Source organism: Oryctolagus cuniculus, chromosome 5 (genome assembly GCF_964237555.1).
Source record: "Oryctolagus cuniculus chromosome 5, mOryCun1.1, whole genome shotgun sequence".
Lineage (NCBI taxonomy): Eukaryota > Metazoa > Chordata > Mammalia > Lagomorpha > Leporidae > Oryctolagus > Oryctolagus cuniculus.
Genome location: NC_091436.1, coordinates 125933000 through 126070875, shown reverse-complemented (window position 1 = coordinate 126070875; position 137876 = coordinate 125933000). Strand labels below are relative to the sequence as shown.

Below are 137876 nucleotides of genomic sequence, written 5' to 3'. Positions count from 1 at the left end.
CTCTCTGTCTCTCTCTCTCTGCATCTATCTCTTTCTCAAATAAAATGGAAATAAATAAATAAATAAATAAAGCAAGCTAGGTTTTTTTAAAGCCAAACATAAAAAGACAATGGTAAAGGGATTCGAAGATCACCCGACTGCTGCTGGGGTCCATGGCCTCACACGGCCCTGCTCCGGGGAGGGCACCCAGAGGTCTCCCCCGCCCCCCGCCGCTGAGACCCCGCCCCCGCCCAGCGTGGCCCCTCGCTCTGGGGTCAGAGGTGAGGAGGCCTCCCGGATGCAGGGGACGGGCCACAGCCAGGAATTGCGACAGCTGGCCGGTGGCCTTGTGGGTGTGTGGGCATCCGGCCTGCTGTGGTGAGGACGGGAAGGTCTGTGGGAAACCTGGTTGGCAGAAATAGCCAGGATGGCGTGCAGCGTGGCCTCCAGGGAGGCGACCTGCCCTCAGCCAACTCCCGCAGGGTCCCCCGCCACCACCCCGCCCAGGCCTCTGCCGGCCACCTGTCTGTTCCTAGTGGCCTTGAGTCACTTCCTGTGTTTTCCTTCTTCCCCCAGGTAGGCTCCTGACTCACTGCGCTCCTTCCTTCCTGTCACTCTGTGACTCAGGGCCAGGGGAAAGGTGGTGGGAGCCTGCCCTGGGTCGAGGCCCCTCACCTGAGTGCCACCTGCCCCCGGCCTCCCACCCCTGACGCCATGTTGGTCCCAGCCCTCGGGGGAGCCGGGTGCACCATGCCTCAGCCAGTCCTCCTGACTCCCGCCGTGGGAGCCCCCCGGCCACGTGAGCAGGGGCTGCCTTCTCTCCCCGCCTGCGTCCTAACCCCACTCTCGCCCTCCCACACTGCAGCGAGGACCCTCCTGGGTTAAATCCTAGCCTGTTCCCGCAACAAGTGCTTGATTTTCTTGTTCATTTAATTTTATTTGAAAGACAGAGGAGGAGAAGAAATTTTCCATCCACTGGTTCACTCCCCCAAATGCCTGCCACAGCTGGGACTGGATGAGGGCAAAGCCAGGAGCCAGGATTCAGTCTGGGTCTCTCATGTGAGTGTCATGGGTCCAAACACGTGAGCCGTCACCAGTTACCTCCCAACATGCACTTCCTTGAAAGATTTATTATTAATTTAACTGACAGAGAGAGAGAGGTCTTCCATCCACTGGTTCGCTTTCCCAGATGGCTGCAATGGCCAGAGCTGGGCTGATCTGAAGCCAGGAGCCAGGAGCTTCTTCTGGGTCTCCCATGTGGGTGCAGAGGTCCAAGCACTTGGGCCATCTTCCGCTGCCTTCCCATGCACACTAGCAGAGAGCTGGATCGGAAGCAGCACATCTGGGACTCAAACAGGTGCTCCAATATGGGATGCAGACTTCCAATCAGCAATGCACCTGCTGCTCCAAATGCCTGTTCCCATGGATGTTTATCTAACTGGATGGGAGGCAAACCAAGCCTGCAGGGTAGGAGTCATGGCCCAGCGGGCTGAGAGGCCCAGCAGCAGAGTCCTGCCCGAGGGGAGACTCTCTCTACCAGCCTGCACGAGAGATACCGCCCGGGATCTGCTCAACTTCCTCCCCGCTCCACATAGACCCCTACCTCACCCAGCAGTCAGGGAAAGTCCAGCGCCCCCAAGAAGGGCCCACAAAGGAATGAGCCTAACCTTGGCAGTGAGGCTCAAGGGTAAGTTTGCTGGAGGCATTTCAAGGAGAGGTTTGCTTGATCTTAAAAGTAGACCCTCAGGGGTCGGCACTGTGGTACAGAAGGTTAAGCCTCTGCCTGCAGTGTCGTCATCCTATATGGGCACCAGTTCGAGTCCCTGCTGCTCCACTTCTGTTCCAGCTCCCTGCTAATGCATGATGGGAAGGTAGCAGAAGATGGCCCAAGTGCTTGGGCCCCTGAACCCTCATGGGAGAACTGGAAGAAGCTCCTGGCTCTTGACTTTAGCCTGCCCAGCCCCAGCCATTGTGGCCACTTGGGGAATGAACCAGCAGATAGAAGATTCTCTCTCTCTCTCTCTCTCTCTCTCTCTCTCTATGTATCTCTACCTGTCAAATAAATAAATAAATCTTTTTAAAAAAGTAGACCCTCCGAAAGAGACAGCCCGTCTTCACCCTCCAGGCACATCACGTCTGGCTGTGATGTGTGGAATTCAGCAGCTACCTTGCAACCATGAGTGCAGCTGTAACACCTGAGGAGCGAAGCGGCACCCCAGGGGTAGCAGAGCAGAAAGACACAGAGGGCCTGGGTCCGTGAGCCACCATCCCTCGGGACTTCTTCTCTTGTGAAATAAAAACTTCCTGTATTGCCTAAGCCGTGTTGAACTGGGGATTCTGTTACTTGCAGGCAAGGGGCCCTGACGACAGAGCCCGGTATTTGGGCCATCGGACTGAAGAAATCCGTGAGGAGGAGGAGACCACATTCCCAAACCCCTGGCTCCTGCTTAGCCTCAAGACACCAGACCCGGCCGGCGGGGAGCTGAGCGGCACCCAAGGAATGCGGGGGAAGAAACACAAGGCAGAAGAGGGCCTCTGGGCCTCCCCAGAGATGCACAAAGCGGGGTGCTATTGTTCAGGAGCCCAGAGACCTGGCAGAATGCCCTCCAGCAAACCCGGGAGTGGGGGCAGGGATCCACAGAGCCCCCAGGGCAGACACCCCAAGCGGCAAAGAGAGGACTTGGGCTGCACCTCTGGTGGCTTCCTCTCCCGTCTTTCCTTACGTCACTCGCTCTGAACCCTGACTCCCAGCACCGCTGTTCCCCTCGGGCGGGCAGGGGCTGCCCTGGACCCCACAGAGCAGTTGGGGAGGGACCCGATCTCGTGGTGCCCAAGAGGACAAGGGCAGATGCCAGGGGCAAGGGAGGAGGGCTGCCCGAAGTGGGCAGCAGGAGGACAATGATGCAGGACCGGGACCATCAGTGCAGGCACCCAGCCTCTCTAATAGTGATGTGACATAGTGATTTGACTTGATTTTAAGACTTATTTATTTATTTATTTGAAAGACAGTTATAGAGAAAGAGGGAGACATACAGAGAGAGAGAGAGAGAGAATCTTCTGTCCGCTGGTTCACTCCCCAAATGGCTACAATGGCCAGGGCTGTGCCAGGCAGAAGCCAGGATTCTGGAACTCCATCCAGGTCTCCCACGTGGGTGGCAGGGGTCCAAGCACTTGGGCCGTCTGCTGCTGCTTTCCTGGGTGCATTAGCAGGGAGCTGGAAAGTGGAGCAGCTGGGACTCGGACCAGAGCGCTGAAGGGATGCTGGCACTGCAGGTGGCAGCTTAACCTGCTGTGCCACAGCGTCAGCCTGTGATGCAGTGATGTTATAGCTGATGAATCCAACGATACAAACTTGGGGTTGTGGCTGGCGCTGTGGTGTAGTGGGTAAAGCCACCACCTGCAGGGCCTGCATCCAATATGAATGCCGATTCGAGCCCCAGCTGCTCCACTTCCCATCCAGCTCTCTGCTATGGCCTGGGAAAGCAGTAGAAGATGGCCCAAGTCCTTGGACCCCTGCACCCATGTGGGAGACCCAGAAGAGGCTCCTGGCTCTGGCTTCGGATCAGCTTAGCTCTAGCCATTGCAGCCAATTGGAGAGCGATCCAGTGGATGGGCGTGCCCTCTCTCTCTCTCTCTTTTTCTCTGTCTCTCTCTCTCTCTTCCACCTCCAAATAAACCAATGATTTTTTGGAATTTGGATCTATATATATTTTATTTTTCTAATAATTCCTTTGCATTATGCTTTATAACAGTATTGGTCTGTAACAGATTGGAATTAAAAAAGAAAAAAAAAAGCTGGTCCTTCCTACAGGTGGCTGGGAGAGGCCTGATTCAGAGGACGTCAGCTCCTGCTAGAAGCTCACTGCCAAGACAGAAAATGCCCCTGTTCTTTCCACTCTGGGGAGCGGCCCAGAGAGCTGTCCCTTCTACCACATGGGGGTACAAGTGCCCCCTTCTCTGTCTGTCAACACCCTCTCTCCAGACGTCTCCCAGTCGGCATCCCACCTGCACCCACCTGTCTCCCCCTGGGCTCCCACAGTGCAGCTGGGTCCCCTCGCCCTTGCTCTATCTTCTCATCTTATGGCTGTGGGCTCAGGTTCTGGACTTGAACACAGCAGGTGCACCGCAGGTAAGATTGAAGAAAGAGACTAAGAAGAGCAGAGACAGGATGGGGGAAGGAGAGAAAAGAGACAGGCCTTGTGCATGGTCTCCAGCAAGGGGAAAGTCTAGATCCAGGCTCCCTGGCGCCCACAGCCAGAAAGGGGCCCTGCATGGATCCTGGGTGTATCCTAGCCTTGGTGTTCTGGGCAGGGGGCAGGGTGCTTGGGGCCCCACCCTGTCCTCACAGAGGGGTAGGGGGTCGGCCCTGCAGGGGCCTGGAGGCCTCTGCAGGGAAGCGAGGCCAGCCCTCAAGAGGTCATTTCACCCATCCTCCTGCCTCCACCCCACCTCTGGGAGCGACACCTGGGCTTTTCCACCCCAACACGAGCAGGAGCTGAGACACCTGCTCCCTTGGGAGTAGCCTGGAAGCCCCTGCCACGCCCACATCACTTTGAGAGTGTCTTAGCTTTGGGGTCTCGCTGTGTGACCTCAGGCGAGTTGGTTAATCTCTCAGAGTCTCAGCTGACTCCTCTCTCAAACAAATGGGCGGTGGTGAGTGCCCGCACCTTCTCCTCGCCCCAGGCTGCTCCCCGGAGTGGCACTCACTGGGAAACTTGAATATCACCCATCAGCAGTGGGTTCGACAATGTGGCAGGACCGAGGAGGAAGGGACTAGCCGGGATGGAAAGGGGGGCAATCTAAGAAGGCTTCCCAGAGGAGGCGAGTTGTAGACAGGAACGGAAGCTGGAGAAGCTGCGTGAAGGGCCAGCTAGCTCCTCCTGCAGCAAAGCTGTACGGGACAGAGTGAGCTGCAGGAGGGGTGTAGGGTGGACCAGCTGGGCCAGCTCCTGGAATTTCGGCACGGCGTGCAGAGAAGCCAGCCAGTAGTGGGTGCCATTCCCCCAGGTGAACAGGCTGCCTGCTCCCCGCCCCGCCCAAGGCTGGCCCCTGCCCCTGCCTCTGCCCAGCAACAAGAGGTGGCCAGGGGAGAACCCCACTGAGCCAGGTGTGCAGCCCTGGCTTCGAGCGCGAAGCTGCCAGCTCGCCACCAGGAGCCAGCCGCCAGCTGGCAGGGACCGGCCAAAGGCCCGGGGCGGGGCTGGGGGGGACAATGTGCTTTGTGTGTGCTGGCACTTGTGGCTTTCCTAGAATGGGGGGAGGGGCGGGGGGGGCTGACCCCGCGTCTGGCACTCACCCCTCCATCGGCAGCCAGGCCCTCCACAGCTGCTCACACGCACAGCGTGCCGCTGTGCGTCATGCACGTGCACACACACACACAGGCGTCACCCTGTGTCCAGTGGGTCCATGGAGAGAGAGATCTGTCTGTACCAGATGGCACAAAGAGGCTGCCAGGTGGCAGCCAGGGAGAGCCAAGGGGACCCAAGGAAGAAGAAAAGAACGGGGATGGAGGCGGCAGGAGAAAGGCCCACGGAGCTGGAACAGGAGGCTGCCCTGTCTGCCCTGTGGGCCCCTGGGCTCCAGCGGTGGGGAGAGGAGTCCTCTGCCCACTGCCCTGCAGGACCCCAGCACCCAGTCACCCACACTGTGCCTGTCACCCGAACAGCCCCACCCCCTCTCCGCCTCCTGTCCCGTGCCACTCTCGGATGGAACCCGAGGGCCTCACCTTCCCACGGGAGGCCTGAGCTCCTGGGCTTGGCCTTCCAGGGCTGGGCAGCAGGCTGGGCTTGACTCTTCTCGAGGAGCTCGGCTTCCTCTGCACACTCCGAGCTTCCCCTCCCTGCCTCCTCCAGGTGCCCACAAAGAGGCTGCCCGGGGAAGCCACCTGCTGGCCAGGGAAGAGGCTGGGCCGCTTCCTCTGCTGTTTCCTGCCTCCCAACCAGGTCTCCAATCCCAGCCACAGTCTAGGGCGGAGTCTTCCAGGGGCCCTAGCTGCCCTCCCCAGTCCTTTCTGTTGTCTAATCTCAGTCTCTCTTGCTGCACTCTTGCATGTTCTTGGGGGAGGTGGGCCACAGTGAGGGGCTGCAGACCCTGGCCGGTGGGCTCCCCCAGCCAGCCCTGACCCAGCTGTCCTGCTGGGCCCCTGGGGCCAGGCTGGGCATGGGGTTACTTCCTGGAGGCAGCTTTTTGCCCCAGCCCCAGGTTGAGCCCCCACCTTGACCTCCAGGATGGGCTGAGGTCTCCGGTCACACCTGAGGTTTGAGGGGCCAGGGACGCCCAGGCTCTGGGTTTCTCTGTCTTTTTTTTTTTTTTTTAAGATTTATTTATTTATTTGAAAGGCAGAGAGAGAGAGAGATTTTTTCCATCCTCTGGTTGGCTGGGCCAGGCTGAAGCTAGGAGCCAGGAGATTTCTCCGGGTCTCCCAGGTAGGTGCAGGAACCCAAGCCCTTGGGCCATCCTCCAGTACCTTCCCAGGTGCATTAGCAGGGAGCCGGATCGGAAGTGGAGCAGCGGGGACTTGAACTGGCGGCCATTTGAGATGGCGGTGCTGCAGGCAGAGAATTAACCTACCCCACAGCACTGCTGCACACCCCCCCTCCGCCCCCAAGTCTTCCTGTCTCCTGATTTCTCTCCCTCTCTCTCTTTCTATTTCCCCCTCCCTCCTTTTTGGTCTCCATTTGTCTCTAATCCTCTCCCTCCCTCCCTCCCTCAAGGTCTCAGTCTCTGTCCCCATCAGTGGCTGGACTCTCTCTGATGGAGCCGGCAGCGCTGGGGGACGAGAGAGGTACAGCTGTGGGGCTGCAGGGGCCGTGGCAAGGGGCACTGTGCGCATCAGCCCTCATCCTTGCCAGGGTCGGGGGACACTTGGGGCCTGGCCCCCGTCAGAAGCCTGGCTAGCACATCTGGCCAGGCACAGAAGCCCTGAACAGCTGCAGGTTTCTAGGAGACACAGAGAGAGAAACCCAGAGCCTGGGCGTCCCCGGCCCCTCAAACCTCAGGTGTGACCGGAGACCTCAGCTCATCCTGGAGGTCAAGGTGGGGGCTCAACCTGGGGCTGGGAGAAGAAGCTGCCTCCAGGAAGTAACCCCATGCCCAGCCTGGCCCTAGGGGCCCAGCAGGACAGCTGGGTCAGGGCTGGCTGGGGAGCCCACTGGCCAGGATCTGCAGCCCCACACTGTGGTCCACCTCCCTTCAAGAACATGCAAGAATGCAGCAAGGGAGACTCAGGTTAGACAACAGGAAGAACTCATGCCCAGGGCAGAAGGGTGGGGTGAGGGTGCCGCTGGGGAAGGCAGGAATCTGTGCCATTGGAGCAGACACCCCTGGAAGGCTGCAGCCGGGTCTGCCACCTCCCTCCGCCTCCAGCGGTGAGTCAGGGATTCCTGTCTAGCTTTGGGCAATGATACTTGACACCGTGCTGGGTTTGCTCTCCAGCCGCAGCAGTGAAATCTTCAGCCATCCTCAAAGATGCCTTTCCCCGCCGCTCCCTCCCGAAGCAGGCCCCTGCTTTCCTGTGAGTCACTCGGGCTGCAAAGCCCCTTCCTGCCCGGGCGCGGGGCCGGCCTCCACCAGCACGTGCAGAGCCCCCTTCTCCAACCCCACGTCTCCTCATCCACAGGCAGCTAATGCAGACAGCATCTGCCACAGCCAGGCACAATGCGGGCACGGGGCAGGCCCCCTCTGGAGGACTGTGAATGAATGAATGAATGAATGAATGAAGCAGGAAATCAATGAACGCCACTGACGGTATAAGGGCAGGTCACTGCCGGGAGCTTTGCCCGGGCCTGCCATGGGCTCTCTCTCAGGCTCTTTGCTGGGCAAGCCGAGCCCACGCCTGCCTCAGAGGACTCAGAGGAGGGGGCCGGTACGCACTTTGGGGAAGGGGACCAGGACGCTGACCCAGGAGCTCCTGGCTGCCCAGGCCCCGCCAGCTCTGCTACATCTCTCAGGAGGCCATGGGATGGGTGCTTGTGACATGTTTGAGAACAGAGTTGAGCTGGAGAACGCTGGTCCCCAGGACAAGGCTGCCTCAGCCCCGCCGGCCCGCAGTGAAGGGAACTGGAGTGGGGCCCAGCGTCGGGTCAGGCAGGGGCGGCCAGCAGCCAGTGCAGGCAGGGACACACCTGAGGCTCAGGATGGCCCAGCCTCCAGGGGGTCCTTGACCTTGACTGTTGTCAGGGAGACTGGGCAGGGCTGAGGCTTGAAGCCCTGGGCCAGAGGAGGAGTCTGGGGAGGCAGAGAGACCCCGGGGAGGAGGGGCAGAAAATCCTCCACTTCCACCTCCCCCTCCCTGGGCAAGGCAGAGCGGAGCCTCCACATGGCCCCAGCCCAGTGGCATCAGCTGAGGGGTCAGGGTCATTGTCTCAGGAAGGCTGGTGTGGTCCCACCAGTGGGTCTTTCCCATCCTCAACCCAGCGCCTACAGGAGGAGCCGCCCCTTCCACCCTCCGGAGCAGCAAAGACCCAGAGGGCACTGCGTGAGGCACCCCCTCCCTGGGCAGGCCAAAGACAGAAGGAGACAGAGCCGCCGGTGGGTCAGGTACTGGGGGTCAGGGCTAAGTGGTAGGGGTGCAGAAAGCCAGAGACTTCCTGGAGCCAAGTTCCAGGGATGGGACTCACGCTGGGGCTGGAGCTGGGGTCAGCCAGTGAGGGACCGAGCCCGTCCAGCTCTCCCTCAGCTGGCCCCGCAGATCGGAAGTGATTCCTTAATTCAAGCAGCACAGATTGCGCCAGGTGAGTGCGAGTGTCTGACAAACACTGATCCCAGAGCAAAGCAAGAAGGCGGCACCAGTGTCAGCCCCCTTTGCAGACAGGGAAACTGAGGCCCGCAGCCGGGAAGCGGCTGAATCAGGATTTGCACGCGGGAGCCTGCTGCTGCTGCCCCAGCGGAGCAGTGGTGGATGGCAAGGCCCGGCAGGGCACAGAGCAAGTCAGAGATGAGGAGGCCAAGGAGGGGGGACCAGAGCCCTCCCTCAGGGTGCGCCTTGCCTGGAGCCTGGACAGGGAGCAGCTGATGTAATGGCTCCCCTGGTTGGGCGCGGGCGATTGGCCCGGGGCTCAGGGGGTGTGCCGGCGATGACAGGGGCCCGGGCCAATGGCAGCGCCCCCAGCCTGGTCCCAGCTTGCCAGGGTGTTTCTATTATCCGGAGGAGAAAGCCATGGGGGAGAAGAGTTGGCCAGAAGGCAGGTTACACTTGCCGCTTGGTTAATTAACCAAATCCCAGCTCCTCCCCTACCCCGGGGCCAGGCCTCCCCTCCACCCGGCCCCTGGCCACAGCGGGTGCCCCCCAACCCAAATTCAGGCCAGGCCTGAGGCTGGGAACAGCAAGGCCAGGCCCCCCCCACCCAGCCTGCAGCTGCCTCGGGAGGCCCAGAGCCACCCGGTTTCTCCCGCCTGCCTGCTCCAGAGGTGGGGAGGGGGCTGCATTTGCCACCCATCAAACAAAGCTGGGTGGGCGGGAAAAATAAACAGGCCTGGTGGGGGCAGGGGCTGACCCTGAGGAAGGAGGCAGCCTTGAGAAAGGCCGGGCGGGCGGGAGGTCAGGGTGCCCACTGCGCGCGCAGGCAGGCAGGATGGTGGGCGGGGGGGGGGGGGGGGGGGTTGTGACAGCACGGGCACTATTTTTGATCTCTCACTGCTTCCCCCGTGGACACACCCATGGACACAGATGCTTACACGCACGCTCACACACTCATACTCATTCCTATACGCTGGCACTCGCCCGCGTTTCTAGTTTCACACCTGACACACTAGGAGACGCACCTGTACACCGACACACACCCCACATCCACACACTCACGCACCCACCCCCATGTGGAGACACACTCCAAGGCCTCCACTCACGTCCCTCCACCCTCGTGCACACGCCGCACGCCTATACCCCCGCATATTGCACAAGGCACGCTGCAACATCCACACTCACGCGTGTGCACACACACACACACACACTCATCCCTCAGGGGTTAGGAGCGGGCCAGGAAGGAGAGGGGCCTTCTGGGAGCATGGCTCGCAGGGTGCCTGCCAAGGGGTGGGCAGCAGCCTGGGCCTGGGCAGGGAGCCCGCGGGTGGGGGTGGCGCTGCGGGCCACAATGCAGAGGCCAGGGCGGTGAATGAAACGGGCACGGCTCCTGTCCCCTCCCGCGCTGCCTCTCCAGCCCCCCCTCCCCCGGCATTGTCTCCCAGCACTGCAGGCACAGTTCCCAGAGCTGACTGAACTGAGGGCCTGGCCAAATGGCTCTCCCCTGCCCTCCCAGTACCCTCTTCCCCAGGAGGGAGAACTGTGCGGAAGATGGGGAGAAGGAAGCGTCCCCAGACCCCTGGGGGCCGACACAGGTAGCTTTTGCAAGGAGCTCAGGTGCCAGGCGCTGGCCTCAAGGCCCCAGGCTCCACCGCCAGCCCCCCACCCCCAATCCAGCCCAAGGTAGGCATACTCAGGAATAAAGCCCCGCCCCCGCACCTGCCCTCCGCCATGACATTCACCCCACCTCCATCGCTGGGGTCCCACCTGCCCTCCTCCCAGGCTGGCCTTGTCTCCTCAACACCCCACCCCCACCCACCAAAATGATGTGGACCACAGGCATTTTAGATTTAAAGGCAAGGGGTTAAGCTGCCACCTGTGACTCCAACATCCCATATGGGCAACAGTTCCGATCCAGCCCAGGCCAGGCCCCGCTAACATGTCTGAGAAAGCAAAGTGAGATGGCCTGTGTGCTTGGTCCCTTATCACCCATGTGGGACACCTGGATGGAGTCCTGGGCTCCTAGATTCAAGATGTTGCAGCCATCTGGGGAGTGAACCAGTGATGGAATCTCTCTCTCTCTCTCCCTCTGTCTCTTTGTAACTTTGCCTTTCAAATAAATTAATCTGGAAGGAAGGAAGGAAGGAAGGAAGGAAGGAAGGAAGGAAGGAAGGAAGGAAGGAAGGAAGAAAAGAAGGGAGGAAGGAAGGAAGGGAGGGAGGAAGGAAGGGAGGGAGGGAGGAAGGAAGGGAGGGAGGAAACCCTTCCAAGGCTCCCAGTGTGCCCTGGCTGGCTCCCTGAGGTAGCAGGATGTGCAGAGTCCGCCACAGCTCCCCAATCTACCGTCCCCAAGCAGGGCTCTTCACCCACTGCAAAGAACCTGCCACCCCCCCCCAATTCTGGAACCCTCATTCAGCATCCTGTAGGTCTCAGCTCCTCCTCCCCCAGGAAGGCATCCCAGATCTGCCCCAAGCCTTAGCCAAGGCCCCCCTTCTCTGTTCCCAGCCCCTGCATCTCTGCCACCCTGGCACTGGCACCAAAGCCTGTTTGCTCATCAGCCTTCGTGTCCCAACCAGGATGTCCAGGAGGGAAGGGTCTTAGCCACCCGTGAGTCTCCAGCCCCAAACAGACCTCCTGGCACTGAGCAGGTGCTGGATAAATGCCCACCCATCAGCCTATGCCCGTCACTACACAGGACTGGGGACCAGGATGTACAGCTCCTCCCAGACTGGCAGCAGGAGAGCAGGCTTGTCCCCCTCAACCCATTGCTTCACACTGCATGGCATGGTGAGGCTGGCTCCCCCGCCCCTGGGAAGAATCCCCTGCACAGTCCTCTCCTGTCCAAGCCCCCTCCCATTCAAGTCCTGCTCAGCTCCAGCCTCAGGGCTGGAGGAAGAAGGAGGCTCCTGGTGGCTCCACTCCTGTTCCTGCGGCCTCCAGCGAGCTCCGCCAGGGCTCCCAGTCTCCCCTTGAAGACAGAACTGACAGATTGCACCCTGGGCTGGGTGCTCCAAAAAAGGGAGCCACAAATGGGGTGGGGGTGGGGGGCTGCTGAGGGCTCTGCCGTTGCCTTCCTCACCCCCAGGCTCTGCTGTGGAACCCCAGGACCTGGAAAACCCACAGCAGAGAAGGAAGACCCTGGTGTGGAAGCGAGAAGGAGCGCGAGCCGAGCCTCAGAGCTTAAGGAGAGGAGAAAGCCGTGCCTACGGGGCTGCACTCCCTGCCCTGGTGTAGGAACTGCCGGCCAGGCAGGGAACAGCAGGTGGATGGGGGCGTCTCCCCACCCTCCCTGGCTCTGCTCAGCCTCTATGGGGGTGAACAGCTACTGTAACAGCAGGGCCACGAGTGGGGCTGTCCCCCCAACCCTGGGCCCCTCTTGCCCACCCACTCCCCTGGCTCCCCCCAGCACCAGCCCTCTGGCCTTCCCAGCAGTGGCTCCATCACCCACTCCCCATCCAGGACAGGACAGCAACGATCTCAGTCCCAGCCAGAAGAAGTCAGACGCCCTGGGAGTGGGTGCCCCACAGCCGGCCCCCAACAATGAAGCACAGTAGACCCAGGGCTGACTCGATTGGAGGGCTCCCCCCACAGACATCCTGAACCCCCGCCACCTCCCCCAACATCTCCAGGTCCCCAAGCCCTAAATGTGGAGCAGACGCCACCTGGCAGGAGAGGAGACTTACAGGGGGCGTGTGAGAAGATGCTGCAGCTCTGGGTGCAGCCACCAGGTGGGACCTGTGGCCTTGCTCCCACTGGGCCGTCCACGCCAACGCCAAGAGGAGTGGGTTAGCTCCTGCTCCACCATCCACCTGCCTGGTGGCCTTGGGCGAGCCTCGTCTTACTGCCTGGAAGGCAGGAGCACTAATCCCTCCCAGCTCAGCTCACCTAGCCAATGGCCGTGATGACCCGCGGACTTTGTCATTTACAGAATGAAAGCTTTCTGGGTGTCTTCCTTGTGGCACGGTCGTCACCGAGGGAGACTAACCCTCCTACCTCATTTACATACAGCAGCTCTACCTCCCTCCAGGACGCCCTTGCTCAACAACCGTCCATGGCTCCCTTCGCCTACAGAGTTCATGGCCCTTTCAGAGTTCCTCCCATACATTGTCCACTTCCTGCCTCAGGGCCTTTGTCCGTGCCATTCCCTCCTCCTGGAATGTCCTACACCTCACCACCTCTTGGATTTGCCACCATCCTTCAAGACCAAACCATGGCACCTTCTCTCCCTCGAAGCCCCTCTTCGCAGCCGAGCGAGGGATTTGGGTCCCAGCAGGTGCCCTGGACGTGCTCAGGAATTGGGAGTTCTGAGGGCCACACCCTGACTCATGTCGTCCTCGTTTCACAGATGGGAAACCTAAGGCACGGACAAAGTGCTCTGTCCAAGTGAGCTTTGGCCCAGGGTTTGAACCTGGAGGGCTGATCCTGGCACCAGCACGCGTGCCTCTGAGTGCCACAAGGAACCGAACTGTGTCTGCTGAGTCATGCCCAGCCCAGGCCTTGGCTCACGGCAGGTGCTCGCTAGGTGTCTGCAACTCCTAGCATCTGCAAACAGCCTCAGCTTCCCATATGGCCACCTCGCTGTGCCAGGAGCCCCTCTGGAGCAAGGCCCTGTGGCTGGCTCAGCAGGGCTCTAGGCCCTGTGACTGAGTGTCTCTCTCCACTCGCCTGTAGACCCACAAGTGTCTACATGCATCAGAACACCAGGCCAGGGTAGGAGGAGACGGGGCAGAAGCCCTTTGGACAGCAGCGTGAGGTGGCCTGGTTGCCCACTTGCTGCTTAACCAGGTTAGAGATTAACCCTCCCACACAGACACAACTGGGTGTCTGGAGAGCCCAGGGGGGTTGGGGGGGGGAGCCAGCAGAACCATCCACATCTGACTGCAAGGGACTTCAGGGACCACCTGCCACGACTATTGACTCCCATTTAACAGATGAGAAGACCAAGGCCAAGGAGCTGAGGTGCAGAATACAAGCTTGCAAAAGGCTCTGGCATTTCTGGGCTTTTCCTTCTCAGCCCATGGGAGGGCCCGGGGCCCCCTCGTCTTCCCCATCCAGCCCAGTACCCAAGCGGTCGGAGCTTCTTGCTGATCCCAGCACTGGAGAAAGGGGTGCCCCCAGGCAGCTGTGCCCGGCCAGCCACAGGCCCTTCAAAGAGAACGGGGGAGAGAAGCTGGGAGGAGGCCAGCCGCTAATTGTGGAAAATAAACCCGGGACATCTAAACCATGCAGCTGAGGAGGGGCCGGGCACGCAGCCGCGTTTCCCTTCGTGCCCTCGCTCACCAAGCTTAATCGTTCATTGAAAGCCGTTGAGTTACATAAGTTACGAGGAGCCTGAAGAAGGATGGGGATGAGCTGTTGGAGATGAGCAGCCTGGGGGTGAGGAGGGGGTCCCAGCAAAGCAGGCAGCCGGGGCCAGCTCCCCGAATCTGCAGACAGACGCGTGATTGCTGGGGTTTGTGCAGCAAAGGCTGTGTCCAAGTCGCTGACTCCTCACAAAACCACATGGAAAGTCAAGAGCGGTGCCACAGATTTCTCAGCTTAATAATGAAACAAAATCCACATCTCTGACTCAGAGCCACTTAAGGACGGGCCGGTGTCTCCCCCCTCAGACTGGGCTCCCTGAAGCCGGGGCTGTGTCCTCCCTCAGACTAGATTTGAGCTTCAGTGTCCACTCGGGTCTTCCTGAAAGCAGAGGCAGGGAGGGAGCTGGCTCCCTCCTCGCGGATGGGGGTGGGGGTTCCGGAGGCAGGGGTGTGGTCTCCCTGTGACGTCAGCAAAAGGAAGCAGCACCCAGGAGCCACCCGCCACGGCGGGAAAGTGGCAGGACACACCCTGGAGTCAGAGTGGGAAGGGTTAAGGGCAGGTCGTGCCAGCTGCCCTCACGCCCTGCCTGCTGCCAGGCCTTGCTTTGGCCTCTCATGGCTTCCAGCTGACGGCTGGGCCGCCTCCATTCTGACCCTCTGGCATCCGTGGCCTGTGATGACCCCAGCCTGGGTCCCCCCAGCCGCCCAACTGCAACCCGGTGGCAGTGGCTGCAGGGAGGGGTGGGCAGGCCTGCCCTGGGAAGAGAACAGGGAAGCAGCTTGGAGGGGATGCAGGGACTTGGGGCGCCAGCGGCTCCCTCTGGCCACGTGCCCCTGTTGCCTGGAGGCCCAAGGTGGAGTGACAAGGACCATCCTGCCCACATGGGCTGGTTTCTTCTGCTGCCCCCAGCCTGGGCAACAGCTCGTGGCTGCCCCAAGTGCCTCCTTGGCCATGAGTCACACTCCCAGCAGCCTGTGCCAGCAGAAGCAGCAAGGCCCAGCCCACAGCCTGCGGAGGGCCCAGCCAGATGCAGGTGCGTGGCCCAGCTGCACGCAGCCCAGCCTGCACGAGGAAGCTGAACCCCCTGCCGGGGTTCCTCCATGAGGGCTCCTTCCCCTTGGGGCTGGTTCTCCTGCATCTCTCTCACACTTGCCCTTGTCTACCCGGGGCCCCTCGCAGCGTCCTCAGGCCCTTCAGGACCCCGCCCAGATGCCACCCAACCCAGTGGGGAGGGACGCCGCTGGTTCTTCCTTTTGCACCCTCAGCGTCTACGGATCCCGCCTGGGGTCAAATGCGATCACGCCGATCTCAGCAACTAACCATCTAATGCTTGCTGCTCCCGGCTGCTCCCCACCCCAGCGACCCATCCTGGACAGGACTCTGAGGCCCAGAGGCTCCCATCTCGTGTGGTCCTGGAGACCCACAATGCAACTGTGTCCTGAGGTACCACAGCTACACAGCGGCTCACGGCCAAAAGGCGGGAAGGCTTCTAACCCCCACCAGTCCCCTTCCTGGGCAGGAGACAGTGTGAGTTGACACGCGAGGCCAGCTGCCAACGTCCATCTGACCACCTACCGTGTGCCATCCTGAAAAGGAAGAACTACAAAGCTGCCTTTCCCTGCGTGTGAGCGGTCATTCCGATGTGCAGGTGTGAGATTTGGAAGGCTGGGCGCCTACAGCTCCTGCTTTCCGGGGGACTGAGAGGTTGGGAGATTTGTGTGTGTGTTGGCTCCTGACTGTGGTCCTGGAGCTGGCGGCCCCATGACTGCAGCTCCCTGGTGGCCCTGTCTTGAAGGGGGCTCTTGGGGGTTCTGAAAACTCACTCCAAGTCTATTTGCTGGGTCTGCCCAGGAGTTCCGCAACTGTTTCACTCTCTGCAGTGAATGCTGCCTTCTGCACCCAACCGGAGGCGACCCCACTCTCGGCAGGGGAAGCCTGGGTGGCACCCAGTGCTGTAAGTCCTACTCTCGGACCCAGATGGGTCTCTATCAGAGAGCAGGCTCAGAGGCGGGCGGTGGGGGGCCATCAGCCCAGCTGGGATCTGCTCTGGCTCTTGTCGCTTGGCCAGTGAGTGTCCTGGACCCAGCTCTCTTCTCTCCAGATGAGTTCTCTCCTAGTGGTTTCTTCCTTAGACCCCTCTGTGTGTCTGAATCCCAGGCCAGGGTGGTAGAGAGATCTCATCTTGGCTGTCAACTCTGATCAGTCGATAGTGACAGCCCGGACCTGGGGGAGAGGAAAAAGGGGGAAGCTGCTTCTAGACTGAGCAGAGAGTGCTGGGATCGGCCAGTGATGCCTGCCTGGGGTACAGAAGTGGATGTGGGCAACCTGTGTGCTTCGTGATCACTCACATACTTGAGAGAGAAGTGGACGGAAGATGCTTCCTGCTCCAAGCAGCCACATTCCTGAGGCTGCGCACTGATTTCCCTGACTCAGCATCTGCCCACCAACCCATTGCGCCCGCCTGATTTTCCCCAGCTGAAACTCTGACCCTGCATTGGCACCGGCTCACCCCCAGCAGGTTTGCGAGTCCCGGACTTGACCTCAGCAAGTGCAGGAATTGACATGGGCTGACTCCTTCCCCTGGAGAGGGGGCCCACCTCCTCCAGGAAGTCCTAACCTCCCCAGAGGCGCGCCCTCCTGTGGCCTGGTTCACACAGCTGGTGTGCCAATAGGTGCCGGGCAGCGGTCGGTGCTGCGTAAACCCCCGGATCAGCGGAAGAATACCCAGATTGCGTGCTGTGACCTCAGCAGCCGGCGGCTTCCCTCTTCCCAGCCTTGCCGCCTGCCGGTTCCCGTACCCAGATACCTCTGTTAACACCAACATCTGGCTCCTAAATCCCCAGGAAGCCCACGCACAATGGGGCTCCCTGCAGCACAAGTGAGTCACCGCGGAGCGGAGCCGCTGCCGGGGAGTCCCAGGCTCCCCTCGGAGGGCAGAGAGCCAGCCCCGTCCGCGTCCCCCCAGAGCACAGCAGGCTGGGGTGGGCGGGAGGCCATTTTCCCCTGCGCCCACCCCACAACTGCCAGTCTGGGCTCCCGCTCCCTCGCCCGCATGGGTCCCGCTAAAGGGAAGCAGATGGTGCCTTGGCGGGCTCAGGCCCCCGTGAAGGCCACGGGTGGGGACAGCTGTGATTTACTGGTTATAAACAGCACTCAGCGGGGCAGGTGCTGTGGTGCCCACGGCCGCGGAGGGCGGCGGGAGCAGAGCCACTGGGGCTGCCGGGTGAGTCCCAGCAGGAGGCACCTCATCCCTGGGCTCTGAGCCCGAGGCAGCCCGGCCGCAGCTCCTGGGGGGTCCAGATGCTCCCAGCTGGAGAAAGTAAGCCCTGACCTCACGGCGGGAGGTGACAACCGCAGAGGAGCCCAGGGAAGGGTGGGCAGGAGCTACTGGAGCCAGGGAGGCCACCAGAGGCCCATCAGGGCCCAGCCTGGATGGCCCAGCCCCAGGCCTGCCTCAGAGGGACACGCAGGGAAGGCACAGCCATCCCTCTCTCCAGGGGGCCTGCGCCAAATGGAGACGGCCTGGGTTCAAGTCCCGGCCCTACGGGTCTCTAGATGTGTGACCCTGGGCAGCTGCCTCAGCCCCTCTGTGCCTCAGTTCCCCTATCTGTAAAATGGGACATTGAAGACTTATATTAGTTACTGGACTCAGAATAGTGCCTAATACTCAGGGCTATGCATCTGGGGTGAGTGTGTGTGTATGTGTGTGTGTGTGTTTAAAGATTTATTTCTTTGTTTGAAAGGCAGAGTGACAGAAAGAGAGAGAGACCTCCCATGCCTGGTTCACTGCCTCAGATTGTTGCATCAGCCAGGGCTGGGCCAGGCCAAAGCTAGGAGCCAGGAGCTCCATCTGGGTCCCTCACTTGGGTGGCAGGGACTCAAGCACTTGAGTGGTAGCCTGCCGCCGCCCAGGCGCATTAGCAGGGGGCTGGATGAGAAGTGGAGCAGCTGAGGCTCAAACCAGGGCTCCGATAAGGGAATCGGGTATTGCTAGCGGCTTAACCCATTGTAGGTGAGCGAACTGAGAAATGGGGGGCGGGGAGTCCTCACTCAGCAGCAGCAGCCTCTCGGGGGGGCTGTCCTTGCACAAGCCTCATTCCCAACCTCCCTCACCCCACCAGGATCCCCAAGTGATGGGAGGGACAGGGGGCTCCAACCCTGCCCGGAAAGCGAACAAGCCAGCCGCACACGGAGGGCGCTGTGCCAGACGCTGGTGCTTTATCCACACTTGCCCCATTTGGTCTTCAAAGTGGGTACCGCTGTCCCATTACACAGATGAGAAGGTTGAGGCCTCGAGCTAAGGGCTCAAAATCACACTGAGAGGAAGCAGAGAAGCTGGGGTTGGAACCCCCGACTTCCCACCTCCATAATCTGAACTCTTTCCTCAACAGCAGGTGTGACCCTTGACCACTGACGCCACAAACACTGAGGAGCCTCAATTTAATAATATAATAATAAATATTATTATAATTATTACTGCTATTATTAGATTTTATTTATTTATTTGAGAGGCAGAGTTACAGCAGAGAAAGGGAAACACAGAGAGAGAAGTCTTCCATCCACTAGTTCACTCCCCAAATGGCTGCAATGGCCGGAGCTGCTCAGATCCGAAGCCAGGAGCCAGGAGCTTCATCCGGGTCTCCCACGCAGGTGCAGGGGCCCAAGGGCTTGAGCCATCCTCTACTCCTTTCCCAGGCCATAGAAGAGAGCTGGATCGGAAGAGGAGCAGCTGGGACTCAAACCAGGACCCAAAAGGGGTGCTGGCTGGACCCTGAGGGCCTTCTTAACACTGAGACCTAGGAAATCAGCCTGGGTGAGTGCAAGCCTTGAGACCACATTTGAATGAAACGGCTGCCCTGCCTTTGAGCTTCCTCGCACCCAGCACAGTGGAAGGAAAGGAGCTGGAGCCCGGTGACTCGCATCGGTCAGCCCCGAGGCTATGAACACAGCACCGCCTCGTGTCCCCTCCCAGCCCGTCCCTTACTCTCTCTAAAATGTCTCCAGTGTACTCCGGGATGGATGAGAAGAGCACAGCGCCCACGGGCCCCCCTTCTGTCTCTTGGGGGTGGAAGTGAGGTGCAGGAGGGATAAAGCCCCGGGCAGTGCCCCTCACCTGGGCATGGGAGGCCAGCTCAGGCCGGAGCTGCTTTCGGACTGGCCCCTCCACCTGCAGCACAAGGGGGACCCTCTGCCCGCTCCAGCGTCTCTCCATGGGAGAGCACCCCAGCTCTCCGTGCTGCGGGGACAGTAGATGCCAGTTCTCAGTGAGGAGGGGAGCTGGATCGGCACACATCACATCACGCCTGGCACGGCCCCCATTGGCGGGCAGCGTGCCACGCGTCGGCGAGCTGTCTCCCTGCAGAGAAGGGGCTTACAGGGAGAGCAGCGCCCGCCAGGAATGGCACAGCCCCAGGAAGGCCCCTGTGCACCCCACCCTGCCCCAGGCCCTGCCTTGCCTTGAAGAGAAGGCAGGGAGAAGGGCACTGAGGCCGGGAGATGGACCCCAGGCTGGGTCAGTGGAGCCAGGGCGTGATCCCGAGGGAGTCAGACGGGGGAAGCCCAGGGCTGGGTTCCTGCTGTCTGCAGATGCAGACCAGAGTGAGAACCCCAGGCTCTGCCCAGTCCACAGACCCGGCTTCCACCCCCAGGCCCATCCCAGCCTCCAGAAGCCAGGTCCTGTGGAATACAGGGGGCTAAACTCTGAGGGAGGAGGCACTTCCCACTGCCTGGGACCTGCCCGTCTGAGGGCAGAGATGTGGCACCTGCCCCAAGGAACACTGACTTCCCCGTCTCCTCTTTGTCCCCAGGCAGGACTAAGTCCCCTGCTGTACCCTCTACCCTAACCCCCATTCCTCCAGACTCGAGTCGCTGCCCTCCTGATCCCCAGAGCCTTCCTGGACCACCACACAGGTCAGAGCCCCCACCTCTGCTGGTGGAGCAGCTAACGGGGTGGTGGACAGATGGCTCCCCATGGCAGGCTGAGCTTTGCTCAGGCACCACTGTGGCCGGAAGCCTGGTGGCAGGACCCTGACCTTGCAAGCATGAGATACGGTCCAGCCACGCAGGGAGTTCAGTGGCATTGTTGGGGGGCGGGGGGGCAGCACAGCAGTTTAAGCTCCTGTTTGTGATGCCAGCATCCTATAACACAGAGCTGGTTCGAGTCTCAGCTGCTCCGCTTCTGATCCAGCTCCCTACTAATGCACGTCTAAAGTAATAGAGGAGGGTCCAAGTGCTTGGGCCCCTACCACCCATGTGGAAGACCCGGATGGAGTTCCAGGCTCCTGGCTTCCTGTTATAGCCATAGGGGAGTGAACCAGTAGATGAAAGATCTCTCTCACTCTTTCTGTCTCATTCTGCCTTTCAAATAAATAAATCTTTTTAAAGGGTGGGGGGCATTGGGACAGAGCAAGAGGATGATACAGCAAGTGGTCACCTAAGCATCACCTTTTCCTGGGCATCTCCATGGCTGTGTCTCCCGAGCCAGGCTGGGGCTTTGGGAGAGCAGGGCAGGAGCTCAGCTAAAAGTCGGACCACACCCTCCTCTAAACTAAGTCCCTAGAATATTCCCCACGGGCCCCTGTGATTTTCCTTCCCAGCACATATCGCAATTTATAGATTTTATTTATTTATTTGAAAGGCAGAGTTACAGAGAGGCAGAGGCAACGAGAGGTCTTCCATCTGCTTGTTCACTCCCCAAACGGCCACAACAGCTGGAGCTGGGCCGATCTGAAGCCAGGAGCCAGGAGCTTCTTCCAGGTCTCCCATGCAGGTACAGGGGCCCAAGCATTTGGGCCATCTTCTACTGCTTTCCCAGGCCATAGCAGAGACATGGATTGCAAGGGGAGCAGCTGGGACTCAAACCAGTGCCCATTATGGGATGCTGGCACCATAGGCAGAGGGTTAGCCAACTACACCACAGCACTAGCCCCTAAATTTTTTTTTGGTAAGGCAGCAAGATGGGTGGGGGGGGGGGGAGCTTCTGTCTACTGGTTCACACCCAACTGCCCACAATGGCCAGGGCTGGGCAGGGGCTGAAGCCGGGAACTCAGTCTAGGTTTTCCCCATACATGGCAGGACCTCAAGGGCTTCAGCCATCAGCACTGAGGTCAGAAGCCAGGCCGGGAAGCAGACCCAGGTACCCCAGTGTGGGATGCAGGCGTCTTCACTCACAGCTTAACCCGCAGGCTAAATGCTGCCCCCACAATTCTGCCTCCTTTGTGTGGCTCCTTGTTTCAAGTGTCTCCCACTCAGACTCTGGGAGAGCAGGGCTCAGTCCTGCCCAGCGGGCTCACTCGCTGAATAAATGAATGGTTTCAGAGACAGTGCCACATTCTTGCTGCACCCTTGCCCCTAGCACAGGACCTGTAGGTGCTCTGTGCCCAGACTGGACGGGATGGAGCCCATCTTGCCAGAGCTAAGGCCCCAAGGTCAACTCGAGAGCAATCGCAGGGCGATTAATCAAGGGAGACTTCCTGGTGGAGGGGGGAGATGGTTCCAGTCTCACATTGTTGTTTCTGCTCATCATCTGCTTTTGGCTGGGACTCCTGAGGGCAGAGGTGACGTCTGAGTCCTGGGCCATCCCCAGCACATCCCAGTGTCGACGGCGAGCTGTGACTCACGACGCGTGGACCTTTCCTGTAGCCACAGCCCGGGGAGCAGATATTACAGTTACACTACTCACCACAGCAATGTGAGCAGCAGTGACCATGCTTACGCTTGGAGCCCCCCACCCCCACTCCGAGGCCAGAGCCGTGACCTCACCCTCCGGGGTCAGCGGCAAGCAAGGACAGTGCTGCCCAGAAGCAGGGGGATGGCCAGGATGGCGCTGGTCTTCCCGCAGGGCGCAGTGTCTCTGCTTCCCCTGAGAGCTGGCTGCACCTGCTGTTCCCCCCAACCCCGGCTTGTCTGCCCAGCAGCTCAGCTGGGGTAGCGGCTCCCCTGCTGCCCCTTCCCCAGGGGAAGGCAGAGGCGGAAGTGCGCTCCCCCCCTGGTGGGAGAAAGGGGAAGTGAGAGAGGCTGCCCTGTGCTGCTCTCACTCCCTCAGGCTGGGGAAAGTGGTGGCTGAGGATGTGGCCACAGTGGCCGGCTCCTGGCGCCAGCAGAAATCCTCAGGCCGTCAATAGACCCTGTTCAGACGTGCACGCTGACCGTGGCACTGAGTAAGCGCCGAGGAGGCACCTGCGGACTGAGGCCACGCCCCTGCCTGCCTCGGCCTCCCAGACAGGGTACTCCTGGGACCACTTCCTCCCTGCTGGCATTCACCCCTCTGGGGAAGCCTCCAAAGCAAAAAAAAAAAAAAAAAAAAAAGGAAAAGAAACAGGGGCACAGGGTTCAGAGCCTCGCTGGCTGCTTCCAGGCAAATTACCCACCCTCTCTGGGCCTGAATTTTCTCAACCACAACATGAGACTAAATCTAACACCTGTTCCGCCGTCGGGAGAATGCAGGAGATGCCATCCTGGGCCTGCGGAGCGCGGGCAGCAGCCGACGGCAGCCACCCTTGGCCAGGCGCTGCCACCATTAACAGCTCCAGGCAGGACAGACTGAGTTCCAGCCAAGAACTGAGGTCTCAGAAAAGGGGCGGGAAGCGGGGCTGCTTGCAGCAGACCCCACCCACCCTCTGCGCCCGCACAGCTCTCTCCCTTCTTCCCTTCCCCCCAGGTTTAGCTGGGCCCCCCGACAAAGGCTGGTGCCACCCTGCTTCCCTTGCAGCTAGCTTGGCTGGAGGGCTGGCTTCCGACCAATGGGACGCTTCCTTAGAGGGAAGAGCCGTGGCTTTGTGCAGGCTTTCCTCCTCCTTCCCGCTGGCTGGGGCACCAGCAGCCATCCTGGGCAATGAGGTGAGCTTAGAAACAGAAGCCCAAGCCACACCCAGGAGATCAATAATGCAGAAGCCGCCCCGTTTCTGGCAGCCTGTAGCCACCAAACCATCCCAGGAATGTTCGTCCAGAGTTCAAGTACGGGAACAGAAAATGCGCCTCTGTCTTATGTAAACCAAACTTTAGCTGCTGCAGGCCACTCATCTGGAGGAATCACCACAAAACACGCAAGTGCTGAGTGGGGTGGAACGGGGGAGGTACCTGGAAAAGGAGAGTCACCACGGATGGGACATCCCCATTAGCAGAACTTCCTTGGATGCATCCTGTGGGGCCAGGAGGAGCCCAGGGGGAGATGGGGAGGGGTGGGGGACAGAGGGATGGATGGATGGGAGGGAGGGAGGGAGAGAGGGAGGGAGGGAGGCAGGGAGGAGAGAGACCTGGCGGAGACCTGCAGGCTCCCCTTCCAGGACCCCCCTGAAGGAACAGCCATCAGGTCGAGGCCACATTAGGTCCCAAGGAGCTGGCGGGAGACCGGGCCTGGGGACCGACACTGTGGCATAGTGGGTAGAGCCGCCGCCTGCAGTGCCGGCATCCCATATGGGAAGAAGCTCCTGGCTCCTGGCCTCGGATCAGCGCAGCTCCAGCTGTTGTGGCCATCTGGGGAGTGAACCAGTGGATAGAAGACCTCTCTCTCTCTCTCTCTGCCTCTACCTCTCTCTGCCTCTGCCTCTCTGTAACTCCGCCTTTCAAATAAATAAATAAATATTTAAACTAAAGTAAAGAGAGAGAGACCAGGATGGGCAGCAAGAGGGAGACATGGGCCTGAGGGGGAGGGGAGGGGCTGTGGGCTCCTTCCCTGGGGAGGGAAGGCTCCCATGGCCTCAGCGCTGTGGCTGGCTGTTAGGTGAGATCCCACGCAGAGCCGCTCTTCCTCAAAGTCCCCAGAAAAAGCCGGCTGTCGAATTCTCAGTGTGACCACGGCCAACGCTGCGCAGGGCTGCGAGGGGGAACCGAGGGGCTGTCACATCTGCCCGGAGGAGAAAAGCAGCAGTCAGGATCTGAGGTCAAGGTCGAGGTGAAGGACACCTGCGCCCCGCACAGGAGGGCCTGCACGGCTCCCCAGCCCTACCTCCTGACCCGGCCTCTTGCCGACCCACACCCGAGGGGACAGCAGTGCCAGCTCGGGCAGCTGGGTCTCTGCCGCCCGCCTGTGAGACCTCAGCACCCACCTGTGTTCCCAGCACTGGTTTCAGCCCAGCCCAGCCCAGCCCCAGCCATTGTCAGTGTTGGGGAGTTGAATTGGCAGACAGGAGTTTTTGCTTCCTCTACATCTCTTACCTCTCAAATAATTTGATTTTGATTAAAAAAAAAAAAGAACTCATTTGAGAAATAAAGAGAGGGCTGGCGTTTAGTAGAATGGCTATGTCACCGCTTGGGATACCTGTACCCCATAGTGGAGTGATTGGTTCGAGTTCTGGCTACCTCATTCCCACCCAGCCTCCTGCTAATGCACACCCGGGAGGAGCAGATGATGGCACAAGTCATTGGGTCCCTGCCCCTCATGTGGGAGACCCAGACTGAATTCTGGGATCCTGGCCTCAGCCTGGGCCTACACTAGCTGTTGTAGGCATTTGAGGAGTGATACAGCCAATGGAAGATCTCCCTCCACCTCTCTCTCTCTCCCTTTTTTCTCTCTCTCCTCTCTTTGTTTTTCAAATAAAAGATGAAAATAATGTTTTCAAAAGATGTGACATCCTTCAAATAAATGAACAGCAATGAAGCCCATGTGACTGCAGGTGGCCTGAGGGAGAGGCGTGACTGACCAGGGGACGAGGACTCGGCGGGGAAGGAATGGGAATGGAGTCATGAGTAAAAATGGGCAGCACCCAGTGGCCTGGCCCTAAAGGCCTAGCACAGCCTCCAGACTCTGGGCTCCACCTGCGTTAAGTCGGACAAGGTCAGGGTTACGGCTGTGGGGCTTAGAATCATACAGCAGGGAGTATAAGGCTGCGTTATTGCTACCTGACTCCTCTGTGTCTTTGTTTCTTCTTCCTTTTCAAACCAAACCAAAGCACTCCCCAGTGCTGAGCTCAGAAGCCTGCCGGGAAGACTGGCAGTGGGTGCCAGCGAGGGCTAGCACCCAGGACAGCCCCCGGGGAGCCCAGCCGAGCTGTGGGCTGGAGGGTGAGCTGCAAAGATCTCTGCATTCTTCAGCCTCGGGACGCATGGGTCTGGGGCCTGGGATCCAAAAACCAGGTCAGACCTGGACTGTGTCACCTGCAGGGGCCTGGCCCAGTACCTGGGCACAGCCCAGCCTGCTGCCCACACCCACACATGGGCTTTGCTTGCCCGCAGCCCCGTGAGCAGCCTCGTGGCCCCAGCGGCGCTGCCAGGCAGCTGTGACCTCGGCTCTGCACCCTCACCTGGAGTCCCTGTGGCAGACGCCTTCCTCACACCTCTGGTGCCCTGACCGTGTCACATGCTGTGGGAGTTGGCAGGGCCTGGGGGCCCACAGATGCCAACACAAACACCATTCCTGTGGGGGCAGAAGAGCCCACGGGGATTATTTTTAACTTGTTGAACAGAGGCCACAGCTTTGGCCCCGGGAGGCCCTGGCGCTGGGGGGAGGAAGCCGGCAGACTTCACCTCAGTGAAGCCCAAGGGCCTTGGGCAGCAGGGAGCCCAGGCCGTGCCCCCACTTTGCTGAGGAAAGGGAGAGAGACAGAGGAGAGCCCCAGACCAGAGCATGCCCCTTCTTGCCCCTGGTCTGTCTGGGGCTGAGCCCAGCCAAGCAGAGCAGGGCTGCCTCAACATTAAACCTGCACACAGGTCCCCTGGGGGCCAGAGAGAGGGGGCCCAGAGCCACACGGCCACTCAGCGGCACCCACAGCCTGCCCCTTCGCCCACCTGTTGACCAGTTCAGACGGTTCAGTAACTCTCCAGCCACACCCACGGGGTCACCTTGCTCCGTCGTCCCCTGCGCTGTCCGCCCCCCACTTCCCTCTCGCCTCTCCCCAGCCTGCCACACCCCAGGGCACTGAGCCCCTAGAGTCCCCCCACCCCCTCCATCCCGCGCGCCTTAAAATGAGCCCCCAGGCACTGGCTCATCCTGCAAGGGCTTCCCAGGTGCCCAGGCAGAGCCGCTGGAGGCCAGCGCAGCACAATCGTGGCGGGAGGCCCAAGCGAGGACGTGCGGGCCAGGGCGTGCCTGCGTGGGGGGAACAGGACCGGGCTACTGCCAAGGGCTGCTGCCGGCTGCTGTCCAGCCTGTGCTCGCCAGAAGGGGGGTGGCGGGCAGACAATGGACCCCACAGCCCAGCCTCCTGGCCTTGGCCCCTGGAGCTGGACAGGCAGCCGCTGGCCCCTCACGTAGCCCACGTCCTGCCGCCTGGGTGGCCCTTATCACCGGGTACGTGCCAGGAGCCCACGTGCCCTCGCGCTACGGCTCAGGGGTAAGAGACCAGCGGGGAGTGAGACCTGTCCCTGCCTGCGAGGAGCCACGTACCCGGGGGGGCCACATCCTGACTCACAAGTGCCCCTCTGCCCTTGGATGCAGGGGCTCGGGACGGGGTTGGGGGTGGGGCACAAAGAAAGGGAGAAGCCGCAGCGTTCGTATGAACACTTGGGGTCTCCAGGTTGTAAGCATCCGTCTTTCCTCTTTTTTTTTTTTTTTTTTTTTTTGACAGGCAGAGTGGACAGTGTGTGAGAGAATCAGAGAGAAAGGTCTTCCTTTTACTGTTGGTTCAACCTCCAATGGCTGCTACGGCCGGCACGCTGCACTGATCCGAAGGCAGGAGCCAGGTGCTTCTCCTGGTCTCCCATGCAGGTGCAGGGCCCAAGGGCTTGGGCCATCCTCCACTGCTCTCCCAGGCCACAGCAGAGAGCTGGCCTGGAAGAGGGGCATCCGGGACAGAATTCGGCACCCCAACTGGGACTAGAACCTGGTGTGCTGGCACTGCAGGCAGAAGATTAGCCTAGTGAGCCAAGGCGCTGACCCCGTCTTTCCTCTTAACAGGATCAGATACCGAGTCCTCTCGTGTGATCCTCACAACTCTACTGGGCCAGAGAGGCACAGAGAGGCTGAGTGACTGACCCACAACACACAGCAGGCACCAACAGAAGCAAGCTCTCAGCCTCTCCCCAGCAGGACGCCGCCCGGATCCTGGGGGCTCTAGGCCACGACCCGTGTGCTCCGGGGCCAGTGAAGCTCCTGTCGAGGCCTTACCTGGGAAATGGGCAGTGTGGCCTGGTGAGGAGGTGCAGCGGCGTGGGCCATGTGCAGGAAAGGGGCTTTGAAATTCGTGCATTCCAGCAGCACTGTGATGCGATGCGACTGTCCCTGGCCTGGCTGACTGGTGTCCACCCACCTGGTCTCCCCTCCCTGGGGCCACACCTACATGGCAGCCCCCTTCCCTGGCACTGGGGCCCTGCTCACACAGCCCATGCACTGCCCCTCTGCCTCCCGGGGACACTGGCCCCTGCCTGTGGCCCAAGTCCCTGCCTCCCCGGCCATGCACACGGGCAGGCCTTCAGCAAGGTGCTCTGGACCCCTGCCCCAGGCTGCTAGCAGGAGCTGAGTGACCCGAGCCGCTCTGCAGCCTGCCCGGGCCCAGCTCCCCTGCTGTGCAATGGTGCAGCAGTCCCTCGCTGCACCCAGGCCGACGCCGACGCCCGAATCCTCAGGGACACGACACACCCCTCCCATGAGACCGCCCAGGCTCTCTGCCCGGGAGACACGGGCCTCCGACAAGGAGGAAGGCACAGGGATTTCCCCGGGCCGAGCCAGACCCACGCTGGATCTGCTGGGGATCCTGCCACCTTCCCGTGGTCACGGCGGGGGTCTCGTGAGGCACAAGCAAGCCTCCAGGAACGGGGAGGTGGCCAAACAGGACAAGGACAGGACTGGGGACTCTGGAGGACCTGGCCTGCCCGGCAGATATGGTTTCAGCTCCAGTGAGCTCCCAGGCTCACAGAGGAGGCATTCCTTTCTCTCAAGGGAGGGGCGGCAGCCTCACAGGACAGGACAGTGTGTTGGGGGTGCCTGCCCACCCCTGCCCTCAGGGAGCCCCAGCCTGGGGCGTGCGTGCCAGTGAGGGTGGACATCTGTGTGTCCGTGCCCTGCCTGGCTTCCTGCAGCCCTCCAGTCTGAAGGGGGAGACCCAGCTCTGTACTGAGTCAGATGGCAGAAGATGTAGCTCCCATGTCAGGCTGCCCTCCCGGGTCGAAGGAGACCTGGTTCCTACCTGGGCTGTGACCCTGACCTCGGGAGCCCGGTGGTGGAGGTTTGCATGTGTGAGCACGTGTGGACGTGGGGGTCTGCTCAACCCCCAAGGACCTCACTCACCCTCCCCCACTCCCGCCCTGGCCCCGGCTGCTGGGAGGGCACAGAAGCCATGGGTAGGCAGGGGGCAGAGCGTCTCTCCCAAAGCCTCTGTGTCCTGGAAGATGGAGGGACTGGGGGGGAGAGACAGCAGGGCTATCACATCTGGTCTGGGGGTGGCTGGGCCTGCTGCCCTGCACAGCTGGGCCACATCTGGCTTCCAGACATCCACCTCCTGTCCATGATTCACCCCATCCTCACATGTCGGCCGTGACGCAGCACATGGGTGTCTGGTCTGATGGCACGCGCTCCCTCGCACGCATGCGCACAGCTCCAGCGCGTGCGAGACGGGGTAGCTGGGGCCGCGGGCTAACGGGAGCCCCTTTTTTCCTCCCCATGGCCCTCATGTCCCTCCTGTTCCGGCCACTCTGGGGGCGGGGGCAGGGAGGCAGGGAGAGGAGGTCTAGTGTCCCCTGAGTCACCATGACTCAGTCTCCTTGCCTGGAATCATCACACTGCACGAAGCTCTCCAGGACGGTGAGCAGGCCTGGGAGTCAGCATGGAGGAGGCCACACAGCAAGCCAGGAGTTTCCAAATCACCCCACCACCAACAACAACTCTATCAAAGGGAAGCAAATCACCAGGAGAACAAAGGGTGAGGTAGGCACAGGGGAATACCGGCCCAGGGACCGGCCAGCAGAGGAGCATGGAACTTCCCCATCCAGCGAGAGCCGGGCCGGGCCGCCCCTCAGACTAGCACTTCCGCACAGGTAGGGGCTGCGGCCAGCCCACCTGAGTGAACCAGAGCTGAATGTCCCTCACCGCCTAAGGCAGGCGGCACGTTCGCCGTCTCTGGCATCACGGGGGTCTTCAGACTGGAGTGGGGGAGGTCTGCTCCCTCACGTGCCAGCCTCTAGGTGTCTAGCCCCAGTCTCTCATGCTGCATCACCCAGGGGGGCGGGCTGGGCTGGGGGCGCCCACAGGGCGTGTGTGCAGCCCCTGGTAAGGGGAAGTCCAGTGGAGCGAGTAGGCGCTTTCTGGCATTCTCTCAGCTGGAGGGACTGCGGGGACCTTGGGATCGCGGTGGCGCCGGGGACGAGAGGGCCCCTAAGCCAGGGCACCTGTGTCTGTCACCTGGGGAAGCCGTACTAGGCAGGTTCCTGCATCCGTGAGTCCAAATCGGTACAGGAAGTGGGGCCCCAGCCCCCTCGGCAGTTCCTAACCCCACACTGCAGCCCACACACTAGCGGGGAGAGAGGCTTCCTAAGGCTGTGGCTCTCTGGGCAGGGGGCACCCTTGGCCATGAAGGAAGCAGGAGACAGTGGTACAGGCCTGGGGACATCTCTCCACTCCCTTCATTATCTTTTATAGCTGAGCCGGCTCCCCCCAGCACCCCCCCCCCACATACACACACACACACACAGCTCCCATCTCTGCCTCTCCTCTTGCACTTTCTTCCAGAAAATAAGACATAGAACCATGCAGCTCCTTCCAGCTGGCAGGGTCAGACTCTGTGTCTCCCCCATTAACAGCAAGAAATGGGCATCGCCATGGCAGGGGGTGCCTTGAGATAGCAAGCCCATTGTACAGATGGGGAGAGTGAGGCCTGCGACTGCAGTGGCCCGGACAGGATGTGGTGGACCCCTACTCCACCCAAGCCAGGGTGGCCTCCCTCCCAGCCAGCTGGGGGCCACCCTCGAGTCAGGGGCTCGTCTCTAGCTCTCTGAAAGGGGCTTTGCTGCAGAGCGGACAGAAGGGGGCCAGCTCCAGCACCAAGCCTGTGGAGGAATCCTTCCCGCCACTTCTGCCTCACCAGGTAGACTCCAGGACCTCCCACCCTGTGGGCCTCTGCTTGGCTCCCAGCAGGAGGGATCCTGGGGGGCACAGGGAGCTGTGTGCATCCAGGCCAGAGTGGACACCTGGAGAGGCCACCAAGAGCCTGGGTGGAAGGGCAGGCAGAAGTCCACGTGCTGTCCCTGGCCCTGGGCCCCAGCCAGATGGCTGCAGCTAGGCCCACTTGGCCAGGTTCCCCCACGTCCAGTGTCCCTCTCCTCTCACCCCGACCCTGGTGCCATCAGTCCTACAAGTCCTGTGCTTGCCCCGGCCAGATGCCTGAGCGCAGACCTGGGCCTGAGGAAGCACACCCTCCCTCACCCATCCCTGCTCCTCTCCTCCTCTCCCCACAGGAGCCATCTCGGCAGGGCCACAGGGCCCAGCATACTCTCTGCAGGGCTGTGACCCTCCCAGGAGAGCCGACACCACCCCAACCCCAGGGACAGGACTGTGACACTCCCCTGCAACAACCCCGGTGAGCCTCTTACAGGAAGTCACCCACCCGCTCTCCTCTCTGTCCCTGTTGTCAGCCTCTGCCATCTCTCAAGGCCGCAAGCTGCTAGGCCTGCTTCCTGCTCTGCGGGCAAGGACGCGGCCTCTCTCTCATCGGATGCCAAGGCTTGATGCCACGGGGCTCCTGTCATCAGGCTCAACCCTCAAGTTCATCCTCTGTGACCCTGACGGAGGCTCCAACCCAGGACCTGCGGCTTCCGTCCATCACCCTACTTTCCACACCTTTTTGGTCAGCTAGCTATTTATTGGTTCCTTTTTTTACATTGTGGTAAAACACACAGAACATGAAATTGACCATCTTTGCCATTTTCCAGGGTCCGTGTCGGGGACATTATACACCTGCCTGGTGTTGTGGGAGCACCGCCACCCACCAGCTTCGGCGCCCCTCATCCACGGACCCCACCCCACCCCCTGGCCTGGCCCCGCCCCACCTGCTCTCTGTCCTTGTGCACTGGGCTCATCTGGGTGCCTCACAGAAGTGAACAGGGACAGCAGCCTTGCGTTAGAGACCAGCCGACTGTATCAGCATAACACCCTCAGCCTGCTTCCCAGCCCCCTTGGTGTGAAAGGCGGAGCCACACTCACTGCACACCTGTGTCTCAGTTCACGTAGCTACTGTTGCAGAAAAGCAACCTGCCTCTGGCTGGCTCCGTGAAAATTCTGAAGGGTTCAGGAGCAGATGAAGCAAAAATGGCCTTTGTCCCCCCTCTTGGCTGTGCCCGTGGTAAACCATTCTGGCGCATTCCTCAGGTTTTCAAGACAGAAAAGCAGGCCACTTGATAGCCACTCTTACCACACATGAAACCGTTTGTGGAATGGAAGTAAAAGGTGAGTTTATTTTTGTGGGAAGAATTTTGAAATCCATGCATACAAGGGATCTTCAAAAAGTTCATGGAAAATGTATATTGTGATAAAACCATGCATGGATTTCCTTATTTAGCCTTGAAATAACCTTATTAAAAATTAAAGATGTATTTGTTTGAAAATCAGAGCTAGAGAGAGAGAGAAAAAAAGAAATCTTCCACCTGCTGATTCACTCCCCCAAATGACCACAGCAGCCCAGGCTGGGCCAGGCTAAAACCAGGAGCCAGGAACTGCATCGTTGTCTCCCACATAGATGACAGGGACCCAAGCACTTGGGCCATCATCTGCTGCCTCCCCAGGTGCATTAGCAGGGAGCTGGATCTCAAGCAGAGCGGCCAGGACTTGAACTGGCATCCGATAGGGGATACTAGTGTCAGCTCAGCTTCACCCACTGTGCCACAATGATAGCCCCCCCCCTTTTTAATATTTATTCATTTATTTGAGAGGCAGAGTTACAGAAGGAGAGAAACAGAAAGAGAGGTCTTCCATCCGATGGTTCACTCCCCAAATGGCTACAATAGCCCGGGCTGGAGCCAGGAGCTTCTTCCGGGTCTCCCACAAGGCTGCACGGGCCCAAGGACTTGGGCCATCTTCTACTGCTTTCCCAGGCGCATTAGCAGGAAGCTGGGTTGGAATTGGAGCAGCTGGAGCAGGCGCCCATATGGGACGCTGGATGCCGGCACTGCAGGCAGTGGGTTAACCCACCTCACCACAACACTGGCTCCTCGATTGCTCTTTCTAACCACCGCGTGGTACTCTGGTGTTTGGGTGCCCCATCACATATCCAGTCACTCCCCTAGGGATGAACTTGGTACTGTTTCTAGTTTTTCAGGTCTGAAAATATAATTGCAATGAACACACTACTGGAAGGCTTGAGGCAAATGTATGACAGCATCTGATTAATTCCTAGATGTAGAATCCTTGTGTACAGTGGTTTGGGAATGAATTCTTGTCCAGTAAATGGGCAGTTGCCTTCCCACCACCTCTGAGAATGCCCGTGTCCACACAGGGAGGGCTCATCTATTATAGTTGTTGTCAATTGAATTGGTGAGAACAGAATCTTCTCAATTCTTAATTTTGACTTGTTGCAACATTTCGATGGAAGGTCAGCACTTCTGCCTCCTCGTCCTTGCCATCTCTTTTCCCGCTCCCACGCTTTGCCCATTATTATTCTTTTCCTTTTTCTTTTCCTTCTGGACATGTAAGAACTCATCTGTGATCTATGTTGAGAAAATATTTTTCCAGTTTATAGCTTGCCTTCAGACTTTACGATATTACATTTTACTGAAGCCAAATTTTTAAAACCTTTTCTCTTTGCCATTCCTATATTTTGTGTCATACTTTCCCCAATCCAAGAATAGACACTTTGGGATTTTTTTTAATGTTTTCTTCTAGTAATTTTATGGTTTCCTTTTTGCATTTACATCTTTGCTCCATCTGGGATTTATTTCAGAAGAAGAAATGAAATAGAGACCTGGTTTATTTTTTTCCCTAAACAGCTAGCCAGTTATCCAATTTGATTGAATAAATCATCTTTCCTCCTTGGATCTAACATGTCACTTTATGATATATTCAATTTCCATTTGTTCATGGGTGTGTGTCTGGCCTCCACTCTGCTCCTTTGATCTGTCTGCCTGGTGCTCCGCCTGTGCCCAACTATTTTATTACTGGAGCTTTATACAACGTTTTAGTAGCACCAGTCGCTTTTTGCAATGCTTCTGCCCCAGAATTTTCCAAGCTCTTTTTGCCTGTTTATTTCTCCAGACAAACTGTAATACAATTTGTGAAGTTCAAAAGATCTTGTATTTCTCCCATCTTCCAACAGATGCGACTCCCGATTGCCCAGCCCACAGCCCGGCAGACACGCTGGGAGGCGGGAGGCTCATGCTGCCCGGGCACGGCAGCAGACGCTGACAGAGGAGTCGCTTTGAAAAATGTGACCCTCATGGCGGGAGCCGCGAGCACGGGGGCCGAGGAGGCTCCAGCGTTTCAGTGGATCACAACCAGGGGCGAGATGGACAGTGGTAACCGCATCTCTGAGTCACCGAGACTCACATGTTCTGTAACCCCTGATTAAGAAGGCCGGGAAGTGTGTAACAGCCACTGGCAAAGCCTCCCAGGATCTCTCTTTTTAAGGTTTCGGATATTAACGTCTGGAACGCTGATGTGAAACGGCTCATTCTCAGATGATGACATAAAGATGACATAGTACTGCTCTCTCTGCAGTTTACTCAGAACCCACCTCCACATTCCAAGGAGCTGCCAGCACTCAGGTCTTTATCCTCCCCATCGGGGAAAGGGAGCGCAGGCAAAAGTCCCAGCCGTCAACCACCCCAAGCACAATAAAAAAAAAAAAAAAAAAAAAAAAACCTACTCCTTACTGAGCTTCTGCCTCTGACGTGGAAGGCGCTGGAAGGTGCAGTATGGGCAAATTGTATTTCAGTCCTCAACAGCCCCACCAGGCCAACACTACACTCCCCATTAGTGGGGAACCTGAGGCTCAGAGAGGTTAGACAACCGAGTAAGTTCAAATTAGCATGTGACAATGAGCTCTCAGCCACCTGCACACACGCATGCGTATGCACACGCACACTGCCGACCACCGTCTCCCTGCACACACAGCAGAGTGCAGTAAGGGGCCAGCCTGGGCCACCTGAGGAAGGAGGGGACAGCGCCCAGGCCACGCACCTGCTGGCCCCAGAGGTCAGGGATTCGGGGCCAGGGAGGGGGGGAGGCAGCGGATGGGTGCCCTGGAACTCAGGAGGTACTCCCAAGATGAGGATACTGCCTCCCAGCACCCAGCACAGCCTCCCTACCCTCCGTGAGAAAGCCAGGACAAGGATTCTGCGTTCACCATGCCACACTTTTACCAGGGGTGCGGGCAGAGCTGAGTCCAGTCCTGGACATTCCAGGGAGTAGGAGCTATGCAGGTGACACCCAGAAAGAGGAGGTGACAGGGAAAGGCACAGCCTTGGGAGTGCCCCATCCCAGCATGTCCTTGAAGGGGCTTTATGGGGGTGTCCCTGAACTGAAGTCCAGGGCGGGAGGGGGTGAAGGCCCTCGGGCTGAGATCCTAGGACAAAGGTAGGCCTCTAGGGTCATTAAGCTAATCCACCAGGGGTCAGCGATTTCAGCCGCACCTGGCTAACTGCAGGGCTGAGGAGGGCGAGCCGGGCACCTCACGCCAGCAGCCGGGCAGGAAAGGGGCGTGGGGCGGGAGTGGGACATGAAAGCAGGCCCGGGGCAGAGGTATGATCCGCTGCCAAGTCGGACACACAGCGCGGGGAGCCGGGACGAGGGGCGCGCACGGCCTGGGCTGAGAGCATCCCCCAAGCCCGGCGCTCGGAGGAACCACGCGCTCCAGGGCTCGGCGCGCGCGCGCTCGGGGCCGGCGCCGCACGCGCACGCGCGCCGGCCGTCGCTCCCCCGCCCGCGCGGCTCCGGCTCCCGCGCGCGCGCACTCGAGGCCTCCCTTGTGCGTCTCCTCCATTCGCTACGTGCAGAATGGTCCGTCGGCAGCAGCTGCAGCGCCGGGTGGGAGGGGGAGGAGGAGGGGAGGGGGAGGTGGCGCGCCGGCCTGGGGGAGGGGCCGCGGCGGGCCGGGCGAGAGAGGGGTGGGGAAGTGGGGCCGGGCCCCCGGAATGGGGGGGGCAGGGGGAGAGTCTGGGTGGGCTCGACACTCAACACGCCCCCCCTCCTCGTCCCCGCGTCCTCACCAACGCGCCGTTCTGCAAGGCCATGGCGGTCATTCCCCTGCTCCCTGCCCCGGCGTCCTGGAACCCAGCCGACCGAGAGGGACTTTCCCCGTGTTGTCCCCTCCCCAGAATCCAGACCCAAGAAAGAATCACTTGTGTTGTCCCCTCGCCCCCCTTCCCCACCCAGCCACATTCCCAAGCTTTTGTACGGGATGACCCAACAGCCAGCCCTTCCCCACTCCCCTTCCACGGGCTGCGGGGTCCCCACGGGGTGCTGCAGTCTCACTCCCCTTCTCTCAGCACCCCCGCCCCGCGCCCCGGGAGGAAGAGGAGCGGGCAGGACGAACCCCGAACCCCGGAACACTTTTCCCAGCGTTCTCCATGCACCCTGCACCACAGCCACACTAGTGGGTGGCCCAGAGGGGCAGGCTGCTGCCGGGGTCCCCAGTGCCGCGTCGCAGGGGACGTCGGGAGGGCTAGACTGGCATTCCGAGGCTGTACCCACACTCCTGTTTGGAAAGAGCTCCCCGGGAATGCAACGGTGAGGGACCACCAGGGGCTGGGTCTCAGCTTAACCTTGAAGGTCCCCAACAGACCAGCTTCCTGTCCTGCGGGGAATCCAGATGTGGCCCAGATGTCCACAGCTGTCCCCTCCCAACGGGTGGGACACCAGCTCTTCCATGCCGCCCCTCCCAGCCCTTCTTCCAGGGTCAGCGGAGGAAAGCCTGTGACCTCCAGTGCCCCTTCCCCATCCGGGCTGCCGGGAGGGGGCTACTCCCTCATCCTCCTCTTCCTGCCCAGGTTCACCTCCAAGGCTGCCTCTGAAGTGCAGCCTGCGGTGTAACCCCTAGGCCTCTGCTGACAGGTGAAGTCCAGGGCACCAAGAGGGAAGGCGTCTTGGGTCGGTTTCATTACACACAGTCACCAACCCACGATCGGGGCAGATTCTCCGGTCCCCCCCCCCCCCCCCATGGCCTCGCTCTGTCGGCGGCGCCCTCTGCTGGCACATGGAGAAGTATGGAAAAGAACAGAGCCGTGCCTGCGCGCTCAGGGAGAGTCTGGGGAAAAGAACAAGCCCAGATCCAGTGAAAACGGAGCTGGCCACCGGCGAGGGAAGCACGATGCAGCCTGCCGGGGTGGGGGGAGGGGTTGAGCAAGCTTTACGTGGGCCTAGGGTGACGCCCCAGGGTGGCCCTCCGTGGGTGCTGAGTCTCAGCTCACACACATCCCTGCCAGCTGGGAGCCCTGAGCCTTCTAGCCACGCCCAAGCTTTTAGGGGAGAAGGTGACCCCAGGGGAGCCGGCAGCAAGGACCTCTCTCTGCCCACTCCCCCCTCACGTAGGCACGCAGTGGCCCCAGCCCAGAACCTCGGCATGGGAGGGTTGGAGGAGGGGTAGAGGCCTGCCTAAGAGAGGCCAGCCTGCCCAGAGGTGAGATCTGGGTCAGCAACCCATCACCTTGCCTGTGGACGCCCCATCACGTCTCACACGTGGGGCCAGGGTGGGGCCAGAGCCGCCACTGGGCTGGGCAGGTGCTAGGCCCTGGGCCTCAGGGCCACCAAGGGGCAGGACAGCAGGAAAAGAAGGAAAGGGTTCTCCCTGCTGCAGATAACAGCCCACAGAGAGGGGGCACCAGATACCCCCCAACCCACCCTGCCCTGCATTTGGAGTTTCTCCCTGTGAGTTAGGTGAGGGGACGGCAGGTGCACCAAGCCCTAGGGGCTCCTAGCACCCGCCCCTCCAGGGCCTCCCAGAGAGGCCCTGGGGACCTCAGCACCTGTGCAGACCTTTCACCAGGCCGGCTCTCCCAAGGCAGGCCCAGCAGGCGCCACATCCCCCAGGGCCCCCCTCAGCTCTGCAACCCGGCAAAGCCAGAGGCCTGGTGACCGGGACCACCCCCATCCCCGCCCTCCAGGCCGACTGGGCTGATTCACTGCCTCCTACCTGACCGGCCAGGCCCCCTTCCAGACCCAGCCTGGGCCCTGCGGACTCCCAGGGGCAGGACTGAGGCCCGGGAGGGAAGAGAGAGCCAGGCGCTTTAATTGGAGGTAATTAGTTAATGTATCCTCAAAGCCGTGGGGGAGGGGGGAGGGGCGGCGAGGGAGGAGGGGACTGAGGCCTGACGGGGCTCCAAGCTGCTGAGTCCCTTTCGGGCCAGCACCCCCCTCCCCAACCTGGGCCACCCTGCCTCAGCCCTGGGGTCAGAAAAAAGCAGGTGTCCTGGGGTGGTGCCAACTGGAGTGAGAAGGGGACACTGGTATGGGAACTGGGCCCTCTCCTGTCACCTCCCAAGGTCATTGTCCGCCCCCTCCCCCCTCCCCCGCACGAGGTAAGGGCCCATCCTCCTTGTCCCTGGCTGCGCAGCAGAAGCCGGAGGCCGGCTTCACTGGGCCCTGCCGCGGGGGGCCGTTCCCGTGAACCCGGGAAAGGGGCGCCCGCGGACGGAGCCCCCGCCGGGCCCCGGGGGGGCGTGTCGCCGGCCGGCGGCGTGGCGGGGACTCTGGCCGGCAGCCTCCCGCGCCGCCTCGAGCAGCTGACCTGCTGGCGGCCGGCCAAGCCAGGCGGCAGCAACGTGCGGCGCCGCATGTCGCGGGCGCCGCGGCGGGGACGTGTGGCGCGGCCGGCGCGCTCCTCCCCCACGCCGGCCCATTCATAAAACCCGCGGGGCCTGGCGGCCGCGCTCTCCTAATTGCAAACTCATTAAGGAGTTTGCATCTCATTTGCATGGAAATCGTTTCCTGGCCCTCAACAGAGAAACCACCTCCCCCCACCCCCGCATCAGCCCCCCCACCCAGGCCGGCTCCTTGATCCACAGTGTGGGAGCCGAGGCGGGGCCGGAGGGGAGGGTGGGGGGAGGCTTAGCTGTACCCGCACCCCACCCCGCCCCCGTTAGGAAGGGAGTAGGGAGGTTGGCAGAGCACCCACCTAGCAGAGCCCTGCCTGCACCCCAGGTGAGCGGGCCTGCCCCGGGGGGGCCAGCGGTAGGGGAGGTACCCACGGGCCTGGCGGTGCTGAGAGAAGGGAGGAGGCGGTGGGCAGTCCCAAAGCAGCTGGTTGTACCTGGCAGGAGTAGGGCTGGTGGGTGAGGCTGTGTGTGCCCGGCCTCACGTACCTTCCCCGCCACAGGCCATGCCCCCACCCCCATACCCCTCACCCCCCAGAACAAGCGCCCAGTGACTGCAGAGACAGACATTCAGTCACGACCCACAGAGGCACCCACACCGGGCCAGCCAGCCTGGCCGCCACCCTCCGGGTAGACAGACGCCTCTGCAAACCAGACTGTCCTGCAGTGGTTACAGTCACGGAGCTTCTCCAGGGACCTGCCAGGGGAGCAGGGACCATGGGGGCTTCCCTGAGGGGCCTGCCCAGCAAGGGGGCACGGAAGGCTCACCGTGTGTACCCCGAGTGCCTCCCCAGGCAGGCACTGTCCTTTCCTAAGTGGGTGTGGGGAGGGGTGCCCCCGTGGGGCAGGGGGGAACAGCCCACACTGTTGGAGGTGGACTGGAACTGTCTACACCACAGATACCCCTGGGGGACAGCGGGTGCTGGTTCTGCACCCCCTGAAAAGTGCTCAGGACATTTCAGCATCTGAGTCTACGATGAAAGCCTGTGCCCGCGCTGGGCCCCTCCCCAGACGTGGCCCTGCTGGTGCTTCCTGTCTGCCCACACTTGTCACACCTGTTGCCCCTCCCCGGACTTCCTCCCTTCCCTCACCAGGACATAAAGGCTGAGCAAGGATGTCAGGGACCACTGGCCACGGGTGCATCCCCAGTGGGAGTGAGCTCACGCCATCCACCCAGCTCCTGCAGCCCAGGGTTTCGAGGGCGTGGTTCCGGGGATTCTGGAAGCAACTGTTGGATGGCTCGTTTGTTCACCGCATGCTTTTTTTTTCCCCCGTGTAGTGTGAGTGCATTTTACAAGGTAAACAATATAAAAGGCTATTCCTGTTACAGGTGTATGTGCAACCATTTTTTGAATGACGAGGGGCACAGGACTGGACTCCAGGTGGAGAGGCCGTGGGCAGGGGGTGGCCCGTCTTGTCCATCCATGTGTCCTACTTGAGTTGTGATTAACACAGAGCTGGGGAGGGAACAGGGATCATGGACAAAGCGTTGGAGGCACAAAGTCCACCCCTAGAATGGACAGGCTGGAGACATGAATCAGAGAGGACCATGGCCACCCCCACCCATCCCAGGGAGCAAAGCCCCTCCTCTGTGTGCTAGGCTCCTTACTGCCACCCGATTGGCAGAGCCAGGGAAGGGTGCCACCTGCCGCCTCCCTCCCAGCCTGGCACGAAGCCCCCTGGAGATGTCAGACTCCAGAACTCTGACCTCCACCAGCTGGGTGACGCTGGGCACAACACAGGACAGCCATAAGTCTTGTCTGTAACACAGGCCCTTGTGGCCATTGCCTGGCCCATGTGCCCAGCATGGGATTCTCGCTGTTCGGTGAGCAGCAGGTGCCCCCTAAAGAACCTGTTGAATTGTGATCTGGCGTCAGCATGGAGGGGGAGAACTCTGAAAGCAGACCAACGGAGCCCTGCCTGCAGAAATGAGGCGCCACCTCTGCCGCCTTGGGTCTCCTCCAAGCTCTTGGCTCCTGGGGTGGGGGTGGGGTGTCCTCCCCCTCTCTCAGCCCAGCGCCTTTCCCTGGCTGCACTGCCTCACTTCAACTGTGAGCTGAGGGTGACACCTGGTGGCTGCCTATGTAGCTGCAGGACCTTGATCTGTGCACGGGCTTCTGGAAGATCGTGGGGTCTAGGTGTATGAGGAAGCCGATCTTCCCAATGCTTTTCCTAAACAATCGCTTTCCCTGCTCCGCCCTCCAAATCTCCAGTGCTAAGTGCTGCCCCTGACCGAGGGGCGGCAATGGTCAAAGAAGGCTCTGCCCAGCCCATGTGGCCCCGGCCCCAGCTCCAGGCTGAAAGCAGTAGCGGTCACTCTTCCACCGGGTGCTGCTGGACATCATGGAGGCAACAGCTCACTCAGTGCTCATCAGTAGGATCTGTTAGCATCACAGAGAGCAAACCAAAGCACAGCAAGGGTGAGCCACTTGCCAAGAGTCACACAGCCACTTAGAGCCCACGTGATGAAATGGTAGCATTCAACAGGACACAAAGAAGCTTCCAGGGGACAGAGGAGGCCACGAGGAAGCAGGCTTCCCTGGAGAGAGAGGCTGTGCCAGCTCGCTGGGTGGGTGACCTCTGCAGACCGCCCCGGCACAGGAGCCATCTGGGAGGCGTCCACGCCTGGCCAGTCCTACAAAGAGACCAGAATCAGTGGGCTGGGGCTGCATGGGTGTTTTTAGAAGCCTTCCCAGATGATTCCATGCACAGCAGGGCTGAGCACAGAGCCAGGCCGCAGGGGTCAGGTCCCCAGGCCACCTGCCATCCTAACGGCTGCCCCAGAGAAACCTTCTTACTTCACCGCCCCCAGCTCCCCGGGGTGAGCTGCCTCCCCACCCCTAGGAGCCCCCTTTCCATCTGGAGCCTCCTGAGTCCCTGACCCCAGGCCTGGCCTCTGGGCTGGGGCAGGGGGGGATGGGGGGGCAGTGAGGAGAGGCCACAGGGAGCTTAACCCCAACAGGATGAAGGCGCCATAATTAGGGTCAGGCGGTTGGCTCAGCCTGCGGAAATCCCCAGCTTAGTAGGGGTGGGGGGAGGGGGCTCAGCCCAGGAGAGGGGGTCAGGACAGAAGTGAGGGGGCAGGGGAGCCCAGGCACATGAAGACCCCAGGACCTAGGCCCCAGCCACCTCCTATGGGGGCCACCAGGGGTCCCTCCACACTGTTCACTGCCTCCCTGGGGTTGCTGACCCCTGGAGGGCGAGCTGGGCAGCACCCTAACCCCAGGGGCCCTGCTGCTCCCCCAGGCTGGGGCCGCCCCACCCCTGCCTTTGGCGGAGGGCGCCGGTGGGAAAGGGTTCTGTGCAGGTTCCCAGGGCGACCCGGGCCTCCGCCTGCCTGTAATCCTCACGGAGAGATCGCTTTCCACTGTGGAATGTAACAGCTAGGGGACAAAGTGGGGCGGGGGAGAGAGCAGGTGTGAGCCAGGGAGCCTTGCTGGGGGCACTTCCCAGCCCCCTCCCCTGGCCCTCCAGCAGGGGCAAATGCCAAGAGAGAAACTGAGGCCTGCACCTGACCTCCAGGCACCAGGGCTCAGGGGTCGACCAGGTGTCCCCCAGCAGATCCTCTGCAGCCCCTCGCTTTGCAGGGGAGCACGTGGGTTCTGAGAGGCAAGACCTAGCCCAGCTCGTGCAGAGTCAGGACCAAAGGCACCCCAGGACCTGCTGCACACACCTGATCAGGAGCCCCCGGCCCCTCCTGGGACCTGGGCTGCATGAGGCAGGGGATGCTGAGGGCAGGTGCACACCGATCACTGCAAATCCAGTGTGGCCAGGGGCCAGTGCCGCGGCTCCCGCCCTGAGAAGCAGCACCAGTCCCTCCAGGAAGCCTTCCAGGCTGAGCCCCAAAGCCCTGCCGTGTGTTCACCGTGCACACACAGCCTTGGCCTTGTCCCACTTCACCGCTTCCAGCCTACCTGGGCCTCCGTTGCCCTGGTGATGGGCTGGCTGTCCCTGTGGCTTGGCCCAGGAACGCCTGTGGGAGGCACAGGTCCATGCCCAGCCCAGCCCTGACAGTAGGGGGGCTTGGGAGTGAAAAGGGCACAGCGCCCCAGTGAGAAGTGTACCCCACCACCCCGCGGGCCAAGGTCATCTGGCCCAGCCACTCAGGACCTTCCACTTGGCCAGCAGTGAACTTCTGGGTCGACCACACCTTCATGGAAGCCTCTCCTGGAATGCAGTCATTCACTCGCTCACCCAGGGTCCCTTGCACAACCATCTTGCACGTCTGTGGGCTGCAGGAAACCCAACCCATTTTCCAGGATGCAGCCTTACCTCAGAGGCAGGGGCTGGTCAGAGACCCCTCCTGGGCCTGCTGGGGCGCCCAGTGGGAGTAAAAGGTGCTGAATAGCACCCACATACACACACACGCACACACACACACATGTATACACACACGCACACACATTCATGTTGTACTGTGGTAGCTTGCACGCCCCGGGGCCTTCCACACTCATAACCACCCAGGGCCATCCAGGTGGGAAGGCAGGGCTGGGTGGGGAGAGTCTCCCACACACGCCTCCTCCCAGCCCACCCCCTCCATCTATGTAGGAGACAGGATTTCCCTAGAAGGAAAATTTGAAAACGTGACGTTAGCCCCCAACTATAGAAACAGCGACAGTGAGGACAGCTCAGAGGCCTCATTGTCCCCGCCTGGTACTGACTTTGTTAAATGCATGGGAGTCGAGTGTCGGACACAGCTCTCCCCAAAGCCCAGCTCGCCCTTCCACCCCCCGCCCAGTGCCCTGGGCCAGACACACACACGCACGCATGCATACCCGGTGGCGTGAGGCCCCGCACGTCCCAGGAGACGGGGTGTCTCAGCTCCTCCACTCCCCTGTGATAACCCAGCTGCTTCCAGGAGGACAGGCACGTAGCCTTCGGGCCAGCCGCGGCCAGCAGGTCCCAGGCAAGCTGCCAGGGCCAAGCGCCCCAGGCCTGCTGGGCCCTGGAGGGTGGCCTGGCCTATGGCTGACCCTGCTCAGCCTCAGCAAGGGTGGGGAGTCCCCGAGCCCCTCCTCTGGGCCAGGCTTCAGTGCAGGGCGGGGGCGCTGGGGACCCCCAGAGATCTGCCCGCTCTTGGGAGACACAGAGCGAAGGAGGAGAATCCCTGGAGAAAGGGGGCGGGGATGGCAAAGGAGAGGGGGGAGTGAGGCTGGGAGTGGTAGGTGTGTGTCCCAGGGGCTCGGCCAAGGGAGGCCAGCAGGAGCTAGAACCAGGGAAAGGGAAGGGCCCCGTGCCATGGCGTGGCACAGGGAGAGATGGGGAAACCGCCCTTGGAGCAGCTCCGTTTGGGCCCTCGCCCTGCCACTTACAAGCTGGGGGACCATGGGCAGGTAGCTGACCCTCTCTGAGCCTCTGTGTCATCTGCAACAGGGAGGTTATAGTAGCACCCACTGGGAGAGCAGGCAGTGGGATCTTCTCTGTGAACCGCCAGGTGGCGCACCTGGCACGCAGGGCACCCCGCCTATGGCAGCTGTTCACAGCCAGCACACGAGGCTCCAGGAGCAAAGCTGCCAAGGAGCCCAGCCCGCACCCAGGGCTGTTGGAAAGGCGGTGACCGCGGAGGGATACAGCCGAGGGTCTGGGGCCCCTGACCTCACTGCCCTTGGTCCTTGAGGGCATGGTAGGTGAAGAGGAAGGGCAAGTGGCCCTTGTTGCGGCGCCAGCATCTGCAGAGGACTCTGGGGGACTCTAGGGGGACTTCTCTGCACCCCAAGTCCTCACCACTCCGAGAGGAGAAGGGACCTGCCCAAGGTCACTCAGAGAGCGAGGACGGAAGCAGGCCCGAGTGAGGCCCTCACCCGTACCTCTCCGACGCCTGCAGGGAAAGACCTAGAAACCACGGTGCCTAGGAACAGGGATGGAAAACCCCACTCCTGTTCCCACTCAGACCTTGCACCAAGACCTTGCTGAGGCCTAGAGAAGACTGAACCCCTCCAGAGCAGACCAGAGGACACCTCCTCTGGGAAGCACCCCGCCCCCGACCAGTGATGTCAGGGCTGCCCGTGTGGTCTCTTCTCTTCCCTCAGCATCAAGATTCTGAGGCCAGAGGCAGACTCAGCCCAGCTGGAAGCCCCAGGTCGGACACCAGGATCCAGATCCAGCGTAGCTTTTGTGTGGAGGGAGGGAGCTCTAAGCATGAGCCTCAGGGGAGGGACAGAGCAGAGCCCTGGCATCTTCCTCCTCCTCCCTCCTCCCTCCCCCGTGCCCGGGGCCCCATGCTCCCAGCAAGTTCCTGGTGCAAGCTGTCCCCTGTCCCAGATGCCTGGCATTTACCGAAAGAGCAGCTGATGGCACCCGCGCAGGAGCGCGCGGCAGCAGAGGGCAGGAGTCGGATTTCAAAGGGCCTGAAGAATGACAGAGGATGTCCTGGTGTCAGAGCCGGCCCCAGAGCCCTCGCCGCCGCCACCACCCTGGACGTACCCCGCCCCAAAAATGGACAAGGGAGACGAACAGGCTAGCAGAGGAGACAATACCCCCAAAAGCTAACAACACCCCCAAAAGCTAACAAGCGCGAAAGAGGCTGAGACGCCCCAGCAAAAATGCAAACGCGAATGCAGCCCTGCGTGGGTGGGGAGGCGGGGGAGCGGAGCCCTGGCTCTGTGGGCAGCCGCTCCGGACTGGGGTGACTGTGCTTAGTCACATTAAACACGCGGACTGCCCTGTGACCCAGCCACCTGGCTCTGGAGTGCATCCTGCGAATCCCAGCCCCGTCCCCGGCGAGAGCAGAGCAGGGGCCCCGCTGCGGTGGTCTGAAGCAGCGAGCCCTGGGTTTACACACACCGCTGAGCTCCCTGACTCACAGGGAGTAAAACGCACCGTGACACAGGCGCGGACCAAGTGCCATGACCAGGGGCGGGACGGGGAGGGGGGCAGAACAGAAACAAAGCAAGAAACGAGGGGGATGGGGGGGGCATACAGGAGCAGCTGGGATTGGGTCCCACTCCACTTCCTACCCAGCTTCCCACGAAGGTGCCTGGGAAGCAGCCGGGGCTGGCACAAGTCCTTGGGCCCCCGGCCACCCTCGTGGAAGACCCGGATGGAGTTCCTGGCTCCTAATGTTTAGGGAGTGAACCAGCAAAGAAGCCAACGCCTCTCTATCTTTCTGTGTTAGTCTTTTGAAGGGAGGGAAAGAGGGAGGGAGGGAATTTTAAACCAATAAATAAATAAATAAATAAAGGCCAGTGAGCCTGCTGTGAGCTGAGGTCCACAGGAGACCAGCGGTCCCCAGAGCCCTCAGCATTGGCTCCGGTGCTGACCTCAAGGTCACCTCTCCCACCCACCCTTCAAGGACAGAGGAGGGGCTTGGCCAGAGACAGCCTCCGTAGATTCCGGGGCGGGGCCAGAAATGGAAGGGGGCGGGGTGTGGGGGTGTTGGGGGTGGGCAGGGAGGAAGGCGGATGCCTGGAGGCAGTGGGAAGCAGCCCCTTTGCCCCCGTGGAGGTTCCGGCCTTCAGGTGGTTCTTGGGTGTGTTGTCTGTAGGGAGACACACAGTCAGAGAGCAGAGCTGTGGTGTTTCAGTCTGAGGGTGAGGGCAAGGGACTTGGGGGGATGAAGCCAGCTTGGCCGAGCCTGGAAGAGGTGCATGGGCTCCCAGCACTTGGCTCTCTTCCTCTGTGTGGGTTTGAGGGCATCCCTAACAGATTCAGAAAAAAAAATAAAATCTTCCGTATGACCTTGGGGAGTAGCCAATCTGATGGCGGAGACACAGGCCCCTGCCAGCCTTGCGGCCATGCAAGACCCTTTGCGTCTCCTTAGCCCACCACTGCTGGCCAGGGGCCGCTTGGCAGGACACAGGCATGGTCCTGTCCTTGGCTCCACGCCCCAGAGCCAAGCGTCAGGCGGGGTTCCAGGTCCAGCCCCACCCTGCACGTGGTTCACATGTCAGCAGCACCTGCCTGCATCAGGAAATGTGCCGTGGGTCCCAGGCCGTGATCGGGCTGGGGGGGGGGGGCGCGGAGAGCAGTGCCCGCTGGCCCAGCCCGTCCCAACCCAGTCTCTCCGTGTTCCTTGCTCCTGCCGCCTCTGCTTCTGCGTCTTTATGACCGGCACTGGAATCACCAGGCAAGCCTGAGGATTAAACGAGGCAAGGTTTCATAAGAGCCCATAAAAGTTACCAGGACCAGGGGCAGGAGCTGGCCAAGGTCACACAGGCAGGTGGTGGCGGAGCCAGGTTGTGCGCGGTGCCAGCCGCCACCCCCACCTTCAGGCCTGCGGGCCAGTGCACGGCGTGTTCTCATCCAGAGCCCAGGGTGGTGCCCCCGAGACCCTCCCTCACACCTCTGACTCAAGGGAGCATGTGTTGTGGAGATGCAAGCCGGGGAGGGAGGATTGGAGACAGAGGGATGCTCCAGGGACCTGTGTCTGAGCCTTAGCCTGGCCTGTCTCCCCTTGCACTACAGCCGTACCAAGGTTCACACACAGGGTGAGGCCGTGTCACCTGGGACACCAGTGTCCTCACTCCCTAGCTGGGACAGCCAAGGCACAGAGAGGGCGACTGACTTTCCCCAAGTCCCTCAGTTCGCAGGCAGCCGAGCTAGGGCCTGGTCCCAGGCAAGCTGCCTGGGCTCTGTGCTCTTAACCATTCCCGTTCACTCTCAAAGTGCCGCCGCCGCCTTTTCCTAAGGCCAAACTGCTCATTTCCCGGGGAGCTGGCGGTGGCTGACGTGGTGGGCAAGGGGGCAATTGCGAAGAAGGCCACGTGGCAGGTGGCACAGAGTTAGAGTGCTCGTCTCCAAGTGGCTGCTGCTGCTTCCAGCTGTGCAGCCCTGGACCTTGCATTGACCTCTCTGGGCCTGCCGTTGTCACCGGTAAACAGGAGAAGACAGTAGCATCCCCTCGCAGAGCTGTGACAAGGCTTTGACGAAGCAAGGGGCACAAGGCAATCAACCTGGCACATAGTAGGAGTGCAGCGCTGGCTATTAGCATTACTAACTGTGCGCAGGACCGGCCCCCAGCCAGGAGCTTGCCTCAGTGGTCCTGTCATGGGGCTGTGCACACAGAGGGTGCTCACTGTCTTGGGCCAGGTTCACAGAAGCTGGAGGAGGGGCTCCGGGGCTAAGTGACAGGCACAGGGGCCCCTGACGGGAAAGGACTCGGCCACAGGGCATGGCCTCCGGCAGGGCTCTGCCAAGTTCCACAGGGGAATTCTGGGCTGTGCCCGGGGATGTCCCCACCCCAGGGAAGGGGTGGGGCCCTCGCTCTCCTGCACTCATTGGCCAAGGGCCTGATGCCAGGAGTGGGGGCTGGGGAGGGGAGGGGGACTTCCCAGCGTGAGGCCAGGAAGGGTGTATGGAAATGGAAAAGGGGGGTCTGGAGGGATCTGCCCCTCCATAAATGCCCACCCAGCCTCTGAAAAGCTGAGGTTCCCATGGCGTCCAGGGGGTGGGACTGCCAGGCAGAGGGCAGCAGCTCTACCTTACACAGCAGAGTCCTGGCAGGTCCCTAAGCTGGGAGGGTGCCCACGAGGCCAGTCTCCCCGCCAGCCGCCAAGGCTGGACCGGGCTGCCTGAGCTGACCTTGGCATTGACCTTGATCGTCCCTGCTATGCACCTGGCACAGGTGCCGGATTCTCCACACAATTCGCTTCACCTCTCCCCGCATAGCATCTCAGCGTAGAGATGCAGAAATTGCAGCAAGAAGTGGGTGAGGACCCTGCTGGAGGCCCCGCCAAGAGTCACCAGCATTCGTCACGAGGGAAATGCCAATGACACCCCGTGAGATGCCACCTCCCACCCCCAGGATGGCTGCAATAGAACATTTTTTAAAAATTGGTTTTGGGCCGGCGCCGCGGCTCACTAGGCTAATCCTCGGCCTTGCGGCGCCGGCACACCAGGTTCTAGTCCCAGTCGGGGCACCGGATTCTGTCCCGGTTGCCCCTCTTCCAGGCCAGCTCTCTGCTGTGGCCAGGGAGTACAGTGGAGGATGGCCCAAGTGCTTGGCCCTGCACCCCATGGGAGACCAGGAGAAGTACCTGGCTCCTGCCATCGGATCAGCGCGGTGTGCCGGCCGCAGCGCGCCGGCCGCGGCGGCCATTGGAGGGTGAACCAACGGCAAAGGAAGACCTTTCTCTCTGTCTCTCTGTCTCACTGTCCACTCTGCCTGTCAAAAAAATAAAAAATAAATAAAAATTTTTTAAAAATTGGTTTTGAAGATTTATTTGACAGGCAGAGGAAGAAAGAGAGAGAGATCTTCCATGTGCTGGTTCCCTCCCCCAAAGGGCCACAGCCTCCAGAGCTGGGCCAGGGCTGAGCCAAGCCAAAGCCAGGAGCCTGGAACTCCATCCGGATCTCTCACTTCCGCACTTGAGCCATCTTCCTCTGCCTTTTCAGGAACATTAGCAGGGACCTGGACCAGAAGCGGAGCAGCCAAGGCTTGAACAGGCGCCCATATGATATGCCAGTGTCACAGGCAGAGGCTTAACCCACTGTACCACAAGGCTGGCCCCAAAATAAAAATTTCAAAATGGAAAATGACACACGTCGGCAAGGATGTGGAGAAGCTGGGTGCCCCCCGCACTGCTGGCGAGAATGGCAAAGGGCGCAGCTGCTAGAGAGAACAGTGTGGTGGCTGTGCCATGAGCCCAACACGGAATTATCACAGGACCTCATAACCCCACGCCTGGTTTCCATCCAAAACCTTGAAAACAGCTCTTCAGACAACATACTTGTGCAAGAACATTCATAGCACCATAATCCACAAGTGAGCAAAAATTCAGAACAGCCCAAATGTGCACGAGCTGAGCTGATGCGCCCCACGGGGCATATCTCACAGTGGAATAGCACTCAGCCCTGAAGGGGGATGGCGTACCAAAGCTGGAGTCGGAGCTGCGTATCAAAGCCGGCACCCTGATGTGGGACGTAGGAGACTTAGCTGCTAGGCTAAATGCCCAATCCCCGGACTGTTTTAAAGAATAGTAAACATACACACATGCACACTTGCATACATATGCACACACACATACATTCATGCACACACATGCACAGTGAGTTAATGGCAAAGCCTGGACCAAACCAGTCCTTGGCCCATCCCTCTGCGGGCCTGGGAGCTGTGACACAGAGTCAGCCACAAACACAAAAGTCACAAGCAAGCCACCAGCTGCTTTGCAGCCAGGAGTCGGGACACGGTTGTTTCAAACCTGTGTACGCTTTGGTCTGCTGGAGAAATGCAAGTTCTGGCCTAGGGTTCAGACAGACCTGGATAGCAAGGCTGCTTCTGCCCCTGGCTGTGTGACCCCAGGAACAGCACTGGGCCTCTGGTGTCTCAGGGGGACAGTGGAGAGCAGAAGCAGCAGCCCAGCGCGTTGCTGTGAGAAGCAGGAACCTGACCCAGACAGGGGCCCTGGCCAGTCCCCTCCCCTCCTTCCCTGCCACAGGGGCCAGTCCACCTTCATCCCCAGAAGTCCGTGCGAGAACAAGCCCCTTGCTAGGAGGCAGAGCGCACACAGCTCCTGCCCCGGATATCTGCGCTTTTCAGAGAAAGCTGGGTGACTCGTGGGAAGCTGCAGTTGTACAATGAAATGAAGAATGTTCCTACACGCCCATGCATCCCAGCCCGAGAGCTCCTGAGCCGCTCACTGCCTGTGCCCCCCGTCCCGGCTCAACATGCCAGGGTGAGAGAGCCCCCAGCCTTTCTAAGGAAGCCCTAACTCATCTTTCTTTCTCTACTGCTAAGAATGAAAATGTTCACCTGGGGCCTGGTATTGTGGCACAGAGGGTTAAGCCACAGCCTGTGACAACGGCATCCCATATGGGCGCCGGTTCTTGTCCCAGCTGCTCCTCTTCCAGTCCAGCTCCTTGCTAATGCGCCTGGGAAAGCAGCAGATAATGGCCTGAGGGCTTGGGGTCCTGCACCCATGTGGGAGACCTGGCTGGAGCTCCAGGTTCCTGGCTTCAGCCTGGCCCAGTCCTGGCTGCAACCGCCAATTTAGGAGTAAACCAATGGATGCTCGCTCTCTCTCCCTCTCTCTGCCTTTCAAATAAATAAAAATAAATCTTATTAAAAGTTCATGGGCCGGCGCCGCGGCTCACTAGGCTAATCCTCCACCTAGCGGCGTCGGCACACCGGGTTCTAGTCCCGGTCGGGGCGCCGGATTCTGTCTCGGTTGCCCCTCTTCCAGGCCAGCTCTCTGCTGTGGCCAGGGAGTACAGTGGAGGATGGCCCAAGTCCTTGGGCCCTGCACCCCATGGGAGGCCCGGATAAGTACCTGGCTCCTGCCATTGGATCAGCACAGTGCGCCGGCTGCAGCGCGCTGGCCGTGGCGGCCATAGGAGGGTGAACCAACGGCAAAGGAAGACCTTTCTCTCTGTCTCTCTCTCTCTCACTGTCCACTCTGCCTGTCAAAAAAAAAAAAAAGTTCATGGAGGGGCCGGTGCTGTGGTGTAGTGGGTAGGGCCACTGCCTGCAGTGTCAGCATCCCATATGGGCACCAGTTCGAGTACTGGTTGCTGCACTTACCATCCAGCTCCCTGCTAGTGTGCCTGGGAAGGTACTGGAAGATGGTCCAAGTGCTTGGGCCCCTGCATCCACATGGGAGACCCGGAAGAAGCCCTGGCTTTGGATCAGCCTAGCTCTGGACGTTGCAGCCAATTGGGGAGTGAACCAGTGGATGGAGGACCTTTCTCTCTCTCTCTTTCTGCCTCTGCCTCTCTGTAACTCTGCCTTTCAAATAAACTATTTTTTAAAAATTTTCATGGAAAATGCATAATGCATATCATAAAAGAGCTATGTATGGATTGTAACATTAATTCCACTTTCCACAAACTTTTATTTTAAAGATTTGATGGAGAGAGAAAGAGAGAAGTCTTCCATCCACTGGTTCACTCCCCAAATGTCCACGATGGCCAGAGCTGTGCCGATCCGAAGCCAGGAGCCAGGAGCCTCTTCCAGGTCTCCCATGCGGGTGCAGGGGCCCAAGGACTTGGGCCAAACTCCACTGCTTTCTCGGCGCTCATATGGGATGCTAGAATTGCAGGTGGCAGCTTTGCCTGCTACACCACAGCACTGGCTCCTCCACAAACTTTCTGAAGCCTGCATCAATGAAGGAGCCCAAGTGGAGGGAAGAGGAGGAAGAAGGAGGGGGGTGGTGAGGGCTTGGGGGAGAAGGGGCGGGGCAGAGCCCCTCATGCCCCAGAGGCACCCCGGGACTTGTTTTCCCAATCGCACCCCTCCACGCCCAGCCACAAGGTGCTTGGGGGCACACAAATGCTCAGGCGGTAGACAGGAGAACTTTTTTTTAGATTTATTTATTTATTTGAAAGTCGGAGTTACACAGAGAAGGAGAGGAAGTGGGGGGAGAGAGAGAGAGAGAGAGAGAGAAAGAGAAAGAGAGAGAGAAAGGTCTTCCATCCGCTGGTTCACTTCCCAATTGGTCGCAATGGCTGAAGCTGTGCCTATCCAAAGCCGGAAGCCAGGAGCTTGCTCGAGGTTTTCCCATGCAGGTGCAGGGGCCCAAGGCCTTGGGCCATCTTCTACTGCGTCCCCAAGCCACAGCAGAGAGCTGGATCAGAAGTGGAGCAGCCAGGACTTGAACTGGTGCCCATATGGGGTGCCAGCACTGCAGGTGGTGGTTTTACCCGCCATACCACAGTGCCGGCCCCAGGACAACATTTTTAAAATAAAGATGTATGTATTTATGTATTATGTATTTATTTATTTGAAAGGCAGAGTTACAGAGAGACAGAGGCAAAGAGAGAGAGAAAGGGGTCTTCCATCCGCTGGTTCACTCTCCAGATGACCACAATGGCCGGAGCTGTGCTGAACCGAAGCCAGGAGCCAGGAGCTTCTTCCAGGTCTCCTACACAGTGCAGGGGCCCAAGGACTTGGGCCATCTTCTACTGCTTCCCCAGGCACAGTAGAGATCCAGATAGGAAGTGGAGCTGCCGAGACTTGAACTGGCGCCCATTTGGGATGCCAACACTGCAGGCGGCAGCCTTACCCACTATGCCACAACACCGGCGCCAGGACAACATTTTGTGGACCCCAGGACTGGGGTATCTCCAGCACAGGCCGCCACCCTGCTTTACCCCATAACCCTGAAACCAGCCTGGCCCCAGGTCCATCATCCTCCCCAGAGCCTGCAGCCATCATTCTCTGGGGTGCTGGCCCCTCAGGGCCTGGAGGGGGGGCTCACACATGGAGAGCAGCCCTGCTGTAAGAGCTTTGCTTTTGCCCACCCCAGCCCTGCAAGGTAAGTACTACTGCATTACCAGGAGGGGAAACTGAGGCACGAGGGACTTGCCGAGGGGATGAACGCTGACGGTCTGGTGCCAGGCTTGGTGTTGCAGCTCTGCTCTGTGCTGTGCCTTGAGGCAGGCACTGCTGTCTCTGGACCCTGAGCGTCTCTCCCCACCGCTGACTTCTCCGTCTTTTGGCTGCTATGCTAAGCCTGCCATTTGCGCCGAGATCTGCCAGGATCAAGAGCTGCGGGTGGGGATTGGGAATCTGAGCCTCAGGCTCTGCTGCCTCAGGAAGCTGACCCCACAGATGGCTGCAAGCCCCCAAGGCCAGGCCCACCGCCACGCGTGCCTGTCGCCCGCCCACCGCCGGCAGCTCTCATGCCTCACCTCTGCTCCAGGGCCCGCCCTAGCACAGCAGCTCAGCGACCGGGGCAGCTGGGACCCCTCGTGCCCACTAGATGGCGCAATGTGCACACAAGTGTGGTTTGACCACCGCCGCGGAGAGATGGAGTCTGGCCACCCACCCCTGTGTTTATCTCACTTTTATCCCAGATCCTCACCCCTGCCAGGGGCCAAACATCTGCATGTGCGCTTGTCAATCAGGCGCATATGTCTTTTAGTTTCATCGGCGAGTACTTTAAAAAGTTCATGGAAAATGCCAAAATTATTGGCAACAAAATAAACTTATTTTTAAATTCCATTTCCAAACTTTTTGAAAGTCTCCCATTCTTAGCACATTGTATATTTCTTTTTCCATTTGGCACTTTTTTACATTTTTAAGATGAATTAATTTATTTGAAAGTTGGAGTTAAATAGGGAGAGACAGAGAGAGGTCTTCCATCCGCTGGTTCACTCCCCAGTTGGCTGCAATGACTGGAGCTGTACCAATCCAAAGCCAGGAGCCAGGAGCTTCTTCTGGGTCTCCACGTGGGCACAGGGGCCCAAAGACTTGGGCCATCATCTACTGCTTTCCCAGGCCATGGCAGAGAGCTGGATTGGAAGTGGAGCAGCCAGGTCACAAATGGGCACCCATAGGGAATGCAGGAGCTGTAGGCAGTGGGTTTACCTGCTATGCCACAGCACAGGTCCCAGGCACCATTTTTTTAAATGTTTTTATTTTGGTCTGGTGCTGTGGCATAGTAGGTTAAGCCACCACCTGCAATGCCAGCATCCCATATGGTCTCCAGCTCGAGTCCCAGCTGCTCTATTTCCAGTCCAGCTCCCTGCTCATGGCCTGGGAAAGCAGCGGAAGATGGCCCAAGTCCTTGGGCCCCTGTACCCATGAGGGAGACCCAGAAGAAGCCCCTAGCTCTTGACTTTGGCCTGGCCCAGCCCTGGCCATTGTAGCCATCTGGGGATTGAACCAGTGGATAGAATATCTCTCTCTGTCTCTCTCTCTCTGCCTTTCAAATAGATAGATAGATAGATAGATAGATAGATATTTTTAAAAATAAAATGTTTTTACTTGACAGGCAAAAAAAACGGAGCGACACAGAGGTCGCCTGTCCTCTGGATCACTCTTCCAATGCCCACAACAGCCCCCGAGCGGGGAGATAGCCCAGGAACTCCAGACAGGTCTCCCACGTGGGTGACAGGGACCAACTACTTCACCCCCTGCTGCTTCCCAGGGTGTGCATTAGCAGGAAGCTGGAGTCAGGAGCCAGAGCCAGGCAAGAAACCCAGGGGCACTGGGGCCGGCGCTGTGGCACAGCGGGTTAAAGCCCTGCACTGAAGCACCAGCATCTCATATAGACGCCGGTTCTAGTCCCGGCTGCTCCTCTTCCAATCCAGCTCTCTGCTGTGGCCTGGGAAAGCAGTAGAAGATGGTCCAAGCTCTTGGGCCCCTGCATCCACGTGGGAGACCCAGAAGAAGCTCCGGGCTCCTGGCTTTGGATTGACATAGCTCCGGTCAGTTGTGGCCATCTAGGGAGTGAACCAGAGGATGGAAGACCTCTCTCTCTGTCTCTACCTCTCTCTCTAACTCTGTCTTTTGGATAAATAAAATAAATCTGGGACACCAGGCACAGGAGTCCCAGTGCTGTCTTAACCGCCAGGCCAAACCGTGCCTTTGCAGCTCAAAGATGTTTCTGTGGACTCATGTCATCCCCAGGACACCTGCTCTAATGTCCTGCCTGTGTGTGACCCCGAACGACCCTGCCTGGAACCCAAGGAAACCAGCCCCAGGCTCCCCACCACGGGATCCCTGGAGGGGCTGCTCGGCCGGGCTGCCCTTCCTGTGGGCTGGCCCACAGTCTCCCTGCTGGCCCCGGGCCTCCAGCAAGGGCATCTTGTGAAGGTGAGAGCTGCGGTCCTGCCCACTCCCCTGGCAGCCTCGCCGATGGAACCCTCCCTGCCGCCCTCTCACTCAGCCTTTCTGATCACAACACCCGTTCTGTACCTCCCCCACCCCGCCCACCCCAAACCATCCCAGCTCTCGGCATCTTCTCACGCTCTCTGCTTCCAATGCGATCTTCTTAGCTCTGCATCTGTGGCCAGTTCCATGCCCCTGGGGGTCTCCTTGTCTGCAAGCTGGAAACAAGGCGCACCATGACTTCCAACACAGGCCTCTGCCCAGTCCTCTCTCACGGCCGCCTTGCTTCACACACGCATCCAAGGGGCTCAGTCTCCTCCAGGAAGTCATCTCTGATTGAATCCGATACAGACCCAAGCTCTTAACCCAACCATCATCTAGTAAGAACACAGGCCTTTTTTTTGGCCAAAAGTGGGAAGAACAACACTGGCTATGATGCGCTGAGCACCTGCTGTGTGCCGGAAGTCCTGCATCCCGCTCCACATCCTCCCCAGGGCCCTGGCAGGTGGACGAGATCATCTCCACTTTACAAACGAGTAGGTCAAGGCTGAGAGTGAATGACTCGCCCAAGGTCAAGAGCAGAACACTACCAAGGTCAGAACTAGAACTCAGGCTTGCCTGACATGAAGACTTTCTGCTGGCCACACCATCTCTTTCAAAACTCCACCCCTCCTTTCTCCACACATCCACGGTGTGCTCAACATTTTTAAATTGGGGTTTTAAAGACACACACACAGGGATACATTCTACTTATTTAAAAATTAAAGGACTCTGGGTAATGCGGACTCGCCTTGACCAGAACCATCTACCGCCCCTAAAGGAGCCCCTGCTGTCAGCAACATCTTGGGTAGCATCCTAGTGCCTTCTGCGTGCATCCACACACATTTTCCTACGGCCGGAGGAAATAAGTAATCCTGTTGAGTGTTTTCATTTTGTTCCCTTTTTACCCAAACCATGCACCACTCCCCAGCATGGGTTTTCCTGGACAGTGGACATCTGCTCATTCCCACCTCGCCCTTACCTGGAGCTGCTTGCTGGTGTCCCTGGGGCACGGATGGACACTGCTCACGTGCACAGTCCCCTACAGACAGGCATTCAGACTGTTTGCAACTGTCAGTGTTAACACGGAGGCTGAAACCAACATATGCAGGGACCTCAAAAAGTTGGAGGGGGAATGGAATTAAAGTTTGCATAGGTGCAAAAAAGTTTTGAAACAAACTCATAGTTTGTTCATTATGCACATCTTCGAAAGCCTCCTGGTACATGTACAGACCTCTGTGCCCACTGCGCCATGTGCTCTGTGCAAGGCACGGCCGCTCACCACTTCTCACCCATCACACGGGGGCTTGCAAGCCCGGAGGTGGTACCCAAGGTTACCTACGTGGGACTCTGCATGCCTGAAGCATTCTAAGGACAGCGTACATAACCCTTACCAGGTTTCAGGCTAGGTTTGTTCATTATCACTCATTTAAAGGTACAGAGACAGATCTTCCCCCAATGTTCCCTACAGGCGTTCAGCTCCAAGCCAGGAGCCTGGAACTCCATCCGGGTCTCCCACGTGGGTGGCAGGGGCTCAGGGGCTTGAGCCATCACTGGCTGCCTCCCCAGGTCCAAAGTAGTGGGAAGCTGGAATCAGCAGTGGAGCTGATCTCTCAGACAGGATGCAGGTGCCCCATGCAGTGTCCCAACTGCTGCGCCTAGCACCTGCCCCATAAAAGCCGGAAGTGCTGGGCTGTGCTAACGCCCTAGCTTTATGCTCCAGGTAACACCAGGCGGAGTGCTCAGGGGGACCACGCAGGCAGCACAGAGCCTCCTCTCCCTCGTTTTGTGGCAAGGATTCCAACCAGAGCTGAAAAACAGGCCCTTCGGAGCCAGACACAGACCCACATCCTGGCCCCAGTCTCCGCTCTGCCAAACAAGGCGAACAGGAGCTGCTCCGCAGAGCGCTTGCGGAGAGGGAAGCCAGGCGCTTGCACATGCGGTGGCCGCAGCTGCACATCCGTGCCCATGGCCTCCTTGGCTCCAACACGCGGTGCTGGCAGCTGGGCCCTCCCCAAGGGCAGGCACTGGGGCTTACCCAGACTCTGCAGCTTCCCCGGGCTCTGAGCTTAAATCTGTCGTGGGCAAATTAGGGGGAGAATGCTACAAGCGCAGTCCTGGGCCTGGCGCTCTGGGTCACGCTGCTGCAGAGGGGCCCTGCAGGAACGGCTGTGACTGCGTGTGGCTGTGCGTGAGTGTGTGTGTGCGTGTGGGGGTGTGGCTGTGCCTGTGTGTGTGTGCATGGGGGTGGCTGTGCGTGTGTGTGAATGTTGGGGGTGTATGGTTATGCATGAATGTGTGTATACATGGGAGTGTGGCTGTGTGTGAGTGTGTGCATGTGGGAGGGTGTGGCTATGAGTGTGCATGCATGTGTGTGGGGAGATGCGTGGCTGTGCATGTGTGTGTGCAGGGGGGTGGCTTGCATGAGTGTGTGCATTGTGTGAGGGTGGAGGTGCATGAGTGTGCGGGTGCATGTGAGGGCCGTGGCTGTGTTGTGCATGTTTGTGCATGTGGGGGTGTGTGGCTCTGTGTGTGTGTGCATGAGGGGTGGCTGTGCATGTGTGTGTGAATGTCAGGGGTGTGGCTGTGGGGGGGCGTGGCTTGCATGAGTGTGTGCATTGTGTGACGGTGGCAGTGCGTGTGTGTGTGCATGTGTGTGGCAGAGTGGCTGTGTGTGTGTTTTTGCATGGGGGGGGTTGTGGCTGTGCGAGTGTGTGTGTGCATGTAGCGGGGAATCTTTGCACGTGTGTGTGTGCCCTCAGGCCCGGGAGACAGAAACCACAGGGGAACGGGTATCCAGAGAGGCAGCTGCAGCTGCCCCAACCCCTCCCCTGGAGGCGTTCCTAGGCTGATTGGACCAATATTTGATCACTACGACACACCAAGTCCTGCTCCTGTCCTTGGGATCACAGGGGACAAATAGAAGACTGTTGGTTCAAGCAAAATGCATGCATTTATTTATTTTAAAGACTGATTTATTTATTTGAAAGGCAGAGTAGCAGAGGGAGAAAGAAAGGTCTTCCCCCTGCTGGCTCACTCCCCGAGTGCCCACGACAGCCGGAGCTGGACCAGGCCAGAGCCAGGAGCCAGGAGCCCCAACAGATCTCCCACATAGGTGGAGGACCGCAAGTACTTGGGCCATCATCTGCTGCCTTGTAGGTGCATCAGCAGGAAGCTGGATTGGAAGCACAGAGTGGCTGGGATTCTGATAAGGGGTGTGAGCCCCTTCAAGCCAGAGCCAACCACTGTCCCACAGAGCCCACCCTCAAGCAATGTTTCCAAGTTCAAGCATGGTTCTAAGGGCTGGAGACACAAACAGACCCACTGCTGGCCTCCAAGCCAGACACAACAGATCCTCCTGAGTCAGATACGTCATCCAGGAAGCACAGTCCTGTGCCTGGCTCCCAGGGACAGAGACCATGGGCAAGACCCAGGAAGCAAGGAGGAGGGCGGGCTTGACTCTTCCTGGGCAGGAAACCTTTTGGGGAAAGGGCATGCCCCTGCTCTGCAGACCCCTCCCCTCCCCCACCCCTACATGGCCACCGGGCCCTACAGAACAGAATTCTTCTCTGATGGGGGGGGGGGGACCCCGGGCCTTCCCCTTTCAGCAACTGATCCCTGTCTGTCCCACCTTAACCACACTCCCAGGAGACAGCCTCCCGCTGCCTGCCCCAGCCCCTCCTCAATGCCTCTCTGGCCATCCCATGCACCTGCCCACCAGGCTCAGGGAATGAAGTCCCCTTTTGCTGGTCAGGGCCCCCGGTGTCCTCTCCCTACTGGCATCTTCCTTAGTCATGTCCCCTCCCTACCACCCGCTCCTCCCTTTCTCTGCTGCCACAGACAGCAACCATGAAGCAGCCAGGTCCACATTTTCCAGCCCTGTGGCCTTAGCCAAGTCACCCCCTCACCCTGTGCCTCAGTTTCCACACTGGAAGCACAAGGTCCAATACAGGGATGCTGTTAGAACCTACCTCCTGGGGCCCCTGGGGAGGCAGGACATTAACAGGGACATAAAATGGGTGGACATGCAGGGAGGGTTCACTAACTGTGGCCATGCACCCAACACAAAAGTGGTCATTAGATGACCAGGGACAGGGCCCAGGGGACAGCATCAGATGGTTTCTTACTGTCCCCATCAAAGCACCCTTCCACCTGAGTCAGATTCTGCCCCCACAAGGAGTCTCTGCACACCCCCTGCAGGACCCCAGCTCGCCACCCAGCAGACGTGTCCCAGGGGAGGGCGCTCAGGGTCTTCCTGGCTGAGAACATTGATGCATAGTCCTCACCGTGCTGTTTCCCACCAGAGCCCCCCACGGCAAGGCAGAGGATCCACTCCTCCACTGACACTAGCTCAGGTCTCTCTCCCACCCCCAGGAGACTCCAGTGTGGCCGGCTTAGCCAAGCTTCTGGAAGACTCATCCACGTTTCTGGTACTGGTCCCCTCATCACCTGCTGCAGGCTGCCTCTGACCCCAGTGTCCACCAGCGACAGCTGCAGCCACCTCCCTGTCCAGGGAGGCTGACCACTTCCTTCTAGAGCCTCCTTCCCCGACTTCCGGGACTCTGCTTCCCCACTTCCCCTCCCTCTCCTTCCCTGACCATTCCCTCCAGATCTCCAGCCCAGCCCCCTCCTGCTTCACCTGCCTCTCCTATTCCCCTGGGCTCCCCTCTCCCTGCCCCTGCCCTCTCCTAGGGTGACCCCGCGATGTGAAGTGCCACACATGTCCAGAGGCCTCGGAAGTCTCTCCCCCTGTTCCCTCCTCTGACCTTACCTTTAGAGAATTTCAGTATCCCCTAAACACCAGCAACTCAACAGGCAGAAGGGAACCCTCCACCATCCAGGGTCCCAGACTCCAAGAGGAACCCCACCCAGCTCCCACGCCTGGAGACCTGGAAGTTACCTACCTTCCCCTGTTCCACCTGCAGACATCGACCAGATCCTGCTCAGTCCATCTTTGGGGACATTTAACAATTGGGTGTGCAGTAGGTTTAGGGTTCCAGGTGCAGGGCTGGCATTGTGGTGTAGCAGGTAAAGCCACCGCCTGTAGCACCAGCATCCCTTTATGGGTGCCAGTTCGAGTCCCAGCTGCTCCACTTCTGATGCAGCTCCCTACTAACGTGCCTGGGAAAGCAGCAAAAGATGGCCCACGTCCTTGGGCCCCTGCACCTTCATGGAAAACCTGGAAGAAGCTGCTAGTCCCAACATCGGATTGGCCCAGCTACAGCCACTGGGCCATTTGGGGAGTGAACCAGCAGATGGAAGATTGATCTCCCTGTTTCTCCCTCTTTTTAAAACTCTTTCAAATAAACAAATAAATCTTTGAAAAAAAAAATCACTGGTGGTGCTCACTTGAACTTCTGGACCCACGCCCTGTTTCCCAGACTGGCTTCTCTATACCAACCTCTTGCTACTCCCCCGACCCCTGACACCACCCCCACACTGCTCTGACCTCCTCCTGCGCTCCCTGGAGCCCCTGCCTCCTGCCTGGCCCCTCCCACCCGCCGCACCCTCAGAGCAGCTCTGTGCGCAGCGGCTGGTGATCCTGACAGATGCACCCCTGACATGAATGCTGAGGCCATGTAAGGCAGGGCAGCGGTGGGGTGAGGTTCCCATCCGTGGTGCCACCCTCGGAGGCCTCCCTGTCCCGGCCTCCCTGCCACCGCCAGGAAGCCCACCATGCAGCAGGTCCCTGGGCATCCCACTCTGCCCTGGGCTGGGGTGAAAGGGCTGAGGCTGGGGTGGGACTCACCTGAGCCCTACTCACCCCTAGGCCCCAGGTTCTAGGCCTCTCGAGAAGCCACAGCTGCAGGCATCAGCACACAGGTGTCCCCACATTTGCACAGGAGAACAAAGCCCTGCCTGGCTCCAGGCCCTGCCCAGGAGCATCTTCGGGGCTGGAATCATATTGTGGCCACTGGGTGCACCCAGGGGGAACCCAAACCCTGCAGCGTGGAGAGCTACTGCATGACAGGCAGCCGAGGGGCGTGGCCAGCCCTGCAGGGGAGGGGTGACACACACCCCAAAGCTCTCTCTTCTTGGCAGGTCCCTGTAGCTCCTGCCGGCCCCTCCCACTGGCCAAGCCCACAGAGAGGTGAGCAGGCCCAAGCCCCCCGGAAGCAGCTCTGACTCCCAGGGCACAGGACAGGATGGAAAAGGACAAGAGGAACCCAGAGAGGCCCTGAGGACCTGACATTGGCTGAGGAGGACTTGGCTAAGGAGCTGTTTGAGCAGGGCCATGGGACAACCGACCCCCTCTCCCTGGGGTGAAAAAACATTCCTGACCAAAGAGGTGCACAGATGCCCCAGGTCTCTGGCAGCTCCTACAGGTGCGTGGATGGCTGGGGCCCAAGGCGCAGGTGAGTGGCCTCTGAGAGGGACAAAGCTCTCCCCTTGACCGCCGGAGGGCGGAGCTGTGGAGGCCGCCCTCAGAGGGGTTTTCTGGGCCATGAGGACATGGGGTTGGCGATGGGGAAGGACCCCCACTCTTGCTAAGATCACTCCTTCCGCAGACACTGAGAAGCCCTGCGCCATGGATGGGAGGACGCCGTCACGAGCAAGACCCCTGGGCCGTGTGTAAGTGGAGGCTGGAGAAGGAGGCCAAGTGGTTGAGTGACAGGCAGCAGCGCTGTTACATAAGGCAGGGAGCTGGCCTGGGCAGGGAGCAGTGCCCTTGGCTTGGGCGGCACGGAGCTGACCTGAGGCAGCTGGGAGCAACTGCCAAGTGTCCGCAGTGGTCATCCAACGCGTGCTTCCGGAAAACAGCTTTAACAGCGAGGGAGGGCTTGCTACCAAGAAAAGCTTCCACCACAGGTCAGCGCAGCAGGGAGTGCAGGAGCTCTGACAGCCGATCCTACCGCTTCCCGGCCTGGGTCACCCACACTCAGGAGTCAGGCACAGGGAGGACTGAGTGGCGCCACTGTGAGGACCACGGTGAGACAACAGGGAGGTGCCCAGCACGACGCAGGGGCAAAGCAAGCCCGCAGTGCATTGGTCTCGCTTCTCGGCTGCTCCTACCATGTGCTCCGGACCCACGCGGCTCCCACCTCCTGGAGCCGCCCTCCCGTGAGTGGCCAGGTTGTCACAGTAAGTCGGCAGTGCCCCAAGCCCAGGAGGGGTCCTGAGGTGGAGGAGGATGAGGGAAGGAAGGAAGAAGGCCATTTCTACCATAGAACAGGCAGCACCTTGGAAGACCAACCCTGGGAAAGGGAACAGCAGCAAGACAAACCCAAGAGTGGCTCCTACATGGAGCTCCTGGCTTCAGCCTGGCCCAGCCCCCACCACTGCAGCCATTCGGGAAGTGAACCAGCAGGTGGAAGGTCTTTTTTTTCTTTGTCCTTTTCCTCTGTCACTCTGCTTTTTTTTTCTTTGTGACAAGCAGAGTGGACAGTGAGAGAGAGAGAGAGACAGAGACAGAGAGACAGAGACAAAGGTCTTCTTTTTTTCTGTTGGTTCACCCTCCAATGGCTGCTGCAGCCGGCACGCTGCAGCCGGCGCACTGCGCTGATCCCAAGCCAGGAGCCAGGTGCTTCTCCCGGTCTCCCATGCGGGTACAGTGCCCGAGGACCTGGGCCATCCTCCACTGCCTTCCCGGGCCACAGCAGAGAGCTGGACAGGAAGAGGGGCAACCGGGACAGAATTCAGTGCCCTGACCGGGACTAGAACCCAGTGTGCCGGCACCGCAAGACGGAGGATTAGCCTAGTGAGCCGTGGCGCCGGCCGAGTCACCCTGCTTTTCAAATAAATAAAATACATCTTAAAAAAAAAAAAAAAAAAAAAAAGATCACGGTGCTGGCATCGTGGCACAATGGGTTAAGCCACCACTGCCACAACACATCCCGTATGAACATTTATTTGAGTCCCGGCTGCTCCACTTCCAGTCCAGCCCCCTGCTAATGGCCTGGGGAAGCAGTAGAAGATGGTCCAAGTCCTTGGGCATCTGCACCCACGTGGGAGACCCAGAAGAAGCTCCTGGCTCCTGGCTTCAGCCTGGCATACCCCCAGCCATTGTGGCCTTTTGTGGAATGAACCAGCGGATCTCTGTCTCTCCCTCTCTCTCTAACTCTGCCTTTCAAATATTCTTTTAAAAAAATCGTCTGGTAGGATCGCTGCTAGAACAACCATGAAAGGATGCGAGCAGGGGTAGAAAGAAAGTGCTGAGAAAGCCGCGAGGGCCCAACACCCAGGAGAGGAGCCAAGCCCAGGACAGAGCCGGGCCCTCAGCCCCCAGCTTGCGTGCAGTCCCGTGGGCCCTGCCCCCAACCCAGTCCACTCACCACCCTGACTCCATCGGACCATCTGAACCCCTCAGTGAGCTGCAGCTGTCCTAAATTCCCCAGCACCTGTCCCGGCTTCAGGCTCACATCACAGCAATGGACAGGAAACCATGGTCCAGTGTGAAATCTTGTAGACTGCAATGTGGGCTCCGTTCCTATCATCCCACACGGCTGTTTATGAACCACTGCCCAGATGCCCTCTGTCCCCTCCAGCCACGCCATGCCTGCATAGTCTGACGTCAGGGTTCCTCACCCACGGCACTGCCAAGCTCAGGGATGGTCCATCTCTGTCGAGCAGGCTGTCCTGCCCATCGTAGCCTGACCGGCAGCAGTTCTGGCCTCTGCCCGGTGGGGACAACCTTCACTGTCTCCAGACACGTCCCCACTTGGGAACCACTGCCCTGTCTCTTGCCCAGTTTCTCCTCCTGGACATGAGTAGCAGAAGACTCAACTGCAGTCCATCAGTAAACCTGCTTATTCGATGCCCTTGTTTGGTGGGGAGGATGAGGTGCTGGTTCGAGTCCTGGCTGCTCCACTTCCAATACAGCTCCTTATTGATGGCCTGGGAAAGCAGTAGAAGATGGCCCAAGTGCCTGGGCCCCTGCACCCACGGGGGAGACCTGGATAAAGTTCCTGGCTTCAGCCTGGCCCAGCACTGGCCATTGTAGTCATTTTGGGAGTGAACCAGTAGATGGAAACTCTAATTCTTTCAAAGAGAGAGAGAGAGAGAGAGAGAGAGAAGCCGCAGCCAACAACCAAGGCGCTAAGGCACACGGGAGCCGACTTACAGCGACATTGCCCCTGGCCCACTCACGCCTCTCGGTCCCTCCTGAGCTCCTTGCGCTGCCTCCTTTCCGTCCCTTGCCCAGCTCTGAGGATGGCTGCTTGCTTTCAGACACCATTTAAGTTCTGGTGAGCCCAGGGTGGAGCCATTTCAATCCCCCTTACCCCTTCCTTACATCCGTCCATCCACCCAACAGACACACGTCCTGCCTGAGGCGATGTGCCCAGGCCGCACACTTGTACGGCTGTCTTGCCCTGCTGCCTGAGCGTCTGAGCTCTGGGTGACCGGAGGAAAGCTCAGCACAGGGCTCAAATCTGGCACAGAGAGTCACAGGGCTCTCTGGTCAAGGGCTCCTCTTTCCTGCCCAGGCGGTCCTGGGACAACAGCAACATTCAGGCCAAAAAGCCATACCACATCATGGGCTTTGGACGTGAACATGAACTCCAGTTAACTGGGTTATCAGCCTAGAAAATAGATGAGCAGGAGACACGGGCCTAGTGGATGAAGCCTGGGGGGAAGGTTGTGTGGAGGGAGGCAACCCCACCCAGCACAGGTCCCTGCACACGCCTGGGACACGGACTCCTTTTTTTTTTTTTTTTTTTTTTTTTGACAGGCAGAGTGGACAGTTGAGAGAGAGACAGAGAGAAAGGTCTTCCTTTGCCGCTGGTTCACCCTCCAGTGGCCGCCACGCTGAGGCTGGCACACTGCGCTGATCCAAAGCCAGGAGGCAGGTACTTATCCTGGTCTCCCATGGGGTGCAGGGCCCAAACACTTGGGCCATCCTCCACTGCCCTCCCGGGCCACAGCAGAGAGCTGGCCTGGAAGAAGGGCAACTGGGACAGAATCCGGTGCCCTGACCGGGACTAGAACCCGGTGTGCCAGCGCCACAAGGCGGAGGATTAGCCTAATGAGCCGCGGTGCCGGCCAGACTCCTAAATTTTAACCTTGGTGACCGCAGTACTTCCTGTGCATCTGCTGGGCACCGGAGGTGAACAAGCCAGAGATGGCTTCTAAGGCCGGAGCCTCCTGAACCCACACAGGAAGGGGCCCCTCCGGGCCTGCAGTCAAAGTTCCAGGCTTTGGAGAAACGTTAGCAGCGGGAGGACATACAGGTGAAGGCACTGTGCCAGGCGGCTACGGCCCCGGAGGTGGCACCCTGCAGTGGCAGCATCCCAAAGCTACGAGATCCAGAGAGCAGGCAACTGCAGCTCAGGCGGAAGCCCAGAAGGCAGTGGGGCAGGCCCGGAGGCTGTCGGGCCCAGTGGGGAACAAAGGGGCTGAGATGGGGTTCAGATGGCAGCATCATGGTCACCCTGCCTCCCCCCATCACTGCACCCCGGCCTGGGCACCACGTGTGGAAGCCACACTGGCCACAAAAAGGGAGGGAGCTACAGCCCCCTCCAAAGTATTTTTCAGAAAGCTCATCTGATTTTTAACTTCAGCGATGCGGTGACAAGAACTAGACGGGGAGCCAGGAAACGTTAGTTTTTGTCCTGCACCTGCTACTTTCATGTGGGAAATGGAGGGGGTTTTCCAGCCCCCAACTCTACATGGTCATGCTAAGAGTGCAAACAAGCACAGTGGGAGTTCACTGCTCCTAAGCCACTGTGGGTAACTCAGAGCCCCGCCCTTGGAGAAGGGTGCCCCATGCATGTCCCCAGAGAGAACACAGAGGACATGCCAGCCCCACAGGACACCAAGGAAGCACAAAGCTCTCCCTTCCTTTAGAGCTACACTCCAGACATGAATGGAACTTGACACTGACTGCAAACCCACTATGTGGCAGATGTTCAAATATGGCTGCCAACCTACCCTGGAGGCTAGGTCCCAGGGGGATGGGGAGACGTGACAGGCAGCCCGAGAGCGGGCACACAGCCAGCGGTGAATGGAAGCAAGCAGGCCTGGCCCCTGCACCTTGAACTGCAGTCCCCACCAGCAGGGCAGAGAGCCCAGGCTGAGCACCCTGTCCTGGGGAGTGGCGGGCCGGGACACTCTTCAGACACTGATTCTTTTTTTTTTTTTTTTTTTTTTTGACAGGCAGGTTTAGAGAGAGAGAGAGAGAGAGAGAGAGAGAGAGAGAGAGAGAGAGAAAGGTCTTCCTTTTCCGTTGGTTCACCCCCCAAATGGCTGCTACAGCCAGCGCGCTGTGCCAATCCAAAACCAGGAGCCAGGTGCTTCCTCCTGGTCTCCCATGCCGGTGCAGGGCCCAAGCACTTGGGCCATCCTCCACTGCACTCCCGGGCCACAGCAGAGAGCTGGCCTGGAAGAGGAGCAACTGGGACAGAATCCGGCGCCCCAACTGGGACTAGAACCCGGGGTGCCGGTGCTGCAGGCAGAGGATTAGCCAAGTGAGTTGCGGCACCGGCCACTGATTTGGTTTTAACATCAGGATTTAAAAAATAAAGAAAAAGCAACAATTCTTTATTTCTTTTATCCCTAACATTACTTTGAAAATTATTTTCGAAGTTGGAATAATAGTGAAATTGTCATATCCCCTCCTTTAGAGTCATAAATTGGTGTTTTGGGACACATGCTGACACTGTGCTCCTAAAAACTTCAGCATTAACCTTTGTGTGTGTGTGTGTCTGTCTACTTATTCTATTTATTTGAAAGGCAAAGAGGTGGGGGGGTGGAGATCAGGGGAGGGCAGAGACAGAGACAGCCAGATCACCCATCCACTGCTTGCCTCCCCAAACACCTGAAATGGCCAGGGCTGCAACAGGCTAAATGAAGCCTAGAGCTGGGAATTCAATCCAGGTCCCCCATGTGGGTGGCAGGGACCCAACTACCCAAGCCACCCCTGCTGGCTGTGGGGGTGGCTAGGATTAGCAGGAAACTAGGATCAGGGGTAGAACCAGCACTGGAACCCAAGCCCTCTCCAGACCGGATGCAGGCACTGCAAGTGGTGTCCTACCCACTACACCAAACACTGCCCCAGCATCAGACTTACTAAAACCACAAACACGTGATCTTCTAAAGGGCCTGGGTAGGACTGAAATGAACTCCACATGTAACAAAAGTGATCATACACCAGCATGGACTAGCAGTTCCCTACGCAAACCAAGAACGAAGGCAAGACTGGGGGAGGAGACCTGTGGCCAAAGCTGCCGCGTGAGTGGAGACCACAAGCACTCTCAGTTGTGGGGACCCAGCCCAGAGAGAGGAGACCCACAGAGACCCCAGAAACCTCACTTCAAGCAAAGGTTGGTTCTTCTTCGCCAGCCAACTTCCGATCAGAGCTAGCAGCAAGTCGACAAGCCCATGCAGTCAGTGAAGTACGCAGGGCCGTGGAAGGACACTTGAAAACTTGGCTCCTTGGCCCACGGATGCCTGCTCCTTGTGGGCGTCAGCCATGGCCACCCAGGAGGGCACAGGGCAACCTGTGGGATGGAGCAGCACAGCCTCCGCCCAGCCAGCTGGGACCCGACATGGCGTCCTGTGAAAAGGCCAGCAGTTGGGAGAGAAGGTTCTGCTTTCAGTCCTGGGCCGGGCAGCCCTCTGGGAGTCAGTACAAACCAACAGGGAGGCCAGGGTGGAGAGCAGGGCGGGCAGCTGTGGCCACACCCAAGTCCCGTGTCCCAGTTCACCTGGAACTGCCTCCACTTGGCATGAACATTTGACTTCACAACAGCTGCTTTATAATATCCAAGGGCATCCTGATTATTCAAGAGCTCTTGTGAGATTCTCAAAATGAAATGTTTAATTTTCATTTTTCAAATGCCTGGGAGGGCTCGGCATTGCTCCACAGTGGATTAAGCCGGCATCACAGGCAGCTATGTGAGCACCGGTTGCCCCACTTTCAATCCAGCTCCCTGCTAATGTGCTTGGGCCCCTGCACTCACGTGGGAGACCCAGATGGAATGTCAGGCTCCTGGCTTAGGCCTGGCCCAGCCCCTGGCACTGCAGCCATTCAGGAGTGAACTAGTGGATTGAAGATTTTCTCTGTAACTCTGCCTTTCAAATAAAAATAAATAAAATCTTTTAAAACTGTCTGGGAAAGGCATTTAGACTGGCTTCTAAGAAGCTCACATACCACACCTGAGTACTTGGGTTTGATACCCGGCTCCAGCTTCCTGCTCAGGCAGACACCGGGAGGCAGCAGAGATGACTCATGTAATTGTGCCCTGTCACCAGCCTGGGAGACTGGCTCCTGGCTTTGGCCCCCAGCCCTGTCCCAGCCATTTTGGACATTTGAGGAGTGTGTGTCTGTCTCTTTTTGCCTCTCAAGTTAAAAAAAAAAAAATTATAAATGCCCATGGTACATCTTATGAGGCAATGAAAGGAAAGAACTGAGCGGGGTGGCAGACAAGGCGCCACAGGGTGAGGTGGGAGAATGGGGCTGCCACGTGGCTCCCCCTCACCAGCTCAGAGGGACCTAGCCACAGGCAAATGACCCCACTGTGCTCTCTGCCCTCCTCCCAGCAGGGCTGGGCTTGGGATTCCAAGTAGGGGCTGCTTGAGGTGCAGCAAAGGGCGTGCCCTTCACAGAGGCTGTAAGGGCGCATCCGGGTCCTGCTGAGGCCCTCAGCATCCTACCAGTCAGGGCTCCTGCGGCAGCCTCTCACAGAAGCTCACAGCACCTGCCGAGGCTATGGCTGGCCTGAAACCACACGGCTGGTTAGCAGCAGGTCCCGGCCTGCACCCAGGTCTCCCAGCCACATCCCATCCATATCTCTGGCAGTGGCCTAACAGAGGCAAAGCAGGGCACTTCAGCAAAGACACTGCCCCAGAGTCCACGGACCCAGAGATGGGGCCCCTTGACCTGCCAGGGGCAGCTTCTTAAGGGCGTGGAAGGGAAAAAAAAAACAAAAGCCAAGTGTATTCTCCTTGGGAAACTGAATCCGGAGTCTAAATATTTCATGGGGAAAGCAAGCAGCATTGGCTGAGAATGGGCGGGGGGGAGGGGGGGTGGCCAGCAAATTGGCTCCCAGGCTGCAGAGTGATAGGGCAGTGGCGAGAGCGGCCAGGCCCAGGCTATTTTGGGCTGTGTGCTGCATGGGCCTGCGTCACAGGCCCCGCCACCCGGCTGTGTGGAAACCACAGCCTTCCAGCGGTCAGCACGGAGCACCTTGGGAGGAGTGGGAAGAGCAGAAGGGACAGAGAGGACAATCTGCATGGCTCCGGGGAACCCCCACAGCTGGGAGGTGGCAGAGCAACCAGCTGCCCAGAGCAGGTGTGAGGAAGACAGCACTTCCTGCCCGACCACAGGCAGAAGCAGCAGTGAGCTGACCCGAGAGAGCCCACCAGGCAAAGAGCAGTCGGGGTCAAGCTGCCCCAAAGCACAGCACAGGTCCTGCCCTGAGACGCCACCTTTCCTTTCCCTCAGGCAAGGGGGCCCTTCCTGCCACTCCCCTGGGAAGCAGCACACAGAGCAGCCAAGTTCAGAGCTGCTGGGGGAGAAACCATCGCTGGTCTTGGTGAGGCTCCCCCTCCGCGGCCACGTCCACCAGCTGCAGCCCAGCATGTCAGTCACAGATGCCTCCAGGCCTGCCAGTGGGCCCATGGGGTGGGACACTAGCTCCCCACACACCCACAGCACCCTGAGCCCTGGCCAGGCTCCACTGCCAGATGCGACACCCAGAGCCCCCCACCTCCTTGCAGTGCAGGCTGAGTCGGTGATAGCTTCAAACAGCATCCATGGCACGGAGAAAAATCAGAACACAGGCCGCTGGGGCACCAGCCAGCAGGGATCACGTCCAGATGCAGAGGCCTCGTGAGCCCCAAGGGTCAGCCCTGGGAGGCGTGGGAAAACCCCTTAGTGGGGGTCGCAGGATCTGGCTGAGGCTGGCTCGGACTCTGCTGAGCCGAGGGACCCTGAGAAACCACTAACCTGTGAGACTCGGGGGCCTGCAGAACCCAGGGACTATGAGGAAGACCAAGAATCTATGAGGGGTTCTCTAAAATACTCGTGGAAAACTGCCTGGACTTCAATGTTTTTTGCACCCAAATAAATTTCTTATAATTTTCCTACATACCTCCTGAGGTCTCCTTGTTAAGTGCACGTTTTAAAGACGCTGTTACTCCAACCTAAACTTACTTATCCCCAGTACTACGGAGCATCTCTGTGATGACCCTGGGCACCTCCACACAGCCTGCCCGCTACTGCCCACCCTCAGCCTCCCCTACAGCACCCTGGCCAATGTTCCACGTGACTGACCGCCCAGGAACGGGAGCCAGGAACCTCAGACCTATCTTCAGCCTTTCCCACCACTCTAGCCCACTGCCACATGCGGCCAGAGGTCCCTCCTGAAGGTGTCCACTTGCCCCAGGCCACCCAAGTCAGTGGCAGCATCTTGCAGAGTCCGCTGTGAGACCAAACTCGTCCCCTCGGGCCTCCCCAGTCAACTGCTCCACAGCTCAAACTTCCTGTCTCCCTCTCCACCCCTACCCTGCTTCTAAGGGTCCTCAACAGCATCCAATGCCCTGGGGATAAGGAAAGCCTCCAGGGGATGGGCTCTGGGCACAGCAGGTTAAAGCCCTGGCCTGCAGCACCAGCATCCCATATGGGCGCCAGTTCAAGTCCTGGCTGCTCTACTTCCAGCTCAGCTCCCTGCTAATGCACTGGCAAAAGCAACAGAGGATGGCCCAAGTCCTTGGAACCCTGCACCCAGGTGGCAGACTCCAAAGAAGCTCCTGGCTTCAGATAAGCTCAGTTCTGGCTGTTGAGACCATTTGGGGAGTAAACCAGTGAATGGAAGACCACTCTGTCTCTTTCTCTGTTACTCTTTCAAATAAATAAAATGAATCTTAAAAAACCCTCCTCCCCAGGGCTCCGAGGCCTCCTCTTGGGCCTCATCCTGTTCCCTCCTGCCACAGGACCTGCACACAGCTCTTCCCTCTGCCTGCACTCTCCCCTCTTGTCACCCAGCAAATGCCTGTGCACTTATTTACACTAGTGTTGGGTAAGGGGGACAAAGCCACCAAGCTCATGGTTATTCAGACCTGAGAACACCCCAGGACCCAGAAGGCTCACTCTTGCCTCCCGGTCACACCACCTCCAGGTAGCCACTCTTCTGACTTCCATCACAACGCCCATTCCCACTGTGGTTGCTTTGATTCCCACTGACAAAGTCAAGTCTCGGCTCCTTTGCTTCCATTCCAGCTTCCTGCTAACACGCACACCGGGAGGCAGCAGGGAGGCTCTGGGTGTCGCATCTGGCAGTGGAGCCTGGCCAGGGCTCCTGTGACTAAGCTGGGCTCAAGTACTTGGGACCCTGCCTCCCATGCGGGAGACCTGGGCAGAGTTCCTGGCTCCTTGCTTTCCCTTGGGCCAGACGCGGCCGTTGTGGGCACTTGGGGAGTGAACCAGCAGAAGGGAAACCTGTTTACCTGTCACTCTGTGTCTGCCTTTCAAATAAAACGTTCTTGAAAGTACCTCCTTTATCAGAGGCCCTTATTAACTGAGACACTGATTCTCATCAGCATTCTCTGGACAGCATGCCATGAGGGCACAGGCCACATCTGCTCTGAACTGTCTTCATGTCCCAGTGCTGTATGCAAGCGGTGACAGGAAGGAAATGAGACCCCCCTGGGCACTTCTACCGCCAGTTCTGTTCTATGCACTCTCAGGTACTAACTCATCTCACCCTCACACCATCCCTATGGAGTGGGTGCCATTATTACGTCCCCATTTCATAAATGAGGAAGCTGAGGCACAGGAAAGTCACCTGACTCACCCAGGCATGAGTGGCAGCGCGAGGGCCCACACCCAGGCTGTCTGGCTACATAGCCTGCGTTCTTCACCATTCCCTGCTCTGGCTCTCGGAGGCCAGTGAGGTTTGTGACGACCAAGCACCCAGGTATTTTAAATGGGAATGTCCCACTGCTCTTCCTCCGTGCTGATCCAGTAATCTTTGTAACCGTGTCTCCAGCCCTCACACACAGGGAAGAATACATTGGGTGGGGGGCTTGGGGGGGAGCCACCACCTTTCAGAGGGGCTGGCAGTGGTTACATTGCCAGTGGGTGTGTCTGCATCCCGTATCAGTGTGCCTGGGTTCAAGACCTGGCTCCACTACCAATTCCAGCTTCCTGTGACACATGCCGTGGGAGGCAGCCCGTGGTGGTCCAAGTATTTGGGTCCTTGCTACACACAAGGGAGGCCCAGATAGAGTTCCCAGCTTCTGGCTTCAGTTTAATCCAGCCCCAGCTGTTGTAGGCATTTGGGAAATGAACCAGCAGGGGGGAGACCTCTCTCTGCCTTTCAAATTAATAAAATTAAAAGCCTTTAAAAATCCTTTTGGTTAGAAAGTATCAGGCTCCATGGTACTTTTTTTTTTTTTTTTTTTTTTTTTGACAGGCAGAGTGGACAGTGAGAGAGAGAGACAGAGAGAAAGGTCTTCCTTTGCCATTGGTTCACCCTCCAATGGCCGCCGCGGCCGGCAGGAGCCAGGAGCCAGGTGCTTTTCCTGGTCTCCCATGGGGTGCAGGGCCCAAGCACCTGGGCCATCCTCCACTGCACTCCCTGGCCACAGCAGAGGGCTGGCCTGGAAGAGGGGCAACCGGGACAGAATCCGGCGCCCCGACCGGGACTAGAACCCGGTGTGCCGGCGCCGCTAGGCGGAGGATTAGCCTAGTGAGCCGTGGCGCCGGCTCCACGGTACTTCTAAATTGGCATTCGTGGGGCAGGCGTTTGGTACAGCAGTTAGGTCGCTGACACACACCTGCATGCCACGTGGTACATGGCTGAGTCTGGGCTCCTCTGCTTCTGATCCGCTTCCTGCTGACGCTTCCCCCGGGAGGCAGCAAGTGATGACTCGAGTACTGCCCACCTGTGAGGAATTCCAGGCTCCTGGTTTTGTCCTGGACCAGCCCAGCCTCTACTGTTGAAGGCATCTGTAGTGAACGAGTGGATGGAAGAGCTCTGTGTTTCAAACAAAATGAAAATTTTAAAACTGAATCAACATTTTGTCTGCAGCCCAGTTTTTTCAGAGCCTGGTCATCTTGGATAAACTCACATTATAGGGTTCAAACAAGACAGCAAGGACCCAGACCCTGGCCCAAGGACAGCCACTGCATGTGGCCAGACTCGGCTGGGCTATCCTCACCTGCTTCAGTGTCATTTACATCACTGCCGCACCCTAGAAAGCTAAGAAAACAGACACAAAATGTTTATTCGCTAGAAGGACAGCTACCCTGCTTGAGGGGAACAGCCGCGTGGCCCCAGGCGCCCTCTCAGCCCAGCCAAGGCTCCCAGAACTGCCCCGCTCCCTCGTGAGCCCCTGCAGCCAGAGGCCTGGGCTCTGCTTACACAAAGTTCTGGGCGATAGCCAACACCTTGGAGTACTCGCCCTCCCTCTTGCGTAGGCTGGTGGGAATGGGTGTTTTAATTCGGGTCCCCACAGGGTTCCCATTGTCCTCAATGAGTACCACATTGTTGGAGTCGAACCTGGGGCTCATCTGGGGGCCAGGCATGCGATGCCCCACGATGAGCGCCTTCTTCTTCTGTCCCTTGATGGCCAAGAGGATCTGGTCGCCCACCTTGCCCACCCCACTCTTGTTGTAGACGTGGATGCAGCGAGGAGGGCGATGGTAGGGGGTGTTCCCCAGGGCGCTGTTGTCCACCACACGGACGCGTGTCATCTTCTGAATTGCGCTGAGGCTCCCGGTGGTGCTGGAGGGAGACAGAAAAGGCTGTGAGGGCATCTCCCCAGGGCAGGCTGCAGGCCCTCCCAGAGGCCACGGCTGGGCCCAGCGCGCATGCCAGCACCTCTTGAGGAGCAAAGCACAAGCAGGAACTGACAGGAGGCAGGGCCTGCAAGGACGCCACGCCCATATCCAGTGGTCCGCTCACAACCAGAGCTCCTGCGGGTGGGCCAAGCCCTCCATTGGGATGGCTTTTAACAAGAACCCAATCTTCCTGTTAGAACAAACTCTATGTAAAGCCTTAACTGAAAGCCTCTGCTTCCCACAAGGACGTGGAGGACATAAACGAATCCCTACGGGCCTGACCTAACCCCAGCCTGTCCTGCAAAACCCGCTTCCCCACACATCCTCGTGCCCAATCTCCTCATCTACAAGCATGTTGCTGGGGGGTGGGGGTCAAGAGATACGAGTTTCCTAGGAAGTCCCTGACACAGCGTGGCAGAAACTGGTCGAAGCAAGGCCCCGATCTTCTGCTTCCACAGTTTCCCTGCAAAGCAGGAATGTTTTAGAAGAGCGCCCACAAAGAGCAGACAAGCTCCGAGTAAGCAATCCGGTAGCCAGTGCTCACGTGGAGGCGCTGGTGTTCTGCTGGGGATCCTAGGGACTCTGCTCCCACTTCCCATGTCTGCTCCAGGCCATTTTACCCATTCCCATTGCTGCCAACTAGTAAATCTCAGCTCGAGCCCCACCTCCCTCCTCTACTCTGGTCCTGGTTTTCCACTCTCCTGAACTCCTTACAACACACCCTACACACACTGCACTGCAGACTTAGGAGGTCCCAACTGACCTTGCTGCCTTGCCTGGCAGATCTCCCCCTGCTACTGGATCCCTGCAGAAACAGCTTCTCTGGAACCTCCAGCTCCCAGGCCCTAACCTTCCTCTCCACCAATACCCCCTGGCCACAGGGTCCCACTCACGGTGCTACCTATGCTCCCGTCTTTTCCCTTGGCCCTCACTGACAACCTATTCCATTCAGGCTCCCTCCCCTACACCTATACCAAGGTTTTAGGGTCCTAACTGGGTCCCACTGTACCTCCCTCTGCCGACAAAGTATTCTCTTTAAAACGACACCACTCCAGGGCCGGCGCTGTGGCACAGCGGTTAACGACCTGGCCTGAAGCGCCAGCAGCCCATATGGGTGCCAGTTCTAGTCCCAGCTGCTTCACTTCTTAAAAAAAAAAAAAAAAAAAAAAAAAAAAAAAAAAAAACCTACACCACTCCTCCGCTTAGACTTGCTCCATGGTTCCCTACCATCTACACTATCAACCAGCTGGTCCCAATTCACCGACCTTCTGAGGTTCCACACCCTAGCATTCACACGGGCACCTTGTGCCCCAGGGGCTGGTGGGAACTACCAGAGTTCTCTGAGCACACCCAGCTATCACCCCCCTGGGGCGGGCAGGAATGGTTCCCTCTTTCATCTGGGAAGGCAGCCTCTCCATTCCATGCTTCCTCTTGCAACTGCAGCTCCTGTCCCAAGCCTCACAAGCACCATGGAAGCCTGTTGTTATACTCCTCACATTTCTCTAGAATGATTTGTTTTCAAGTTTGCACCTGTGACCAAATGTAAGCTCCTTTCAGAGCTAGGAGCAATGCTCCTACTATGCTATGGCGTAGTAAATTAAGCCTCTGCCTGCAGCAACGGCATCCCATATGGGCATCAGTCAAGTCCCAGCTACTCCATTTCCGATCCAGCTCCTTGCTAATGGCCTGGGAAAGCAGCAGAGGATGGTTTAAGTGCCTGGGCCCCTGGGTCCATGCGGAAGACCCAGAAAAAGGTCCTGGCCCTGGCTTCAGATCAGCCCAGCTCTGGCTGTTGTGGGCATTTGGGGAGTGAACCAGCAGGTGGAAGACCTCTCCCTCTGTCTCTCCCTCTCTCTGTAACTCTGCCTCTCAAATAAATCAATCTTAAAAAAAAAAAAAAGGCTAGAGTTTTCATGTGCTAGGGCAATGACAGGGTTGCGAGAGATCAGTCTTGCAAGGAATGCAAGCAGCAGCTTCCCGCCTTTGCCATTTCCCCAGCCCACCCCAAGAACACCACCTCCCCCCTACCCATTCCCTGCTGCCCTGTGGCTGACCAAACTCCAGCTCAGCCTTCCTCTGTCAGCACCCCTGCCCCATGGCCACTCCCAATTCTCATCACCCTACACCTGGCCCCGCACAGGAGACTGACTCAAAGGCACAGTTCCTGGAACTCGGTGGGAAAAGTTACCTGAAACAGCGCTGGCTCCGGGCTCTGCTTACGCAGGCGAAGGACCCGAGCCTAGGGAAGAAAGCCATGGATCCCAAAGTGACAAATCCTGCAGGAAGAGGGAGGGACAGATGATTTCTGAGCCAGGGCCCTTACTCAGAGCCAGTTTTCTTTGGGGATTCGCGTGGGAGGATGGCACTCCTAGCACAAGATCATTAGTCACTCAACAGAACTCTGAGCGGTTAAGAGACACACAGAGGAATAGCCGGAATCCAGCTCCAATTCTGCTGACTCATGTTCTGACTCTGGGGTCAGAGAGCCGGAATGGTCCACAGCAGCACGGAGACGGTCTTCCATGGGCAGGATGAGAGCACGAACCCTCTGTATGCACACAGCCAGCCAGCACCTCGTTCCCAAGTCCTCCGCAGAGGAAAAGCTGCACAGGACTGCCCGCTGGCACCCACAGGGCAGTGGGTCATCCAAGCAGCCGCCCAGGCCGCCTGTCACATCGCCTTTCTCCTACTTGTGAAGGTCAGCGCACCTGCACAGCTCAAGGCCGACAAAGCAGACAGAGCCAGAGGCTGCCCTTGCCCAGTGACTAAAGTCTGTTCAGGCCAGTCTCCCAAACAACACTGCACCATGGAAAAACCACCTCCACCACACCCCAGCTGCAGGCAGGCTTCGGGGAGCAAGGTGGAGATGGCAGAGCAAACAGCCCAACACTCGTGGCTCCAGCTGGCAAAAGCCCAACGCCATCCTCCTGAGCACTGACAAACACGGAAGGCGCCAGTGTCCCGCAACCCGAGCCCCCACGGCGGGGCATGGCTAAGAGATGCCCACAGCCAGCTGGTGGTGCCAACTGCCAAGCACCTTGTCCTGCCACCCAAATGCCTGCGTGCTCAGGGCCTCAGTCGAGAGCTCTGCCACGAGGGGCCTCTGCACTGTAGTATTGACACATAGCTTTGCTTTGCACAAGTTCAAAGCACCGTGGGTAAGATTTTATTTAACAAGGATGAGGAAAAAGTCCACTATTTACTTCTACAGGAATAGCTAGGCACTCCACTCCAGGAATGCTTATTAACTACAATTTAGCTTCAAATCCCAAACTTACTCCCAACTGTTTTCCTTACAACAACCCCTGACACACTGGCCAAAACGTAGTTATGATCAGAAAATTAAACGTGAAACAAGGCAGCCACTTCGGACGCACTCAGAAGCACAGGCTGTCATATGAGGCCAGCTTTACTGTCCCTAAGTAACCCTGGAGGGGGAACACACGGCCCAGCTGCAGTTCCCCATCCACAGCCCAGGGATCCGGACAGTGCCTCCTGGCCAGGTGGACAGGACGATGCACAGAGACCAGTTCTGAGGAGCACTCAGCACAGCGCCTGGTTATCAGTACCTATTAGCTGTCTTCCTCCTCTTCATCATGTCACGTCTCATTTCACACGTTAGGAAACTGAGACACAGACTGCGAGACCCGCACAGAGCCCCACAGCCAGTCCAGGGCACAATCAGAACCAGAGGCGGACCTGGCCTCAGTCCAAGGAGTTCTCACCTCACTCTGCCCTGTCAGGCTCAGGGCGCACAAGGGCACCCCGGCGGGAGTGTGTGTGTGTATGTGTGTGTCTGTGAGCTCTGAGGGTCATCTGATCTCCTAGGTTTTTTGTTTTTGTTTTAAGAATTATTTATTTATTTAGAAGGCAGAGCCACAGAGAGGCAGAGGCAGAGAGAGAGGTATTCCACCTCCTGGTTCACTCCCCAAATGGCTGCAATGGCCAGAGCTGGGCAGATCCAAAGCCAGGAGCCAGGAGCTTCTTTGGGGTCTCCCACGCAGGTGCAGGGACCCAAGCACCTGGGCCATCTTCTACTGCTTTCCGAGGCCATAGCAGAGAGCTGGATAGGAAGCGGAGCAGCTGGGACTTGTACCGGCGCCCATATGGGATGCCGGCACTGCAAGCACACCCACTACGCCATGGCTCTGGCCTCTCCTAGTTTTTCTTGACGATCACGTGTCAAGCAGCAGACTGAGTGCTTTCCCTGACCACTGCATCTAAAGCTCACAAAAACTCTTTGAAATGCTTACTATTATAAGTCTAAGTGCTACACACAAGGAAATGAGGCCCAGAGAGGTAAATACCTTGGCCAAGTTCACACAGCTAGGAGTGACAAGACTGAACTCTGAACTTCAGCAGCTGCTTTCAGAACCCATGCTCTTACACAACAGAGTAAACACGGCAACCTTTCACTATTAATATTTTCCAATCACTCTTGTTCCATCAAGAATACCGCTATCACAAGCACACTTTCCTCACAGCCGACTCAGGGCTTGCCGAACCAACTGAAACGCACGAACACCAGCTGAAGATTCTTCACTTTTGCCAAATTTCAGTTTGGAAGACAATTGTAGTAGGTGGCAGGACGGGCTCTGCACTCTGAGCAAAACCTAAAAACTGGCAACGAAACAAAACAGAACAAAACAGCACTATAGCTCTGAAAAGCAGTCCTTCTGGTCCAAGCTGGAGCTTCCTCAAATCCCAGCCAAGCATTCCCTCATGGTGGCAGGCCCTTGGCCTCACTCCCTGGGAGAGCAGAGGTTCCTAGGCTACTCCACGGAGGCCCCAAGATGAAGCTGGCACCGCCTACATGCCCTCTCCAAAAAGTTGCAACACCGGCCCTTCCACACCACCCTGCTTCCTCAAGAGCTTTGCCATAAGTCCAGAACTACAGAAGCAGCGAGGGGCTTCCCAGAACTGTCCTGACTCGGCTATCTTTACAAACCCCACCATTCAAAGCACCTCCCTAAATTACGTAGGGCTGTCAGCGCACAAACTCTAATCCAGGCCCCCATCTAGACCCTGCTGCTCATAAGCCACGCCCACTGTCCAGTGCCCTGTGACACTGCTCCAAGGGCAACTTCCTCAGGAAGCCTAATGTCAAACTGCAGCACCATCCGCTGGCCCTCATGCACAACCAGTGGACGTGGCCGTGCACCCAACGCCAACAGGTGGCTGCATTTGCTGAGTAAGTTTGGGTGCTTTCTTTGAAGGTTGATGTCCCATAACACCCTATTTCTTGCTCCTTACTATCTCAAACTCAGACACCATGGAGCTCCTGGCAGCACAGCATCCAAGCTCGCTGCAGGGATCCAGGCCCCATGGACTCAGACGGCAGAGGGACCTGGGCTGCACTCACACACAGCAACCTATTCGTGCGCCCACAGAACACTTCCTCGCTTGTGACTTTCCAGCAGCTCTTCAGTGGAGCTGACACTGAACCCCAGACCCAAACCGAAAGGCCTCGGAATCAAGTGGACAACAGTGAGCCTTCCCATGAACTTGAAAGCACAGAATGAAATACTCACTTTTTGAATACAGTTGTCCCTCAGTTTCGGCCCAGGAGACCTCCCAGACACCAAAATCTCAGATGCTCAAGTCCCTTATATAAAACAGCACAACATTCATATATAACCTTCGTCTTCCCATACACTTAAAGCACCTCTGGATGGTTTTTATACCCAGTGCAGTGTAATGCTACGTAAATGGTCATTACACTACACTGCTTAGGAATAATGACAGTACAGATCTTTTTTTTTTTTTTAATATTTTCAAACTTTTCATGGGTTCTCAATCTGTGGGTTCAATCAACTGTGGATTGTGAATATTTGAGAAAATTGGTCGGCATTGTAGCACAGCAAGTTAAGCTACTATCTGCAATGCCAGCATCCCATTAGACCACCTGTTGGAATACCAGCTGCTCTGTTTTGGATCCAGCTCCCTGCTAATGCACCTCAGAAGGTAGCAGAAGGCGGCCCAAGTGCTTGTGTCCCTGCAATCCACATGAGACCCAGATGTAGTTCCAGGCTCCTGGCTTCAGCCGGGCCCAGCCCGACATTGTGGTCATGGAAGATCGCACTCTCCCTCTCTCCGTAACTCTGCCTTTCAAATAAACAAATGTTTACAAAGAAAATATTGGGGGGGGGGGGGGGAAGGTGTTCCCTCCACTTCCAGCCCAGCAGGTCCTGGTAAACAGGAGTGCAATAAAGATTCGCAGAATAAAAAATAAACAAGGTAGCCAGGAGAAAGATAAATCTGCCACTCCTACCCGTAGCTCCACACAGTGAGGCCCAGACTCTGCGGGATTCTTAGCCATACCACAGGAAGCAGGACATGGCCTCACAGCCCAGGTCTTGCTTTCAGCCCCTGGAATCTTCTCCAGGGCCTGGTGCCTGCACTGCCCACCATGGAAATACCTCATCCCAACACCAAGTAACTGCTGTGGATCAGGAATGGAGCCAATAATTTCTTTCAAAGCAACTGCAAGGTGCCCTGAAGTTCTTTCCTAGCACAAACCCACCCTGTGGACATAGGCCCTGGTTCACTTCAGACCTACTGCACATGCAATGCTATGTCCTGGACGCCATCTGATGCCGAGATGAACTGCCGTGCTGTTTCCTTCTCTACAGCCCTGGCACTCAGACAAGGCCAGGAAGGGTTTCACACCTTCCTGGTCAGCACCCAGTACCTGCCTCCCATTTCAGGGAGTGAATCACAACAAGAGAGGTGGGGAGATCTGAGTCAGAGGAAGGAAAGACAATTACTACAATCCAAGAGCCTGCTCTGCCATCCTCGTTTAACTTCAGCCTCTCCCCCCGCTGCAGAGGCGAGGATTGTGGGTTTCGAGGACACCCAGCAAGCTGCTCACTTGGCATCACCGTGTAGGTCCCACTGGAATGTAGGCTCTGCGAGGGCAGGGATGGGAACCTGCCTGGTTCCGGGCCAGACACTCAGTGCCCAAGCCATGCCTGGTACTCAACGAGAGCGGAGGACTATCTTATGGACAACTGGACAGACTTGATCTGTGACTCGACCCCAGCTCCAGAAAAGCTCCATGCTGGGGCTGGGAGGTTCTCTTGTGCCCTTCACTCAGGCTCCCAGGGACTTAGGGGAGACTTCTAGGCACTGGGGCTTGTTTTGGGTTTCCAAACACGGTCTGAGTTGGAAACGTAGGCAGAAAAAGCCGACACCTCTGATGCTTCGGGGAAAAAACCAGGGGCCAGTGACCGAGTGCTGACGATCCCAAATATGATACTGAGTAACACGGATCTACAGACTCACACATTGTCTCCACCTGGGCAGCTTCCATCTCTAGAGGCTTGGCACAGTCCCCACATTTTAAAGGCCTTTCCAGAGGAAGGGGCTTAAGAGAAAGAAAACAAACATGTTCAATTCAATCACAAATGGGAAAAAAAAAATCTAGAGAAATCAAATACAAAACCAGCCACACAGAGGACAAACTCTGCTAGCCTGGGAACATAAGTGTTTTCCTTAAAGTAGGGAAAAGCCAAGGCCTGGCAGCCTGGAGGAGTCAAAAGAGGGAACCCCCAGGACCCTCCTGGGGTCACACAGACCCCACCCCCATTCCCCTGGCAGGCCTCTTCCCATCTTTCTGAACCGGTGGGCCTTCTATTTGTTGGTTAAGGATTCAGGGCTGTTTTTGCTGTCCAACCTTCAGAAAGTCCATGGCTGGGGTATATGGGTGTGTTTTTAATCTCACAGGAGTGTAACATGAGACAGTTCTCAAAGTACTTCCACATCCATCACTTTCTTTGATAACTGCACCTCTGGGCCTCCAATGAAAACATATATAAGCAAGAGTCAGAGTCTGCAAGGGACTGATCTGCCCAGGATACTGAACTGCTCTGCTGGCTTCACACATTACCATTTTGCAGTTGGAGAAATAAAGTCAGAAATGCTACGAGATGTATTGATTTGTCCAAGGCCAGAAGGAAAAGCAAACCAGACCCAGGCCCACAGCTGTGTCTTTCACTCCCTGCACAGGCAAGATGCTGCTTTAACAACTAGCAAACTTCACAGAAGCACACAATGCACATGGGCCAAGGGCTCCTCCTTTGTCAAGCCTGCACATCATCTTTAAATAAATTCAGGAAACAGGGGCCGGCATTGTGGCACAGTGGGTTAAGCTGTCGCCTTCAACACTGGCATTCCCTATGCTCGAGTACTGGCACTTCCAACCTGGTTCCCTGCACCTAGGAAAGCAGCGAAAAATGGCCCAAGTACTTGGGCCCCTGCCACCTACCTGGAAGAAATTCTAGGCTCCTGGCTTCAGCCTGGCACAGCCCCAGCTGCTGTGGTCATTTGGGGAGTGAACCAGCAGGTGGAAGACCTTTTTTTTCTTTCAAATAAATAAATAAATAAATCTTAAATTAAAAAAAATTCAGGAAACAAAAAGCTGTCCTTTTGGTAAATATCTGTACCACATCTAGGACCAAAGCAGATCTGATTCACCCAGCCTGCTGTGATTTTTCACAGCACTGCTATCGTAAGCCTAGCATCCCTCGACAGCACGCTGGGATGTTTCTACCACAACTATCACTGAGAAAATCTCCCTTCCCAAGTTTGAAAAACATGTCCAGGGTTCTTGTCTTGTATTTGTTTACTTACTTAACTTATGCCTTGCTTTGTTACAGAGGATTTTTTTTTAAATATTTTATTTATTTATTTGAGAGGAAGAGTTATAGAGAAAGGGAGTGACAGAGAGATTTTTTTTTTTTTTTTGACAGGCAGAGTGGACAGTGAGAGAGAGAGACAGAGAGAGAAAGGTCTTCCTTTGCCGTTGGTTCACCCTCCAATGGCCGCCGCTGCAGCCGGCGCACCGCGCTGATCCGATGGCAGGAGCCAGGATCCAGGTGCTTTTCCTGGTCTCCCATGGGGTGCAGGGCCCAAGCACCTGGGCCATCCTCCACTGCACTCCCTGGCCATAGCAGAGAGCTGGCCTGGAAGAGGGGCAACCGGGACAGAATCCGGCGCCCTGACCGGGACTAGAACCCGGTGTGCCGGCGCCGCAAGGTGGAGGATTAGCCTATTGAGCCACGGCGCCGGCCGTTACAGAGGATTTAAAGCAGTGGTTATGGGGACGGCGCTGTGGTGCAGTGCGTTAACGCCCTGGCCTGAAGTGCCACCATCCCATATGGGCGCTGGTTCAAGGCCCGGCTGCTCCATCTCCAATCCAGCTCTCTGCTACAGCCTGGGAAAGCAGTGGAGGATGGCCCAAGTCCTTGGGCCCCTGCACCCACGTGGGATACCCGGAGGAAGCTCCTGGCTCCTGATCAGCGCAGCTCCGGCCGTTGTGGCCAAATGGGGAGTGAACCATCAGATAGAAGACCCCTCTCTCTCTGCCTAACTCTGACTTTCAAATAAATAAATAAAATCTTTAAAGCAGTGGTTCTTAGACATATCAGTTATTTGGGACCAGTGCTGTGGTGCAGTGGGTTAAAGCCCTGGTCTGCAGTGCCAGCATCCCATTTGAGTGCCGGTTCCCATCCTGGCTGCTCCCCTTTGGTCCAGCTCTCTGCTGTGGCCTGGCCTAGGAAAGCAGAAGATGGCCCAAGTCCTTGGGCCCCTGCACTCAAGTGGGAGACCCAGAAGAAGCTCCTGGCTTTGGACTGGCGCATCTCCAGCCGTTGCAGCCATCTGGGGAGTGAACCAGTGGATGAAAGACCTCTGTCTCTGCCTCTCAAATAAATAAAGTAAATCTTAAAAAAAAAATCAGTTATTCAAGCTGGTTTTTTTTTTTTTTTTTTTAAATTTGTCAGGCAGAGTTAGTGAAAAAGAGAGACAGAGAAAGGTCTTCCTTCCATTGGTTCACCCCCCAAATGGCCGCCATGGTCGGCACTGCACCGATCTGAAGCCAGGAGCCAGGTGCTTCCTCCTGGTGTCCCATGCAGGTGCAGGGCCCAAGGACCTGGGTTATCCTCCACTGCCCTCCTGGGCCACAGCAGAGAGCTGGACTAGAAGAGGAGCAACCGGGACTAGAACCCGGCGCCCATATGGGATGTCGGCACCCAGGCGTAGGATTAATCAAGTGAGCCAGGGCATCAGCCCCCAAGCTGCTTTTCCAGTATGGTTTCATTTCTTTTAGCTTTCCTCCTCCTAAGCTCCTACTCCACAGTTATGCAAACACTTATAATCCAGATATAAGTAACATTCTTAGCATGGTCGAATCAGGAAAAGTTGCACAAGGCAAAGTTAAGTTCTGGAGCCAGTGCTGTTGCACAGTGGGTTAAGCCACTATCTGCAATGCTGGCATCCTATATGGACAGCGGTTCGAGTCCCAGCTGCTCCTTTTTCAATCCAGCTCTTTGCTAATGCTCCAGGGAAAGCTGAAGGTAGCCCAAGTCATCGGGCCCTGCACCCACATAGGAGACCCAGAAGAAGCTCCAGGCTTTGGCCTGGCCCAGCCCTGGCCATTGCAGTCATTTGGGCAGTGGAACAGTGAATGGAAGATCTGTCTCTCTCTCTGTAACTCTTTCAAATTAAAAAAAAAAAATCTTCAAAAAAAAAAAAAGTTAAGTTCTACTTACACACCTATCCTTTCCTGTTAGTACTTACACAGGGCCCAAGGCGAGGAGCCAGATGTATGGAGATGGGGACGGGTGGGGGTGGGGAACAGGAGACAGTGAGGGAAAGGGAAAGGCAAGGCCTGCAGGCATGAGAGGAAACCCTGCAGAAGGAAGCCTATCTCCACTACCCTAGGGCTGTGACCCTGCAGTCAGTCCCTCCTCCAGGCCAGGCAGGGGTATTCAGCAAGTGCCCTACCTTCACTCACAAAGGGACCACCTCAACCTGGGGGACCGCTCTCGGGACTGTCCCGCAGGACCAGGTCTGCAGGATAAGTGTCCCTTTCCCAGATGCTGGCTAGGAAAGGCAGCCTCACACCTGGACTCTTAGGGAAGCACGAGCAGTGTCTGCACGTTTTTCAGTTTAAACTGGACGTGGGGAGCCGGAGCTGTGGCGTAGTGGGTAAAGCCGCCCAGTGGTTCCAGCCTCAGCTGTTCCACTTCCAATCTAGTTCCCTGCTAAATACGCCTGGGGAAAGCAGAGGAAGATGGCCCAAGTACTTGGGCCCCTGGATCTTTGTGGGAGGCCAGGAAGAGGCTCCTGGCTCCTGACTTTGGATGGGCCCAGCTCTGACCTTTGCAGCCATTTGGGGAGTGAGCCAGAGGATAAAAGATATCTCTGTCTGTCTCTCTGTTAACGCTACCTTTCAAATAAAAACAAAAAACTGGCCATGGAAGAAGACAGCCTTCCTCCCTCCTCTGAGGGAGGCAATTCCTATTCTGTGAATAATAAGCTATCTGCCACATTCACTGACCCGTAACAAAATTTCTGAGATCTGAATACAGTCACCACAAGCTGTCCCTGCTATGATACATGTAAAATCACACTGGTTCACACCAGGGCGAGCCACAAAGCAAGCTCTGAAATGGAAAGTCACGGGGCATGCGACTCGGCAGTTAAGAGGCCACTTGGACACCCACATCCCCCATCAGAGTGCCTGGGTCTGAATTCCCCCTCCACTCCTGATGCCAGCTAATGCATGCCCCAGGAATCACTAGGTGACCACTCATTAGGTCGCTGTCATCCACACAGGAGACCCAGATTTAGCTAATACCCAACTCCTGCCTTCAGCCTGGCCCAGCCTGGCTATTGTGGGCGTTCAGGGAATCAACCAGCAGATGCAAGTGTGCTCTCTGCCTCTCAACACATTTTTTTTCCAATGGACTTCAGGGAAGGACGTTAATGTTGATATTCAGGTGCAACAGTAAGAACATTTCGGCCACTGTTCCTTCACAGACCCCACAACACACTAATTCAGTTCTCATTCGGGACTTCTGAGGTGCTTCCCCTCCTGTCTGGAAATCATTCCTAAACAGTTCACAGCCTTCTTGAGGACAGACGACAGTTAACAGCTGTCGTGGTGGTCCTAATGAGCTACAGGCAGGGAGAGGCCTGACATGGTGGCTCAGGAGGGTAAGCTGCTGCTTGCAGGGCCAGCACCCATTTTTAACGCCAATGTCCCAGCTCGTCTGCTTCTGATGACGCTTCCTGCTAGCACATCCTGGAAGGTAGCAGCAGATGGCCCAGGAACTTGGGCCCCACCACCTACATGAGAGGCCAGGACGGAGTTCTTGGCTCCTAGTTTGGGCTCCTAGTTTAACCCAGACCTGGTTATTGCAGCCATTTTAGGAGTGAACCAGCAGACAGAAGATCCCTGTCACTCTGCCTTTCAAAGAAATCAATAAATAATCTTTAAAAAACAAAACAGGGGCCGGCACTCTGGCGTAGTAGGCTAAGCCTCCGCTTGCTGCACCAGCATCCCATAGAGGCACTGATTCGAGTCCCAGCTGTGCCACTACTGATCAGCTCTCGGCTATGGCCTGGGAAAGCAGAAGATGGCCCAAGTCCCTGGGTCCCTGGACCTATGTGGGAGACCCGGAAGAAGATACTGGCTCCTGGCTTCAGATCAGCTCAGCTCCAGCCAGTGCAGCCATTTGGGGAGTGACCCAGTGGATAGAAGACTTCTCTGTCTCTACATCTCTAACTCTTTCAAATAAACAAAATCTTAAAAAAAAAAAGCCACTTGGGATGCCTGTATTCCAAATCAGGGTGCCTGGGGTTGAGTTCCAGCTCTGCTCCCCAACTCCAGCTTCCTGGGGCACAGTCTGGGAGCCAGCAGGTATCAGCTCTGGGTCCCTGCCACCCACGTGGGCGTCCTGCAATGTGTTCCCAGCTCCTGGTTTCAGCCCAGCCCAACTCCAGCTGTTGCTGGCATTTCCGGAATGAATCAGTGGATGGGAGATCACTCATTTGTGTATCTGTCTCTGCCTTTCAAACACAGAAAATAAAACACTGTTAAAGTATTAATATATAAGAAATGACTTCTGGTCATCTTCAGAGGTCCAAAAACCAGGTAACCATGATCTGCTGACTACTTTCCAGATATCCACTACAAGAGTTATTTGATTTCAAAGTCAATTTTATCGTTAGACACAAGCAATGGATCACACAGGTTTCACACCCATCAAATCAAAGGGCTCCGTGGGAGGGACCAGGGTAGTGGCGCCCGGGTTAAATTGCCACTTGGGTCAACGGCATCCCATTCTGGAGTCCATTTGGGGGATGAACCAGCAGATGGAACAGCTTTCTCTGTTTCTCCCTTTCCAATAAATAAATAAATAATTTTTTGAATGGAGTTTTTTAAAAAAAAAAAAGTTCCACAGGAAAAATACATCCAAGAAGCTCTAAGGATAAAATGGAGTATACTTTTTAAGACAAAAAAAAAATTCCTAAAAAACTGCAGCAAGGGCAGACACTGTGGCGTGGCAGGTTAAGAGGCCTCTTATGACGCCCGCATCCCATACAGGAGTGCCTGGTTCAAGTCCTGCCTACTGCAGGCTTCCCATTCAGCTTCCTGATAATGAGCCTGGGAGGCAGCGAACGACGGCCCAACGTACTTGGGTTCCTGACATGCTTGTGGGAAACTCAGATGGAGTTCCTGAGTCCTGGCTTGGGCCTGGCCATGCCCCAGCTATTGTGGCCATTTGGAAACTGTGCCAGTGGATGAAGATCTCTGTCACTCTGCCTTTCAAATAAATAAATCCTTTAAAAAAGTAAAAAACACACACACACACACACACACACACACAAACCGGGGCCAGAGCTGTAGCGTAGCAGGTAAAGCCACCGCCTGCAGTGCCAGCATCCCATATGGGCACAGGTTCGAGTGACGGCTGCTCCACTTCCAATCCAGCTCTCTGCTATGGCCTGAGAAGGCAGTAGAAGATGGCCCAAGTCCTTGGGCCCCTGCACCCACGTCGGAGACCCAGAAGCTCCCGGCTTCGGATTGTCACAGCTCCGGCCACTGCAGCCAATTGGAGAATGAACCAGCAGATGGAAGACCTCTCTCTCTCGGCCTCTGCCTCTCCTTCTATCTGTGTAACTCCGACTTTCAAATAAATAAATATTAAAAAACAAAAAACACTAGATTCCTTCTCATCTGAACTGCTTGCTCCAACCCAAACCAACTACCAGAGTCTAAACCTAAACCTACAAAGACTCCTCCCACCAGGCAGACAGCTTCATCCTCATCTTCCTGTCTGTGACAGCTGAAAATCTAAACTGCCCTTTCTAAAAAAAGCCAACTCACTTCCTACCCTCAGCGAAACCCTTGTCTGTCAGCTGCAGGCACTTCCAGCGAATGAAGACTGAACTTGCTTCTGGCAGTAACTATTCCTGGACAGCACCAGGCTGTTCTGCACCGTACATTCCTGGTATACAATACACTAGCAGCATGCTCACGGACCTCCCTCACTGAAAACTCAGGTTGAGGACAGCAAGAAGCAAGCAGGAGCATACCAGACACCAGTGCTTTTCAAAGTTCGCTAACTTGACACACAGAAACACCTCCTTATACCCTCACACCTGAAGCAGGTGTCAAGAAACACTACTCCGCGGCTGGGGTTGTGGTGCAGCAGGTTAAGCCACGGTTTGCAACAGGCATCCCATATAGGAGTGCCAGTTCAAGTCCTGGCTGCACTTCTGATGTGTTCCGTGCTAGTGTGCCTGGGAGAGCAGCAGCAGATGGCCCACTACTTGCGCCCCTGCCACCCATGTGGGAGCCCTGGATTGAGTTCCAGGCTCCTGGCTTCAGCTTGGCCCAGCCTTGGCCATTGAAGCCATTTAGGGAGTGAACTAGCAGATAGAAAATCTTTCTCACTCCCCTTTCTGTCTCTCCCCTCTCTGTGTCACTCTTTCAAATAAAATCTTAAGGAAAAAAAAAAAATACTCGGGGGCCAGCGCTGCATCCCATACAGGCGCCGGTTCTAGTCCCGGCTGCTCCTCTTCTGAACCAGCTCTCTGCTATGGCCTGGGAACGCAGTAGAAGATGGCCCAAGGCCTTGGGCCCCTGCACCCACGTGGGAGACCTGGACAAAGCTCATGGCTCCTGGTTTCTGATCGGCCCAGCTCCGGCCATTATGGCCATTTGGGGAGTGAACCAGCAGTTGGAAGACTTCTCTCTGCCTTTCAAATAAAATAAATTAAATAAATAAATTAAACCTGCGACAATTCAAACCTTACAGGTGCATTCGACAAGCTGCCAATGAACCCTTGAAAAGCTAGTAGGCAACAGAGCCACTGACCCGCTGCAAGAACTGGGCACCCCGGGGAGGGAGTCCTATGGCTCTGAGGACCAGGTTTAAGTCGCAAGTGGCCGGCGTTTCCCAAGCAACCCTCGGTGACTGTGTCCATGCCTTTAAACCTCTTCACACACTCAGCCCACTCAATCTCACAGGGCGGCAGGGCTCACTTACAGCCCGCTACGGAAAGGAACACGGCCTTAATGCCCCCTTCCAGGAACCCGGAATCAGACAAGCCGCCGTGAGGATCTGATGTGCAGAGAGCCCGCCCCCGCTCCTGTCTTAATCACTGCTCGCCGCGATCTCTCGTGAAAGGAGAAACCAGGGAACCCCCGACTCCGGGAGCCGCGCACCCGCCCGACAGACGCCGCCACAGCTGCCCAGCAAACCCCGCTCCAGGCCCGGCAGAGAGCGCAGCGAGGGACGCCCCGGGAACCCGCGGGCTCCGCATCCCGGGGGAGGCAGGTGAGCGCGCGCCCCGCGGAGTCCCGGCGGCTCGGAGGCCACCTTCCAGGCTGGGACCCTCCCGCCGACCCTCTGCCCCCAAAGAGCCCACTGCCCTCCCACTTCCGCCTCTCCTCACCCGCCCGGGGAGGGCGCTCCCGCTTCTGCAGGGGAGAATGGGGCCCGAGAGAAGGAGAGCAGGGAACCCGGCGTCCCCCGCGTCCCCTCCGTACCGCTCTCGCCGCTTGGGAATCTCCCGCCTCGGGTGCCGCGGGCCCAGCGCCGCCTCCCGCCACAACGCGGCCTCCCGGGCGCCTGCGCGCCAGGGCCCGGCCAGGCGTCCAGCGCCCCGAGTGCGCGCGCGCCGTGCGTGTGCGGCGTGGGGGTGGGGCCTGCGCGGCTCCGCCCCTCTCCTCCCTCCTCCGCTCCCCCTCCCCCATCCGCTGCCGCGGCCGCCGCAGGAGCCCGGAGCTCGAGCCGCCCAGCGACTCCCCCCTCCCCCTCCCCCAGCCCCGCCCCGCCCCAGCCCGGGGCTCGGAGCCGGAGCCGAGTCTGCGCCTGGGGGTGAGTACGCGACCCCCTCCCCAGCCCCCTCCCTTGTCTTTGAGGATTCCACCACCACCCGGAGGAAAAACCCGGACTCAGCTGCGCGTCCCCTCCCTTCTCCCTCCTGAGGGACCCAGAGGTGCCCGGGCCCGCGGGACCCCGCTGCCCCCAACCCCACACCATCCGTAGCCAAATGCAAGTCCTCCGACCCCCGTCGCGGGTCCATATGTGCCCCGCCCTCGGTCTCCAGCCCCTAGGGAGATCCCAGGGGGTGGGACCCCCGCCCGGGCCCCCTAGTGCCACTCTTCTTCCACCTTCCCGGCCCAGGTGCGCGTCCGCCCTGCGCCCCTCCGGGGCTCCCGCTGCACCGCACCTGCCCGCCGCCCCCGCCTCCGAGTTTTGGATCCTGGGGTCGCCAAGTCCGGCGCCCTCGAGCCCTTCTCTCTTTTCTACTGTGCGGGGGCCGGGTACTCCGAAGCTGCCCAGGAGCAGGGGTTCGGGCTCGGGCAAGGGCAGGGTTCGCGGGTGCGGGCTCGCGGCCGGCAGCTGCCCCTGGCGCGGCTGGGGACCGGTCGGCGGGCGGGAGAGGCGGCTGGCCCGGGGAGCGCGTCCTCAGCCTGCTCCCCGCACAGTGCAGTTCATTCATGAGCCGCCCGGGCCTGCGGCGGAGGGTGCGGCGGGGAACGGCGAGTGGGGCAAGGGCCCTGCTGGGGGGAGGGGGCGCGCTTTGTCCCTTCTGGCTGTCTTGACCACCTAGAGCGACAGTCCCAACACTTGTCGTCCTGTTGCCCTGCAAAGGGAAGGACGCTTGGGAAGTGGGCAGGAGAGGTCAGAGGGGCTGGCTGCCCTTGGGGCTCTGTGCTGCCACCTCCCTGGGTCCCCTGGGCAGAGGTCTGGACGCTGGGGGCCAACCTGAGTACTCCACTGCCCTGAGAGGCTGGGGCCTCCCTACCCGGTACCACTGCAGCCACCCCGGGAAGAATGAGACTGTGTCCCTGGCCTGCCTCACCAGGCACAGGTGAGGAGGGGAGTGGAAGTGTCGGCCAGGCTCTAGGTGGGAGTGTGCTGGCAGCGTGATGGCCCTCCAGGGCACCAGAAAGCCCAGGCCCTGGCGTGCCCCAAGACGCACATGCTGGGGCCTGCTGTTGGCTGGCTTGGTGCAGTCTTGGCCTGTGGATGGGTGGGTAGGTGGGTCGGTGGGGATGTTGCAAGGCAGAAGGTGGCCCCGGGAAACTAAGAACCCCTTCTGGGTATCATACAAGTTCTGTCCAAGTACAACAGGATCAGAGAGGTCTGAGTTCAAATCCTAGCTCCACCACTCTTTAACTGGGTGACCTTGACAGGTTCCCTAACCTCTCTGGACCTCAGTTTCCATTAAGAAGTGTGGCCACGACAGGCTTGGTCATGGGATCAAGCAGAGTAGCACAGGTGGACGCTGGCACCTTGTCTGGGAGCTGGCCGATAGTGGCCACGACAGGCTTGGTCATGGGATCAAGCAGGGTAGCACAGGTGGACGCTGGCACCTTGTCTGGGAGCTGGCCGATAGTGGCCCTGAACTTCTGACCCATCCTGGGGTAGAAGCACCCACCTGCGCCTGCAGCCCCACCTCAAACAGATGCATGGGGTGTATTGCCAGAGCCTGGGAACATTTGCTGCCACTTTAGCAGTGTCCCTCCACCAGGGTAAGCCCTTGACCTGACTGAGGGGCTCTGTGTTATTTCTGTTACATTAAGTTCTAAGTTTTATTGTTATTTTTACCAATTTTCCTCCACTAAACCAAACCCTGGTATTCTACATCTTATTGATAACTGTAGGTGCTAGGACGAGGGGGTTAGTATATGCCTTAAGCTGTATTGAGAGATTTATACAAGTCATCTTGTGTAATTCTGAAAATGACCAGGTGACTGGTTTACTGTCCCCTTTTTCCAGCCAGTGGAGCCAAAGCCCAGGGTGACTGAGTAATTTGCCTAGGTGGGCAGTCAGATCTTTCCCATCCTAGAAACTGTGCTTTTACCCCCCAGATGGTGTGCCTGTCCCCTGCCCTGAAGTCACAAACCCACAGCCTGAGTACAGGGTCTGGAGCAAGAGGGGAGGCAGGGGGGTAGAGACAGGGCATGGCATTTCTCCAGAGTGGTAGCTGGTGGTACCCCTGCCCCCGCCCCAGCCCCTGGCTCCCTGGTAGAAGTGGCTGTAACATTTGCAGAGGCAGCAAAGTGCAGTGGTTAAGGGCATAGACTCCAGCCAAGCTGCCTGGGTCCATATCTGGGGCTACCACAGACTGGCTGTGTGACCTTGGTCAAGTTCAGTGCCTTCTCTGTGTCTGGGTGTCCTCCGGGAGTCATGATGGGGAGCAAATGCGTTAGGATTTATTCAGTGCTTAGAACAGTGCCTGGCACAAAATACAAGGGCACTTCAAAAAGTTTGTGGAAGATGGAATTCAAAGTTCAGAAGTTTACTGTGGTGCAAAAAATGTTTGAAATCCATCCATAGTTTTTTCTTTTTAAAATATATTTGAAGTCAGAGTTACAGAGAGAGGAGAAGAGACAAAGAGAGAGAGGGAGAGCTTCCCTCCGCTGGTCCACTCCCCAAATGGCTGCAACGACCAGGGCTGAGGATAAATCTCAGAGCCCGGAGCTTCTTCCAGTTCTCCCACGTGAGTGGCAGAGACCCAAATACTTGGGCCTTCTTCTGATGATCTCCCAGGCCATTAGCAGGGAGTTGGATTGGAAGCGGAGCAGCTGGATCTCCAGCCAGCACCCATCTGGGATGCCAGCATGGAAGGCAGGGGCTTAACCCACCCGCCCCCGTGGCTTAACCCACCCGCCCCCATGCATAGATTTTTCATGATGTACATATTCCGGGGGCTTTTTGGGCTCCCTGCCCCAGAGTTTAATAAGCATTTGATACATGCCTTCTTTCACTACTACTTTTATCCTTAACTTGTGGATACATTTTTACCTATCTGTCTAAGACAAGGATATTAATATCTCTTTGTTACATATTGGAGGACTGAGGTCCGCAATTACCTAGTAACAAAGCCGGCCTCTATCTTTACCTCCTCCCATCAGTCCACATGGCCTTCCCAGGATCCCAAGCCCAAAATTAAACTTTCCCCAGTAACAACATAAAAAAATTTTTTTTATAACTCCTCAGCCCCTGCCATGCACACACTCCATAATGGTAAAATAGTAACCTTAGCTCAGAATAAAATCCTGTCACTCTCTCCACACACTCCCAGCTAAAGCCTCAGTTTCAGACAGAGAAACCCCAGATCAGGCTGGCTCAGGCACTTCTGTACACTGGGAGAACTGCTCCTGCCTCTCCAATCCCCCTCCCCCCCCAGATCTGCCCCTGCCTCTCCACCCCCCCCCCCATTATTCCGCCTCAGGCTCTTTCCTCCTCTCTGCTGCTCAGCCCAGTGCTGGCTCTGGGAGCAGCTGCCCTTGATGAAACTCGGCCACAACCCCGCCCCCACAATTAAGAGCTTGGCCTAACCCTGTGGACTGGCAGAGCCACCAGCCCTGCCCCGCCCCTAACATGCCCTGTGACCTCTTGGGAGTCTCTCCTTCCTCCTCCGTGAAATGGGGTAATGATGTGAGTGTGCCCTGCCCTCCTCCGGTGAGAGGATCAAGAGCCTCCCCTCCCCACTGGGGTACCTTCTTGTAGAAGCTCCCAGAATTCTCTGCCTCACTTTGGAGAAGAGCTAAGCACTAGGGGAGGAGGAGGAGGATGGTGCTCATTATATTCTGACCTGGTGGGGCCTTGGGGTTCAGGGACACAGGCGAGGGAGCGGGCTGGTGAGATTTCTGGAGTATGTTGGGAGTTGGAAGATGAGAAAGAGGTGCTAATTAGAGTCGCCCACCCCAATCCCCCGCCAGTCCAAGATACCTACACTTAACCTTTAGCCTTCCTGGTGCCTCTGGATTCTGTGCCCTCTGTTTGCATGCCAGGCTCCCAGACACACCCATGTGCACGCTGCCAGTTAGAGCTCCCTTCACTTCCACCGGCTGCCAGGCAGTCACCTGCCTCCCACCGCACACACTACACACATCCACACACGTTCCCACAGTGCCCTGAAAATACGTAATGAGCATCGATGAAGCTGCCGTGGTCTGCAGAGCCCTGTTCTAAGCACGTCGGAAAGCATCCTGAGGCCATGGAAAGGGTTCAGGCTTTAGAAAGTTGACTTGGGTTTGAATCCTGAGTCCATCATTTTGTTAGCAGTGTGACCTTGGGAATGCTTCTTAACCTCTCAGAGCCCTGCGTCCTGAGGAAGTGATACACAGGAGTGCTGAGGATTAAATACAGTCATCCATATATTATTCTTGAAAGACTAGGCACTAGGTAAGTGGCACCTGCTTCAATGACTAAATTGGTATTTCTGGCTTGGGCTAAAAGAGAGGGCAGCATAACACACGCACAGGACCGTTACTCAGCCTCCCTCACCTGAACTTTGCAGAGACTCCTAGGGAGCAGATGAACCCCATAAACAACCCCAGCTTCCCCCCACACACACATCTGATGGCATGTGCCCCTTGCCCTGTGGTCCGGGTTAGGAAGAGCCATGGGGGACCCCTCCTGGTCACCCCCGGGGCTGAGGGACACTTGCTCCCAAAGTTGCAGTCAGTGATTGTAGGTTTGTTGTTCTCTCTCTTTGTCTGAGTCCTTTTCTTCCCTGGGGAGTCCCCCCTCCCCCGGCAGAGCTCTGGTGTAGTCAGCAGATGGGTCCCCAGGGGCCCCCTGGGAGGATGGGGTGGGGCAGCGCCGCCTCTGCAGCTGCAGCCACACCACACTTCACCACCGGGGGCCTGGCTCAGCTCTGTCCCCACGCACTTCCAGAACCCAAGCATGCATCCCAGCAGGCTGCCACTGTCTTCTAGCCCATTCACCCAGAGCATCCAGGGCTGAACAGCCTTGCAGACTGGGGCAGCAGGACAGGAGCCTGGCTGCAGAGGCTTAGGCAGGCTAAGAGGCCCCCACCCACTCACCCCTCCTTTGCCAATGGAAAAGCTCGCTGGAGGGCACAGCATTCCCAGCGTGCCCTGCTCTGGAGGCAGGAGCAGTGGCATTCTGGGAGTTGTAGTCCTCACACGACTCAGGTGCTCCTGTGCAGATAGTTGGAGAAGTGAGGAAGCTGGAGGGGAGAAAAGGTGTAGGATGAGCAGGAATAGGTGATGCCAGGCAGGTAAGAAACCCAGACATCCTACTTCTTGACTTCTTCCTCGGACCCCAACTCCAAGGACGGGGGCAGATCAGAAGTTGAACATCTTGTTTCGAAGCCAGTTAGGCTACAGTGCTTTCCAGTTGCAAATTCTAAACACATGAAGTCATGCCATCCTCTAATGGGGTAGAAGGAAAAGATCCCAACAAGGCAGTTGGTTCTGGCCCATCTTCCCCTGGCCTGGAAGCCTGGGACCCTCAGAACTGGGACCCCTCCCTATCTTCACTCAGGCCGGGTTCTGCACCCTGAATGAGAGCCGGGGAGAGAGAGAGGGAGGCATTTATGGTGTGTGCACGAGGGCGGAGGTAGATGTTCCAGAATCACAGATACCTTCCCGTTCAGTGGAACCAGTCTCCCCAGTCTGGCCTGGCATCTGGGCTGAGCTCCCCGGACCCGGGGTGGGGTCGCAGCTCTAGAGCAGTGGAGCTAAGTCCATGTGACTCACCCCTCCCACCCAGGCCCTTATCTCCAGTGGCCAGAGCTTCCCCCTACCCGGCAGCCCCGTGATCTGGGCTCACCGCCCCCTCCCCATGCCCACCCTCCTGAGGCTGTGAGGGGGACCGGGGGCGGGGGGCAGGCACAGCTGACTGCTTCGCCCTCTGCCCAGGAGGACCATGCGGCAGTAGCAGCCATGCTGCCCTTCCTGCTGGCCACACTGGGCACCACGGCCCTCAACAGCAGCAACCCCAAGGACTACTGCTACAGCGCCCGCATCCGCAGCACGGTCCTGCAGGGCCTGCCCTTTGGGGGTGTCCCCACCGTGCTGGCCCTGGACTTCATGTGCTTCCTTGTGAGTGCCCTCATGCCACTTCCTGCCTCCGGCACCCAGGCCCAGTACCTGCCCGGCAGATAGCTCCGGCTATAACCCTGTCTCCCCAATGCAGCCCGAGCCTCGCCTCTCACCTTCCACCAAGCCAGGGCCCTCCTCTCCTGAGACACAAGTCTAGCCCCTCTGCCCCCCACCCCCGTCCCCCATCTGTGGCAGCCTCTCCACCTGCAAACCACCCCCTCTTCCCCCAGGCACTGTTGTTCTTATTCTCCATCCTCCGGAAGGTGGCCTGGGACTATGGGCGGCTGGCCTTGGTGACAGATGCAGACAGGTAAAGGCCTCTCTCCACCTCTCCTCGAAGACCCCTTGTTCCACACCCCCCCAGGAACAAGAACGCGCCCGCCCTCTCTCATCCCCTCTGTTGGGGGACGACAGAGGGCCTCGTCCCAGAGTGGGCGTGGGGTGTGCGAGGACCCTTCGCCGGGCCTCTGTTCCCTGCCCGTCCCCAGGAGCGTCCTCCGCCCCTGCTAACCCTGCCGTTCTCTGTCCCCAGGCACCGGCGGCAGGAGGGAGACCGAGTGGAACAGGAATAGTATGTGGGGCACCGGCCCCCTCGCCCCCACTAAACCAGCTTTTCCTTTTCTTCCCTCTCACGCGGCTCTTCTCTTCCTGCCAAGTCGCTGGTTTCTCTTTGCAGTTTTCTCTGCAGGCTCATGTTTCAGATTAACGCGGGCGGTGTGCTTTGCAGAGCAGGGGGCTCCCCAGCTTGTCTCTGCCTCCCCCCCTCCCCGCCACCTCTCCCTCTGGCTCCCTGCCTGGGAGAGGTCCCTCCCTGTGTGCCCTCGCCTTGTGGTCCTCCAGGGAACCCACGCTACAGTCCTCAGCACAGTCACGCAGAGACAAGATTGGGCGTCACCCGCAGCTTCCTGTCTCCTAACAGCTAGTTCTTCACGTTCCAGGGGTCCCTGCTCACTCCTTCTGGAAGCCTGAGGTGGAGGCTGCCCGAGGAGCCCCCCAAGTCTGGCCCTGTGTGTTATCTCGTGGTCTCTGTCTGTAGGACCGGAGTTGTAGCAGCTGCTGGGTTTGGGGAACAGGGAGGGTAGGGCCCCACCCAGGAGACATCTCCCAGCCCCCTCCCCTCCCCGTCCTTTTCTGGGTCCCCCTAGGTCCCTACTTTCCTTCACTTTCCCATTGCTCTTTGCATCCTTTTGGCTGGGTCCACCCCACCCCACCCCCTGCTGGTCATCCTTGGAACTGCAGGGCCCTTTTGCATTCTGCCTTCAACCTCCTGGGTGAAAGATGAAGACGCTCCTCTCTTAGGGCCCCACCACCCAGCATCGTGCTGCCCCTCCCTCCGTGGGGAAGAGGTGTACTTGAGGGAGGCAGGGTGGGGGGGCAGTCATTCCTCTCGCTTCAGCCTCTGCGCTTTCTGTGCCTTCTGTAACCCTGGAGCCCTACTGTGTCACCCTGCTCCCAGGGGCTCAGACTCACCCAGCTCCCTGGTCTCTCGTCTCCCCCACCCCCCAGTGTGGCCTCAGCTATGCACGGGGACAGTCATGACCGGTACGAGCGTCTCACCTCTGTCTCCAGCTCTGTGGACTTTGACCAAAGGGACAACGTGAGTGCCCTTCTGCAGATGTCTTGACCCCTCCCCAGTGCCCTCTTGGCTTCCTGTGCCGTGCGGTCCTAGCCTCCTCCTCGGCTAGGGAAGGGGCTTGTCTAGGATCCATAGGACCTCCTGCCCTCTCTGTCACCCCCCATGCTGGCACAGCCCTAGCACCCGTGGATCCCAAGCTGTGACACCACGGTGGACTTCCCTATCCGCCTCTGCTGATGCACCCTCAGGCTGCCATCTTTCCTTAGAAATCGTAGTGAGCCTTCCAGGCCTGCCCAACAGCACCCACAGATGCCATTGTCATGTCCAGAGGTTCCAGGCAGGCCGTCCTGGCCCCATGGGGTCCCGTGACCTGCTTGGGAGGTGGAGCTGAGCAGCTGCAGCCCCTCTCTGTGAGCATTCACGCAGACCCCAGCTCCCTTTCACGTCGGGTCTGTCGCACAGGTGCTGCGACCTGCCCCTGTCACGCCGAGGGTGAGGGGCGTGAGCTGAACGCTAACCTTCACACGGTGGGGTGGGGCTGGTTGGTGCAGCTCAGGCCAGGGGCCCTGCAATAGCCTCAGCAGAGGCGGCCGTCGGCTTGCTGAGTTGGACTCCCCGGTAAGTGGTGACGCAAAGGGCCCCCCCACCGTGCTAGCGAAGCTGTGATAAGTCCCCTGCTCAGGGGCCGTGGCAGCAGGAGGCATGGTGCCCTGTCTTGGCAGAAGGGCATCCTGGGCCTTCTCCCGGTAAGAGATGGGGGATGGCTGTCCCCCAAGGGACCACTGCTTGAAGGCAGCCTGGGGGTCTGGAGAGGACAGAGACATCTCAGTGGCCACGTGACTCTGGCTTTCATGCCTTGAGGGTGGACTGCAAGACACAGCTGGGACTTAGGCAGCAGGGCCCACCCCTGTGCTTGTTGGCAGCCACGTGGCAAATTTGTTTCTTCTCTGGGGATCTGGGGACCTTGCTACCCGTCCTGAACTCCCAAGCCCCGCCCTTTGCAGGGGTCTGTGGCTGGGGACGTGCGGATCCCAGTTTCTGCAGGAACAGCAGCCTTGTTCCTTCCCTCCGTCTCTGGGGCTGAGCTTGGTCCCAGGGTGTAGGGTGTGTCTTTAGGGGCGGGAGGGGGTGTGGGGGTGTGTGTGCCCAGGTGAGCCACAGCCTAGATATAATCAGAAGGGGTGGCTGGGATGTGAGGGGCAAGGGAGCTTGGGCTGGTGGGATGGGACAGCAGCTGACGGCCCCCTGTCCCCCCAGGGTTTCTGTTCCTGGCTGACAGCCATCTTCCGGATAAAGTAAGTGAAGGGTCTTCGAGCTGTAGAGCCAGAGAACATCAGAACCTGCCACCTCCCTCCAAAGCGCAGGGGCCTGCGGCGCTGAGGGCCTCAGAGCTCCTAGCCGGGCCAGCGCCCTGCTCCCTGCTCCAAGGCCGCTGCTGGCCCCCTACCCGCCGCCCGCTTTATCCCACATCTCCTCTGCCCGGGAGCACCCCCCCCCCCGGCTCTGCCCACAGCTCCCCATGCCCCTGCCCCACCCCCCCCGCCTCAGCCTCCGTGCAGCCAGCGGGTAGGGGCAGCAGGCAGGCTGGAGGCAGCCAGCCAGCAGCAGGCAGGAGCCAGCAGATCGAGCCAGTCCGGCAGGCAGGCAGTGAGCGCTGAGAAAGGCAGGAAGCTCACCAGGTCAGCACTGCCACCACCTGCTTCCCCAGGCCCTGCCCAGGTGTGGTGGGCTCCCCACCCAAGCTCAGCCGGCACCCATAAGGTGCTGCTGCCCCCCCCCCGTCCTCCCCTCTCATTCCCGATGTCCCTCTTCCCTGTAGTCTTCCTCCTTCTCCCACCCCTCTCTTTCCCTCTGTGCTCCCCAACCCTTCCCTTTCCATGCCTCCCCGCCATTTCCACTCCCTCTCCCCCTCCCAGAGCTCCCGTAACTGCTGCCAGCTCAGCAGGGGCTAGGGTGGCCGTGGGTGGGACGGGCAACCCCTGCTTGCCCCGGTCCTGACCCAGTTCCTCTGTGTACTGCGTGGCCTGCAGGGATGATGAGATCCGGGACAAGTGTGGGGGCGATGCCGTGCACTACCTGTCCTTCCAGCGGCACATCATCGGGTTGCTGGTCGTCGTGGGCGTCCTCTCCGTGGGCATCGTGCTGCCTGTCAACTTCTCAGGGGACCTGCTGGGTCAGCGAAGGCCTAGGGTGGCTGGGGCGGGGGGTCACGTGCGCTGCCCACCCCCCATCATCCTGTCCCTCTCTTCCCTCCCCAGAGAACAATGCCTACAGCTTTGGGAGAACCACCATTGCCAACTTGAAATCAGGGTGAGGTTGGGAAGCTGGGCCGTGGGGTCCAGGTGGGGCCCCGATGGGGCCAGGGTCTCAGCTGTAACTTCATGGTGGGGTGGGGGACAGACAGCTGGGGTTGCAGAGAGAACAGGTGGATCCCCTGATGTGGCCAGTTAGAGAAGAGGAGGGTACAGCCTCTGGCCAGGGGAACATGCTATAGCCTGTGGGTGGACCAAGAAGAGGAGCCCTCGTGGGGACACCGCGTTTGGCAGGGAACGATCTTGGGGCTTTGAGGGGAGGGTGAGGCCTGCCACGGCAGGCTGGTGGCAGTGAGGGCCCACGTGTGCACCAAGGGTTTAGCGCCGGGCGGCTGCGGTGTCTTGAGTGTGTTCCAGCCCCAGCGGCGCCCCTGTGCCCCCAGGAACAACCTGCTGTGGCTGCACACCTCCTTTGCCTTCCTGTACCTGCTGCTCACCGTCTACAGCATGCGCCGACACACCTCCAAGATGCGCTACAAGGAGGACGATCTGGTGAGTGAGGCAAGGCCCAGGGGAGTCAGGCCAGCGGGCTGTGAACCCTGGCTCCGCCGCGCAGAAGCTCCTGTCCTGCCAGGTACATAACCCGCCCCGCCCCACCCCCGCCACTCAAGCCTCAGGTTCCTCACCTGTGAGATGGGAGGACAGCAGCCCCCCCCCCCCCCGCCAGGTGGCTGGGAAGGTGTGCGGGGCGAGAGTGGAGGCAGCTGTGCTGTGCTTGGCGCTCGGGCAGTGGCCATGGCTGATAGTATGGCAGCGGCACCTCCCCCCTCTCTGCTGGATCACTCACCAAGTCCAAGTCCACGCCAGCCACTGCACTGGGGGGTCAGGATCTAAGGATGGAGAGGAGGCCCGTGGCATCCCCTCCGTAACCCAAGGGGCCGTCTCATTGGGCTCACTGCCTGGTTTCCTCCCCGCTTCCCCTGGGACCTGGCACTCCCCCCCCACACACAAGGCCCCCTCCCAGCCCCTCCCCGCAGCCTCTGACACCTCTGGGCTTGAGCTCCAGGAAGGCAAACCCCACTCCCACCCCGTGCCCACCCAGGTCAAGCGGACCCTCTTCATCAACGGCATCTCCAAATACGCCGAGTCGGAGAAGATCAAGAAGCACTTCGAGTGAGTAAGCTCAGGCCCTGCAAATCCACCTTTGTCTTTGAACCCCAAGGACAGTGTCGCCCTCCTCTGACTCCTGGGGTCTGCGGCAGGGACGGAGAATAGATGAAGGAAGAAATCCCTAATTTCCCACTGCGCGTGCGCTTGGGCTGGGTGCCAGTCCCTTTAAGAACAGGAGGACCGTGACAGAAACGTACTCCCTCCTCCCGGCCCGGCCTGGGTCACACGTTGTTGGCTCAGGTCTGTGGGGGATACAAGGCTTCCCCAGGGTTCCCGTGCCTTCTGGAGAGGGTGTGCAGACTGATTGGTGCCCTGGACCGTGAGTTGGGCAGAAACCAGAGAAAAGGCAAGGGAGAGGCAACTCCCCTGGTCAGCACCCACAGGTGGGGCAGTGGGGGAGAGGGCTCCCTCGGGGACGTGCAGGGACAGTCTTTGTGCAGGATCGGGCTGTGCCGCACGTTCGTGTCTTAGCTTGGCAAGGCTTCTCGGGTGTGGTTAGTCGTGAGTCACGTGGGGCGTTCTGGGACCAAGACGTGAGTGCTTGCGGGGAGCCTCGGGGTTCATGGTGTGCAGATCTGTTTGAAGGGTCTGGCCAGTGTCACCATCAGGGGAGCTGGTGATCTGCATCAGGGCTCGGGCTGATCAGAAGCAAGCTTTAGTCTGAGTTCCCCGCCGGCTGTCTGAGCTCAGCCACTGTCCTACAGCAGGCCCTCTGAGATGGAATCAGAGACAGAGCTTGAGCAGGGCGGGGGTCAGGGGCTGGTCAGGGTCACACTCCAGAGCCCTGTGCATCAAGAGGAAGGACACCCAGTCTCACGGCATGCATGCATTGGTCATCTCCGTGCCAGGCGTCAGTGAACGGAAAACAACTCTACTGGCATGCGGTTAACATGACAGCTGTCAAAGTTAGCTCGTCCAGGGCGGCCGTTTGGCCAGGAGTCAGGCAGCTGATTGGCGTGCCCATTTCCCCTATCAGAGTGCCTGCCCTGCTCCCAACCCACTTCCACTGCCTGTAGCACTGATGGCTCAAGTAGCTGGGTCCCGACCACCCATCTGGGAGGCCTGGGTTTGTAGCCGTGGCTTTGACCCTGGGTCAGCCCTGACTGTGGTGGGCATTTGGGGCATACACAAATTAGAAAAGAAATGCACATCTCTGTTTCTCTCTCTCTCTGTTTCTCTCTCTCTCTCTTTCTTTCTCCTACTCCATCACTCTGCCTCTCAAAAAAAAAAAAAATAGTGATAATGGGGTCTCCATGTGTTGTGCTGGGTTAAGCCTCTACCTACAATGTCAGCATCCCATATGGGCACTGGTTCAAGTCCCAGCTACTCTCCTTCCAATCCAATTCCCACTAATATGCCTGGGAAAGCAGCGGGTCTGTTTGAGGAGCTGGTCAGTAGATCAGGGCCCCTGATCATGTACTTGGGTCTCTGCACCCCAGCTGGGAGACCTGGATGGAATTCAGGTCTGGCCCAGCTTCAGCCTGGCCCAGCTCTAGTTGTTTTAGCCACTGGGGGAATGAACCAGCGGGTAGAAGATCTCTCTCTGTAACCCTGCCTTTCAAATAAATAAATCAATCTTTAAAAAAGTTAGTGATAAGCATTTGGCATTAAGTTAAGTTACTACATGGGATGCCCACATCCCATGTCAGAGTGCCTGGGTTCTTTTCCCATCCAACTCCCTACTAATGCCCACCCTCAGGGGCAGCAGGTGATGGCTCAAGTACTTGGGTCCCACCTGGGAGACACAGATGGAGTTCCTGGCTCCTGGCTTTGACCTGATGCAGCCCTAGTTACTGTGGGCATTTGGGGAATGAACCAGCAGATGGGGGACCTTTCTCTGTATCTCTCTGCCTTTAAAAAAAAAGATTTATTTATTTATTTTGAAAGTGTTAGAGAGAGAGAAAGACAGAGAGCACTTCCATCCATTGGTCCACACCCCAGATGGCTGCAACAGCCAGGACTGAGCCAGGCCAAAGCCAGGAGCCAAGAGATTCACCCAGGTTTCCCATGTGGGTGTAGGTGCCCAAGCAGTTGGGCCATCCTCCACTGCCTTCCCAGGCACATTAGCAGAGAGCTGGATTGGAAGTGGAGCAGCTGGGACTTGAACTGGCATCCATATGGGATCCCAGTGTTGCAGGCAGCAGCTTTACCCACTATGCCACAGCACCAGCCCTCTCTCTTTTGTTTAATACATTAAAACAAATAATTAGGGGCTGGCTTTGTAGCACAGCAGATTAAGCTACTGCTTGCAAACTAGCATCCCATATTGGAGTGTGGTTTCAGTACCAGCTGCTCTGCTTCCAATCCAGCTCCCTGCTAATGCGCTTGGGAAGGCAGCAGGAGATGGCCCAAGTGCTGGACCCCTGCCACCCATCTAGGAGATCAGGATAGGGTTCCTGGCTCCTGACTCCTGGCACCTGGCTTGAGCCTTGCCCAGACCTGGCTGTTATAGCCATTTGGGAGTCAACCAGTGGACAGAAGATATCTCTCTCTCTCTCTCTCTCTCTCTCTCTCTCTCTCTCTTTGCTCTCCTCTCCCTCTTTCTCTGTCTCTCTGTCTTTCAAATAAATAAATAAATCTTTAAAAAGAATAAATAAATAATCTAAAGGTGAACTTTCGGCCGGCGCCGCGGCTCACTAGGCTAATCCTCCACCTTGCAGCGCTGGCACACCGGGTTCTAGCCCCGGTCGGGGCGCCGGATTCTGTCCCAGTTGCCCCTCTTCCAGGCCAGCTCTCTGCTGTGGCCAGGGGAGTGCAGTGGAGGATGGCCCAAGTACTTGGGCCCTGCACCCCATGGGAGACCAGGAGAAGCACCTGGCTCCTGCCATTGGATCAGCGAGGAGCGCCGGCTGCGGTGGCCATTGGAGGGTGAACCAAAGGCAAAGGAAGATCTTTCTCTCTGTCTCTCTCTCTCACTGTCCACTCTGCCTGTCCCAAAAAAAAAAAAAAAAAAAAAAAAAAAAAAAAAAAAAAGTGAACTTTCTTGAGACCCCATTTAAAATAAAGAAAAATTTTTAAACAGTTCTTTTTTAATTTGAAAATCAGAGTCAGAGAGAGAGAGGGAGAGACAGAGAAATCTTCCATCCACTTTTCACTCCCCAAATGGCCATAGCAGCCAGGGCTGGGCCAGGCAGGAGCCAGGAGCTTCCAAGTGCAGAGGATAAAGCGCTTGGACCGTCTTCTGGTACTTTCCCAGCCGCATTAGCAAGGAGATGGATCAGAAGTGGGGCAGCCAGGACTCAAACCAGCCTCCATATGGGATGCCAACACTGCACACAGTGGCTAAACCCTCTGTGTCATTCTGCTGGCCCCAAAATAGGAGGTTTTGTGTTTTTTTTCAATGGATTGATTTATTTATTTGAAAGGCAGAATTACAGAGAGAGATCTTCCATCTGCTTGTTCACTCCCCAAATGGCCACAACAGCCAGGGCTAGGCCAGGCTGAAGCCAGAAACCAGGAGCTTCATCTAGGTCTCCCACATGGGTGCAGGGGCCCAAAGACTTGGGCCATTTTCTGCTGCTCTCCTAGGCCATTAGCAGGGAGCTGGATTGAAAGTGGAGCAGCTGGAACTCAGACCAGCGCCCATGTGGGGTGCCAGCATCACGGGTGGTAGCTTAACCTAACTATGCCACAATGCCAGCCCCAGTAAATCCATTTTAGAAATCAAATACAGCTTAGATTACCCACTATGGCTCAGCAGGTTAGGCTGCCACCTGCAACATGGGCATCCCATATCAGAGCACTGACTTGAGTCCTCCACTTTTGATCATGCTCCCTGCTAATGAACCTTGGAAGGCAGCAGAAGATGGCTCCAGTGCTTGGTCCCCTGTCATTCACACTCATATAGGAAACCAGCCTGGCCCAGCCTCAGCTGTTGTGACCATTTGGATAAAGAACCAGTGGATGGAAGATCTTTCTTGCTCTCTCTCTCTCTCTCTCTCTCTCTCTCTGTGTGTGTGTGTGTGTGTGTGTATGTCTCTCCCTGTCACTCTGCCTTTATAATAAATAAATCCTTCTTGGCAATTAGATTATCCTGGGTCAGCATGAGAGACCTCTCTGGGATCTTTTTTGGGCTTCAAGCTATAATCAGCGTGGGGCACTCTCGGTCAGCTTTAGCAGCGTGTGCTCAGAATTAGGTGACAGCTTAATATTACTGTTAGAGGTCGGCATCTGGGGGAGCAGTAAAGGCACCATTTGGGATGTCCACATCCCATATCAGAGCATCCGGGTTCAAGTCCTGGCGCTGCTTCTCATTTTAGCTTTGGCAGTGGTCCTGGTTGTTGTGTATATTTGGGAAGGGTGCCAACCAATGGGAGATAGATCTCTCTCCCTCTCCTTCTCCTTCTCCCTCTCCCTCTCCCTCTCCCTCTCCCTCTCCCTCTCCTCTCCCTCTCCTTCTCCCTCTCCCCCACTCCCTGCCTCCCTCTCCCTCTCCTCTCCCTCTCCTTCTCCCTCTCCCTCTCCTTCTCCCTCTCCCTCTCCCTCTCCCTCTCCTCTCCCTCTCCTTCTCCCTCTCCCCCACTCCCTGCCTCCCTCTCCCTCTCCTCTCCCTCTCCTTCTCCCTCTCCCTCTCCTTCTCCCTCTCCCCCACTCCCTGCCTCCCTCTCCCTCTCTCTCTCCCTCTCCCCCCTCTCTCCCTCCCTGCCTCCCTCCCTCTCCCCCCTCTCTCTCCCTCCCTCTCCCCCCTCTCTCTCCCTCCCTGCCTCCCTCCCTCTTCCTCCCTCTCCCTCCCTCTCCCTCCCTCTCCCTCCCCCTCCCTCCCCCTCTCCCTCCCCCCCATGCATGTGTGTCTGTCTGTCTGTCTCTATCTGCTTTCCAAATAAAAATAAACACACATTACAGTGTAATTGAAATCAGTTGCCAGCTTGTACCAAAAGTCTGTTCTTTTAATTCAGATATCTCATGAGCACCTATCGTGGGCTACACTGGGTGGACGCTGGGGCAAGCCCTGCGTAGAGAGGCCGACAGTGAACAAAGGAACTGCTGACAGACACTGAGTCACGTGGAGGCACTGGGGAGGAAACCAGAGCAGGGCAGGGGCGCAGTGAGGGGTCAGGCAGGGCTGCTCTTTCCCGTGGCGGGGGCAGGGGCGCGGCACTGCCCAGTGCAGTGAGGAGCCGACTCTGCCGGTCAGCCTCCCCTTCGTTCAGCACCCGCCTTTTGGGTGCCCGCTGTGTGCCTCGTGCCCGGGAGACAGGAGGCTTGCACCTGAGCCCTGTCCTTGAGCTCATAGTTTCAGCTGTCGGTGTCAGGGGTTGGTCTGCCGTTTTGTTTAGGAAAGGGTCCAGCAGTGCGCCTCTAAGCGGGGTGAGGGGGACTGTGGTCCCAGCTGGAGTTGGGGAGCAGTGGGGTACGCATGATGGAAGACTTGTTTCATTGGTCCATTCGTTGAGCACGTTGTTTTGTTATTTTTCTTAATATTTATTTACTTATTCGAAAGGCAGAGTTAGAGAGATCTTTCATGTGCTGGTTCACTTCCCAAATGGCCACAATGGCCAGGGCTGGGCCAGGCCGAAGCAGAAACCTAGAACTCCATCTGGGTCTCCCACATGGGCGGCAGGGGCTCAGGTATTTAGACCATCTTTGCTGCTTTCCCAGATGTGTTAGCAGGGAGCTGGATGGGAAGTGGAGCAGCCAGGACTGGAACCTGCGCTCGTATGGGATGCCGGTGTCGCAGGCAGCAGCTTAACCTGCTGCACCCCAGCACCAGCCGCAGCACCTGTTTTCTTGAGCACCTAATGTGTGCGAGCCATTGGGACAGGCCTGGGTGTGCAGTGATGAGCAGGAAGCAGCCTCGTCCTCCGGGAGCTGCTGGGCCTGCAGTGTTAGGCAGGGCCCGTGGTCTGTCCGGATGAGGGGACAGCCTGTGGGGAGGCTTAGGGGCTGGATGGGTCGGGTGTTGCAAATTAGAGACGAGTCTGGTGACAATGAGGGCTCACCCTTCCAAAAAGGAAACCTAAAGAGGTTTGAGCAGCAGCAGTGTCAGGGAAAGGTGTGTAGCCCCCAGGAAGGACATTTGCAAGGCCCCCATCCCAGATGTAACTGTCTAAGTTCTCGTGGGTTTCTGAGTGCATCTCCTAATTCAGAACCATGTGTTGTGCATCGTTTGTGCTTGGGAATCCTTCGTTAAAATGTCCAATACAATGTGCAGCCAAGGGGGCTCAGTCGAGATTTGGAGTTAGGATCAAGAGTGTGTGATTGGATGGAAAAAGTCCCTGCCAGATCAGTCTCAAGTCAAGGCACGGGTCACTCTCAGCTCGGGGTTAAGGCGTCAGCCTTGGGCCTGGGTTATGGATCTAAGTGTGAGTCTCAGGTCAGGATTCAGGATCAGTGTGTGGTGTGCCTGGGGCCCGGGTTAGGGAGAGCTCGTTCTACAGGCAAGGCTGTGGCTTGGTTGGCGTTACTCAGTGGTCAAGGCTAAGTGCTGGGAACAGGGTTAAGGGAGCAGCAGCCAGTGACTAGAAGCAGCTCTTCTGCACCTAAAGTCCTCAGCCCTGGCCGGGAATCTGCCCACAGCCATGGCTGGCTGGCTGGCCCCAGGCGGTGTCCTCCCACGTCCAAGCCCAGCAGCTCCCGCTGCCCTTACAGTCCCCTGGCCCCCGTGCACCCGCTGCCTGCTCAGATGAGCAGGAGGTGGGATTGCAGAGTGTCCACCTTGGGCCACTCTCGTTTTTGTAGACTGAGAAAGAGGGAGCTGGGTTTGGGGCAGGGCAGGTGGTGGGGTCCCCGTGGAACGTGACTGCTGGGCTGTGTTTCAGGGAGGCCTACCCCAACTGCACGGTGCTGGAAGCCCGTCCCTGTTACAACGTGGCTCGCCTTATGTTCCTCGATGCAGAGAGGTAATGGGGCTGGGGGCAGCCGTGGCTGGCCCTGAGGGTCCCGTGCCCACGGGGGAACGTGGCACCCTTTCCAGGGGGTTCCCAGAGCATCTGGTTTCAGTTCTACCCTGGAGTGCATGTTAATTCAGCTCTGGACAAAGCAAAACCTGGAGGTTGAGTCTGTGGCCACAGTCCCACTGGCTCCGAGGGCGTACCCTTTCTTGCTGCAGTATGATAAACTGAGGGTAGACTATAGGAAGAACCCCAGGGCCCCTGAGGGATGGGTGAGGAGGCCCTGGGGTAGGCGCGTGTCTGAAACGTGTCCTAAGCGAATCCCAGAACAAGACAGTCCCTTTCTTGGGGAGTGGGCCAGGTGACTGCCAGGCTGGGCTCCCTGTCTGTCCTCCTGGCCGGGTGGTAGGTGACGGGGCACCTGGGTCCCACAGGAAGAAGGCGGAGAGGGGGAAGCTCTACTTCACCAACCTGCAGAGCAAGGAGAACGTGCCCACCATGATCAACCCCAAGCCCTGCGGCCACCTCTGCTGCTGCGTGGTGCGAGGCTGTGAGCAGGTAGGACACGGCCTGGCTGCGGGGCTCTGGCAGCCCTGACAGGTGTGGGGAGGAGTCAGACAGGCCCTGGGCAGTCAGGGCCCCTCCCCTCTGGTGGAGCCCATCCCACAATGCTAGGAGCAACACACACACACACACACACACACACGCACGCACAGTGGCGAGCCAAAGGCAGGCTGAACTCCCTGGGAGACAAGGCTGGGACCCTGGTCCCAGAAGCTCTGCTTCCCACGGCCGGCTTTGTCCCTGTCCCTACAGTGGCCAGGTTGTCAAACCCCGAGTTGGAAGAGGTCAGCTCTGAGCACGGCAGGTTTCTTCCCTGCTCCATAGCTCAGTTTCCTTGTCCATGAGATGGGGGGGGGATTGTACCTGCCTTGGGAGGTTGTGCGCGTTAAGTGGGTTGGACTACGGGGGCGGGCAGGCACGGGTGGGCGTTGGCTGGGTGCCGCGGTGCCTGAGCCCGAGCCCTCCGTGCCGTGGCAGGTGGAAGCCATTGAGTACTACACGAAGCTGGAGCAGAGGCTGAAGGAGGACTATAAGCGGGAGAAGGAGAAGGTGAACGAGAAGCCTCTGGGCATGGCCTTTGTCACCTTCCACAATGAGACCATCACCGCCATGTGAGCCCCCGCCCAGCCCTCGTCCCAGCCCCCGAGCAGCCCGCCCAGGCTCCCGCGGTCCGCAGTGGGGACCCCTGGCCGTGCCACGGTAACCAGTGCCCGTCCCCCAGCATCCTCAAGGACTTCAACGTGTGCAAGTGCCAGGGCTGCGCGTGCCGCGGGGAGCCGCGCGCCTCCTCCTGCAGCGAGTCCCTGCACATCTCCAACTGGACCGTGTCCTACGCCCCCGACCCCCAGAATATCTACTGGTGAGCGCTCGGGGGTGCCGGGCCTGGGGAGGACAGGGAGGTCCCAGGTGTCTCGGGACCAGCTGGGCCCTTGAACCCCACCCCGAGTGACCGCCTCCCCTGCCTTCCCAGGGAGCACCTCTCTATCCGTGGCTTCATCTGGTGGCTGCGCTGCCTGGTCATCAACGTCGTCCTCTTCATCCTCCTCTTCTTCCTCACTACCCCGGCCATCATCATCACCACCATGGACAAGTTCAACGTCACCAAGCCTGTGGAGTACCTCAACGTGAGGCCCACGCCCCATCCCGGCCCCCGTACCGCACCATGACACACATGCACCTGCCTTTTCCTCATCCCTCCCTCTTGCCAGCTAGAAAACGGAAGAGGTGGATCAGGTCCTTGGCTGTTAGACTTACGTTCTGATCCTTATGTCAACACAAGAGCCTAGGCGCCGAGCAGGGCTGTTCTGCAGACAGAAGGGTGGGCCCATGCACCTCCTGGGCACCCTGACAGCTGATCACTAAGTGGCAGTGGCATAACAGATAAGGCCCAGACTGCCCGCCCGGGTCCAAGCCCCTATCCCACTGCTTGCCGGCTGGATAGGCTCCTGAGTCATCTCTTTGCTCATGTGTAAAACAGGTTGATGTTGAGAGGATTAAGGTGTGGGCAGTATACAGTCAGTGCTTGGCACGTAGTAGGTGTTCAGTGCGTGCTATCCGTATCATCCTCTTGGAGCTGTACCCGTGGCCCAGGCACCCGGCCTTGCCCCTGGCCCTCCAGCTAGTCTGAACTTTTTCTTTTCTTTAAAGATTTATTTATTTAAAAGACAGTGTTAGGCAGAGAGAGAGAGAGAATGATATTTTACATCCTCTGGTTCATTCCTCAAATGGCCACAACAGCCAGGACTGGGCCGGGCTGAAGCTAGGAGCTAAGAACTCTCTTTGGGTCTCCCACGTGGGTGCAGGCTTGGACCATCTTCCATTGCCTGCCCAGGCACGTTAGCAGGGAGCTGGATGAGAAGCAGAGCAGCTGGGACTCGTTGGTGCTCAGATATGGGATTAAGCACTGGTTGAATCCACTGTACTGCAAGGCTGGCCCCTGCTCTGGACTTCTGATGTGGGATCTAGCACTCAGTACAGGAGGACAGACAGGCGAAGCGAGCTGGGCCCACGAGCCTGCCCCTACCTGACACATGCCTCTGGGTGCCCCTGCAGAACCCGATCATCACCCAGTTCTTCCCCACCCTGTTGCTGTGGTGCTTCTCGGCCCTGCTGCCCACCATCGTCTACTACTCTGCCTTCTTTGAAGCCCACTGGACACGGTGAGCTTCCTCCATTCCCACCGCACCCCACTGGACACTCTCCCGGGCGTTGACCATCCTCACGCTCCCTGCCCTGGCCAGCCCCAGAGCAGGCAGGGAAGGGACGAGGCCCAGCATCGTCACCTTGGGGAGCCCCCCTCTGCAGGGGACCCTCCTGGGACCCTCCTGCCCTGGTTGGACAGCAGGCGAGGGGGCTGGGCTCCCCTCACCTCTGCCTCTGTGCCCTGTGCCCAGCTCTGGGGAGAACAGGACCACCATGCACAAGTGCTACACCTTCCTCATCTTCATGGTGCTGCTCCTGCCCTCGCTGGGACTGAGCAGGTGAGTTTCAGAGCCGGGGGCATGGGGGCCGCTGCACGGGCAGTGGGGAGCAGCTCAGCTTCCCGGCCTCCTGGGCATCCTGGCCCCTGAGTTACCCGCCCCGTGCCGGGGGAGCTGCCTCCTGCTGCTCCGGCTCCAGCTCCGGCCCCTGCCCCATCTCGCCTCTCCTTCCTCCAGCCTGGACCTCTTCTTCCGCTGGCTCTTTGACAAGAAGTTCTTGGCTGAGGCAGCTATTCGGTTTGAGTGAGTGACCTGGGGAACGAGACACTGCCAGCCCCCACGTGTGGGCAGGAGAAAGCTGCCAGCTTCCCCGAGTGGGGTTGGGCTGGGGTGGGGGTGTGCGCGCATCACAGGGCTGACGGTGTCAGCGCAGGGAAGGCAGCCATGGGTGTCTCGGGTGTGACATGGGCGGGGTCCCTGGGGTCTGAGATGGGCTCCCGTCTGCATGCTGAGCTCACACCGAGGTGTACAGGGGTCCAGGCCGCACTTGGGTTTGTGTAGGCGCCTCCCAGGCTGGTATCCTGGGACCAGCCGTGGGAGTCTGCGATCTCAGGAAGTTGGGGCAGGATCTGCACTGGCATCTCGGTCCTGCTTTGGGAGTGGCTTGGGGGCTCCTAGGGTTAGCCCCGAAGGTCTCTGAATACTTTGGGCTGTCTGGCGAGCTCTTGGCCTCACAACTCTGGCAGTGTCTAGTGGGGGGCACTGGGGAATTGATGGGCACAAGTCTAGGGGGCATCTCTGAAGTGTCGGGCTGGTGCTCAGGTGTGCCATACAGGTCCTTGTGGGCTGCCTTCCCCAGGGGCCCCTGGGAGGCTGAGCTGGGGCACCTTCTTTGGCTGCATAAGGCTCTAGGCCCTCTGCCGTCACCGTGGGCTCGCACGAGGGGTGTCTGGGCATCGGCAGAGGCTCCTGGGCTCCCTGGGGCTTGAAGCTGGGTTGTGCAGCATCTGAGGCACATACTCCGGGGTGATTCTGGGTCCGGGTTCAAGGTGGAGAACCAGCTGGGTGTTGCTGAGGCTGACCCCCTTGCGGGTCTCTGAGGCCTCAGCGCAGTCCTGCAAGCATTCTGGGGACTCTCTCTGTGGGTCTTCACGGGGCCTAGGTGCTGGCTCCTCTGGGCACACTCAGCTATGTCTGTTCCTACTCTGCGTGTCTGGGGCTGACTTTGGAGGTGGTATCTGCTGACGCTGGGGAGGGGCCTGGGACACAGGCGCTTGGGAGCTAGGCCGGGCCGTCAGCGTGGAGGAAGCAGGTGGGGGCAAAGGCGCGGTGTGCTGCTCGCCGGCTGGCAGTGGGCAGGCAGCCTCCAGGTCCCCCAGAGCTGCTGTGCTGGAGCGCCCGGTGCCCGCAGGTGTGTGTTCCTGCCCGACAACGGCGCCTTCTTCGTGAACTACGTCATTGCCTCAGCCTTTATCGGCAACGCCATGGACCTGCTGCGCATCCCAGGCCTGCTCATGTACATGATCCGGCTCTGCCTGGCGCGCTCGGCCGCCGAGAGGCGCAACGTCAAGCGGGTACGGCCGCCTGGGGCCGCAGCGGCCCGCACCGCGCCCCCTGGTGGCCCGACCAGAAGCAGCAGCAGTTAGCCTAGGATGGGTGGGTGGGGTGCACTGAGGCTGCTGGGATTCTGGCCCTGGGCCGTTCCCCGTCTCATCCGGGGCCTCCTCTTCCCATACAGACAGCCATATGTCAACACAGATAACCCTGAAGGCCCCTGCAGTTCTGACAGCCTAGTCCTACATCCTGTTTGTTGGAGGCAGCTCTGTCCTTAACCCTCCACAGGAGCAAGGCCACCCAGCTCTTGGCCCACACCTGCCAATCCCTGAACACACCCCATCCCTGCCCCCTCCTGGACACCTTCTCGGCCACAGCCCCTCTCTCCCCAGCCCCTAGCTCTCTGCTCCCCGTGATTTCTTCCCAGCCCCCCAGCTCCTGGCCCCTTCCCCTCTCCCACCTGCCCTGTCCATCTCCAGTCTGAGCCACCCTCCTGCCCATCTCCCCCCCAGCATCAGGCCTACGAGTTCCAGTTTGGCGCAGCCTACGCTTGGATGATGTGCGTCTTCACGGTGGTCATGACCTACAGTATCACCTGCCCCATCATCGTGCCCTTCGGTAGGCACCGCCGCGCCGGGACCTGGGCCCTGCTCGGGGGGACCCAGGACCTCGCCCGCTCCACTCTAGCAAGGCAGGCCACCCCGAGTGGACAGGGCCCTGGCTGGGAGACCGGCCCCTCCGGTCTCCTGCCTGGTCCCTGGCTCACTCTGGGGCCCCGGCCTGGGGAAGGAGGGGGAGAGCCACGCCAGCTCAGGCTGGACCCGCCCGATGTGCTGAGTCCCCGGGCACGGTCACCCCGCCACAGCCATCCTCGCCCACACCAATGCCTTCACGCCACCAGATGTCTTGAGCACACATCCCACACCCACGGACGTGTCCAGACACTCCACGGGCATCCCAGGGCATATTGGTACACAACCCTAGCGATGCAGGCAGGGCAGGTCTTGCCATAGCTGAACTGAAATGACTTGGGCAAATCTCTCTTCCTTTCTGAAGAAGTTCAATAGAGTTTCTCTTCAACCATCAGCAACCCCTCCAGCCTTTCCCTCTCCCCCAATAACATCCTCACCCCTTAACCAGCCTCCCTGGTTAGCCAAAGGCCCAGGCTCCAAGACTAACCTCCTTAACCCCTTGTGAACCCCCCAGCCCCTTGGCCTGCACGGGAGTGGAATTGGCATTTCATACTCAGCGCGTTTAGGGAGAACAGCTGTAGGGCTCGTGCGGACGCTTGTTGATCCACATGTGTGTTTGCCACAGCGGCAACCCTAACGGGGGCTGCGGCCTAAGGGACTGCAGCGGGGGAGGCAGGAGCTCTGCGCTCTTGCTAAACAGGGCGGGGGCTGGGGCCGCCGCTCCCACCGTCTCTGAAGGTCCAGCCAGCCCGAGGCAGGCACACAGTGGTTCCGAGGTCAGGGCCCGTGTGGCTTCCCCCAGGGCTCATGTACATGCTGCTGAAGCACCTGGTAGACAGGTACAACCTCTACTACGCCTACCTGCCGGCCAAGCTGGACAAGAAGATCCACTCGGGGGCCGTGAACCAGGTGGTGGCCGCGCCCATCCTCTGCCTCTTCTGGCTGCTCTTCTTCTCCACCATGCGCACCGGTGAGGAGCTGGGGGTGGGGGTGCGAGGCAGAGCCACAGCCACACACAGCAGGGGGCCAGAGGGCGCAGGCAGGGGGCCTGGGAGAGGTCAGGGTGAGGCCGGAGCAGGTGGCAGTGTGGAGACTGCGTTCCGGAGGCAGCGGAAGCTGGGGCCCTGAGCCCCTCGGACCAGGCCCAGAGGGGGCACAGCCTCACTTTTCACACCCCCACCCCCAGGGTTCCTAGCCCCCACGTCCATGTTCACCTTCGTCGTCCTGGTCATCACCATCGTCATCTGTCTCTGCCACGTCTGCTTCGGACACTTCAAATACCTCAGTGCCCACAACTACAAGGTGTGGGGGCTACAGCGGGGTGGCTGTGGGTTCCAGAGCCTCCAGGCGGGTGCCGAGGGCTGCGGGCAGGGACACGCCCCCCACTCTCTGCCTCTTTCTGGACCCTCCCAAGATTGAGCACACGGAGACAGATACCGTGGGCCCCAGAAGCAACGGACGGCCCCCCACTGCTGCCGCTGTCCCCAAATCTGCGGTGAGTGCTCCACACCGAGGTCAAGGCTGGGTAGGGGCCCCTCCCCCAGACTCGACCCCAAGGCTGGAAGTCCGAGGGCCGGACCCCAGTGCGGGGGCAGGCAGGGAGAGGCCTGGTTGAGAGCAGATCTCTGCCGGTCCTCTGGGGGCCCTTGCCTGCTCTGCCCTGGTCCCCCAGTCACCCCCACTCACCGCCGCCTCCTTCCTCTCTGCCTTCAGAAATACATCGCTCAGGTGCTGCAGGACTCAGAGGTGGATGGGGATGGGGACGGGGCTCCCGGGAGCTCGGGGGACGAGCCCCCGTCATCCTCGTCCCAGGACGAGGAGCTGATGCCGCCCGAGGGCCTGACGGACACAGACTTCCAGTCCTGTGAGGACAGCCTCCTGGACAACGAGATTCACCAGTAAGGGCAGGGGGGCCCTGGAGGCCGTGCCCTGCCCCGCCCCCGCCCCCCACGGACACTAAAACGCTAATAATTTATTAGATCTAAAATCTAAAGCCCTCCCCAGCCCCTGCTTTCATGACGGTATTTAAACCCGGGGACTTCGCCACTCTCCCCCACCACCGAGGGAGGGCGGGAGGGAGCCCCCCAACCTCAGCGAGGAGCAGCCCCGAGCCGGCCCCGGGGCAAGGAGGGGTGCGCAGGGAGTTCCCCCAGACCAGTACCCCCCACCCTGCTAGGAGCGAGGCCAGGAAAGGGTTAATGAGAGCCAAGAGGGGTACCTGGTACCACGGCTGGAGACCTGGGGGGGGCCCGGTGGATCAGGGGCTGCCACCCCCCCCAGTTCTTTCTTCCCTCAAATCCCCCTGGGATCTGGCTCTCCGGAGAAGCAGAGCCTCCAGCCCCTGGGGATGCATGAGGGGCAAGGGGTGCTGAGCGGGAGGAGGGGTCGCCCAAGCTAGGGGGGACTGGGGTGGGGGGTGGGCATGGCTGACACTGGAAAATGGGTTTTTGCACTTTTTTTTTTTTTTTTTCCTTTAAAATAAAAACAGAAAGAAAAGAGGCAGGTGTCTGATTTGCACCGCTGCCCAGGACACATAGCCAGACTCCCCGCCTGGGTCTGGAGGGCCCGGCCACAGTCCCTGCGTGGGGCTGGGCGGAGACTTCTTCCTCGGAGTCTCTGTATCAAGCAGAGACTTCAGGGGGCCTCAGGTAGGAGGGGCTTCATACCCAAGTGGCCACTACACCAGCTCCGCCCCACTGACCCTGCCCCCAGTCCCTGAGAGCCACTCAGGCAGGCCTATGGCTCAGGAGAGCAGGGCCTGCCGTGGGTGCCTCCCTGCAGAGGCCTCTCCCCAAGACCCACCTTCTCTGAGACGTCTCCTGTGGCTGCTCCGGCCACTGCCACAGAGCCACGTGGTCCACCCCACACACAGCGCGTTCTGCAGAGCCCGCCTTCCAGACCTGCTCCTGTTGCTAACGGCTGCACGACCCTGAGAGCCCTCTCTGCACCTGTTCCCTCATAAAATCAGAGAGGGTGGCCAGGTGACCCCCAGGGCCCCTGGGAGCAGCCTCCTGGGCAGCCCCCACCACCGTTCGCCACTAGGACCCAGAAATGGGAAAGTGAGACGAGGAGCTGCCAGAGGGCAGGCCTCAGAGGAGGAAGAGGGGGAGGAAGGAGACAGGTCCCAGATGGCCTGCAGACAGTCAGCAGGGGACAGCCGTCAGCAGGGGACAGCCCACAGCAGAGGCCACAGACAGGAAGGCGCCTGACAAAGATTCCCTGGGCTCCAGCAACAGCTGGGAGCAAACCGTGTCCAGGGCCTGCCCCCAGGCTGCAGGAGACGCCCTCTGCATGGCAGACCTGGCTGCTGGCAGCTGGCTTTGGGTGCCCGGGTGACGGAGATGGAGGGCATTGTCTTAGTGCTGGCCTTAGCTGTCACATGGCCTTCATTTGCAGCTGGGGGCGGGGGGGGGGGTGTGTGTGTGAACGCCCGGGTGGAATCCCCAGAGTGGTGGGGCAAGGGGAGCTGCTGGGGTGGGGAGTGGGGTACCCACCAGTAGGTAGCCAGTAATGTGCCTGGTGTGGTTATGGGAAGGCTCCTGGGTGCTCTCAAAACCTGTGTTCTGTGGGGGGGGGGGGGGCCCACATGCCACAGCCACTTGCCCGGCAAGCCCCACGGCCTGCACAGTGGCCTGGATGCACCTGAGCCCCTGGGTCCCTCACATGTCCTGCAGGGAGTCTGTCTCCTAACCCCACCTGAAGAGTCTCCTAACAGAGCCTGAAGTTCAACACCAAGTTCAACGGGCAGGCCTTGGGTCTCAGAGGCTTAGGCTGCCAGCTGGGATGCCCACATCTTAGGCTGAGTCACAGCTCCGCTTCCAATCCAGCTCCCTGCTAATGCGCTCCCTGGGAGGCAGCAGATCATGGTCCAAGTACTTGTGGGAGACCAGGATGGAGTTCCTAGCTTCAGCCTGCCCCGACCCTGGCTATTGTGGGCATTTAAGGAGTGAACCAGCACATGGAAGATTCTTTCTCTGTGTCTCTCTGTTACTCAGCTTTTCAAATAAATAAACTTTTAAAAAATATTTTAAATCAAACCTGGTTGTTTAAAAAAAAAAAAAAAACACCAAGTTCAAGTGTTGACAGATATGAAATGGCAGACAATGCAAGAGAGCACCCAGAACAGAGCCCGGGAGGAGAGCCTTTGCCAGGACGGGAGGCTATGACGGAGAAGCATGGTCGTGCTCACGCCTGCCCTGGCGCGTCTCAGGTCAGGTCAGGTCAGGAAGAGAGCTACAGCCTGATCGCTGCATAAATATTTACTGAGCAGGCACTGCGGGGGCGGAGTCACAGAAGCAATAGGGGAGGCCCCAGGAGCCCCTAAGTCTGTGTCACTTCCACCCCTTACAGCTGGGGGCAGCAGAAGTAAAGGAGACAAAGGCTGAGGCTCAACACCAGGTTCAAGTTCTGGCACAGCCGTTCCCCAGTCGCATGACCCAGGGCAAGTTACAGGAGACCTTCGGACCTCACTTTGCTTATCTATTAACTGAGAATAATGATACCATGACCTTAGCTGTTGAGGGACTAAGTAAGTAGGAAGTGCTTAGCTCAGTGTTGGCACATAGTGAGAACTGGATAAATGAATTCATACTCTTGTCGATGAGAAAATTGAGGTCCAGGAATGGAAGGGACGGTGCCATGCCTGAGGCCGGCTCACGTAGGACTGTGCTGCCCCACACCTGCTGGGTCTGTGATGAATGCCAGGTGGGGCCGGGGAGCCCTGGGATGACCTCAACAGTGCCTGTCCCCAACAGCTGCACAGTCTGGCCAAGCCCAGGGCGGACTCCTTTCCTGAGGAAGGCAGACAGACGGGCCAGCCAAGGGAGCCTTGGGGGTGATCCGCATCCCCCAAAAGACATGGAGAAGCCCCAGCCCCCAGTGCCCGCGAATGTTTGGAAGTGGAGCGGTTGCTGCAGGTGTACTTCACCAAGATGAGGTCCTGAAGTGGGTGGACCTCACCCCCACAGACCAAGGTCCTTCCGAGGAGAGGGGAGCGCCCTGGGAGGACAGAGGCAGGAGTGGTGCCGTGTCAGTGGGAAAGGGGGGTTTCAGGATGAAAAGCTCAGGTGCAGTGACAGGGACCACCCCTTCCCGGAAGGCATGGGCTGAAGGCAGGGACTGGACGACAGGTGAGGTCAGCCAGGCTGGTGGACCTCCTGGGGTGGGCCTCAGCTCGGGCATCAGGACTGGCAGGTTGGTTGGAAAGGGCTGGGTTGCTGGCAGCACCCGGAGGAAACAGATGGGAAGGAGGGGAAGAGGGGAAAGGCAGTGGTCAAAACGGCCCACTGGCCATGGAATTCCCCTGCAACTGCAGGGTTCTGGGTGGGGGAGGGCTCTTCTGCCCCTCCCCCCAGATCCTTCAACTGCCAAGCACCGCACTGGCCACCACCATGCTGTCCTCCCCAGGTAGGCACAGATGGGGTTTGTCCCATGCCTGCAGGGAAGGCGCTGTGTGTCCCCCATCAGACTGTGTGCCCCCGGAGGATGGGGACTGGGACTCCTCCATCAGGCTGGATGCTGATGGGCAGCAGAGGCCTCTTCCTCGGCTGCTTGGGAAGAAACAGGCGGCCGCTGGTCAGACCCGCTGGCAGGACCCAGGGCAGGAAGTCAGAGAGGGGCTGGGTGTGGAGGGGAGAAGGACCATGCTCACGGCCACGTGAGGAACAGGGCCAAGCTCAGGGAACAGAGAAGACCTCCTCCAAGGCCCTCGGTGCAGAAAGATGGGGAACGGCCCCACCCGATGGACTCAGGTCCACGAGAGAGGGCTGGTGGCCCGGGCTGGCAGAGAGGAGCCATCCCCGCTGGGGGAAGGAAGGGGTAGGGGGTCAGAGGGCCCCAACCTTGGCCGGCAGAAGGGCTCAGCCCTACACCTCACCGTCAGCCGGGGACAGCTGGGGCCTCCTGTGGGAGTCACCAGGGGTCAGCGGCCTCTAGCCCCCCCCCAGCCCTGGGCCTTCACCTGCCCCTGACCCCTGGAAGCTGAGGCCTCATAGCGGACCCCTCGCCCACTCCTCATTCTTCACTCATTCCCTGAGATGTCACAGTACAAATCAAGCTGTCCACACAGACACAGGTCCCCTAGGAGCCATGTGTTTGGAAAATCATTGAAAAAGTAGATTTTAAGTGTTCTCACCACACACACACACACAAAAAAAGGTAAGTATGTGAGGGTAACGCATGTGTGAGTCAGGTCCAGGAGCCATCCCAGTGCATACATGATCCGAGACATCATGTAGCACACGACAAATACAGTTTCTGTCATCTGAAAAGCACACTAGCATAGATTTAACTGGGGCAAGCAAGGCCCTGCAGGTCCCTAACCTGGTAGAGGAGCTGGAGCCTCCACCTTTGGTGATGGCTCCCAGTCTGACGGAGGAGACAGGATGTACTAGCAGAACAGAAAGCTTCCCATTTACTCACGTCTCATTTTACCATACCGCTCCAGCCTCTGCCTGTGCTGCCCGTAGCCAGCCCTGTCTGTCTGTCCTGTCCCTCTGTGTCATCCGGCCCCAGCCCCTGGCCAGCATCACAGGGCTTGGGTGTGCTGCCCTCTGCAGGGCTCTGTGGGTACTGCAGTGGTGTGTATGGGCATGGGGCTTCTCTGTGATGAGCAAGAAGTTCAGGCAGACCCAAGCTTTGTGTTTTATGGTGTTTGTGTGTGTGTGTGTGTGGGGGGGGTTGTTGTTTAAGATTTATTCATTTGGCCGGCGCCGCGGCTCACTAGGCTAATCCTCCGCTTGCGGCGCCGGCACACCGGGTTCTAGTCCCGGTTGGGGCGCCAGATTCTGTCCCGGTTGCCCCTCTTCAGGCCAGCTCTCTGCTGTGGCCAGGGAGTGCAGTGGAGGATGGCCCAAGTACTTGGGCCCTGCACCCCATGGAAGACCAGGAGAAGCACCTGGCTTCTGCCATCGGATCAACGCAGTGCACCGGCCACGGCAGCCATTGGAGGGTGAACCAACGGCAAAAGGAAGACCTTTCTCTGTCTCTCTCTCTCACTGTCCACTCTGCCTGTCAAAAAAAATATTTATTCATTTATTTGAAATGCAGAGTTACAGAGACAAAGACACACACACACATCTATTCACTGGCTCCCTCCCCTCACTGGCCACAATGGCCAGGACTGGACCAGGGTTCAGGAACTCTATCCTGGTCTCCCACGTGGGCTTCAGCTCCTGTCTGACCTCTCCCTGCTGGATGCTGGTAGCATCCACTGCCAGCTGTGACGACCAAAGAGGCCCGCAGACCCAGCCCTGGGGGACACGGCAACCCCTAATGGAGAACTCTGGACAGGACCTGCCTGCATAGACCCTGGGGTCCCCCTGGGGCAGGTGGGGACAGTCTGTTGTTCCTGATCTACTCTGAGGAGGACCCCCGAACTCATCCCTCCCATCATCCCTCCCAGAGGCTCCTCCCCTTCTGCTCTGAACCCTCTCCTGTGAAAGGGACCCCACTGTTCACCCCCCACAGTGTCTTTGAACAAAGAACTAGACCTCCCACCACTCCCACCACACACACACACACACACACACACACACACACACCTTTCATCATTTGCCCAAGTCTGACAGAGGAAGCTTCCTCTACCATTTCTTTCTTCCTTTCTTTTTTTTTTTTTTTAATTCATTTATTTATTTGAAAGGCAAAGTTACAGAGAGGCAGAGGCAGAGGCAGAGAGAGAGATCTTCCATCTGCTGGTTCACTCCCCAAATGGCTGCAATGGCCAAAGCTGAGCCCATCCAAAGCCAGGAGCTTCTTTCAAGTCCCCCAGTGGGTGCAGGGGCCCAAGCACTTGGGCCATCTTCCAGTGCTTTCCCAAGCCATAGCAGAGAGCCGGATCGGAAGTGGAGTAGCCAGGTCTCGAACCCGGCACCAATATGGAATGCTGGCACTGCAGGCAGCGGCTTTACCTGCCAGGGGCCTTCTACCATTTCTAAGAGAGCCCCTGGAGACTTAGGTGGGAAGAGGGAGGGCGGCAGGTGGGAATTCCTGGATTCTGGCCCCACACTCCTCTTCCCTACTCCCCAAAGCTAATACTTCCTGAGCCAGAACCTTGGGCGGGGCAGGGGGTGGTGGAAGGCAGCGAGGTGAGCCTAGGACAGGGGGCAGCCATGCCCCAGCCTCCCTGATCCTCCCACCCAAGCCGGCTGCCTCTCCCTGCCTCTGCGGCCTCGGTGCTGAAGCCAGGGAGGTCCTCGCAGACTCCAGGCGGGAATGCCCGGCCCAGAGTGAAGGGTGGCAGCGGTGAGCTGGGGTTTGCCCTCTGGAATGCAAACAAGACCATCTCCGGGTGATCCCCAGTGGGCCGAGGAAAGTCACCAGGAAGTCTTGTGACAGACACGTGGCACACAGCAGGGGGCTGTGTACGCCTCGTAGGAGCTCAGTGAAGGCAACTGGCATTTTCTGAGCCCTAACTAAACGCCAGCCTTTGCCCTAGATGTTGTCTTATTGAATCCTGCAACACCCTTCCCCCCACCCCCACCTCCGATGCAGCACCAGCTGCCTCCCCACCCCTTCCCCTTCCCTTCATCGCCCCCCTCCCCCAGCTGTCCCGGAAGGGGACTTCACAAAGACCACGTGGAAGCTGCGGGAGAGTGGGTGAGGGTCTGCTGACCACACCCAGCCTTGAGCAAAGCCTCTGCCCCTCCGCTCCGCCAGGCCCCCTCCACCGCAGCCCCCACCCAGCAGGGCAGTGAGTGTGGTGAGGGGGGGACGCGGATCCGCCTGCCTAGGTGTGAGCCCTCACTCTGCTGCCCACCCTGGGTGTGGCCTTGGGGCAGTTCAATCGCCCTGTGCGGTTCCCAGCTGGAGCAGGGGAATGGTAGCAATAAACATAACCAGTAGAGGGCGCAGGCAGGGGCATGGAAAGTGCTTGGGACAGGCTCAGGCCTGTGGTGACTTCTATAACTGCTACGGGAGTGCTGGTATTGCTATAACGGAAGGAAGAGTCCCAGCAGCTCCTTCAAGCCACTGGCTCATGGAAGAAGCAAGATCCCAAGTCCTCCCTCAACCTGATCCTTAAGGCCGATAGAACTTTCTGAGGGGGCCCGGGAGCATCCAGGCCCCCATGACCCCCGAAGGAACCCCTGAGAGGCCATTGTGGTGCCAGGCCAGCTTTTGCTCATCCCCCACACCAACCCTCTGCATCCCCGGGCTGGGCCAAGCTCTGTTTGTGTCCGGGAGGTGATGTGGGGGCATCTGTGGGCCCGCCCAGTTACCAGGCACCTGCTCTGGGGGTGCGCCCTGGTTGAGGGAGTGCAGAGGTGAGCCCCTGCCGTCTGCCCCTCCAAGGAGCCTCACTGCTCCCCCTGCTGTGAGGGAAGCACACACACCCCCTTCCAGAGTTGCCAGGAAACAACTCTTAAAACCTTGCGTTGGGCGGGTTCAGCCTGGCAGGGTTAAGACCCTGCCTGGGACGCCCACACCCTGTGTCCCAGTGCCTGGGTGTGAGTCCCAGCCCATTCCCGGCTAATGCACACCATGGGAGGCAGCAGGTGATGGCTTAGGTAGCTGGGTCCCTGCCACCCACATAGCAGTGTTGGATGGAGCTCCTGGCTCCCAGCTTTGGCCTGACCTGGAGCTGGCCATTGCAGGCATCTGGGGAGTGAGCTAGAGAATGGAATCCACCCCCCCTCCACCTCTCAAACACATATAAATAAGTAAAGAACGTTTGTTGAGCATCTACTAGGTGCTGACTACAACAGCAAGTGAAATAGACAGAAATTCCTGTCCTCGGAGCTGGTGCTGTGCCGTGGTGGGTTAAGCTGCTGCCTGCATTGCCCCTGTGGGCTCTGGTTCGAGTCCTGGCTGCGCCACTTCTGATTCAGCTCCCTGCTGATGCGCCTGGAAAGCCAGCAGAAGATGACTCAAATCTTTGGGCCCCTGCACCTACATGGGAGACCCAGATGAGGCCCCTGGCTCCTGGCTTCAGCCTGGCCCGGCCCTGGCTGTTGCAGCCATTTGGGGAGTGAACCAGTGGATAGAAAATATTTCTCACTTGAGTGTGGTAGGAGAAGGTTGGCTGAGAAGAGGCCACAGAGCAAGGTCTGGGGGCCCAGTGGGACTTTTTTCCCAGTGGACCCAGTGGGCCTAGGACCAGCATGACCCCAGACAGAGGCACAACAGTACGATGTTGCTGAGGAAGGAAGGTAGCCTGTGTCCAGGAAGGCACCAGCCACGTTGGGGCGGGTCACGTGACCAAGAAGACATCCAGGTAAAGCATGCAAGGGGCGGGTGTGTTTTGACCTCAGGGTAGGGAGGGAGGAAGCTGGTGAAAAGAAGGGGAAACTATTTTTCTGGCCTAGATTTTTAAATGGCTTTTGATATTTAAATGTATCTCTTAATTTAAAAAGAATTTAATTTCTTTGAAAGGCATAAATGTGGCACAATAGGTTAATCCTCTGCCTGCAGCTGCCAGCATCCCATCTGAACACCGGTTCTAGTCCCAGCTGCTCCTCTTCCAATCCAGCTCTAAGCTATGGCCTGGGAAAGCAGTGGAAGATGGCCCAAGTGCTTGGGCCCCTGCACACACATGGGAGACCCGGAAGAAGCGCCTGGCTCCTGGCTTTGGATTGGTGCAGCTCTGGCTGTTGCAGCCATTTGGGGAGTGAACCAATGGAAGAAATACCTCTCTCTCTGTCTCTCCCTCTCACTGTCTGTAACTCTACCTGTCAAATAAATAAATAAAATCTTAAAAAAGAAAGGAAGAAAGAAAGGTGGAGAGACAGAGAGACCCAGGCAAACAGAGATCTCCTATCTGCTAGCTCTCCCAATGCCTGCCCAATGCCTGGGCCGCGGAGCCCAGCTCTGTGGCATTGTGGGTAAAACCGTCGCTTGCAACGCCAGCATCCTATATGGGTCCCGACTGCTCCACTTCTGATCCAGCTCTCTGCTGTGGCCTAGGAAAGCAGTGGAAGATGGCCCAAGTCCTTGGGCCCCTGCATCCACGTGGGAGACCCAGAAAAGGCTCCTGGCTCCTGGCTTCGGATGAACCCAGTTCCGGCCATTGTGGCCATTTGGGGAGTGAACCAGTGGATGGAAGACTTCTCCCCCCACTCCTCTGCCTCTGCCTTCTGAATAAAACAAATAAATCTTTTTTTTTTTTTTAAGATTTATTTTAGGCCGGCGCCGCGGCTCACTAGGTTAATCCTCCACCTTGTGGCGTAGACACACCGGGTTCTAGTCCCGGTCGGGGCACCGGATTCTGTCCCGGTTGCCCCTCTTCCAGGCCAGCTCTCTGCTGTGGCCAGGGAGTGCAGTGGAGGATGGCCCAAGTACTTGGGCCCTGCACCCCATGGGAGACCAGGAGAAACACCTGGCTCCTGCCATCGGATCAGCATGGTGCGCCGGCCACAGCGCGCTGGCCGTGGCAGCCACTGGAGGGTGAACCAACGGCAAAAGGAAGACCTTTCTCTCTGTCTCTCTCTCTCACTGTCCACTCTGCCTGTCAAAAATTTTTTTTTTAATTATTTTATTTATTTGAAAATCAAGGTTACAGAGAGAGAGAGGTCTTCCCTCTGCTGGTTCACTCCCCAGATGGCCACAATGGCCGGAACTGCGCCGATCCGAAACCAGGAGCCAGGAACCTCCTCCAGGTCTTCCCATGTGGGTGCAGGGGCCTAAGGACTCAGGCCATCCTTCACTGCTTTCCCAGGCCATAGAAAAGAACTGGATCGGCAGTGGAGCAGCCAGGTCTCGAACCGGCGCCCATATGGAATGCTGGCACTGCAGGAAGCACTTTACTCACTATGCCACAGCACCAGCCCCAAATAAATAAGCCAAAAAAAAAAAAAAAAAAAAAAAAAAAAAAAAAAACTGACACCAGGAGCCAGGAAACCAACCTGGGTCTCCCATGTGGATAGCAGGTTTCCAATGACTTGAGCCATTACTGGTTGTCTTCTAGAAAGTGCATCAGCAGGGAACTGGAATCAGGAGCAGAGCTGGGGCACAGAGCTAGGCCCTCTGATATGGGATGCAGGCATTCCAAGTGGTGGTTGAACCACTATGCCAAATGCCCGCCCCGGAAGTTAACGTCTCAAAGAGGCTTTATGCCAGAAACTACAGCAAGCATCTTAGAGCATCACTCTACTGCACGGCTGGAGAAGCTGAGGCCAGGGAGACTGAGCCATGTGTGTGTCTGGGGGTGGGGGGTCCTGGCTGTTAATGATCCAGGTGCTCCCAGCAGTGTGGTGTGGCTCTACTAGGGGCAGCAGCAGGGCAGGCAGCCTGGAGGAGGAAGAGAAGAGGCAAGATGCAAAAGGGTGCAACTGACAATGTAAAGGATAGGGTGAGCGTACAGGGTGGGGTCCAGAAGATCCCCAGGGCTCTGGCCTGGGGAGAGGGGAGGAAGGAAGGGGCTCCATCTTGGCACAGGTGGAACCTGAAACGCTGGGGAGGGGGCTGTGGGAGGGCTGCTCCTCCTGGGCGGTGTCTGCATGAGGCTGATACGCACATTTGGCGTGGATGTAGATTTCTCCTCTCCACTTTTCCAAGGTGGCTGTGTCACCCACCAGCAGTGTACGAGGGTTCTGGGTTCCCCACATCCTCACCAGCACTTAATATTTGCCTTTTTATTTTTAAGATTTATTTATTTATTTGAGAGGTAGAGTTACAGAAATCGATCTCTCCTCTACTGGTTCACTCCCCAATTGGTCACAACGGCTGGAGCTGCCAGGAGCCACACATTTCCTCTGGGTCTCCCATGCAGGTGCAGGGGCCCAAGGATTTAGGCCATCTTCTACTGCTTTCTCAGGCCATGGCAGAGAGCTGGATCAGAAGTGGAGCAGCTGGGATTCCAACTGGAGCCCATATGGGATGCCGGCACCACAGGTGGAGGCTTAACCTACCACGCCACAGCGCTGACCCCTGTCTTTTGTTTTCAATGTTTTTAAAAATGTATTTCCTGGGGCCAGTGCTATGACTCTGCCTTTCAAATAAATAAATAAATCATCTTTAAAAAAGAGAACAAGATGTATTTATTTGAAAGGCAGAGTTAAAGAGTGAGAGAGGGAGAATCTTCCATCCACTTCTACGCAAACACTTGCAACAACTAGGGGTGGGCCAGGCGGGAGCCAGGAGCTCCATTCTGGTCTCCCATGCAGGTTACCGGGGCCTCAGCATTTGGGCCATCTTCTACTGCTTTTCCAGGTGCATTAGCAGGGCGCTGGGTCAGAAGCAGAGTAGCTGGCACTCAAATGGGCACTCCCCTAGGGTCGTAAGCAACGGCTTAACCCGCTGTGCCTAATGGGTGTGAAGTGGCATTCTCGCTTTGTTCTTAAATTGCATTTCCCTGACGACTAAGAACACCGAGTTTACCGGTCCTTTGTAAATCTCAACCTGAAAAACACCTGTTCTTTCACTGGGTTGTCTTCTTTGTTTTTGAGCAGAGGACATTTTTCCCGACAAGGGCATGGTGGCTTACATAAACCACAGCCGACTCAAGGCCAAGGGCGTGGGCCAACACCACAATGCCCACTGCTACAGGAACCAGAGTTTTGAGGAGCTGCGGGCCACCTGTCTGAGGAGGGGTGAGCTGTTCGAGGACCCCCTGTTCCCCGCGGAGCCCTGCTCGCTCGGCTTCAAGGACCTTGGCCCCAACTCCAAACATGTGCAGGCCATCAGCTGGCAGCGGCCCAAGGTGCGCCCTGGGAGCCGAGGCACCGGCCACGGGGGTGGGCGTAGGGGCAGGGTGGTGGTGGTTGGGTTTGTAGCGACTCCACAGTCTCTTTGCTCATCTCCAACCCTCCGCTGCCCAGCCTGGACCCTCACCTTCCTCCCCCCCACCAACAGAGCTGGAACAGTTCTGAATGTGCTTAAGCCAAAGGCCCCAGACAGCCCTGGGGAGGTCACCCGTGAGCCTTGGCTCTCACGGCCCTGAGGCAACGCCAGGTTGCTCCTCCCCACACTGTTCCCCGGTACACAGTCCAGGGGGAAGGCAGGGGGCCTGTCCTGGGCCCCCTGAACCCCTGCTTCCTTCCTCCCTGCAGGACATCACGAGCAACCCTCAGTTCATCGCTAACGGGATCTCTCCGACTGACATCTGCCAGGGGATACTCGGTGAGCCGGGCGGGAAGCCGGGCTCCGCTGGCAGGTGGGGAAAGCCAGGCAGGAGGACTTGGGGCGTGGCAAGGTGTCTTTGGAGGCTGGAAAACTGGGGTGCCTAAGTTCAGACCATCTACTTCCGCTTCCAGGTCCCGCCGCTTCCGCGCTGCGGGAGCGTCGTGCGCGTTCCCCAGTCCCACCCCGCACCTGGTGCCACCTCCACCTGCTGCACTCGGGGGAGGGGGGGGCATCTGGGAAGCAGCATTGGTCACCGATTGCCACATAATTAGTTACCCAAGACTTAGGGACTTAAAAAAGAAAACCAGCAAGGCTTGACACACACTTCCATGGGTCGGGAAATGCGGAGCCGGGGAGGTCTCCCGTGAGGTCACAGCCCGGGCTGTTGCCATCTGAAGCCTGGGCTGCAGCGGCAGCTCTCCTCCCCAGAGGGGCTGTCACGCGTCAGGAGGCCTCGCCCGAGGGACTTCCCAGGAGGCTGTTCGGGTGTCCACGCAGCGTGGCCGCTGCCCGCCCGCCCCCCCACCCCCACCCAAAGCCAGCGATTCCTGGGAGAAGGCGAGCCGAGTGTCCTACGAGCTGGTCTTAGGGATCACACAGGGGCAGCCCCAGCATACTCAGCGCCCCTGATGCTGGTCCCCACTGCACCTCCTGAGAATCCGCAGAGGGATCGGAGCCGCCTCAGGCCAGCCTCCCATGGGCCATGTGGATGACCCTGAGGCCGCGGGGGGGGGGGGGCTCCATTCTGCCCTGCTTGTGGCAAAGAGAGCAAGGTGTGGGCAGGGCAACCCCTCCTCCTGCTTTTCAGGGGACTGCTGGCTGCTGGCCGCCATCGGCTCCCTCACCACATGCCCCAAACTGCTGTACCGCGTGGTGCCCAGGGGGCAGAGCTTCAGGAAGAACTATGCAGGCATCTTCCACTTCCAGGTGAGGGCGGGGTTGCTGCGTGGGGTGGGGGCCAGTGCAGGAGAGACAGACAGGATCCACGCCAGCGCTGAGGCTTCCGGTTTTTCTTTTTGATTTCACAGAATAGCATTCATGGGGGGGGGGGGGGGTTTGGGTCTAATTGTGACAGCAAACTCTGCTCATGGAAAAAACCACACAGGCGAATGTTTTCAAAGATTTATTTGAAAAGCTGAATTACAGAGAGGCAGAGGTGGAGAGGGGTCTTCCACCTGCTGGTTCACTCCCCAAGTGGCTGCAATGGCTAGAGCTGGACTGATCTGAAGCCAAGAGCCAGAAGCTTCTTCTGAGTCTCCCACGTGGGTGCAGGGACCCAAAGACTTGGGCCATCTTCCACTGCTTTCCCAGACCATAGCAGAGAGCTGGATTGGAAGTAGAGCAGCTAGAACTCTAACCGGCACCCACATGGAATGCTGGTCCCGCAGGCGGCGGCTTTACCCGCTACGCCACAGCACTGGCCCTACAACCAAATGTTTTTAACCACCCTTACTAGTTTGTGGCTCTCATCCTGCCTTCTCATTATTCATGTCTGCGTGTGTATGTGTCTGCGTGTATATGTCTGTGTATGCCTGTGTGCATCTCCGTGTGCATGTGTGTATCCATGTGCATGTATGTATATGTATGTATTTGTGTATCCGTTGCATATATGTATATGTATGTGTCTGTATATTTGTGTGTATGTGTGTCAGTGTGTATGTGTGCACTTCTGTGTCTGTGTCTCTGTTGTGCACATCTGTGTGTATGCATGTGTCTGTGTGCCTGTGTGTGAATCTGTGTGTGTGTCTAGGTTTTTGTGCCTAAGTATGTGTCTCTCTGTATATTTGTGTCTATGTGTGCCTGTGTGGCCTCGTTACTTCTGCCACATTCTGGTTGTAAGCTGCCCCTCTAACTTAGCAGCACGTGGGCAGCCCCCCACGTCAGCAGACACAGCCTCTGCATTGCCTTTCCCGCTGTGGAGCCATCCTGAAGCGTGGGACAGCGGGCCTGCGTGTCACCAAACCCGGCCACCAGGGGGCGCTGGGGTGCGGGGGCGTGTTGGGGTACGGGGTGCCTGCGTCTGTGGCGGGCTGAGGCCCCCTGCCGCCCCCAGCTCTGGCAGTTCGGGCAGTGGATGGACGTGGTGGTGGACGACCGGCTGCCCACCAAGAACAACAAGCTGGTGTTCGTGCACTCGGTCCAGAACTCGGAGTTCTGGAGCGCCCTGCTGGAGAAGGCCTACGCCAAGTGAGTGCCCCGAACCCGCGCCTTGCCGGGCCTTGCGCGGCGGGGGCGGCCCGCTTCCCTCACCGCGGCCTCTCCGCGCCTGCCCGCAGGCTGAGCGGGTCCTACGAAGCGCTGGCGGGGGGCAGCACCATGGAGGGCCTGGAGGACTTCACCGGGGGCGTGGCCCAGAGCTTCCAGCTGCAGAGGCCGCCGCCTGACCTGCTGAGGCTCCTGCGGAAGGCAGTGGAGCGCTCCTCCCTCATGGGCTGCTCCATCGAAGTAAGCGGGGGCTGGCGACCTCAGGGCCTTTGCTTCTCCCCCTCAGGGTTCTTTCCCCAGACAGCTGCGAGCCTGGCTCCTTCCTCACATTTGAGCCCAGCCATTCTCCCCTCAGACCAGCCTCCCCCAAGCCCCCACGCCGTTACCTTCCCGACGTTCCTTGCCGCCTGCCATACCTTGCCTGTCTGTGTGCTTTTTCCGGGCCCATCCTCTCCAGAATGGATTCGCAGTCCACGAGGGCAGTACTCCAGACAGCCCCGCAGGCAGGAGGCACCCAACAAATATTTATTTAAACAAGCGAACCCAGAGTGCCCCCCATGTGACCCTGCGGTTGTATTCCTGGGCGTTCCTCACAAAGGAGTGAAGCCTTGTGTCCAGGCAAAGCCTGGTCACAAATGTTCCTAGCAACTTCACTTTTTTTGAAACGATATTTTTCTTGTTTTTTGTTTATTTCAGAGGCAGAGAGACAGGCAGATAGGCAGAGGACCCTCCCATCCTCTGGTTCACTCCCCGAATGCCCGGCACAGCCAAGGCTGGACCAGGGCTGGAGCCAGGAACACATGCAGATCTCCCCTGTGGATGGCAGGGACCCAATTCCTCGAGCCATCACTACCGTCCCCCAGGGTCTGCACTGGCAGGAAGCTGGGGTGAGGAGCCAGAGCTGGGAATGGAACCCAGGCACTCCAGTGTGGGATGTGGGCGCCTTAACCGCCAGGCTAAATGCCTGTGCCGAGCAAATGTATTCCCAGTAGTCAAAATCAGGAAATGACCTGGATGAATGAACGGCTGAACTAACCACGGTGATCACGCACCATGGGCTACTTAGGCAGCAACACAGAGGAACCCGCTGTTGAGACGTAGCTCCAGGGAATTGTGCCACATTTAAAAAGTCAGCTTCCCCCCAGGTCACACACTGCGCGACTCCACTCATAGGACATTCCAGGAAGGAGGAAGTTATACAGAGGATGTAGGATGGTGGGAGGCTCTGAAAGGGTGAGAAGAGGTGGGCGTGGTTACAGAAGCGCAACCCAGCATGTGTGTGTGTGTGTGTGTGTGTGTGCACGCACGTGTGTGCTTGTGTTGATGGAAATGTCCCATGTCTCAGCTACACAGGCGTCCAAACCACATGGATCGCACCTTAACCAGTCCCGGCACACGATGGGGGAACCTGTGTGAGGTTGGCGGCTCATGTCCACATGGACGTCCCGCTCTCACACGCTGCAGCTTTGCAACCCCAGGGAACTGGGTGTGGGCTACAGATGCGTGTGAACCTACAGTTGTTTCCAAACAGAAAGTGTCATGACAATTCAAACGAACCAGAGTTCTTTACTTTCTTTGGGTGCCCGGGTCCCTCTGCCCAGACCCTCCCTGCCTCCCGTCCATCTGTGTCCTGCAGGTCAACAGTGACAGTGACCTGGAGTCCGTGACCCACAGGATGCTGGTGAGGGGACATGCGTATGCAGTGACCGGACTTCAGGATGTGAGTCTGGACCACTGTGACCTTCCCTGAGAAAGATAGGAACCTCTTCCTGACCCCACGCCCCTGACCGTCAACCCGCTACCCCCAGGTCCTCTTCAGAGGCAAGGCGGAAACGCTGATTCGGGTGCAGAATCCATGGGGCCGGATTGAGTGGAACGGAGCCTGGAGTGACAAGTAGGGGCCCCCGAGCCAGGCGAGGAGGGGAGCAGGGGACTCGGCCGACCCCAAGAGCAAGGCAGGACCACCAAAGGAGCACCCGGGGTCCCGTCTGGGAGGACACCCTAAGCGCCAGGGCCGGCCCCTCCATCTAGATCCTGCATTTTAACTCAGGACCCCAGAAGGCCTGTGTTCAGGGATGGGGGTGTCCCCCGGGGTTGGGGGGAGCGGGCACTGCCTGCCCCCACCGCTCTCCTTGCACTTGCCTGTGTCTGCTCCAGCGCCAGGGAGTGGGAAGAGGTCAGCCCGGACATGCAGATAGAGTTGCTGCACAAGAAGGAGGACGGGGAGTTCTGGTCAGTGTGGCGGGGGCCCCTGCAGCCCTTTGGCTATGGCGCCTCAGGGGGCGGGGCCTAGGGATGCCCGTGAGCCTCCAATCACTCCCTACCCCCACCCCCGCCCAGGATGTCCTACCAGGATTTCCTGAAGAACTTCACGCTCCTGGAGATCTGCAACCTCACACCCGACACGCTGTCCGGGGAATACAAGAGCTACTGGCACACCACCTTCTACGAGGGCAGCTGGCGCAGGGGCAGCACCGCGGGGGGCTGCAGGAATAACCCCGGTGGGTGAGGGCAGGAAGGGAGGGGTGGGCTTCGGGCTCGACATGAAAGCAGGCCCAGGCCGGCGCTGCGGCTCAATAGGCTAATCCTCCACCTGCGGCGCGGGCGCACCGGGTTCTAGTCCTGGTCCGGGCGCCGGATTCTGTCCTGGTTGCCCCTCTTCCAGGCTAGCTCTCTGCTGTGGCCCGGGAGTGCAGTGGAGGATGGCCCAAGTGCTTGGGCCCTGCACCCCATGGGAGACCAGAAGCACCTGGCTCCTGGCTTTGGATGAGCGCGGTGCGCCGGCCGCAGCTCACCGGCCGCGGCAGCCATTGGAGGGTGAACCAAAGGCAAAGGAAGACCTTTCTCTCTGTCTCTCTCTCTCACTGTCCACTCTGCCTGTCAAAAAAAAAAAAAAAAAAGAAAAGAAAGCAGGCACAGGGCACAGGGTCACGGGCCACGGGCTCAGGGGGGCCTGAGTTAGGGGTCAGGCCCATTCCCATTAACCCCCACCCCCCGCCGGGCTCCGTGGCTGGGGCAGCTCAGTCCGCCCTGGGAAGGGCACGGTCAAGGATCTGCCCTCCAGCATAGCCGTGCGGATCCGCTTCCCCCACAGACACATTCTGGACCAACCCCCAGTTCAGGATTTCTCTCCCTGAGGAGGATGACCCTGACGAAGACTCGGAGGACAACACAATCGTCTGCACCTGCCTCGTGGCCCTGATGCAGAAGAACTGGCGGCACGGGCGGCCGCAGGGCTCCCAGCTCCACACCATTGGCTTCGTCATCTTCTCGGTGGGCGCCCCGGCCGGTCCCCCGGCCACCCTCGCTCCCCTGCCTGGCCTCTGCCCAGGAGAACCCCTCCTCCCCAGGACCACTGCCCGCCCAGGGAGAGAGACAAGCTCCAGCAGGCTTCATCCACAGCCCTGTCCCTTGAGGCAGGGCTCTTCCCACCCAGGTTGACATTCACAACAGGGAACTGGGGCTTGCTTGGTGCCAGGGGCGTGGTTCCCAAGGCCTGAGGGACATTGCCTTCCTGTGCCTTCCAGCAAGCAGGAAGGGGAGGGGACTGAGGGCAGAGAAGTGAGGGCATCTGCCCAGGCTTCCAGGTCCCGGGATCAGGGGTGGAGTCTGTGATTCCCAGGCACTCAGAACTTCTCCACAACCCCCCAAGGGTCCCCCAAGTCACCCCACCCGTGACACTCACCGAGGAGCCAAGAGAAACCCCCGCAAAGTATTTCCCAGTACAACCTGTGCTTTGCAAAAACCCTAGGAATGGTCCTTTGTCTGCTCCTTTGTGGCGTCAACAATATTTAGAGAGCACCTGCTCCATGCCAGGGTCCAGTCTAGTCTCCAGGGGCTCAACAGAGAGCAGGGACACGCACAGCCTTGGCCTACGCCAGATTAACAGATGTGTCTGCAGACGCCACGTCCAAGGATAAGAAGGGCTCTGCTGCAGCCCCAGCTGGATGGAGTGCAGGAGCCTAATTAAGGGAGCTGGCAGCCCCAGCCGTGGAGCGCCAGCCTCGCTCGGCTTCCTGTCGCTGTCACTTCAGACCCCAGACTAGGTCATTTTATAAAGGAAAGACGTTTATTTAGCTCATGCTTCTGGAAGTCCAAGGATATGGCATCTGGTGCGGGCCTTCCTGCTGGGTCATGACCTGGGGACAGGCATTACAGGGCTGTGAGCGCTCCCCGGGCTGACTCAGGTCTCTCTTCCTGTTCTTCTGAGGCTACCAATGCAACCATGGGGGCCTTAGCTTTGTGACCTCGTCCGAACCTCATGACCTCCAAAAGGCTCCGCCTCCGGAAGCCGTTAACCTGGCGCCGTGGGGATGAAGTCCCAGCACGAGTCCTGGAGGGAACACCAGCAGGGCAGCAGCTGCTCTGTTCACCTTGACTTCACTCAGCTTTCTGCACATGTACTTGATGTCAGTCCTCAAGTTCAAGAGTCACCCATTAACGTCCTCCAGGATATGGGTGTTCCTTGGAATAGCAGCTGGAAAATGTTCTTAGTTTCCATAACAGCTCTCACTTTTAACTGGGTGAGCCTGGGCGAGTCACCTCACCTTTGGGATTCCATTTCCCGTCCTTAGGCGAGGCCCTGGCAAAGCTTTGTGTGAACTGTTCTTTGTGAGCCAAAGCAGACAGATTCCTAATGCCAGGACCTTTTAGCTCTCACGATCCCAGGCCCCATGCCACCATCAGTGCCCCTGTGCTCCTGGAATACCCCCAACACACACACACACACAATGCACACACCTTACATGGTGTGTAAGAGCTCTGAGCCCCTTTACTACTCTGGAGACCTGATTCTCTCTCTCTCTCTCTCTCTCTCTCTCTCTCTCTCTCTCTCTCCCCCTTTCCCAGGTCCCGAAGGAGGTACAGAAAATGAAGACCTAGGGTTTGATCCTGGGCAGCACTCACCCTAACCCTGGCTGCATGGGGATGGGCAGGGGCTGGGATATGGGGAAAGGCTCTGGGGGGCACTGGGTTGGGATTCCAGCACCCTCTGGCCTTGATGGGAATCGGGGACAAGAGAGAGAGAGAGCACACTGGGATTCCTGCCACTTGGCTGGTGTCCAGACCAGGTCCCTTGGGAGTGACACCCACCTTGGGGGACCCTCTCTCCCTGCCCTCCCGTGCCAGTCCTGTACCCACCTCCGGGGCTCGTGTGTAGTTTCAGAACATCCAGGATGTCCACTTGAAGAAGGACTTTTTCACAAAGTATCAGGACCATGGCTTCTCTGAGATCTTCACCAACTCCCGGGAGGTGAGCAGCCAGCTCCGGCTGCCGCCCGGGGACTACATCATCATCCCTTCCACCTTCGAGCCGCACAGAGACGCCGACTTCTTGCTTCGGGTCTTCACGGAGAAGCACAGCGAGTCCTGGTGAGAGGCTGCACCTCCCTGCTCCAGAGCTGGAGGAGGTCAAGTTCAGGGTGCTGTCATCGTCTGCGCACGTTGTCCCTGTTTTACAGTCAGGGAAGCTGAGACAGGCAGAGGTCCAGTCAGCTGTCAACAGAACCAGAGCTAGGCCCAGACCCCAGATTCCGGGGTGGGAGGAGGGTCCCCAGGTGCTTCAGCACCTCTCCCAGAGCCAGCCCATGGAAACGCCCCTCCCCCAGCCCCAGTAACCCCCGAGCCTTCTATGTCTTTGCCAGGGAGCTGGATGAAGTCAACTACTTGGAGCAGCTTCAGGAGGTGAGGGGAGGCTCCGGGGTTGGGTTGGAAGATGGCACCCAGGGGTGTACATGACTGGTTAGCACTGGCCCCTTTGCCACTCCCCTTCCCCCAGGAGAATGTCTCCGAGGAGGCCTTGGACCAGAACTTCATCCGTCTGTTTGAGATCGTGGCAGGAGAGGTGACAGAGCCGTCGGCTCAGGGCTGAAGGGAGGCAGCTGTGGGGCCGAGGGGCCCAGCAGGGGCTGACATCCTGCTCTCTAGGACAACGAGATAGACATGTATGAGCTCCAAAGGCTGCTCAACAGGATGGCCATGAAACGTGAGTCTTGCGCATGCCCCGGGCCCCATCCCGACCACTCCCTGCGTCCCCACAGTGCTCCCTCCATTCCACCTCTTCTTCCCGCCCCTGCCCTTCCCCACAGTCAGAAACTTCAAGAGCAAGGACTTTGGCTTGGACTCCTGCCGCTGCATGGTCAACCTCATGGATGTATCTTCCTGTCCAGTGGACAGTCCTGCCCGGTGCTCTCCTACCCCTGACCTGGCTCAGGGGAGGCTGCCTCTCCAGCCAGCGGTGCGCTGTGTCCTTGCTGGGGACTGGACTCCATGATAGCAAAAGATGCCAGGCCTGGCCGGCGCCGCGGCTCACTAGGCTAATCCTCCGCCTTGCGGCGCCGGCACACCGGGTTCTAGTCCCGGTCAGGGCGCCGGATTCTGTCCCGGTTGCCCCTCTTCCAGGCCAGCTCTCTGCTGTGGCCAGGGAGTGCAGTGGAGGATGGCCCAGGTGCTTGGGCCCTGCACCCCATGGGAGACCAGGAAAAGCACCTGGCTCCTGGCTCCTGTCATCGGATCAGCGCGGTGCGCCGGCCGCAGCGCGCCGGCCGCAGCGGCCATTGGAGGGTGAACCAACGGCAAAGGAAGACCTTTCTCTCTGTCTCTCTCTCTCACTGTCCACTCTGCCTGTCAAAAAAAAAAAAAAAAAAGATGCCAGGCCTGCCTGGGAAGCTTGGGCCCCTGCCAACCACGTGGGAGAACAGGATGCAGCTCCTGGCTCCTGGCTTCAGCTTGACTCAGACTGGGCTGTTGTGGCCATCTGAGGAGCGAACCAGCAGATGGAAGCTCGCTCTCTCTCTCTCTCTCTCTCTCTCTCTCTCTGTGTGTGTGTGTCACTTAGAGAGATCTTCCATCCGCTGGTTCACTCTCTAAATGGCCATAACAGCCGGAGCTGGGCTAGGCTGAAGCCAGGAGCCAGGAGCTCCATCCAGGTCTCCCACATGAGTACAGGGGCCCAACCATTGGGCCATCTCTGCTGCTTTCCCAGGTGCAATAGCAGGATGGGCAGCAGGGCAGCTGGGACTTGAACCGGCGCTCTGACATGGGATGCTGGCATCGCAGGCATTGGCTTAACCCACTGCACCACAGTGCTGGCCCCAATAAGTACAGTCTTTTTTAAGGAAGATGCCAGCCCTTCCAGCTGTTGCCATGCAAGAACCTTCGACTGTGTGCCCCCTCTGTGTGGCCCTCTGCTTCCCTGCCCCCACCAGGCCCTCCTCATCCCCTTCTTGGCTATCCTTAACCACCCCCCAGAAAGATGGCTCTGGCAAGCTGGGGCTTCTGGAGTTCCAGATCCTGTGGAAAAAAATCAAGAAATGGACGGTAAAGGGTACTGGGGGGGGTGTCTTTGGGAGGGTGGAAACCAGTAAGGGCGGAGCTAGAACTGGAGTCCCCGGCTGCGTGTGCACGCGCGCGCGCGCACACACACATACACACACAAACACGAGCACGCACACACGCACGGTCAGCTGGAGTGCAGGTACAACCAGCCAGCCAAAATACTGAACAGCCAGCACAGCCAGGGCCCGGCCAGTCTCAGCAGGTGCCGACTGACCCCCTGTGGATCACTAGGTGGGAGGAGCACAGGGAGCTGGGAGGGGGAGGGGTGCCCCAGGGCCCCAGAGGCTGCTGTGAGCCCAGTGTGCTGAGGCATTTCACTGTTCCCAGCAACACACCATGCACACAGCCCTATCTATTCACCTCTGCAGGACATCTTCCAAGAGTGTGACCAGGACAACTCAGGGACCCTGAACTCCTACGAGATGCGCTTGGCAATTGAGAAAGCAGGTGGCCAGGGACCAGGGGCCAGGAGATGGCTTTGGGGCAGGGTGGCAGTGGAGGGCAGTGGCTGGAAGCCTGGCCTCTCCCCCTGCCCTGTCCACTTTGTCCCAGGCATCAAGCTGAACAACAAGGTGATGCAGGTGGTGGTGGCGAGGTACGCGGATGACAACATGATCGTGGACTTTAACAGCTTCATCAGCTGTTTTCTGAAGCTGAAGGCCATGTTCAGTGAGTCAGGCACCTGCCCACTGCCCAGCCCTGCCCAGCCCAGTCCAGGACTCTGGCCCTCTCCCGCACCTCCCCCCAGCCAGTGCTGCTCCACAGCCATCCCCACGGCTGGCTCAGAACTGGGTCTGGCACCCAGCAGAGCTATCTTGAACTGTGGTCGGTCATTCTCCCCTGGACCACTGGAGCCAGCTGGGGGGCAGCAAGGAAGAACGTGTGCCCTGACATTCTCTCGAGCCAGGGGTGGGTCTTTCTCAGACCGCTGACTCAGCTCAGCCCTTCTCCCCTGCCACCCCCCAAAACAGCCTTCTTCCTGACCATGGACCCCCAGAACACTGGCTGCATTCACGTGAACCTGCAGCAGGTACGTGGGATGCTCCTCCACCCGCGGCCCCGCCCCCCCATGAGTCGCCCCGCCCCCCCATGAGTCGCCCCGCCCATCCTGTGCCCCTCCTAAAACCACCCCTCCTCGCCGTCTCTTGGGCTGTCTTCTCTCCATGCAGTGGCTGCAGGCAATCATGTGGGGATAGAGGCGCAGCGAGGGTGCTGGGCAGAGCAGGGGGCCAGTCCTCGCAGCTCTCAGCTGAAGGGAAAGGCTGCAGATGCCGAGTTTACCCTGTGTGCATCCTCCCAGTTTCCCCAGCCAGGCTTGGGGAGCAGCTGGATCGACCTCACAGTCTCCCTCCCTCTCTGGATAGATTTTACGACAAATGAAGTGATGCTTCCCTGGTGCCCCCATGACTAGGGAGGCCAAGAATAGGGAAGGGGCTCCTAGCTCACTTCCTGCTTCCCAGCTGCCTCCTGACCCTCTCACACCTGCCTCCTGGCCCAGCCTCGCCCCCCGCCCACCCACAGACCCTCACACCTGCCTCCTGGTCCAGCCTCGCCCCCCGCCCACCCACGGACCCTCACACCTGCCTCCTGGTCCAGCCTCGCCCCCCGCCCACCCACGGACCCTCACACCTGCCTCCTGGTCCAGCCTCGCCCCCCGCCCACCCACGGACCCTCACACCTGCCTCCTGGTACAGCCTCGCCCCCCGCCCACCCACAGACCCTCACACCTGCCTCCTGGACATTATCGTAATAAACACACGTGCTGGCTTCCATGTCTCTGTGTGTGTACAACAGCAAGAGGTTGGCTGGGCTGGAAGTCCACTGCCCAGCATCAAGCAAATCCTGAAGCTTTGTTGGGCAAGGGTGGCAGCCCCCACTTCCGGGGAGCACTTAGACCTGTGTGGCCGTCACAGTGACTCGGGGACACCGCTGGCACTTGCAAGCAGTGCCAGATGCTGAGTGCACAGCAATGCCTGTCGTGAAGAGAACCGTGCGTGCCTCAGTTGGGGTGCAGCTAGGGAACCAGCCACCTGCAAACCCCGTCATCAGGGCTGGCAGAGTTAGGGGCCTGCAGGCCCTGAGCCTCCCCTCTCATCTGTGCCCTCAAACTGGAGCCCCC

The 137876-nt window shown here is 58.5% G+C and overlaps 3 protein-coding genes and 2 long non-coding RNA genes across 16 annotated transcripts; 3 read left to right on the top strand and 2 right to left on the bottom strand.

Annotated features, from left to right (window-relative positions):
• Positions 1-28534: 28534 nt before the first annotated feature.
• On the top strand, positions 28535-33736 carry LOC127493036 (uncharacterized). 2 transcript variants are annotated; one of them, XR_011389016.1, is made up of 3 exons: positions 28535-28817; positions 30344-30465; positions 33193-33736. It is a non-coding gene; the product is annotated as an uncharacterized lncRNA (long non-coding RNA). The 2 variants fall into 2 exon arrangements; XR_007922962.2 differs by lacking the exons at positions 28535-28817; positions 30344-30465 and adding exons at positions 30482-30732; positions 30818-31331.
• Positions 33737-40045: 6309 nt separating this feature from the next.
• Positions 40046-42597, bottom strand: LOC138849802 (uncharacterized). The gene is made up of 2 exons (XR_011389015.1): positions 42460-42597; positions 40046-40319 (listed from the first exon to the last, which is right to left on the bottom strand). It is a non-coding gene; the product is annotated as an uncharacterized lncRNA (long non-coding RNA).
• Positions 42598-72356: 29759 nt separating this feature from the next.
• MRPL14 (mitochondrial ribosomal protein L14) lies at positions 72357-88930 on the bottom strand. 5 transcript variants are annotated; one of them, XM_002714441.4, is made up of 3 exons: positions 88781-88930; positions 75125-75212; positions 72357-72880 (listed from the first exon to the last, which is right to left on the bottom strand). In XM_002714441.4, exons 2-3 carry the CDS (start codon positions 75190-75192, stop codon positions 72514-72516), a joined length of 435 nt encoding a protein of 144 aa, XP_002714487.1. In that variant the 5' UTR covers positions 75193-75212; positions 88781-88930; the 3' UTR covers positions 72357-72513. The 5 variants fall into 5 exon arrangements, with proteins under 5 accessions (XP_002714487.1, XP_008261195.1, XP_069930162.1 ...); XM_008262973.4 differs by having other exon boundaries at positions 88687-88896; XM_070074061.1 differs by lacking the exon at positions 88781-88930 and adding an exon at positions 80221-80303.
• TMEM63B (transmembrane protein 63B) lies at positions 88382-114658 on the top strand. Of its 5 annotated transcripts, XM_070074054.1 has the most exons (25): positions 88988-89111; positions 93318-93437; positions 94922-95104; positions 95335-95414; positions 95637-95675; positions 96611-96701; positions 97938-97975; positions 98711-98853; positions 98939-98990; positions 99376-99484; positions 100035-100105; positions 106861-106941; positions 107367-107490; positions 107974-108107; positions 108218-108355; positions 108467-108620; positions 109549-109655; positions 109890-109976; positions 110154-110219; positions 111328-111490; positions 111983-112088; positions 112965-113132; positions 113349-113464; positions 113577-113657; positions 113876-114658. In XM_070074054.1, exons 3-25 carry the CDS (start codon positions 94946-94948, stop codon positions 114062-114064), a joined length of 2496 nt encoding a protein of 831 aa, XP_069930155.1. In that variant the 5' UTR covers positions 88988-89111; positions 93318-93437; positions 94922-94945; the 3' UTR covers positions 114065-114658. The 5 variants fall into 5 exon arrangements, with proteins under 5 accessions (XP_069930156.1, XP_069930158.1, XP_069930154.1 ...); XM_070074055.1 differs by lacking the exons at positions 88988-89111; positions 93318-93437 and adding an exon at positions 88382-88568; XM_070074053.1 differs by lacking the exon at positions 93318-93437 and having other exon boundaries at positions 88959-89111.
• A 2779-nt stretch (positions 114659-117437) lies between these two features.
• Positions 117438-137524, top strand: CAPN11 (calpain 11). 3 transcript variants are annotated; one of them, XM_051854681.2, is made up of 22 exons: positions 117438-117568; positions 125545-125795; positions 126145-126214; positions 127026-127144; positions 128271-128404; positions 128494-128662; positions 130059-130142; positions 130231-130316; positions 130580-130654; positions 130763-130923; positions 131517-131695; positions 133271-133282; positions 133581-133792; positions 134065-134104; positions 134199-134264; positions 134348-134405; positions 134509-134573; positions 135671-135739; positions 136126-136204; positions 136310-136426; positions 136729-136787; positions 136927-137524. In XM_051854681.2, the coding sequence occupies exons 1-22, from the start codon at positions 117454-117456 to the stop codon at positions 136951-136953; spliced, it is 2247 nt and encodes a 748-aa protein (XP_051710641.1). In that variant the 5' UTR covers positions 117438-117453; the 3' UTR covers positions 136954-137524. The 3 variants fall into 3 exon arrangements, with proteins under 3 accessions (XP_051710641.1, XP_051710642.1, XP_051710643.1); XM_051854683.2 differs by lacking the exon at positions 117438-117568 and adding an exon at positions 122238-122372; XM_051854682.2 differs by lacking the exon at positions 133271-133282.
• Positions 137525-137876: the final 352 nt, after the last annotated feature.

Coding starts and splice junctions, on each gene's coding strand:
- MRPL14 (XM_002714441.4), bottom strand. CDS start 75,192: ATGGCTTTCTTCCCTAGGCTCGGGTCCTTCGCCTGCGTAAGCAGAGCC. Junction 72,881..75,124: donor CGGAGCCAGCGCTGTTTCAG/GTAACTTTTCCC, acceptor GTCTCCCTCCAG/CACCACCGGGAGCCTCAGCG.
- TMEM63B (XM_070074055.1), top strand. CDS start 94,946: ATGCTGCCCTTCCTGCTGGCCACACTGGGCACCACGGCCCTCAACAGC. Junction 96,702..97,937: donor ACTTTGACCAAAGGGACAAC/GTGAGTGCCCTT, acceptor CTGTCCCCCCAG/GGTTTCTGTTCCTGGCTGAC. Junction 107,491..107,973: donor TGGTGCGAGGCTGTGAGCAG/GTAGGACACGGC, acceptor GTGCCGTGGCAG/GTGGAAGCCATTGAGTACTA.
- CAPN11 (XM_051854681.2), top strand. CDS start 117,454: ATGGAATTCCCCTGCAACTGCAGGGTTCTGGGTGGGGGAGGGCTCTTC. Junction 125,796..126,144: donor TCAGCTGGCAGCGGCCCAAG/GTGCGCCCTGGG, acceptor TCCTCCCTGCAG/GACATCACGAGCAACCCTCA. Junction 134,265..134,347: donor TTGAGATCGTGGCAGGAGAG/GTGACAGAGCCG, acceptor CCTGCTCTCTAG/GACAACGAGATAGACATGTA.